The following is a 137332-nucleotide window of genomic DNA, read 5'->3' as shown; positions in this document are numbered from 1 at the left end:
GCGCTCCCCCTGCGCCACCAGCGCTGCCTTCCCATGGTAACTCCACGGCAGGAGCAGGCAGGGTGCCGGTGGGAGCGGCCGCCCCGTCTGGAGGATTGGCGCCCGCCTGGCTCCCCGTGGCAGCACCGGCGTCCCTGACATGCCCCGAGAGCTGCATGTCCACACCCCAGCAAAGCCCCAGGGCGGTCAGAGGACCCGCTGAGGGGCTGGGCTGAGACCCGTCAAACTCGCTTCGTGCCAGGAAGATGGCGCTTGGGTAGCCATGCAGGCAGGGGAGGGAGGCGGTGGTGCCGGGGCTGTGGCCGGTGACCTTCGGTGCACCCGGGCATGCCGTGTGCCCGGGGCTGGGCAGGTCTGTTGGCATGCAGGATGGTGCGGTGGGAGCCACGGTGATTTGTATCCCCAGAGCTTCTGGCATGGTTTGATGGAGCCCTGGGCAGGCAGGGGGACCAGCCCGGGTGAGGGAAAATGAAAGCAGGTGATGCGGAAGGAGAAGTAGGTCAGGCGAGCTCTGGCCTCTCCCGGCAGCCTCGGTTGCACTGCGTGCTCCTCTCTGCCCAGCTGTCTCTGCCATGTCCCCAGGCCCCGTGGGCAGCAGCTGGAGTGGGTAAGGGGGTCCTGCTGCCAGGCTCGGGGTCCCGAGCACGGTGGGTGCCAGGCACTGCCGACACTGAACGCCAGCAGGGTGGAGAATGTGGCTGTGCTAGCTGACATTCATTGGGTACAGAGACACCCCAGCAGTTTTGCTTTGATTCCCCTCCCCTGGGCAACCATCAGGGCTTGGAGCCATAGCAAAGGTAACAGGAGCATTGCCAGCCCCACTGCAGGGCCAAGGAAGTGAAGGGAGGAGACCCTTGTGCCCTGCTGGGGTGGCACAGGGCAGCTGGTGTGGTGTGGACATCACGGCAGGCCCTGGGGCTCCACAGAGGCTGCCCTGTGCAGCCCTGGGGCATTGCCCTCCCTTGCTGCAGGGCTGCGTGGGGTCTCCTCAGTGCCACTCTGTGGGCTGTGGCTGGCACGGCCTGGCTGTCGGTGCTCTGTGGGCTCGGGGGGGCTGGGGGGGATTAGGATCTCCTGCCCCCCTTCCCTCCCCGGGATCAGCCGTGGGCAGCGGGGAGCTGGCAGCAGGCAGCTGCCGTGGGGGCGGAAGCCGGGCTATTTTGGAGGGTGTGGAGGGGGGGCTGTGGGCTGGCACTGTCCTTGCCAGGTGACCCCACCGGGAGCAGCGCCACCCTGGTGCCAGCATGGAGCGCTGGGCGCACAGCCTGTGCCACTGGGGATGCTCAGTCCCCGGGGTGCTGTGAGGACATGAACCCTGCATGTTGAGTAGGAGGTGCCACCAGCTGGGGGGGCCCCTCGGGGCTGTGCAGCACAGTGGGACCCAGGGGGTCTGGCTGCCCTCCAAGGGCTTCCCGTGACTGTGCTGCGGGGCCAGCAGCTCCAGAGCCAGCTCACCCTGGGGCCAGCCAGCAGGCCCACTGGTAGGTGAGCCTGTCCCAGGCTGCTGGTGGCTGGCAGAGCCTTCCTTCCTTCCTTCCTTCCTTCCTTCCTTCCTTCCTTCCTTCCTTCCTTCCTTCCTTCCTTCCTTCCTTCCTTCCTTCCTTCCTTCCTTCCTTCCTTCCTTCCTTCCTTCCTTCCTTCCTTCCTTCCTTCCTTCCTTCCTTCCTTCCTTCCTTCCTTCCTTCCTTCCTTCCTTCCTTCCTTCCTTCCTTCCTTCCTTCCTTCCTTCCTTCCTTCCTTCCTTCCTTCCTTCCTTCCTTCCTTCCTTCCTTCCTTCCTTCCTTCCTTCCTTCCTTCCTTCCTTCCTTCCTTCCTTCCTTCCTTCCTTCCTTCCTTCCTTCCTTCCTTCCTTCCTTCCTTCCTTCCTTCCTTCCTTCCTTCCTTCCTTCCTTCCTTCCTTCCTTCCTTCCTTCCTTCCTTCCTTCCTTCCTTCCACCAGTGCCTCAGACGTGACACCCAGAGGCCACACGCCCTTGGCCACATCTGTCCTGGCAGGTCAGGGTGCTGCTGCTCTGTGTGAGGATGTGATGCAGGAGATGGTGTTGCCCATCCTGCCATTGGAAGAGGAGCTGGGATGAGGCCATGTCCCCTCACTGGTGACACTGGGCAAGGGATGGATGGACGGACTCACAGAGGTTAGCCCATCTTCCCCAAAGGCCAGCACCTCCCCACCTGCCCCCCCAGCCCGATGCCCCCCAGCCAGGGCGAGCAGCAGTTTGTGGCCAGCGCCCGGGTGGTTGCAACACCCCCAGGGTGGGGGGGCCACGGTGACTCACCCCATCCTGGCCACCAGCAGGAACCCTGACTCAGGGCTGCGTGCCCATGCTGTGCCGTGCCCCTCCCTGCCCGCCTCGCCCACCTTATCTCCCGCCCTTAGCACCTGGCACACCTGGGCCAGGGGGGACTGGCGCCATTCCCCTCCTTTATGGGGAACAAAGGGCAGGGGAAGGGTTGGCAGCAGGTGCCACAGCCCTCCTCCTTCCCTCCTGTCCTCCCTCCCTCTCATGAACACTGTGCCCTGTTTTGTGCCCCCCTCTGGAGCAGCCTGGAGTGTTGTGGCAGTGCAGAGGACAGTGCTGCCCACAGCCCTGTGCTGGCTGTGTGCTGCCTGTACTCCACAGCTGGCTCCTGCCCAGCACAAGGATGGCACAGTGGGATACCATGGAGGGCACACTGCTGATGCCCTCTGCCTGTCTCTACTGCCTGCCCAGGAGCTCTTGCACAACCCAGCTCCTTCCGTCAGCACTGCTGGGGCTGAGCCCTTTGCTGTCCCACTGCTTTGCTGTGGGGCTCTTCCCCTTTCTGCCTGGCCTGCTGCACACATCCCCAGCTCTGGGGCCTGCTGGGCCATGCCAGGGTGCCACAGTGCCGGTGCCCCTGACCGGTCTGGCATGGGTTGCCTGGGCGGGTGCTGGTGGTGGGGTGTGGGGCGAGCTCTCCGGGCTGCTAATTGCTGTTTAGCTGGGGACACCGAGGGTGTAATTATGGGGGCATTGCATGAATGTGCAGCCTGGCCTGGGGAGCCCACGAGTGCCCCTGCCCAGGGAGCGCAGGGGGTCAGGCAGCATAGCCCAGCTGGGCCGTCACAGCTCCCCACATTCCCCATGGGGATCTCGGGAACCTGCTCCAAGGGGAGAGCAGGACAGGAATCCATAGGGCCGGGGGGTGGCTCCAGGGCTGGCCGGGCAGGCTGCAGCATGCTGCACCCAGCCCTGCCCTGCTGCCGCCGAGCACAGGCGCCCTGGCAGCCCGGCTGGGCTGGCCATGGCCAGTGGCGAGCACCCAGCGCCCTGCCTTGGGGCACACGAGGAGGTGAGGAGGGCCTGGCTGATGTGCCACGGCACGGGGGGGCAGGGGCAGACGGCTCGGAGACCTTGTTAGAGGTGGGGAAGGCGTGTTTAAGGTATGGGTGCCTGTCCTAGAGGCGCTGGGGATTTTGTCCCGTGGGAGTGGGCCGGGGATGCCCCCTGCCCCGTTCCGGGTTGGCGCCCCACGGCGCAGCAGCGCCGGCCGCAAAGAGTTAATGCCGTGTGTGTTCTGGGAAGCGGGGCTGGGAGGTGCGTGACCCGGGGTGTGGGCGTCGACTCCTTTTGAGGTGGGATCCTGAGCTCAAGTGCAGCGGGGAGCGGGGCCAAGTTCACACAGCACCAGCACCCTGCCTTCCCCTCCCTGCCACTCGCGGGCCGCCAGCGGGGCCGCCACGAGCGCGGAGCCGCGCCGGGACACAGGGCAGGTGAGCCACACACCCACCCTGCCATCACTGCTGCTGGGGTGGATGCCAGGGTGGTGGGGACCCAGTGTGGCACTGGGAGATCTGGGCCAGGTGCCTCATACCAGCAGGCTGTGGGACGTTGGTGTTGCCTGAGCCCTACGCTGCCCTCACTGCTGATGGGATGGGGTGGGATGGGACGAGTGGTGAGATCTGGGTCACTTTGGTTTGGCAGAGCAGGGCCCACACCCTAGAGTGGCAATGCCAGGCAGCTGGATGTGGCAGTGGGGTGATTTTGGAGGCAGGAGGGGGCCAGGATGCCAGCACAGTGCCAGCAGGCTGGGTGGGTGAGATGGAGACTTTGCTCCTCTTTCCCTGCTACAAATGCCAGGAGCGGCTCTGGCAACGCCACCAGTTCTGCTGCACCGTGGCAGGGATGCCCTGTGCCCAGCCTCCGTGGCAGCTGTTGTGCCAGGCTGGCACTGGCCCCAGGTGCAGTGCTGGCTGGGCACTGAGGCAGCCCTGTGCCAGGGTGCTCAGCCCCCTCTCAGTGCTGGTGGCTGTCCCTGGGAGCTCTGGGTGAGCTGGGCAGTGTCAGGGGGCCTCAGCAGTGCCATGGGGCTCACTCTCAGCGCTATGGGGTGGGGGACTGTTTATCCTCTTTCATCTCCAAACCATTTCCTTTTGTCTCTACTTGTTCTTTTCTTCTTTCAAAGAGCACTGCTGCTCTCCCCACTTCCTCCAGCATTGGGACCCTCAGCATGTGCTGCTACAGGGTCACCAGCTGAGCCAGACCCCGGCCACCACCTTCCCTGCTGGGCAGACAGAGGGGCTGCTCAGCCCTACACCACCCTCCATCCACACCGTGGCCATCAGCACCAGGGCCACTGCTGCTCCCAGCTGGCTCCAGGCAGCAGCAGGGTGGGGGGCTTGCACAGCCCAGACCCCTGGGTCCACGTCCTGGATCCCAAAGGGTGAAGGGCCCCACGGGGTGAGGGGCCAGGGCAGCTCCGCGCTGCGCTCCCCTTCCGGGGTGACTCATTCTCCCCATGGGGCTGTGAAGTCCCTCGACAGCATTTGTGACTCTTGGGACCGAAAGCAGGGGCTCCTGGCAGCAGTCCAGGGTGGGGACTGTGCTCACTGGGACCTCTGCTCTCCTTCTCTCCTTCCCCATGTCGGGAGATCCCCCCTGGACACCCCTTTCCACGTCCCACCATCCCCAAGCCGGGCCCAGTGCACTGTGCCCTCACCCAGGTGCCATCCCTGCTTGGTGGCATGGCACACAAGCAGGAGGGGCACTGCAGGGACCCCAGCCCGCTGCCCATGGCCCTGCCTGGGTGCCTGGACCCCTCTCACAGAGGAGCTGGCACATGGGTGGAGCCTGGCCGTGGCTGTCCCAGGCAGTCTGGGCTGGCACAGGGATGTCAGGGTGACCTGGGCAGACATTGTTCCTGCTGCCACCCGCCCTGCATGGCAGCCAGCTCAGCACGGGGAGCAACTCCCCCTTTCCTTTCCTCAGTTCAGCCAAAATGCGCCCAGCCACAGCGCTGAGGTGACCGAGGGAGCTCTGGCATGGCCAGGCCATGGGCATCACCACCTGTGTCCTCCCGGCCATCACCTCCAGCAGCAGCCTGGGAATGCTGGGGGCCCGGGGGCGGCTCCTGTCCCCTCACACCTCATCCTCTGCCATTTCCTTATCACTGCGGTGATCTCCTCGACGGCAGCAGCCGCTCAGCATGTGATTTCTTCGCTCCAGTGAGGAGGATGTGCGGGGGGGGGTGGGGGTGTCAGCAAAGGAGCCGTAAAGGGGCGGTTTGGGGCCATGGAAAATCCCCCTCCTGCCCGCCCGCCGCCGCCTCGCCCCCAGCCTGCCCCACAGCCCTGCAGCTCTGTCTGGTGGCACCGAGTCCCGTGGGGTCCCAGCTGCCTTATCAGAGCTCTGCTGGTGATTTCTGTGACATTGGCAGCGCTGAGGCTGTGTCCATCTGCACCGGGACATGGTGAGGGCAGTGCCCGTCCCTCAGAGCACCGTGCCACCTGCTGGGATGTGATGGGGTCTCAGCTGCTGTCCTGTGCCCAGACACCTCCAGTGGGTGCCATCAGTCTTGTAAATGCCCTGTGCCCAGGTTTCTCGTGGGGACCAAGGCAGAAGGGAGGCTGTCCTGGTGCCATCTCTGGGGGAGGCAGTGTTGGAGGACACACTGCCACCCCATCCTGTGACTATTCCCTGTGACAGCCCTGGGGGTCCGTGGGGCTCTGGCCCACCCACGGCAGGTGCCCCATCCCTGTCATCCCTCTCCAGCTGCCCAAGCTGTGGCATGGGATACTTACCCCCCTGCTTAATCCTGCCCCTGCAGCTAATCCTGCCTAATCCCACCGGGGGCTGTCACTGCCTGTTGGCTCCGGGGGCCCTGATGGTTTAATCACCCCTAATCCGATCACCCCCACCTCGGCAGGCAGAGGGGACCTCAACCAGCGCCGGGATGGGCTCCTGCCAGCCAGGGGGGCTTGGCCGTGGCTGCTGGCGCCAGCATCCCAGGCGGTCGGCACTGCTGGCTCCCGGTTTCAGGGGCGGCTGCCGCCTGCCCTGCCGGTCGGGCCTGCTCGGCAGCGGCTGGGGCGGCTCCGCAGCCGGTTGCTCCGGGGCCGTTCCCAGCTGCCTGCCGAGGCAGCCCCAGCTGGCGGCCGCCCAAGCGCAGGGAGCGGCCGGCTTGGGGATGGGCCCCTGCGCCGGGGGCCGTCGCCCGCGCCGCCCCTCCATGGGCAAGAGGGGGCACGTCCCCCACGCCCGCCTGCCGACGGCACAGTGTGGTTTGGCACGGCCCGGTGGGCCTGGTGTGGCTCGGCGTTGCCTGGCATGGCTGGCGATGGCCGGTGCCACATGCTGCTGTCCACCATGGCACAACTCAAGAGGTGGTACCTGCTTCTGCCAGGCTGCAGTTGCTGGGCTTCCATTCCACTGTCACCCAGCAGTGCCAGCACAGTGTGGTTTGGCACGGCCTGGTGGGTTTGGGGTGGATGGGCCTGACTTGGTTTGGCGTTGCCTGGCATGGCTTGGCCATGCCCAGTGCCACATGCCGCTGTCACTCAGCACTGCCTGGCTGGCTGCAAGGGCCATAGCTGGGCATGGTGTCACAGGGCAGGTTGCAGCCCTGGAGCTGCCGCTGCTGCCTGCAGGTTGTGAGGGTACGGGCTCCCCTTTCCCACCTGTGCTGGCTGCACAGGAGCACGTGTGTCCCTGGTGGTGCACCACGGGCACCACAGTGGGAGTGTGAGCCGTGCTGGGTTTAGCGCTGAGGCCAAGCTCTGCCAGCTGCAGCGTGGGAAAGGCCTGACTGGTGCAGGCTGGGCTTGGCTGGGCGAGGAGTGGCCCCGGGCTGGGGCACAGGGGGGAGGGAGGAAGGGAGGGAGGGGGCCCAGTCCCGACCAGGAGCGGGGGCAGGAACCGGTGGCACAGGTGCTGATCCTAATCTGCCGTGGCAGGAAGTGTGGCCCCTGTTCCCAGCCCAGCTGGGCTCCACGGGGCGGCCCCCTGGCCCTCGGGCTGCTCTTCCCAGCGCTCGCCCGCCCACCATGCCTCTGCCAGCGAGGCCCGTGTTCCCAGGACGGGGCTGCTGGGAGCCAGAGGCTGTGCTGGGCCGTGGCGGTGGGCTGGGGGGGATTGTGGGTGGGCTGGCACAGGAAACGCTGCACCTCGCTGCTGTTCAAAGGCACCACGCTGAGATTTCTCCCTTTGCTGTGGCGGCGCGGGCGGCTGGGTGCTGGTGGTAGTGGAGGAAGCGTGGAGGCCTGTGGTGGGGGGCCTGTGGTAGGGGGCCCACACCCACCAACCTCTGCACAGCATGGAGGGAACTGAGCACAGACCCTGGGCCCCAAACCTGCCCCAGTTCGTGTCCCACTGAAACCCCAGTGCCACCCAGCGTGTACAGACAGCGTTCCTTGTGCCCTGGCTTCATGGCAGCAACGCTCCAGCTGCAGTGTTTCTTCCAAGTGCTCTCTCCTAGCTTGTTCCTCTGTCAGTCAAGCAGCATCCTGTTCTTCCTGCAGGTGAGGACCATGGCCAGCCCAGAGGACGACCTCATCGGCATCCCCTTCCCTGAGCACAGCAGCGAGCTGCTGAGCTGCCTGAACGAGCAGCGGCAGCTGGGGCTGCTCTGCGATGTCACCATCAAGACGCAGGGGCTGGAGTACCGCACCCACCGTGCCGTCCTGGCTGCCTCCAGCCGCTATTTCAAGAAGCTCTTTGCCGGGCCGGGGCCGGGCCAGGAGGTCTGCGAGCTGGACTTTGTGGGGCCGGAGGCACTGGGAGCGCTGCTGGAGTTCGCGTACACGGCCACGCTGACCATCAGCAGCGCCAACATGGGCGAGGTGCTGCGCGCTGCCCGGCTGCTGGAGATCCCCTGTGTCATCGCTGCCTGCGTGGAGATCCTGCAGGGCAGCGGCCTGGAGGCGCCCGGCCCCGATGACGGCGACTGCGAACGCGCCCGCCGCTACCTGGAGGCTTTCTCCAGCCTCCCCGAGGGTGAGGTGCCTGCCCCGCCGCCCCCCCGCCCCACCCCGCGCCGCAGCAAGAAGACCCGCAAGTTCCTGCAAGCCCGCGGTGCCCAGCTCAACAACCACGCCGCCGAGGAGCCGCCGCCCGCAGCTGAGGCCGAAGGCTCCGGCAGCCCCCCGCCGCCCTCCCAGCTGCCCTCACCCCCTCTGCCCGAGGGGCTCTCCCTGCCCTACGACAGCTTTGAGCTGCCCGAGGAAGAGGAGCTGCCCCCACACTCCTTCCCCTTCCCCATCCAGCCCCCCTTGTCCCCTGAGGAGGCACCTTCTGACGACGATGCCATCGACCCCGACCTGATGGCGTACCTGAGCTCGCTGCACCACGAGTCGCTGGCGCCCGGGCTGGACAGCCCCGACAAGCTGGTGAGGAAGAGGCGCTCACAGATGCCCCAGGAGTGCCCCGTGTGCCACAAGGTCATCCACGGTGCTGGCAAGCTGCCCCGCCACATGCGCACGCACACGGGCGAGAAACCCTTCGCCTGCCAGGTCTGCGGGGTCCGGTTCACACGGTGAGTGCCCCTGGATGGGCTCTGCCCACCTGAGGTGTGCCAAAGGGCATCTCCTATGGCACCTCCATCCCGTGCCAGTCCTACCAGGGGTTTTCTACATCTCCTGAGTGCTGCTGGACGGGCTCTCCCCATCTGACATGTGCCAAATGACATTCCCTATGGCACCCCCACCCTGTGCCAGTCCTACCAGGGCCTGGCCACAGGGTTAATGGGGTTTTCTGCATCCCCTGAGTGCTGCTGGATGGGCTTTCCCTGCCTGACCTGTGCCAAATGACATCCCCTATGGCACCACCCCCCTGTGCCAGTCCTACCAGAGATTGGCGACAGGCCTGGCATGGTTCATGGGGTTTTCTGCATCCCCTGAGTGCTGCCAGATCAAACTGATGGCACACTGCACAGCACCCCTCTGCCAGTGCTGCCAGTGGGGTGCACATTCAGAGCGTCTTCTGCATCCCGTGAGTGCTCTGGACACCAACACAGGTACCCAGTGGCATCCTCCATGGCACCCCCTGTCAGTTCTGTTGTGGTGCAGTGGGGTTGTGGGGTCTTCTGCACCTCATGAGTGCTGCTGGGCTGACCTGAGGTACCCAGGAGCATCCCTGGTGGTGTCCCTCTGCTGTAGCTGCTGGTGAAGTCGGGTCAGTGGGGTGTTCTGCACTCTGTGAGTGCTGCCAGATCACCCAAGGCACCCATTGCACCTCATCTGTCAGCCCTGACATGATTGTGGTGCAGGTCCAGGGGAGTCTTCTGCACTACGTAAGCACTGCCAGACCAGCCTGGGGTAGCCAGCAGCATCTCCCTGCCAGCAGCCAGCTGCATCTCCTGAGGTACCCAGGAGCATCCCTGCTGCTGTCCCTCTGCCGTAGCTGCTGGTGAAGTCAGGTCAATGGGGTGTTCTGCACTCTGTGAGTGCTGCCAGATCACACAAGGCCTGATACCTGATGGCACCCATAGCACCTCATCTTTCATGGTTGTGGTGCAGGTCCAGGGGAGTCTTCTGCTCTATGTAAGCACTGCCAGAGCAGCCTGGGACAGCATCCCCCCTGCCAGCAGCCAGGTGCATCTCAGCCATGCAGCTGGGCAATGGTCCTTGTGCCCCACAGAGCATCCAGAGCCCTGTGCCCCACAGAATGCCCAGAGCCCTGTGCCCCACAGAGCACCCAGAGCCCTGTGCCCAACAGAGCCTCCAGAGCCCTGTGCCCCACAGAGCACTCAGAGCCCTGTGCCCAACAGAGCCTCCAGAGCCCTGTGCCCCACAGAGCATCTAGAGCCCTGTGCCCCGCAGAGCACTCAGAGCCCTGTGCCCAACAGAGCCTCCAGAGCCCTGTGCCCCACAGAGCATCTAGAGCCCTGTGCCCCACAGAGCACCCAGAGCCCTTTGCCCCACAGAGCACCCAGAGCTCTGTGCCCCACAGAATGCCCAGAGCCCTGTGCCCCACAGAGCCTCCAGAGCCCTGTGCCCAACAGAGCCTCCAGAGCCCTTTGCCCCACAGAGCATCCAGAGCCCTGTGCCCCACAGAGCCTCCAGAGCCCTGTGCCCCGCAGAGCATCTAGAGCCCTGTGCCCCGCAGAGCACTCAGAGCCCTGTGCCCAACAGAGCCTCCAGAGCCCTGTGCCCCACAGAGCACCCAGAGCCCTTTGCCCCACAGAGCACCCAGAGCCCTGTGCCCCGCAGAGCACCCAGAGCCCTGTGCCCCGCAGAGCACCCAGAGCCCTGTGCCCCACAGAATTCCCAGAGCCCTGTGCCCTTCATAGCATCCAGAGCCCTGTGCCCCACAGAGCACCCAGAGCCCTGTGCCCCGCAGAACACCCAGAGCCCTGTGCCCCGCAGAACACCCAGAGCCCTGTGCCCCGCAGAGCACCCAGAGCCCTGTGCCCCACAGAATTCCCAGAGCCCTGTGCCCCACAGAACACCCAGAGCCCTGTGCCCCACAGAGCACCCAGAGCCCTGTGCCCCACAGAGCACCCAGAGCCCTGTGCCCCACAGAGCACCCAGAGCCCTGTGCCCCACAGAGCACCCCTGCTCTCGGGATTCCAGCACCATTCCCCTCCCCCTGGTGGTTGGATGCCATGTTGGCTCCTCAACGCCAATGTCTCCCTGTCTGTCCCACCTCCAGGAACGACAAACTGAAGATCCACATGCGGAAGCACACGGGTGAGCGGCCCTACTCCTGCCAGCACTGCAGCGCCCGCTTCCTGCACAGCTACGACCTGAAGAACCACATGCACCTGCACACGGGCGCCCGGCCCTACGAGTGCTACCTCTGCCACAAGGCCTTCGCCAAGGACGACCACCTCCAGCGGCACCTCAAGGGCCAGAACTGCCTGGAGGTGCGGACGCGCCGCCGCCGCCGCGACGAGCCGGCCCCGCCGCCCACCGGGCCCGCAGGCCTCGACCTCTCCAACGGGCGCCTGGAGGGGCTGCGCCTCTCCATTGCCCGCTACTGGGCTCCAGGGCAGCCCGAGGAGGAGGAGGAGGAGCAGGAGGGTGAGGAAGGGCCGCAGCCGGACGGCACCGTGCCGGTGGAGACGGCGTAGGGGCGATGCGGCGGCGGCAGGTGTCGTGGCGTTCCATGCCGAGCTGTGCCGTGCCCACTGGGGTTTCTGTTCCTGTTTTTCCCGTCACGGTTCATTCCTAGTTATGCAAAGGGGGAAAATCCCCTCGGCCGATTTGCACAAGGGGGTGGGGGGCCCCTATCACCCCCCCCCCACCACCGTGCCCGGGCCCACCTGGTCATGCCCAGGGCGGGTGATGATGGGGGGATCGGGACTTGGATGTCCCCCCCACCAAACCCCTCGTGGGTGCCAGGACCGGGCAGGGGCACCCATGGACCAAGGCCCCCCCCCAGGTGGGGAGAGCCCCCCCATCCTCCCCAGTGGAGGGGGGCACTGCCCTACGCTGTGCATAGCTTGTCCCCACCTCCCCACTCCGAGCAGCCCCCCCCCCGGCGAGCCCCCCTCGCCCCTGCACTCCCGGCTGCTTTCTCTTGGTTGCACTATTCGGGTGAGCCCACCCGGGTGTGGGGCAGCCCCGGCCCCCCCCGGACCCTTTTCCCCTTCCGAAATCCCCCCGGCCCTGTGGGACCCCCCCCCCTTTCCCTGGGGTGGCCGGGCCCCCACGGTCACCCCTGTGTCCTTTGCACATGCCCCCCGCAGGGCGCAGCCTCCCCGGGGGTGGAGGGGACCGGCACTATTTGTCTACAAATAAGAGTTTTATCTATATTTAAAAAAAGATTATGTAATATATTCCCCCCCACAGCCCCTCCGCTGCCAACCACCAGCGCTGCCCGGCCCCCACGTGTGCCATGGGGTGCCCGCAGGGGTGATGGGGCCGGGGGGGCTCTGCTCCCGTCATGGCTTTAAAGTGCCTTATGGTGAACTTGAACCTTTTTCGGCTACTTGAACCTCTCTGGTGTCAGGAACCAAACAAAAACCATGGGCGGGCGGTCCCCGCCCCGCCGGGCCGCCTCTGCCTGTCTGTATGTCTGTGTTTTGTTTTTGTTTTGTTTTTTTTTTTTTTTTTTTTTTTTTTTAAACGAAGGCTGCTTGGTAATAAACGGAGAAGCAGGGACTTCCCCCGCGTCCAGCTGTCTGTCCATTCTGCATATTCTGCATCTCTGCCCTGGAACAGCTCGGGGCTGGGGGCACTGTGGGGCTGGGGACAGGGAGGGGATTGGGCACCGTGTGTGGGGAGGGGGACACCGAGGGGTGGGGGTCAACATGGGGCTGGGGGCACCACAGGGGTGGGATTGGGGACACCATAAAGGCTGGGGACAGGGATGTGTAGGGGCTGCAGGCACAGTGGGTGTGGAGATGGGGCTGGGGGCATTGAGAGGCTGGGGTGACAGCAGGGATGGAGCCGGGACAGCAAGGAGCGGGGATATCACAAGGTCAGGAACATCATGGAATGGTGGATACCAGCTCAGAGTAGCAGGATTCAGGTGCCTTGAGGACCAGGTGGTTTATTCACCAGCCCTTCCCCACCCAGTGGCTCTCAGCTTCTGCTGCACTGGTGGGGCTGGCTCCAGGCACACCCCAGCACCTGGACCCGAGGTTTTGCTGCCCCATGGCACTGTCCTGCTGTCACTGGGCCCTTGCCCTCTCTTTCACTGTTTTTGGCCTGCTGATGGTAGCTGAAGTCTTCCTGGGAGATTGGAGTGCAGCGTTGGCATCCAGCATTCCCAGTGCTGGGGAGCACTGGGGGCATTGCCACCCCACAGCCAGCCCTCACCCGCAGAGCAATCTGCTCTTGTTGACCCCACTGCTGCCCACATCCCTCTCCTCACTCTTTTCCACCTCCTCCAGCTGGGCTCACAGCTGGGCTCACAGCTGGGCAGCTGTTCTGGAGGGGACCCTCCAGCCCCTGATGATGTCCTTAATGCGCTGCAGCAGCCGCCGCCCTCACACAACCAGCCCCAGCCCTGCTGTCTCCTCCTCACTCGAGTCCCTGTGGGGGCACAGAGGGCAGGGCTGAGCTGCAGCCCCCCCTCCCACACCCCCTGCAGCCCCCCAGGCTCGGGTGGGCTCCCAGCACCCCTCTGCTCACAGCTCCTCATCCCCAGAGTCCGGGTAGCTCAGGGGGGCCATGCAGACGGAGCAGATGTTGTTCAGGGTTCTGTAGCAGTCGCTGCAAAACAGCCCTGGGGAAAATGGGGATGTCAGGGGGGAATTTTCTGGGGAGGGGGTCCCCAGGCTGTGGGGGCTCCTGCCTTTGCAGCTGGGTGTGATGCAGGTGCTGAAACCTGGCTGCTCCACAGGTCAGGCAGCTGGATGCCCAGGAATTGGTGGCGGGCAGGAGACTTGTGGGCACAGGGTGATGCTCTGTGGGTCAATGCCATCCTGGGGGTCCTTGACACAGACCCTCAGAGATACCACTGATCTCTTCCATCCCACCAGGGCTAACTTACCTGTATCCACAAATCTGCTGCCATCCACATACAGTTTTTACCTGGTTCCTGTAAAGGTTCATCCCTTAAATCTTGGCATCTTGACTGCTCCACAGTGTACAGCCAGCCACATTGAAAAGGTTCTTGCTTCTCAGTAGGGAGCAAAATGGCTTCATTTGAGGTTGATATCACACACATGACTACTTCTCTCCCTGGTCCATTAGCTCAGCTTGGTATTTTGCCAGTCAGCTTAGAGAGATCCAGTGATGTCCCTCTGGATTCCGAACAGGCAGCAATGGCACATGGGACCAGCACAGCGAGTGATCATCCCAAAGTGAATTTCTGTGCCTCCTGCATCTTTAGGGTGCTGGCTGCTATGGCCCAGAAGCATGCTGACCATCCAGTTGCTTGGAGAAGGAGGCCACTGGCCTTTGCCAACTTCCAAGGAGCTGTGTCACACCCACAAAAGCTACTTGTTGCCTTTTCTACACACATCATGAAGAGTTTAGTTGTTTCTGGAAGGCCTTAAGCCAGTGCTTCCATGAGCATCCTTTATGGTGTTAAAACTGGTGCAACATTGTCGGGGCCATTCCAGGAATTCTTCAGGACCTTTGATTGAAAAATAAAAAGGATTGGCTATTAGTCCAAAATTTTGAACATGTATGGGGCAAAATCCTGCCACTAACAAAACCCCTGATAGTTTTCTTTTAGTCCTAGGAGCTGTAATTTGGAATATCACTATTTTTTTCCTTCACCCAGAGCTCATTGTCCTTTTGGTACCTTAAAGCTAAGGTATTAATCTTACCTTTTTTTCTGGAAATTTCAGCAAGTCCCAAAAGTTCTGTAGGCTTTCAAGCAGGTCACTCTCAAACAGGTTTGTTCCTTGTCAGCCTCAATTAGGATGTCACCTACACACTGTAAAAGAACACTGTTACCTTTTTTCCATTTCTCTCCTTTTGCCAAAACCACCAAATAAAGTGGGCTTATTTTTTGAATCCTTGAGGGAACACTGCATCCTTTCCCACTGCATCTTTCTTCCAGCCACAGGATTCTCTCATTCATAGGCAAAGATTGTTTGGCTTTGCTCATCTATTGGGATACAAGAGAAAATATCCTTTAAGGCCAAAACAGTAAAATAAGAGTTTGTTTCCAGCACAGAGGTTAACAAGCCATAGGGATTTGGTATGCTTGGGTGTATATCTGTGTATGTTTGATTGCTCTTAAACTTGTACTAATCTGCACTCTTGAGAATGAGGCTTCTTTGAAACCTGGAGGAAGGCATCTAAAACTCAGATTGACATTGTCTGAGTATGCCAAATGGTAAGAATGTGTTTGTCCATGGTTCCAGACCTTTTTGTGCTTCTGTCTTTATAGGATATTTATTTATTCTTAAGGGTTTAACTTTTGGTTCTGAGCTTTTTCTCTTTGCTTTACCTCATTTTCCATGGCCCATGCAGATCACTGTATTTCAAATGGCATCCAGAACATTTTCTCCAATGTCCTTTGATGGTTTACATACTAACAGGCAGATCTGAGCTTTCCAGCCTGTCTCAGGTGGAATGTGAAGCTCCATGGTATTCTCAGAAAAGATTTAAGGTTTTGTGCATTTAAGTTAAAAAATATATCTCATTCCTGCAAGGGAAGGGGTCATTGATGGCATATATAGAAATGGATAGAGAAATGGATTAGTTGGTTTTAGTGTCACCAACTACACATGCCATGGGTGGTAGGAGTGGTCACAAAGCTCATTTTCCTGCTGCCCCAACAATCTGTACTGGAACTTTCCTCAGCAGGCCCTTGCAGCCAGTTACTTCTGAAGATGTGGCTCCATTCCCCAGCTTTACTGGAACCAGAGTTGCAACTGGGCATGCCCTGATATTTTCCCCTGGTCCCCTTCCCTCACTGTCAAAATCCTCCACCATCATAACATTTACCTCTTATAATGACCCCTTTCTGTCAACAGATAGCAATTCAGGCAAAGACCCCTGAATTTCCACCCCATCCCTCTTCTTTCGCCTTCTCTAACACCATTCTTTTTTCTTCCACAGTAAAAAGTTTTGGCCCTTTATTTACACTGCTCCCATCCCACTGATTGATCAAGGCCCACTGCCCAGTGTTTCCTTGTGACTTACATGGAGATTGATCCCACTGATCAGTTACACTGATGAATCTACACCTTTGCAGAAGCAATATGAAAAAGGAACAACAGTGCACTTGCCAGTCCAGTAATTCCTTCTATCCATGCATCCATCCATCCATCCATCCATCCATCCATCATCCATCCATCCATCCATCCATCCATCCATCCATCATCCATCCATCCATCCATCCATCCATCCATCCATCCATCCATCATCCATGCATCCATCCATCCATCATCCATGCATCCATCCATCCATCCATCCATCCATCCATCATCCATCCATCATCCATCCATCCATCATCCATGCATCCATCCATCCATCCATCCATCCATCCATCCATCCATCATCCATGCATCCATCCATGCATCCATCCATGCATCCATCCATCCATCCATCCATCCATCCATCCATCCATCATCCATCCATCCATCCATCCATCCATCCATCCATCCATCCATCCATCATCCATCCATCATTCCATCCATCCATCCATCCATCCATCCATCCATCCATCCATCCATCCATCATCCATCCATCATCCATCCATCCATCCATCCATCCATCCATCCATCCATCCATCTTCAGGTGAATCCTCAGGTGCCAGTCACCTACTTTGATGCACTTCGAAGATCCACATCTCCCATAAACACCACAATCCAAAATTGTGGATAAGGTATGGATTAGCTGTAGCCAGGGGCTGAAACTTCCTTTGTCTCTTCTTAAAGATCCAGAGCACGAATATTTACTGTGTGTGTGCCCTCTTGAAGGGCATCAAAGCCTTCTTGCAAGTCAGTGGGCAGGTGGAGATGGCTGCTAGCTGCTTCTTAGAGCTTTGGACCATGAAGTTACAGCCTTGCAGAGCAATGTGAGAGTTGGAAAAGGAAGTCAGGACTTTACAAGATGCAAAGACAATCACACAAGATCTAATTAAACTCCAGCACAGTGGTGCTATGAGCAGCAGTGCAGCGTAGAACAGCAAAATGTGGTGCCACATATTGCTCACAAGCAAAGGCACAGATATGGGAAAAATAAGATTTCCATTTCCCAATCGTATTCACAGGACCCTGAGGAATGGGATGGAAATATCTTGAGTGAATCCTCAGACTCCAAGGCTGAGCTTCAGCCAGATTTAGCAGGAAGGAAGGTGGTAGAAGCACAACCTCTCATACAAATGGAGGGATCTGCTGGATAGAGGGGTGCACTTACACATGTAATTTTTGGAGATCTATCAGCAGAAGAGAGAAGACAAACTGATAATAGATTTTGTGAGCTTGGAATAGTGGGGCTGTGTCTGTTCACTTATTAATTGGTGCAAAAATCTATTAAGTCCTATAGGCAGTAAGGATCAGCTGTATGGGGGATGTGCTCAGGGACAAAGTGGGGTCAGGGGTCCTGTTTGGCAGGACTTTGCCACTCCCATGCTGTATCAAGGGCTGTGTGCAGCAGTTCTAACAGCATTGATGAATCAGTGCCATCCCTCAGAAGCTGATGTTCCAGGCAGGAGGTTTCAGTTCCCTGCAGCAGATGGGGATGGCTCATGCTCTAATTACAGCATCTAGTCTGGATGGGGCAGCAGTAACTAAAAGTATCAAAATACAGCTTTTGAGAGGGGTGCCTGTTTCATTGAAGACCTTGATTACACCAGGCACCACAGTGCTACCAGTAATAGAGGTGTCCTAGCAAGTACCTTATGGGAAATTTGGGCTCTAATTTTGGAACCAGCTGTGCGGGTGGTGAATGAAATTCATCTGGCAAAACTGAAGACTTACCTGATATGTGACAGGGAAACAAATGTGGAATGATCTTGTGCAAGTTAGCGTCCCATGATCAGAAATAAATAGGAACTTAACAGCAAAAATGTTTAATCATTTACATAAGTCAATGCTTATACACAAAAATTCTTCTCTTTCAACCCCCCTTCACCTCACAGCAAGACACTATGGTAAATGCTGTAACAGCAGAAATGAACCAGGAAGAAAGTTGTTTGGCAATGGACAAAGAAAGAAGAAGAAGCCTCTGATGCCTGCAAAAAAGTTTGGATTGAGCAAGCCAAATTACATACTCTTAGGCAAGGAAACCCTTTTGAATTGAAAGTAACAATTCTAGGTGATAAAATCTTACAGGGGTTGTGGCAGACAACTGGGCTGAAGAGTCAGAAAAAATCTCTAGGATTTTGGTCCAAGATATTACTAAGCTCTGCTATACATTATAACCCAATGGAAAAATGAATTAAAGCTGTAATTTGGGCTTTGCAAGAAACAGAAAGAATTACAGGCTGAAATACTGTGACTGTATCTCCAGTATAAAACATGGTGAGGACTGAAATTCTTTCAGATGGCGTCTTTTCCAAAAAGTTAGAATAAGTGGAATTGCTTACACCAATGGATTCTGTGCTGGGACTGCAACCTATAAATCTAGAAATGACCATTTACATAACAACACCTGACAATGCAGTAGGGTCCTGCACTCTGCATTCTCCCCTTCTACATCCTCTGTTAGTGCCATATTCTCAAGTTCCTGCATTTTAGGTATCTTTGATGATTTCCTGTGCTTCATTTAGGGGGGATAGCACTGGAACCCCGTTATTGGTGTCACAAACCAAATATGAAGCTCAGTCTGTAAAAGCAGAATCACAGCCCTTCAATCATTGTGGGCAATTATCCCACATCCAGTTCCTGAGCCTAGAGCAGTATTAGCTGCAGGAACTGGGGCAAAACTGAATGTCTAACTGGGCAGAGATGACACTCTAGTTTTCCTCCTTTATCACAAGCTGGCTCCTTGTGCTTTGTAGGCCACACAGCAAACACACAACTTGAATATATTTCTGCAAGTACAGTATAAAAACTGTGTGTAGGTTTTTACTGTAACTAACCTATTGGTATTTTTCAGAGTTGTGACTGTGGAGCAGCTAGCATGGAAGCTTTCACTTAGATATCCAGGGCAGCTTGCCTTGAATTTGAGAGTGACTGCTCCACACTGAGTAACTTTCTAACATTGATTACTGATGAACTACCTCCCTCTTTGTCACAGGCAGGATGGGAGCTTCAGACAAAATTTATTAGAGAAGCCCTCAGCTTGTGTCACAAGGTGCAGAAATGATGCCCCAGCTTTCTAAACTCCTCATAGAGGAGCCTGGGTGTGGCTAAATCCAATCCCAGGCCCAGATGTGGTCAAAGGTTTATCTCTAAAGGAACACAGATGTAACCCTACCTTTATACAACTGTGTCTTGTGGGATTAAGGATGGCTAGCCAAATATATTTATATAAATAAAATAATTTCTTTAATTCTATTACAATATTGATGCTGCTTAGACAAAGAGAACTTAGTTAGAATTATCTAGTACACAGGACAGGTAGCTGTAACTTTTAGCATAATGCTCTATTTTTGAAACAATATTGAAGCAATTTCATTAAAGCTAGAGAAACCCCCAGTTTTTAAGCAGAGATTGATGTTCCTCACCTCCATCAGCAAATGTGGGCAAATCTCTTTTACTGAGCCTTGAGGTGTAACCTTGGGGGGCATCCCCAGTCATGGGAAAGATCTACACCCACACCTTAGGGGGGTGTGCTAGAAATCCTCTCTGTGAAAATGTGGGATTGGCCTTTTATAGCATGAGACTGTCAGCCACATTCATTTTTAGTTTATGCATTGCCGGGCTCACTCATCACAATATGCTTTGCTGCTGAAAAAGGTGTGAGCAGCTCTTTGGTTCCTTCTGCTGGACACTTCTGCCCCAGCTTCCAGACCAGGGCTGCACATCCCTGCTGCTCCTGGGCTCAGGCTGGGAGCACCTGTCGTGCTCATCCTCCTGTGCCCTTCCTGGCTGCCCCAACCACCACCTTCCCTGGATCCCAGAGCCTAAAGCCAAATGGAATTGTCTCCACACAGGGCTGAGTTAGGAATATTTATCAGCACAGGCAGCTGTGGTAGACCTTCCCCCTGGCACTGATAACTTGGATGGGGCAGGCAGCTGAGTGGCAGCCATGCACAAGGACACTGCAATGGCCCTTGGCATGGTCCAAGGCACAGCCATGGTGCTCTGCAGGCTCCTTCTTCATTCTGTGTAACATCACACATTTTCATTCTCCCAGAGGGTGAAACATCCATCTACTCACACAGGACAATGAGCCAGCACAGGAGCCATAGAGCACACTGCTTCTGTCAAGACACACCAGTGCCATGCACTTTCCTTCTCACATCTATGTACCATCACATTCTGCCACTCTTGTAGTCTGATTCTGAACTGAAAAATTTTCAGCTGCATCTCACATAGATAAACGTCTGCCAGGAAAAGAGGCTTTCTTGGACCTTGCGCCTTATGTGTGGAAACTTGTATTTGCTCCACAAGAAGCAACAAATTATGGTGTCTTTTAACATCCTGAGGGAAGTCAACATTCTCAAAAAGTGATGTGTCAGACCTGCAAGGGGAGAAGGAGGTAAAAGGGTGGGGAAAATCACCCTCTCCTGTTCTCCCAGTAGGCTGGGTGCAATCATTAATAAACCCCCAGAAGCAGCACCCCAGACCAGGACAGTCAAACAACAGTGAAAACACACCCAAAATGATCTTCCTTGCCACTGATGTTGACTTTCCATAAACTGATATCACAGAGTGTATTCACAAAGCAACCTTGGTTTCTCTCTCTCCCTGATCTGAAAAATGACATCCCCCATGGTGGGCAAATGGCTCTAGAGGTACAAACACATACACAAAGTTAGTCTGGTTATCCATATAACCAGAAGCACAGTGACCAGGGAGTTCTGTACCCAATACACAAATGTTTTGGACAATATTGTTATTTTGTAATTCTCTCTCTGAAGCCCCTTTAGCTGTGCACCAAATTCGTCTTAGTTTAAGACTATTTATGGGGTGGAGCCTGGGAAACAAGCCACCTCTCCTTCAGTTTTAAGCACTCCCCTTTCAACAGAAGGAGAGGCAAATGTGAGAAGATAAAAGTAAAAAAAAAAAAAAAAACAAAACCAGTTTACTAAAAAACAAAGCATCAATTAATAAGGAAACAGCAATAACAAAAAATACAAAGGCTGTAACGCAAGGACTGAAACAGTTCCCCAGAAACAATGAAAACAAAATTGTCAGAGAAGCCCCTCTCCAAGATGGACTGGACTTTGTCCCTTGTCCAAGGACAGTGTGGCAGGGAAGCCTCCTCACCCAGCATGGCAGCCTCTGTAGAAGATCACGTAGCCCAGGGGACAAAGACAGGATGGAGGAGAAGTCCATTTCTTCTGACAATGCGGTGGAGAAGGAGAAGAAATGAAAAACAAACAGCAAAGCACCTTCTGGATTTACAGAACTCCCCCCAGAAAAACAACCAATGTGGAACAGGGAAAGGAGTAAAACCTGCAAGAGCCCTTTTCTTGTCAAGCCTGGGAGAGGGGTGAGCAAGGCAGTACAAGGCAGTGGAGTGGAGGAAGGGCAAGGGAAGAACACAGAGGGGTCCACAAAGAAAGGCAAGGTTGGGGTAGGCATGGGAAGGGAAATCCAAGGAGGGGCAAGCCTTGCAGGAGAAGGCCAGGAATGAAAGCAGTAGACAGGTCAGGACAGAGGGAATGGGTGTGCAAGGTAAGCAAAGCAAGTCAGAGGTTGGGTTCACAAGGCAAAGCAAGCGAGAAGTACACCCAAGGATTGCTCCCAGACAAAAGCTGCCAGGACAGACTGGTCTGCCTGGCAGTAATCTCTTCTGGGCTTCCTCTCATCTGCCCCTGCAACACTGGGGCTGTGTGCTTCACTTCCTGTGGAAAAGAACTGCCATTCTTGTCCAGGAGATCATGGCTGAAATTTTGGTTCCACCTCCAAAATGCAACACATGCAAGAAGTGCTCCCAGGTGAAAGCTGCCAGGACAGATGGGTCTGGCTGGCCTTGGCCTCCCCTGGGCTGCTTCTCATCTACACCTGTGTCTTGGTTTGAACAGACAGGTGTCTCTTGAGGAAGGCAGGAGCCTTCCCTGAACTGGAAACTGTGAATCCCCTCCCTCCGAATTGTTATAAAATTGGAATTAAGGGAGGCTCTCAGGCAAAGATATGGGAGCAGGGAATAACAGTTCTGTTCCAGATTGCAATGCAAGATGTTTTCAATTACCAACTGTATGGCAGATTATCTTTGTCAAGTGGGCAGTTTGCCTTATCTCTGTGTTTGAGTGACCACATTCACACCTCCCTCGGGAGGGGACATTGCTGATAACAGAATACTAAATGTCACTGCATGGCTGATAAGAACTATAACATCCCATTGGGAGATGTGAGCCCAGAGGGAGGAGCCAAGCATTGCTACCCAGATATAATCCAGAGGTTTTGAGACACCAACATGGCTTTCTCCACGGGATTCCCCAGAGGAACAGCAGCTGCCTCTCCTTCCACTGGATCTTCAGAGGAAGAATACATCCTTCTCTACAGGATCCCTGCTCCAACAGAACCACCCCTGACACTGCAGGAGGGCTGCAGCCACATTTCCAATGGGACTGCCACCAACACCCTGACCCACAGGTGTCAGGTTGGGTTCTGACTCTGTCACTGTTGTTCTGGTGTACTGCATTGTTTATTTTATCCTTTATTTTTTTTTCCTTTCCATATTAAAGAACTGTTATTTCCTGCTCCCATATTTTTGCCTGAGAGCCCCTTAATTTAAAATTTATAGCAATTGGAAGAGGTGGGGAGGGTTTACATTCTCCATTTCAGGGGAGGCTCCTGCCTTCCTTAGCAGACTCCCGTCTTTCCAAACCAAGACAAGTTCTTTATTAAGGAAGAAAATAAATAAAAAAAACCAATGCAGTAAACCAAACCAACACTGACAGAGTCAGAAGCCAACCTGACACCCTGTGGGTCAGGGTGTTGGCAGCAGTCTCATTGGAATTGTGGCTGCAGCCCTCCTGCAGTGTCAGGGCTGGCTCTGCTGGAGCAGGGATCCTGTAGAAAGGTGCAGTCTTCCTCTAAAGACCCAGTGGAAAAGGCAGCTCCTCCTCTGGGAATCCAGTGGAAAGGCTGTGCTGGTGACCCAAAATCTCAGGTTATATCCAGTTGGGAATGCTTGGCTCCTCCCTCTGGGCAGAGCATCTCCCCATGGGGTGCTGTAATTCTTATCAGCCATGCAGTGACACTCACTGGCCCTTTAACAGCAGATGTGTCCCTGTAGGGAGGATTGGTTTGTGGAAGAGATAAAGAAACCTGCCCAATGAACAGAAGATAACTGCCCCACCACTAATAGGTGGCAAATAGAATACACATTGCCTTGCAACCTAGGACAACATGAAACTTCAGGCCGACATAATTTCCTTCCATAGCAGGGCATCTGACCCTCCCACAAGGGCTAAAAACCATTTTATTGTTTGTTAACAGTCAGATAACTCAAACAGGACTGTCAAAAGCTGTTTTGTAGGGAGTTATTCTGGTACAATGCTCTGGCATCCCCCAAATGCCAATAAATATCTTACTGTTGAAGTTAGATCTGGCAATGTAAGTCAGATTTTTGACTGAGAGACACCTCACTTTACAAACTCTAAAGGCCATACCAAACTTTCACAAATCTTCTATGCATTTCCATGGAAATGTGTGGAGTTTCTCTTGTGAGTACAGACACCTGCTTCACAGTTACTCCCCAGGGGTTAAGTGAAGGAATCTCTGTGCATTATTGCCATTTTTGTGGTAAGTTACATTTGCCTCCTAATCAATACTATTTCTTCTGCTAGCTTTAATACAGTTACCTTGATATAGTGCACTGTTTTATATTATGCTATAATCTACTAGTAGGTCTTTAGTTTTCTACTGTGTAGTAAGTAATTCTGATTAGGATCTTTCATCTGTTGTCTCTTGTCTGTGTGATAAATAACTAATTTTTATAAATAGATCTGATTTGCCGTTGTTAGAATTTGCAGTCCAGAGTGATCCCTTAAATTTAAACTGTTTAAACCAAAGTCTGAGGCTAAGTCAGGGCTTGTCTGAAACTTCCACTTATCACAGGAAAACTTCCTATGCTGTCATTATCATTCAGGAGCCCATAGCCAAAATTGGGTTCCACCTCCAAAATTCCATACACCCAAGGATCGCTCGCAGACAAAAGCCAGATTCATTCTCTGTGAGGTAACCACCCCTGAAATTTTGATACTGCCTCCAAAATTCATTACATCCAAGAATTACTCCCAGAGAAGAGGAGCAAGGACAGAAAGATCTTCCTGTGGGGCCAGGGGTGCATTTTTCAGTGCCTGGCTTCCCCCACTGGGAATTCCTTCCTGCCCCAAGAGCAGAAGAGCCCAAACCCAGCTGAGTCCAGCCCAGCTGAGGGAGAGCCCAGCTGCTGCAGAAAGGGCAGGAAGAGGCAGGGAAGTGCCAAAACTCTGCTGCTGTCACTGAGAGGGAGCAGGGAAACTGATGCTGCAGCTCTGGAGCTCACCAGGCAATGCCAGCACCTCCCATCCACCATCAGAATTACTCCACAAGCCCCTGACACCACAGTTTTTTAATTTCAGGGAGGAAGAGCCAAGAGAGCCTCACCACCACCCTGTCTCTGTCCTCCTGGGCCACCAGAGCTGCTAAGGAAAGCAGCAGCCATTTTCTCTTTGTTACAAGGGAACTATTAAACACCTTGATTTTTGCCGCTTAAAACATTTTCCTTTATTTCTGTACAAATTTCTTTCCATCGTGTATGTCTCATTCCATTGCTTTATGATTTTATTTTTTAATAAATTGTTATTTTTAAGTAATCATCTCTGATTTACTGTCCCTCCCTTGACAGCGGGAGGGGAAGGACAGTGGCTTGTTTGGAGCTGAGCTCCTCATTTGTTGTTGAAACCACCACAGGCACCTTTTGGGGGTGGACATCCCCTCATCCTCCTCACCCCTGCTCTTTCATTGCCCACCTCCCACTCTGACATTCAGATGTCCCAACAGACATAATCTCACCCCAACCTCCCAAAGAGACACAAAACAAGGGAAACAGCTCTGACCAGCAGATCGTTATTTTTAACAATGCCATTCAAAATTAAGAAACTCCTCCCCTGCAAGAACAAGGGGAGGTATCCCCACCCCCAGCAGCTCCAGTCCTTGCACTGCTGCTGCACACCACTCTTGCTTGGACAGTAAAACTGAAACTGAAGTGTAAAACTTTAAAGAGTAAAATGAGGAACAAATCTCAGTAATTCACTTTATCCTGAGGAGAGAGGTGTGTGTGGTTATACACACCCAGTAAAAATGCTCCTATGACAGAAGTTTTGATTGTCCTTTTGCATTAAATGAACTTGCACAGCTGTAAACTACTACCAATAAATTTTCTCCCCCAAAATACACAGTTTTATCCTGATTAAGGGTTTTTGTGTTACACAGTTAGGAGGGACATCTGCACTTGGCCAAGAGAGATGCTGCTGGGACACACACACTGGATATGAGACCATTAATGCAGAATCAATCCCAGCCACGTTTGGAAGATGGGCTGCACTGGGGTCTCACTGGGGTCTCCCACCAAAGTCAAAACTACACACAGGAGTCTCAGGTTGTGTTGATAATTGCTGCCCTGAGATGTGCAGGATGTCTCTGCTTCAGCCCGTGCAAATGAAGAACGAGTCTGGAATCTTCACTTTTCTGTCTTGAGGTTGTTTATTAATTCTTATCTATAAAATTTTCTTTCTGCCCAGCCAAGATCTGCTCAGGAGGGCAGCCACAGGCACTCTCTGTGTTGTCCTTTTATGCTACAAACTAAGGGTATAACATATTTACACTTAATTCCCAATACCCATCACCTATGTTAGACAGTGAACTTATATTCTAAATATAACAAATTTACATTTAATTCCCAATACCTATCACCTATGTTAGACAGTGCACTTCTACTCTAAACCAATCTCAAAGTGCCAACATCACTGCAGAAAATGGAGAAAAAGAAGAAGAAGAAAGGCTGGACACGCCCAGATTCCTCCATCTTGTCCCCATAACCCCCATACCAAAAATCCTATCTTTCTTTGCTCTCAGACCCAGCCAGCAACCACAGAACCCTCTTGGAACCCCTTCTGTGTGGCTGCCCCCCTCCTTAACCCAAGGCAGAGTCTTCCAGAACACAGTTGTGTGGGTGGCAATGGAGCTGTGGGATCTCTTCTGGCCTGAAAGCCATCACATACTGACCAGCAGCACCGAGACAGGGGCTCACTGGGGGGAATGAAACAGTTCCCAAAAATGCTCTTGCTCCACAGAAAAGGGCCTGAGGTTCTAAGAGGCAGGACAGGTGTGGCATCAGTGCTTCAAGACTGCCAGGAGCTGCCCTGGCTGCAGCAATCCACATAGACAGGTGGGGTGAGAGGGTAGAGAGTGGCCTCAATGGCCAACAGGGATTGGACTTCTGTCCTGCATTTCATTGTCTGCAGCTTGGAGAACTTCTGCCTGAAGCAGCAGGGAAAGAAGAAAGTGGATGTAGGAAGAGGTGCTGGCACAGGCTGGGATCTCCAGTGAAAGGGTTTTCCCAGCACACACAGCAGTGAGAGGGCCCTGCACTGGTGCCCATGGGCCACTCATCTGGGTGTGTGCAAGGGGAAAATGTGAACAGAACAGCCCTTTTCCCACCAGAGGGAGCTGCCTGAGGAACAAGGGCACAGGGAAAGCTTCCTGCAGTGCTGGAAATGCCAGCAGGGTTGTTTTGTTACTGCCTTTGCACCAGGGAGGTCAGGTCATGTCCTGATCCAGTGTCAGCAGAAAGCTGCAGCCTGTCGTGGGGAGGGGGCTGTGGGTGGGTGTAGGTAAGCAGAGCATCCCCAGTGCAGGGAGAGTTTCCCAGCCTGTGCACCTGATTCTTGGGGAATTTATCCCTGATCCTCCTCCCAGCACCCCACCCTCATGGCTTTACAAGCCCACCATGGACCTGGGCAGGCTGGTGGCTCAGAGAACAGCATCGACAGGACAAAGCAGCAGCTGTGACATCCTCTATCAAATCAGGTTTGTGGCGTCACCAGAGCCATCTCTGTCCCACAGGGCAGGCAGCACCTGGAGGGGACACTGAGATATGACCCCCTGCAGAAAACTGCAGCAGGCAAATGGGTGCTGGAGAGAGCACAGGGGACAGAGCCCCACAGACAGGCCCCTCTGGGCACCAACACACTGCACTGCTCGGATTGCTGCAGCTGCACACGAGAGAGGGGCTGGACAAGGCAGTTTGGACTTCTACTTGTTCTTTTTGCTTGTTTCTCCATTAGAACACAGAGGACACCTCACAGCTGCTGCTGCAGCCACCGAATCCTTTGCCCAGAGGGCTGAAGCACCAGGCAGGCAGCACCTGGCAGGGGATGGATCCCGACCCAGCTGCTCTTCTTGGGGGTTTGGGGGTGTCCTTTCCTGAGCTCTGGGCTGCTGCTGCTGCTGCTGGCATTGGGCTCTGCTCAGTTCTTTTTGCTCTTGGGGGTGTCATACTTCCTCTTGCTCGAGTACCAGAGCAGCAGGGGGATCCCGATGGAGGGCAGGGTCATCACGCCAAATGCTGCCCAGTCCAGCTAGAGGGAGAAACTGTTAAGGGAAAAGTCAAAACAATCCAGGCCGGGGAATCTTAGAGCAATGAGGTCAGAGGAGGAGAGGCAGGAGACACCTCACACTGTCTGCAGCTTCCTCACATGGGGAAGCAGAGGGGCAGGCGCTGACCACTGCCCTCAGTGACCATGACAGGACCCAAGGGAGCGCCCACAGCTGTGTCAGGACAGGCAGCATTAAAGGCTGGATATTCAGAAAAGGCTCTTTCTCCCACAGGATGCTCTCCCAGGCACTGCAAGAGGCTCCCCAGGAAAGTGGCCACAGCACCGAGCTTGACACGAGCCCAAGCAGTTTGGATAGGGCTGACAGGCACATGGTTGGCATTCCTGGGGTTGTCTCTGCAGGGCCAAGAGTTGGACTCCACAATCCTTGTGGGTCCCTTCCAGCCTAGAAGATTCTAAGGTTCTGCTCTCAGATTTTCTGCCTCAAATGCCACAGTGCGGCTCCTTCACACAGGGAGCTGGGATGGAAACTAAGCCGCTTCTATGACAGTTCCTGGAGAACTGACAGGAACCAACTCCAGCTCCCTCTGGAGCTCTCCAGGTGACTGCAGGGCAAGCCACACACCCCATGTGCAAGCAGGAACCACCACACTGGGCTGCAGCTGCCTGCTGCACTTTTCCATTGTCCATGGAAGGGTACTCACAAAGTGAGGGGAGAACCTCCTGTCGAAGTCACGCTGAGCCAGGATTCCTCCCTGCCCAGGAGCACTGGTGAAGCCAACCTGGAAAAGGCAGGGGAAAGACTTTGCCACCTTTCCTGCTCACTCCAGAACTGAGTGAGGCTGAGAGCAACACAGACATGCATCACCTCGACCATGCAGCTCTGGGAGCACAGTCAGGTGTGTCTGCAGGTGTCACAAACACGTTTTATGAAAAATCCTTTCCTTAGGATTTTTCCTCCTGAGAAGCTGGGAGACCTCAGGAACAAAATGTAAACAATGATTATCTGCTGCTGTGGAATGCAACAGGTGCATCTGTGATTGGTCTCATGTGGTTGTTTCTAATTAATGCCAATCACAGCCCAGCTGGCTCAGACTCTCTGTCCAAGACACAAGCCTTTGTTATTCATTCCTTCTTTTTCTATTCTTAGCCAGCCTTCTGATGAAATCCTTCCTTCTATTCTTTTAGTATACTTTTAATATAATACATATCATAAAATAATAAATCAAGCCTTCTGAAACATGGAGTCAGATGCTCATCTCTTCCCTCATCCCCAGACCCCTGTGAACACCCCCACATGCAGGGATCCCACAAATCAGGCACTTACCACCACCTGGGCACCCTCCTGTGCCAGGTACGTGATGGTGGCAGAGGTGAAGTTGAAGTACCCAGCCTTGAGAGGCCGCAGAACCACGGTGTGGGACACGTTGCTGGCTCTGGGAGTTGGATGTTAAGGAACACTGCTGCATTTCAGGAAGAAAAGGGAGGAGATGGGAAAGAGCAAGCAGGAGCCAGGTGAAAAAGTCAGTGCTGCTGACAGATCTGAGTGCTCGTGGTCACAGACAGCCAGAGCCAGCCAAGGCTGACCCAGCTGCTCCTCCACAGGCACAGGAACCACCCCAGCCCCTGCTCCTGTCTGCAAGGAACTTTGTTTCTACACTGCACCATCCAGAAGAGCAGGGCTTTGGATCTGGCACCCTGTCCAGGCTCTGGAAGGAATTTCAGGGACAGCAAATGAAGACAGGTTAAAGCTGCAGAAGCAAGAAAGAGAGTTGGGAGAAATTTCAAAACATGAAAAGATATGGAGCAAGCCTGTCCCACTTGACGTTGAGCGTGCCAGAGACAATGCCAAAATCTTCTGGGGGGAAGGAATCATCCGACAGCTCCACGTCCAGAGCAGCACTGAACACAACAAACAGACCCAGCTGCTGCTCCACGTGTGTGTGAGGAGCAAAATCTGTCCAGAGCAGGGTCCTGAGGCCTTTCTCCCACCAGAGGTACTCTGCCTGATAGACACAGGCACAGGGGAGCTCTGGGGGCTTCCTGCAGGGCTGGAAACACCAGAAGGTTTCTTGTGCTGCTGGCTTTGCACCAGGGAGGTCGGGACACCTCTTGTTTGACTCTCTGGGGTGTGAGTCAAGCAGGGAGCCCTGAGTGCAGGAAGGGAGGCCCTGGGGTTCTGTGCACATGATTCTTGGGGAATTTAGCCCTGCTCCTTCTCCTTCTCTCCTTCCCCAGTGCTTTACACATCCCCCGTGCACCTGGGCAGGCTGCTGGCGTGGCCAGAGCTCCTCGTGGTGCCGAGACACACCTGCTGCTCTTCTGCAGAGCCTTCCTACGAGAGCCCGGCCCAGCGCGGCGCCATGAGCTGAGGAATTGGTGAATTACTGCCATCCTCAGAAACTTACGTTCCAGGCAGAAGTGTTATCAGTAAGAAGCTTGACTAGGCCAATGTTCAAGCAGCAATCAATTTATTAATTAATATGGTAAAGTATGAGCAATCCAGTGCTGGGTACAGTGGGGGAAGTTTTCCCTCTGCACACCGATAGTTGAGGATTACAGGTATTTATAGGGGTACTCATGAGCTTCCTCAGCAATTTCTATTCCAATTTTTTTACTCATCAGCAGTTTCTATTCCTGATTTTTACATCGCAATTCTATACACCATTGTGATTTAATTTTTCTCAGGATGTATCCCCTCTGGTGGGGTCCAGCTCCCCAGATGCATGTCCCCCTTTTAATTGCAAGGACTATAAATCTCATAACAGTGATGTCCAGCTTCCCTTGGTCAAAACCATAAACCCTTGAGGTGATGTTCATCTTCCTTTCTCAAGCTGTTTTTCTCTGCTTTATTAAGGTGTGAGATAAGCATATTTCCTTTATCTGTATTCTAAAGCTATAGTTTCAAGGATACAAGCAATATTCTAAAATTGTTCTTCAAAAGGTTATTATTGCAGAACTCTGTAAGGATTAACTACAAGCAAAGAGCAACATCTTTAACACTTTAATTCCAATGCTCCCAAATCAACCAAGGTTAATTGCAAACAAAAGATAGGTTCAGAGGCCTTTTTCCATGCTTTACTTTCCTCAGTTATTATTAGAATTCGCAACTGTCCCATTGTCGGTCTCCACACATATTGCAATCACAAATACACAAGTCGCCTGTTTGTACCTGACACCAAACACAGCTTTGTATTTCACAGAAGGTTTTCGTTTCCTGCAGGAGATGGGGATGGCTCATGCTCTAATTACAGGATCTAGTCTGGATGGGGCAGCAGTAACTAAAAGTCCCAACTACAACTAAAAGTCCCAATTATAACTAAAAGTACCAACTATAACTAAAAGCACCAACTAAAACTAAAAATCCCAACAATAACTAAAAGTCCCAACTATAACTAAAAGCACCAACTACAACTAAAAGTCTCAACAATAACTAAAAGCACCAATTATAATTAAAAGTCCCAACTATAACTAAAAGCACCAACTACAACTAAAAGTCTCAACTATAACTAAAAGCACCAACTATAAGTCCCAACAATAAAAGTCCCAACTATAACTAAAAGCACCAACTATAACTAAAAGCATCGACTATAACTAAAAGTCTCAACGATAACTAAAAGCACCAACTACAAATGAAGTCCCCAGTACAACTAAAAGTCCCATCTATAACTAACAGCAGCGCCCGCCCCTGCTTCCGCCCCCGTGGGCAATGGGCAGCGCAGGAAACGCGCTCTGCGCAGGCGCGGAGCCCCTGGGCGCCCACAGGACTCCATTTCCCAGGGGGCATAGGGTTTTCCTGAGGCGTGGTTCGTGTGCGTCACTTCCGCCTCGGTGGCGCTGACTCGTCTTTGCGGCGTTGGCGGCGGCAGAGACGGTGAGGGGCGGGAAGGACGGTGAGGGACGGGAGGCTCGGGGCCGCTGGAGTGCGCGTCCTCGGCTCTCGGGACGGGTCTGTAGGAGAGGATCGGCTCTGAGGGGCCAGGAAGGACCGGCTGGAGCGTCAGGGCCGGGATTTCCGCGGGCAGCGTGGTTAAAGCGGGCGGTTCCCTGTTGGGAGGTTTCGTGAGGGGGCAGGAGCAGCCTGGGCTGCAGCAGGGCACGGCTGGGGGGAAGGAAGGGGCTTCCAAGCCCGGGAGGTTCAGCGAGGCCAAGGGCAGGTGCTGCACCTCCACTGGGGCACCCCAAAACACAAACACAGGCTGGGGGAGAATGGATGGAGAGCAGCCCTGGGAAGGATGTGGGGGCATGGCACACTGACAAGAAGCTCAGCACGCTGTGGCAACGTGCATTGGGAGCCCAGAATGCCAACGCTGATCTGGGCACATCCCCAACAGCGTGGGCAGCGTGTGAGGGGGGGATTCTGCCCCTCTGCTCTGCTGAGACCCTGCCCTGCAGAGCTGCCTCCAGCTCTGGGCTCCCCAGCACAGGGAGGACAAGGAGCTGCTGCAGTGAGCCCAGGGGAGGCCACAGAGATGATCTGAGGGCTCTGGAGCTCCTCTGCTCTGGGCACAGGCTGGGAGAATGGGGGTGCTCAGCTTAGAGAAGTAAAGGCTCCAGGGAGACCTCAGAGCCCCTTCCAGGGCCTAAAGGGGCTCCAAGAGAGCTGGGGAGGGACTCTGACAAGGGCCTGGAGTGACAAAACAAGGCTTCCCGCTGCCAGAGGGCAGGGTTAGATGGGATATTGGGAAGAAATTGGTGCCTGTGAGGGAGGTGAGGCCCTGGCACGGGTTGTCCAGAGAAGCTGAGGCTGCCCCATCCCTGGAAGGCCAGGTTGGATGGGGCTTGGAGCAGCCTGGGCTAGTGGAAGCTGTCCTTGCCCATGACAGGGGGGTACAATTGCATTTTCTTTACTGCCCTGTCCAACCCCAACCACCTCCCTGTGACTGTGGAGGGCAGAGGCCCTGACATTGAAGCAGGTTTTGCATTTAACACCATCAGGTGTCCTCACTGGTCACATCTGTGGCGTTCCTGTTGTCCCCTGGTCCTCTCAGCGCTGGGTTTGGATCAGTCAGAACACGTGGCCTGAAGCAGGGACTTGTGCAGAGGATCATAAAAGCCACTGGAGGGAGTTGGTGGTTCTCAGTGGCTGGAAATGGGGAATAATAATGTTGGAATTCTTTCTTTTCTTTCTTTTCTTTCTTTTCTTTCTTTTCTTTCTTTTCTTTCTTTTCTTTCTTTTCTTTCTTTTCTTTCTTTTCTTTCTTTCTTTCTTTCTTTCTTTCTTTCTTTCTTTCTTTCTTTCTTTCTTTCTTTCTTTCTTTCTTTCTTTCTTTCTTTCTTTCTTTCTTTCTTTCTTTCTTTCTTTCTTTCTTTCTTTCTTTCTTTCTTTCTTTCTTTCTTTCTTTCTTTCTTTCTTTCTTTCTTTCTTTCTTTCTTTCTTTCTTTCTTTCTTTCTTTCTTTTCTCTCTCCTTCCTTCCTTCCTTCCATCTTAATGTTGTAATAATAATGATACTAATAGTAGTAGTAATGTGCTTTCTAAGGACTAATTCTGTTGTCTAAAACAGCGCTGAAAGTGGCCAGGCTTTGCAAGGGCAATTAACCATCAGTTGCTAAAACTGATGAAGTTGTTAATTACCAAAGCTTTTGCTCTGGAAGTTTCTAGAAGAGGCTTATTGATGTGAAAGCTTTGCCCATTATTGAGGTGTGCAGGGCCAGGGCTTGGACTTGATGATGCTTTTGGGTCCCTTTCAACTCAGGATGTTCCACAATTCTGTAAAAGGGAATTGTACTGGCCAGGGCTTTGAAAGGGGAGAAGATCACGAGCTTTTCTTCCATGGCTGCAGATTTGGGACACTGCTGTGCCAATTCTTACACCCTCACAGGCAAGTTCAGAGATTTCAGATGATCAATTCCATTTCTTTGTGTTTCTAGATGAAGCTCCCTCTCCTTGCCCTGCTTGCTCTGGTGTCTGTGGCTCACTGTGAGGATGGTGCCAGGCTCCTGGCCTCCAAATCCCTGTTAAACAGATATGCAGTGGAGGGCAAGGACTTGACTTTGCAGTACAACATCTACAATGTTGGCTCCAGGTAAGCCCTGTCCTGTGACACTCTGTTCCCCACGCATGCAGCTCCCTTTCTGGCTTTCTGAAAATTCATTCTTGCTGTCAGGATTAACTAAAGATCTGACAAAGGTAAAACAGAACTTCCACCATGCTGGTAAAAAGCTTCATTTGCAGAATGAAAAGCTGATTGAACAAATGCAGGACACTATTAATGGGCTTTAAGATTTTGGTTTTTTTTAGATATTTTATTTTTAAAGGCAGAATAATGCATACTGAGTGCAGTACTGCTAACAGAAGAATATATGGTGGTGTAATGTTGAATTGATACAACATTAAATGAGATCTTGTAATTTTATATGTGGGATTTGGTTGTTATTTAGGCCAGCATGTGTATCCATGGGATGGTATCTAAGTTCAGCAAACTGCCAAATTGTATTGTGGAAAAAATGGTGGTTTTCCTGTCCTTGTGTTTGTTTCTCTCAGCTTTGCCTTCCTCCCTCTGCAGTCTCCCTGTAAGATACCTCAACTCTCCTCCTCACCTTCTACTGGTGACATTTTATCTCTGAAAAACCAATTCTTTGATTTGGTCAAGATGGAAGTGTGAGTGCACTTTGCTGCAGAGCCTGTGGGCAGATGGCAAAGCTTAAGATTCCTGTCTCATCCCTCTCTTTGTTGTGTTCAGTGCTGCCCTAGACGTGGAGCTGTCGGATGATTCCTTCCCCCCAGAAGATTTTGGCATTGTCTCTGGCATGCTCAACGTCAAGTGGGACAGGATTGCTCCGTATCTTTTCATGTTTGGAAATTTCTCCCAACTTTCTTGCCCCTGAGTATCCTGCAGCTTGATCCTGTCTTCATCTGCTGTCCCTGAAATTCCTTCCAGAGCCTGGACAGGGTGCCAGATCCAAAGCCCTGCTCTTCTGGATGGTGCAGTGTAGAAACAAAGTTCCTTGCAGACAGGAGCAGGGGCTGGGGTGGTTCCTGTGCCTGTGGAGGAGCAGCTGGGTCAGCCTTGGCTGGCTCTGGCTGTCTATGACCACGAGCACTCAGATCTGTTAGCAGCACTGACTTTTTCACCTGGCTCCTGCTTGCTCTTTCCCATCTCCTCCCTTTTCTTCCTGAAATGCAGCAGTGTTCCTTAACATCCAACTCCCAGAGCCAGCAACGTGTCCCACACCGTGGTTCTGCGGCCTCTCAAGGCTGGGTACTTCAACTTCACCTCTGCCACCATCACGTACCTGGCACAGGAGGGTGCCCAGGTGGTGGTAAGTGCCTGATTTGTGGGATCCCTGCATGTGAGGGTGTTCACAGGGGTCTGGGGATGAGGGAAGAGATGAGCATCTGACTCCATGTTTCAGAAGGCTTGATTTATTATTTTATGATACATATTATATTATAACTATACTAAAAGAATAGAAGGAAGGATTTCATCAGAAAGCTGGCTAAGAATAGAAAAAGAAGGAATGAATAACAAAGGCTTGTGTCTTGGACAGAGAGTCTGAGCCAGCTGGGCTGTGATTGACCATTAATTAGAAACAACCACATGAGACCAATCACAGATGCACCTGTTGCATTCCACAGCAGCAGATAATCATTGTTTACATTTTGTTCCTGAGGCCTCCCAGCTACTCAGGAGGAAAATCCTAAGGAAAGGATTTTTCATAAAACGTGTCTGTGACACCTGCAGACACACCTGACTGTGCTCCCAGAGCTGCATGGTCGAGGTGATGCATGTCTGTGTTGCTCTCAGCCTCACTCAGTTCTGGAGCAAGCAGGAAAGGTGGCAAAGTCTTTCCCCTGCCTTTTCCAGGTTGGCTTCACCAGTGCTCCTGGGCAGGGAGGAATCCTGGCTCAGCGTGACTTCGACAGGAGGTTCTCCCCTCACTTTGTGAGTACCCTTCCATGGACAATGGAAAAGTGCAGCAGGCAGCTGCAGCCCAGTGTGGTGGCTTCCTGCTTGCACATGGGGTGTGTGGCTTGCCCTGCAGTCACCTGGAGAGCTCCAGAGGGAGCTGGAGTTGGTTCCTGTCAGTTCTCCAGAGAACTGTCACACTCAGCGGCTTAGTTTCCATCCCAGCTCCCTGTGTGAAGGAGCCGCACTGTGGCATTTGAGGCAGAAAATCTGAGAGCAGAATCTTAGAAGCTCCTAGGCTGGAAGGGACCCACAAGGATTGTGGAGTCCAACTCCTGGCCCTGCAGAGACAACCCCAGGAATGTCAACCATGTGCCTGTCAGCCCTATCCAAACTGCTTGGGCTCGTGTCAAGCTCGGTGCTGTGGCCACTTTCCTGGGGAGCCTCTTGCAGTGCCTGGGAGAGCATCCTGTGGGAGAAAGAGCCTTTTCTGAATATCCAGCCTTTAATGCTGCCTGTCCTGACACAGCTGTGGGCGCTCCCTTGGGTCCTGTCATGGTCACTGAGGGCAGTGGTCAGCGCCTGCCCCTCTGCTTCCCCATGTGAGGAAGCTGCAGACAGTGTGAGGTGTCTCCTGCCTCTCCTCCTCTGACCTCATTGCTCTAAGACTCCCCTGGCCTGGCTTGTTTTGACTTTTCTCTTTAATTTCTCCCTCTAGCTGGACTGGGCAGCGTTTGGCGTGATGACCCTGCCCTCCATCGGGATCCCCCTGCTGCTCTGGTACTCGAGCAAGAGGAAGTATGACACCCCCAAGAGCAAAAAGAACTGAGCAGAGCCCAATGCCAGCAGCAGCAGCAGCAGCAGCCCAGAGCTCGGGAAAGGACACCCCAAACCCCCAAGAAGAGCAGCTGGGTCGGGATCCATCCCCTGCCAGGTGCTGCCTGCCTGGTGCTTCAGCCCTCTGGGCAAAGGATTCGGTGGCTGCAGCAGCAGCTGTGAGGTGTCCTCTGTGTTCTAATGGAGAAACAAGCAAACAGAACAAGCAGAAGTCCCAAACTGCCTTGTCCAGCCCCTCTCTCGTGTGCAGCTGCAGCAATCCGAGCAGTGCAGTGTGTTGGTGCCCAGAGGGGCCTGTCTGTGGGGCTCTGTCCCCTGTGCAGCCTCCAGCTCTCCTCTGCCTGCTGCAGCTTTCTGAAACACCTTCCCTGTTCTGTGAAAATTTAAAACTTTTAATAAAGGACAGTAGGAAATAACGACCTTGGAGCAAAGGTTATTATGGCTGGGTGCATCTTGACACTGAGCCAAGAGCACCCTGTCACCTTTGGGGAAACCCCTTAAATGCATTTTCCCTTACATCAGCATATTCATAGACCCTTATGCATCTCCATAAACTAGTTTACATATTCCAGAGACTATTTTACATGTCTCCTCCTTGGGTCTGCCTTTTTAGAGCTTGCCTGTTTCTTGGCTGTAGTTTTGGCTCCTTTATCACTTCCTGTTTTTTTGGGCCTTGGTCCATATTTTCTTCAGACAGTGGGTGCTGATAATTGGCTGATCTGTACAGGTGTCCTCATCCTGTGTTCATTGGATGTTATCCCATCCCAGCAGGCATTTTAACACAAGCATCCTTATATCAGCTATTTCACTATTATGTCTAAGCTTAATAACAGAAATAAAAACTACATCTTTATAACAAAGTTACTTTAACATTACACATATAGAATCCATTAAAATATTTGCAAAAAGCCAATATTATAATATGTATCTATAACAGTATCATATCTCAGGGTCGCCTGCAGGTGCTGCCACCCTGTGGGACCGAGATGGCTCTGGTGACATCACAGACCTGATTTGACAGAGGAGGTCACAGCTGCTGCTTTGCCCAAAAGGAGCACTGAGGGAGGTTGTTGGTGTTCTCTGGGTGCCCATGATGTGTTTTGTTGAGCAGAGGATTGTGTTCTTGCTGTTCTTTTTTGTTCTGCACACAGTTTGGTGTGTGGAGGGTTTGAGGATTTTGTAATAATATAAAAGGAACACCATGACAGTGTGCATTGCACCTGCCCTTGGCCTCACTGAACATCCTGGGCTTGCCCAGCCCGTCCCAAACTTTGTGTCTTGGTTTGGAGAAAATTCTAGAAGAAATATGCTTTAAAATGATTGTTTTTGTCAAAAGAGAGAGGGCTTCAGTAAGTCCTCTTTCTTCTGCCAGTGAGAGAAATGGATACCAGGGGATGAAAGTGAAAAGACCTGTATTTATTAACATTAAAAAACAGAAACTACAACAAAAAAAAATACAAGGAAAAAAAGGGAAAAACACTTTGAAACTTACATCCCACCTTGCTGTGTGACTGGGAGGCAGAGGTCGTGTCTGCCCTTTTTGTCTATGAGGACAGAGCAGAAAAGTGTTCATAGGAGCTGGAACCTGTTGGATTTCTGGCGAGGGTCTTCTTGCAGCGGCTGAAGATTTAATTTTAATTTCCTTTCTTGTGTCGGTTCAGCTCCTTCGAGGCCTCGGGTTCGGGGCGGTCCCGGTCCCGCCGGCTCCCCCGAGTGGCCGAAAAAGAAAAAAGCAAGCGGGAATAGCTCAGAGAAAAATAACAAAGCACCGAGAGGATTCCCGGTACAGCCTCCAGGCAGGGGACGGGAAGGGAAAAAACCCTTTTGCTTCACTTTAGTAGCAGAAAACACCAACCCAATCCAAGAAAAGGAACAATGTCCCGGTCCGCCCCGAGAACCCAGAGAGGAGCTTGAACAGAGCCTGCCCAGGAGCTCAGGGCTGCCCACCTCACCTCTGGCTCCATCTTAAAGCTGCAGCATTGGTTTTCTGGGCATAAAGCTGAGATAAGGGAATAAAGCATAATCATAAAATCACCCTGTGACACGCTGCTTGCACCACTGTGCTCTCAAAGCCAGGTTATCTGCAGAGTGCAGTGAGAGTAAATCTCTTCAGCCAGGCTCACAACGGGGGATTTCCTCTTCCTCTTGTAGAATCAGAGTAAAGTGATAATGGAATAAGAGGATAACAGACTGCTTTTGTTTGGAAGGGACCTTAAAGACTGTCCAGTTCTAACCCCCTCCCACTAGCCCAGGTTGCTCTAAGTCTTCTCCCAAGCAGGCCTTAAAATGGGGCAGCCCCAGCTTCTCTCAGCCTGTGTCAGTGCCTCACCATCTTCACAGGGAGTTCCTCCCCAGTATCTCATTCTCTGGCCCTACCCCGGAGCTGGAGGAAGCTCTAACAAGGCAGTGTCTCCAGAGGGGACAGAGCAGAGGGGCAGAAATCTCCCCCTCACACGCTGCCCATGCTGTTGGAGATGAGCCCAGGACAGTTTTGGCTTTCAGAGCTCTCAGTGCCCGGTGCCACTGCGTGCTGAGCTTCTTGTCAATGTCCCATCCCCCCAATCCTTCCCAGGGCTGCTCTCCATCCATCCTCCCCAGCCTGTATTTTGGGGTGCCCCAATGCAGGTGCAGCACCTGCCCTTGGCCTGGCTGAACCTCCCGGGCTTGGCACAGACCCCCTGCCCAGCCCATCCCAGCACAAGGATTGAAGACAGAAACAGCCTGAAACAACGTATTTATTTTGAGGTGAAGAGAATTCTCAGTCAGTAACCCTCACCCCACAAGCAGTGCAGTGTTGTCACTGCCTTTTCCCCATGCCCAGGGTATTTTCCATCCCTCCTGGACTTGAAATAAACTTTTCCAGGCTCAGCCTTGAGGCCACTGCATTGAGCTCCTCTCCATGCCAAGGTCAAGGCAGTTGGTTCTCCCCTGGGAAGACTCAACCTCTCACTCCTGGGCTGTCTCTGGTGCTGCAGACTGCTTGCTTTGGTTGTCACCCTTTTTTTTGTGCCCCGAAACGATGTCGTCAATACGGAGGAGGAGGACTGCAGTCTGCAGAGAAACCCCAAACCCAGAGCTCATTTAGAGCTCATGACAAAAAACAAAACCCAACCTGCGCAGCTTTCACACCACACAATCATCAGCCTGGGCTGAAATGGCTCTTTCAGCACAGGAAAGGGGAAGGTGTCTCACAGGCTTGTGGGAGCAGCAAGGGGCTGCTCTCCCACCACCATGGAAACAAGGACACCCTTTTTTCTTATTGACTGATACAGAAGGGACACAGTATCCCTAGAGGAACAGCCTTTGATCCAACACCAGCAAGGTAAGGGCAGGATCAAAGTGAGAAGGGCAGCAGAGACATGGCAGCCCCAGCCAGCCAGAGGGACAAAGCTCCAACAACCACTGATGATTCCAGCATGTTGCTGGCACAGGATTGCTCAGGCACAGCTCTGTCTGGCACTGGAAGCAGTGAGAGCACTCTGCACTGTTTACAGGAAAAGGTGGGATGTACTATGATGAAATTCAGCTGCAGGATCAAGAGCCCTGGGAAAGCCTGAGTCTGGGCTCCCACTTCCCTCATTATCCAACCTCCAGCAATGAGTTCAGACACCAGCATGCCCTGCACTGGGTGTGATGCCTACCCAAACACCTCAGCATGCAGGCAAGGATGCCCTCCTGTCCCAGATGATACCCACAGAGACTCAAGTTTCCATCTCTCCTTACCTCCACAGCTGTTTTGTAGGTCTGAAGTTTGACAGCCAAGGGCTCCCAGATCCCCAGCTCCTTCATGTCAACCAGGGCTCCAGTCTCCCCATTCACCCCCCATGTCTGGCTGCCTTCCTGAGTGTGCTTGGCCTGGAAGCAGAAGGACAGGGTGGGTGAGATGGCAATTTCCCCTCTGGAGTCTCAAACTGACTACGTGTCACAGACATGTTTTATGAAAAAGCCTTTCCTTAAGATTTTTTCTCCTGAGAAGCTGAGAGGCCTTAGAAACAAAATGTAAACAATGGTTATCTGCTGCTGTGGAATGCAACAGGTGGATCTGTGATTGGTCTCATGTGGTTGTTTTTAATTAATGGCCAATCACAGTCACAGGATTTTATTATCATTCCATTACTTTTCCTTTCAAGCCTTCTGATGAAATCCTTTCTTCTATTCTTTTAGTATAGTTTTAATATAATACATATCATAAAATAATAAATCAGCCTTCTGAAACAAGATTCTCATCTCTTCCCTGGTCTTGGGACCCCTGTGAACCCCACCACAACTACGGCCTGAGGAAACTGTAACAGGTCACGAGAACATTCTTGCTTTTGGAGTTTATACAACATGTTACTGACAGCACAACAAGGGCACTGTTCTGAACGGTGCCTGATCCCAGGTGGAGCTGGTGAAGCAGAGAAGGGCTGAGTCTCTCCTGGTGGCACATTCCTTACCCTGAGTGAAGTCAGAACACGGATTGTACTGGCGCCACAGTTCTGGATCAGCGTGCGGGGAATGACCTCCAGGGCCTGGGCCACTGCACGGTAGGGCCACTGCTCCACTCCTGTCATGCCCTTGGACTTCTCTGTCAGTGCATGGGCCACAGCCATCTCAGTGGCTCCCCCGCCAGGCACCAGCTGCGGATCCATGAGCACGTTGCGGCACACCTGCATGGCGTCCTGCAGGTTGCGCTCCACCTCCTGCAACAGGGACACAATCACAACATTTTTGAGGCTGGAAAGCTCTCCTAACATAATCAGGTCCAAACATTCCCCCAGCACTGCCAAGGCTGCCACTAACCCAAGTCCCAAGGTGCCACATCCATACATTTGCTAAATCCATCCAGGGATGGTGACTCCACTACTGCCCTGAGTATTCTGTGCCAGGGTCTGACCACACTTTCCATGAGGAAATTTCTCCTAATATCCAATCTAAACCTCTTGCCCTGTTTCTAGGATGAAAAGCCTGACCCCCAGTGGGCTAGACCCTTCTGTGAGGTAGTACTAAACAGGGAGCAGTAAGGTCCTTGCTGAATCCCCCCAGCTCCTCCTTGTGCTCCAGACCCTTCCTCACTCCACTGCCCTTCTCATTATTACCTGCAGCACCACACCAGCTGAAAGCCCAGCCCACAGTCTGCTGGCCACGACTCACCACAAAGGTGGCTGGCACAGGAGGTGAAGCAGCCCATGCACTCACTCACTCACCGCTAGGATTTCCTTGCTGGCTCCCCTCAGGATGATGGTGCAAGCTTTAGGATCTTTGCAATCAGTGATGAAAGCAAAATACTCATCTCCTATTTTTTTCACTTCAAAGAGCCTGGCACCAGTTCCCACATCCTCCTCCCGGAGCTCATCGGTGCGACTGACGATGCGAGCCCCACAGGCCCTGGCACAGCAAAGCACAGCACCAGACACTCAAAATCAGAGCTGAGAGAGCAAGAGCACAACAATTCCGTGTCAGGCACAGTGGGAATGGGCTCCAGACAGGAGCCAACACCCACCTGGCAATCCGGTTGTTGTCAGTCTTCCGCACCCTGCGGATGGCGGTGATGTTGGCTCTCATCAGGTAGTGCTGGGCCAGGTCTGAAACCAGGTTTGTGGAATTTCAGTAATGAACCAGCAATATCATGTCAAATATCATCTCAGTTATCAACTCAGCTATTTTAATTCCAGTCTTTGAAACAAAAAGGGTTATACACGAGAAAAGCACCTAAATGTAGCTTTTTAAACCAGCTGCAAGGCAAAATGGTAGCACAGCTCTCCAGGGGTTAAGACTCAGCTTCACTTGTATTTTGGTATCTTTCCCAAATGCTGGAAAAGCAAAATATTACTGTAGGAGCCTAATTTCAAAAAGCAACATCAAGGATGAACTTCAATGCTCTGTCTGCTGGTGTACACCAGGTTTGGGAGGAGTTGTATTAGTTTGCTGTTGTGTTTTTAGTTTTGGTTGGGTTTTTTCTAAGTTCCTGAGCAGTACATTTAACACAGTGAACCTCACTGAGATGAATTCAACACCAAGGATCACGTGTGCCATTACCAGAAACTCCTTTTTCTGTGATGACCAGATCTGGCTTGACTCTTATCAGATCCTCACACATCTGCTGAATGTACTCTTCCTCCATCTGCAGGATTCGGGCAAAGTCTTCCTCCCGAGTAATTTCAATGTCAGTCTGTATAAAAGAGGTGTAAACAGCTGAGGTGTTCATTCCAACCTTCAGTTTTAGACACACCTTCCCCAGCTTCAAGCAGCTCAACTCCTCCAGTACAACCAGGGAAAGAGTCAGGGATGAAAACCACGGATCAAATAAATTATGACACTGTGCCAGTTGAGCATTAAGCTTATTTCAAGCTCAGAAATATTTCTTTTGCTCTTGACCAGCACTTAGATACATAAATCACTGTAGCTGCTTCAGTGAGTCAAAATGCTGTAGCCTCACTTCTATTTTTCTAGAGCCCACAGCAGAATTAGCCCCCACATTCAACAGACCTCTGAAAGGTAGAACACAGAAAGCCTTTCTCCACCTGCAGTTTTAAAAATCCATCTGCGTTTGTTTGTTTTACTCATCCTACATCAAGACCTGCAGATGTCTCTTACCTGGCTCTCTCCTTTCTTGTACTCCAGTGAGCAATCCAGAAGGACGATGCGCGGATTCTTAATAAGGCGACGCATTCTGGGATGGGTCACGTCTTTATTCACCATAATTCCACGCAAAACACACGAGTCTTCACTAAACCCACCTGGGATCTGACAGACACAAGGCAGAAAATCTGGTGAGTCTGTTTAGTTTACAAAAACATCTCCCAAGTAACCCCAGTGCATCCAGATCACTACACAAGTTTAATTTTAAGCACAAACGGATTTAGATTTTAAGTGGGAAGCCACAAAAGAACTTAAGAATTTTTAAACATTCTGCTGACAACATGTTTCATTTTCCATCTTCCAAATCCAACTGAAATTTTATTTTTGACAGGTACTCTTTTTAAAAGAGTTGAGATAGCAGCCCCTGTTGGCATTGTAAATGAGCATGGCTGACAACACTGACTGAAATGTCTTCAAGGATTATGTCTGCAGACTGCAGAGAAGTAACACAAAATTCTTCCCAACACACCCTACAATAAACTAGTCTAGAACAAGAAAGGAGCACGAGGATAAGAAACAGTTCAGGACAAACTCACCTTTTCTACTTTTGCATATTTTTTAATATCAATTTCTTTTCTGCCATTTTCTTCAAACTCCACAGTCTTAACAGCATCAAGAGCAATGCTGCAGGCCAAGTCAGACCAGCGGTTTATTGCCTTGGTGTTTATTGCACTCTTAATTATTTTAAGCATCATCTCTTTATTGTTCACATCCACTGGAGTGCTGAGATAAAGGAAAAACCAAAGAGCAAACTGAGTGTTAATTCCAAGCAACAATCTAACCCTTCTGACTCCCTCTTCAGTTTTGCTAACTTGTGTTTGACTGGCACAAGTGCCTGAAGGAGCAGCTCAAAGCAGTACAGGAAGTTCACATCCCTCCTCTCTAACTTCCACCAGCCCATACTCACCCAATTTTCTTCAGAATACTGATCATGTCATCCAGAGCCTTACGATAAGCCCAGATTATCACAGTTGGGTGCATCTGCTGCTCAAGAAAGTGTTCAGCAACAGAGAGCATCTCTCCAGCTAAAAAAAATTAAAAATAAATCATTATCTCCCAAGTAAGTTAGTACGACAATCAACAGTCAAGAAAGGAGAGCACATACTAGAAAAAAAATATCTCTTCTATCCACAGAGAGAACTTTAACATCACCTATACCTTTCTTTACAGTTAACTGTGGTTATCATGGGGAAAGAACAACTTTCCAAAGTGTGGAGCTGATCACCTTTGAGTGTCATCAACCTAGCATGCTCTTGCACAGTAAAAACCCCTCTCCATTTCAAGATTAGTAAATAATTAGGATGTGTCTCATCATGGGCTCTGCTTACAAAAATGGGTGAACTTTAGCCTTTATGCAAAGTGTTTGACAGTCTGTCTCCTTACCAAGAATAATGACAGATGTGGTCCCATCTCCAACTTCTTCGTCCTGAGTGCGGCTGATCTCTATCATTGATTTTGCAGCTGGATGCTGGACTTGAATCTAGGTAGGAGCAAGGATGGGCATGGATTTGTCTCAGAATATTAAAGCAGAAATGGCTCATGTCACTCAATGGAACAAATACCACACCTTTAATACAATCAAAGGCATTCTGTCCAACAACAGCAAGGCTTTTTCTTCCTTGTCGAGACCAAAACCAAGCCCTTGTATTTGACAGGATTGTGTCTCTTCGCTGTTTTTCAGGCATTTCAATTTTTAGAATGTTCTTTTAACAGACACACAATAATGATTTCTAGCTCTCATCATGTGGCATTGTGAACACCATCTACTCAAAAAGTCTCAATGCAGTTCATAATAGCTCAAATTACCAAAGAATTTGCATCAGTCTTGTAAACACTCCATAAAAATTTCCCACTCTAGGATCAAACCTACATTTCTGTAGAGCAAGAATACTTGCTGGATATTTCATTTCTCCCCAATGAGAACCTTTCCTGGAGCAGCTGGTTAGCACTTGCTGGCTCTCAGGAGAGGTGGGGAGATCACACAGTTCCATTGTCACCCCAAGATTCAGGCACACACTGACTTAAGGTTAAGCAAGAAAATCCTTTAGGAGAAACTTACTTCTCTAAGAATAGCATTGCCATCATTGGTCATCACAATTCCACCCATGGGGTCCAAAAGCATCTGTAACCACAAGAGAATCAACACTTGACTGCTCTGTCCCATGTGTGTGTCACTTCTAATCAGCTGCAGGACAAGTTCTTACCTTCATCATTGCTCTCGGTCCCAAACATGTTCGGATAATGTCAGCAATAGTCTGGGAGGAATCAAAGAAATGAGGTAAAATACAGGAGGGCAGCAAAAAGTCTAAAAAAACCCCACAGTGAAATCAGCTGCCCCTGCAAAACTGAAGTCATCCAACAACTCTGCTGTGGAGTTGATTGAGTTGTTGAGATGCAGGTTAAGAATTGTATGGAAATGAGAATATGGGGATTATCAAGACACTGGAACCACTCTAAATTATTCTCTCAGTCAGATGTCAAAACTGAGAGACTTTCAGACTTTGCAGAGAAAAGGGGTTTGGTTGGCTAAATCCCTCCATGGTTATTTATAGGGTAACCCATTACATGAACAATGCAGATATTTTGGTTTAGATACAGAATTTTTATGTAATAGTACAGAAATCTTCTGCTAACATAGAAAATTATTTTCTATGTTGCTTCTTCTTCTACTCTACATTCATATCAAATAGAGAAAATATGTTACACATTCAGTTTTCCCTCTGAAGTATATGAATACACACAAAAACAGACTGAGAATTTGGTACCTTTGCAGCAGTGATGTTTCCTGTCTGGACTTTTCTTCCAGACTCACGTTTTGTATTCTGACCTAAAGAATACAGAAAAAAATAATATTAATCAAGTACAAAACATCAAGGATGCAGTCACCTCTCAGTCACACATTTAACAAGTGACCAGATTGAAATTCAGAGTTTACAATACAAATAGTGCAGTCATGATGAGAATCACATTGATAGAAAACTGTCAGTGAAAACCAACATTCCCTATTATAACAGAACTCCCTGTTAGCATCCTGAGACAAAGCTTTGCAACCCCAAAACAGAACCTATTACCCCAGAAAATCAAACTGCAGTGACTCCCTAGGATCTGCCAGCTCTCAAAGCTGAGGAGCTGCTGTTGTACAATAGTGCTCAGTCAAGAAAGGTTCATGTACAGTAAGCAGAACTGAGTGATCTAAAGTTAATCCATCAATGTTACTTTGGCACATGAGGGTGAGCAGCAGCTGGAGTTCACAACCTCAGCTGGAGAGCAGCTATCAACAAACTCAGCCCTGGGGCATATTTGGGCTTTTCTGCTACTGCAAGCCTGGCCCGAGCACACCCAGATTTATTCAGGAGCAGATGCACATGCACAGGGAGGTGTAAGACAGAACAAAAGGAAACAGCAGCAAGAGCAGCACCACATCTCAGGCAAGCAGGCTCAGAAAAGGAGCGGTGGGCTACGACAGTCTGCCTATTGCTGCCTATTGGGTTAACAGAGAACAGTAGATGCAGTAGAGAATGAGATACCCAAACAGAAAAAAAAAACCCAAAACTCTGGGAATACCTTATGTTGGTGGATGGTGAGAGAATCACAGAATGGTCTGAGTGGCTGGAGTGGACCTTAAAGACTATCTCATTCCAAAACCCTTTCATGGGCAGGGACGCCTACTAGAGTAAAGCTCCAAGCTCTGTCCAACCTGGTCTTGGACACTTCCAGGCATGGGGAAGCCACATATTCTCTGACCAATGTGTGCCAAGGCCCTACCACTGTCACAAGGAGGAAGAATTTCTTCCCACTGTCTCACCTTACCCTATCACTACCTGCCCTTGCCTCAAGTACCTTTCCAGCCCCCTCGGAGCCGCTTTACGCCCTGGAAGGGGCTCTGAGGTCTCCCTGGAGCTTTTACTTCTGCAGGCTCAACACTCCCAGCTCTCCCAGCCGGTGTCCAGAGCAGAGGGGCTGCAGCCCCTGGATCATCTCTGTGGCCTCCTCTGGGCTGACTCCCCAAGAACTGGGGTTCACATGGGGCTCAGACGGGGCAGGATAAAGCAACGTGCTGAGAAAGATGTGAGGACAGCGGGAAGCACGGAACGCTGCCAGAAAATGTCTGAGGGCAGCGGGCTCTGGGCTGTGGGCAGGGAGCAGTGAGGGGGAGCTCGGGCCACGCCGGGGACGGCAGCGATTCCCGGAGGGGCTGCAGCCCTTGGAGCATCTCTGTGGCCTCCTCTAGACCCGCTCCAGCAGCTCTCAAGAATTGGGGGTCATATGGGGTTCAGACGGGGCAACACAAAGCAACGCGCTGAGAAAGACGCGAGGACAGCCGAGAGCACGGAACGCTGCCAGAAAATGTCCGAGGGCAGCGGGGCTCCGGGATCCTGCTCCTGCCGGCACAGGATCCCAGCGGCCGTGGGCAGGGAGCTGCCAGGGGGAGCTCGGGCCGCGCCGAGCGGCAGCGATTCCCGGAGGAGCTGCAGCCCTTGGAGCCTCTCCGTGGCCTCCTCTAGACCCGCTCCAGCAGCTCCGGAGACCCAAGAGCTGGATCCCCGGCAGGACAGGCGGGCCCGGCCGGAACGGGCCGTGAAAGGGAGCCCGGCCATGAGGAGCCGCAACATGGCGGCACGGCGGGGCGGGGGTCCGGACCGGCCATCCCCGCGCCCTCCGCCCGGCAGCGCGGGCCGGGCCCGCTCTATTGTTAGAGCGTCTAAACGCGGCATTTACCTTCTATTCTACAAGCACGCCAGCTAACTCCCGTTGCTAATTGCCATCCTCTACCTACACAACCAAATCGGTGCATTACAGTTCCCAATATTTAAACTCTCATATCGCACATTAAACCTTTTGATCGAGCCTAGTGGCAAGCCCAGCCCTACTCCTAGCCTTCATAGTTAAAGCCCCCTATACGATTTACACCTATGACTCCCGAAAGCCCACGGAGAAGCCCCCATTGCCGGCTCCATGCTACTAGCTGCCCCTCTCCTAAAGCTCGGAGGCTACGGCATCATACGAATCACTATCCTAATAAACCCAGCATCAAATAACCTCCACTACCCCTTCACCACCCTAGCTATGAGGTGCACTAATAACCAGCGCTCTCTGCGCACGACAAACCGATCGGAACTTACTGAGAACCAAGACGGGGCGCGGGCCCATCATCGCGGCGGAACCTTCTGGAGCCTCGCGGAGCCGCCACACCGCCCCCCCCCGCCACCGCCGTCAATGGCGCGCTCGGCTGGGAAGTGACGCTGAATGCAGGGGGCGGAGAGCCCGCCGCACCCAATGCCGTGCGGAGGGGAGGAACGGAACCCTGCACAGCCCAGGAGGAGAAGCGGCGGGTCCCGCGGGGCTGGGCGCGGAGTGGACGTTTCGCTGCTGCCTCCCCGTTGCATGCGGAAGGCAGCGGGTGCGAGATGTCACGGGCGAACTCGACTCGTAGAGACAGAGCTGAGTGAGCCCCCCTCGCTCAGCAGGGTGGTCTCGCCCAGCCCGCCCTGCAGGAGCCCAGCGGAAGGACGGAGGGTGAGGCGGCCCCGCCTGTCCGACCGTGTCGGCCGCGCTCGGGACCGCCGGATCCTCTAAGCCCCTCCGGGGCTCTGCCTGCCTTAACCCCCGCCGTGGACCAGCCGGGTGTGCCCCGGCCCCAGTTTTGTCAGGACCAAAGTAATTTTTATTAATATTATTTGGCTGGGTGGGTGCGGTGCCGCTGCGCCCACCCCACCGCCCCAATAAACGGATCCTTTTCTTTCCAGGGTTAGATAGTCATGATTTGGGGCTGGGGGAGGGCAGGGGGCTCCTGATGGGTTACAAGGGGGAGACCCCTGACTGGGGATGCAGAGACCCCACGACCGCGTGGAGGGGCGGGGCCACAACGGGGGGCGTGGTTTGGGCGGAGTCAGGAGGGACTGGGCGGGGCAGTGAGAGGGGCGGGGCTGGGGTGGAGGGGCAGAACTGAGCTGAGGGGCGGGGCTTGAGAGGGCGGGGCAAAGATAAGGGGTGGGGGGCTTATGAGGAGGGGCGGGGCCGTCACTGGTGACGCTCCGACGTCCCCAGGGAGGGGGGGACGGACACAGCTCTGCCAAGCCCCGCCTATTTCAGCGTAAGCCCCGCCCCTCCTGCCTGAGGCACCATCCCCAATTCCCCACCCCTGCCCGTCACGCCCTGCGAGCTGTTGGGGCGTTGCCATGGCAACAGTCCGTCCCGACACATCGCGACAGTGGCTTTGGAGACGCTGTCACCCTCGGTTCAGACACATCCCAGCCGTCGGTTCCACCACATTGTGGCGGTCGGCTCCAGGACAACAGGAAAAATACCACCGACAGCCCCGGCAGTGGCAGCGGGATGGCAGCCGTGACTGCCGCCACAGGATCCCGGTCCCTCCGCGCCCGGGGCTCGTCCCGGAGGTCCCTCCTCGCCCGCCGTCTCCAGCTTTCACCGCCGGGATTTCAGTCCGTCCGTCCCGATGGCTCCCCCAGACCCCCACACCCCGCAGGATGTCCAGCTCCTCCCGCTGACCCCCGGCCCCTCTGTCCCCTCCGGACGTGCCCCCGACACCCCGCGGCCGATCCCGGCAGAGGGCCCAGAGCTCCCGCTGGGATCCCTCGGTGTCCGGGGAGCGCCAGGAGAGGGAAGGGGTTCGGATCCCTCAAACTTTTCTATTCTGCAGGTGACGGGCTCCAGCGACCCTGTGGTGATCTCTAAGGATGTGCCAAAACATCCTCGAGAGCTGCTCTCCTTCAAGCCCAAGCTCAAGACCATCCAAGTGATCACCAAGGACCTGATCCGGGAGCTCATGTAAGGCTGTGCCCCAGCCCTGAGGGGTTTTTGGGGCCCAGCAGGTGTCAGTGCAGCATCTCAAAATCTCTGGGGCGCAGAGACTGGCAGTGTGCTCTGACCACCCCCGGGGATCCTGCCCCCTGCATCCCAGCCTGGTGCCACTTTCACCACACTTTCCCTTCCTGCCTCGCCCCAAAACAAGAGAGCCGGGTCCCCACGGCTTCCCCAGCACTTCCCACATTGATCTGGCCTGGTTTGTTGGCTGAGTGGGCAGCTCAGGGAGCACAGGGACCTGTTGGGGTCTCTGTGCCTCTGAGCTCTCTCTCTGTGCTCCCCAGCATTCCCCAGGAGAAGCCCCAGCCGTGTCTCATCATTGGGGAAAAGGAATATGAGAAACTTAAGGAATCAGCTCGAGCCCTGACTGAGGTGGAGCGTTGGGACAGGCTGAAGACGCTGAGAGCCAGACAGGACGCTGCTTTTGTAGGCATTTCCCTTTCTGCTTCTCCCTTTTCCTGCTCACTGGCAGGCTCTAGGGGTGGTGACTTCAACAAGGGGATCCCTTTTGTCCCTAATGTTTTGGGGCGCAGGGGAGGCTGCAGGGCTCATGGCTCCTCTGAGAGCTGGGCAGCATCCCTGAAATTGTGCCCAGCACTTCCAGCCTTCCAAGGGCACGGGGTGTCTGCCCAGAGGTGTGGGGAGGGGTGCCCATGGATATGCCAGGAGCCTGACATGTTCCCACTCAGTGTTGGGAGTGCAGCACCTGAAGTGTGACCCCTGTGAGCCCTTGGGAAGGTGCCCAGGATTGGGCAGCGCTCTCTGTACCCATAGGAAGCCCTAAAAAACGCCCAGATCGAGGAGCAGAGAAAGGCAGAGCTGGAGGACAAGAGGAACCGCTGGAGAGACATGGAGGAGGAGCTGCAGCAGGAGGAGCAGAAGCTGCTGCAGCGGGTGACGAGGATGAGGCTGGAGCAGGAGGAAGATGTGCGGGAACTGAACGCGGTAGGGCCGGAGCTCCCCTCTATCACCTGGCATTGCTGAGTCTCCCCTGCTCCTTGTGCTCCCAGGCTCTTCCTCTCCTTCCCTGGCCCTCCCTGCTCCCTGTGTCCACAGACACCTCTTGTCCCCACAGCTGCTCCTCAATGCCAAGTGCAACATGATCCGGGACAAGCAAGTCCTGGAGAAGCAGATGATCCTCAAGGAACTGGCAGAGGAAGAGAAGCGCCTGGACAAGATGATGGAAATGGAGCGGGAGAAGGGCATGGAGGTCCAGGAGGAGCTGGAGCGCCAGAGGAAGCAGGAGCTGATGAGGTGAGCAGGAGGCTCCCTCTTCCCCATGGAGGCATCTGGCCCATTCCAACCACACCAGCCCTGTCCATGCCAGCATGCCCATGATGGGGAGCAGGATGAAGCCATAGGAAACCCTTCGGCTCTTGTATTCCCAGAGCCCGGCAGGGCATTGTGAAACAGATGGAGCAGAATGCAGAGGAGCGGGCATTGAGGGCTGAGGAGCTGTACCAGGAGGGCCAGAGGCAGCTGGAGCGACTGGAGCAGATGAAAAGAGAGGATCAGAAGGTGGGAGCAGGGAATAGGGGGTGCAGGGAGGTTTCCACCTGGCTGGAAATGGATTGGCAGAGCTGGATCAGCCACACTCAGGGAGTGGGGACAGCAGCCAGCAGGATCAGAGCTCTGGTCCCTTGGGAATGTTGTGAAATCCCAGGGAGGTGGCCCAAAGCCTCCCTGCCCTGGGTGAGGAGGAGGAGGAAGGAGCACTCAGCTTGGTGGTCTCCAACCCTGCATGGCATTTCCAGGCCTGGGAGCAGAAACAGGAGCGACTAAAGCAAATCCATGCTGATATTAAACGTTTCAACATGGAGAGCCAGAGGCTGAAGGATCAACAGCGGGAGCAGGAGAGGTTGGAGGATGAGCGGGTGCTGGAGCAGCAGCGGCAGAAGGCTGTGAGAGCAGTGGGCTCCTGGTGGGGTGGGCAGGGGCTGCAGGAGCTGTCCTTGGGCTCTGTCCCACCCTGGGGCTCTGTCCCATCCTGGGGCTCTGTCCCATCCTGAGGCTCTGTCTCACCCCAGGGCTCTGTCCCACCCCGGAGCTCTCTCCTACACCCTGGGGCTCTGTCCCACCCTGGGGCTCTGTCCCATCCCACGGCTCTGTCCCATCTTGGAGCTCTGTCCCACCCCAGGACTCTGCCCCACACCATGGAGCTCTGTCCCGCCCTGGGTCTCTGTCCTACACCGTGGGGCTCTGTCCTCCGTAGGAGCGTGAGGCTGCCTTGGAGGCGGAGCAGCAACAACTGCGTCTGGAGAAGGAGAAGGAGCTGGCCCGGCTCAGGGCCACACAGGAGCGGGCCCAGGCCTGGCAGGCAGAGCAGGTGAGTGGCCCAGGAACAGGTGATGTGCTCCCCTGCCACCGCCCCTGTCCCCAGACTGGTGAAGGGGCAGCGCCCCTGGATGTGGGGGGTCTCTAGGACCAGCCCCTGGAACCAGGGTACATCCTGGAGCAGAGCCAAAGCCACGGCCAAGGGCTTCCATAGGTGCCCCTGAGGGAAGCTCAGCACTGTCCCCTATTTGGGCAGGATGCTCTGAGGGCCAAGAGGAGCCAAGAGGTCGCAGACCGGGAATGGCGGCGGCGGGAGCTGGAGAAGGCGCGGAAGAAGGCCGAGCTGGAGCAGCAGCTGAAGCAGGACCAGCTGGAGCAGGTGGCCCAGAAGGAGCAGTACCTGGCCATGCAGGTGCAGCAGGACCACCGGGAATTCCAGAGGGTGCTCAGGTGAGGCACATGGGACTGAGGGATGGCTGAGGTGGTGGCCAGGGGGCTCCCAGTTCCAGCTAGTTGCTCTAGGGGCTCCAGTGCCAGCCCAGGTGCTGTGCCAGGTGTGAGGGGCTGTGGCAGGGTCCCTGAGCCAGCCCGGCTCTCCCACAGGGCCCATCAGGAGCAGCTGGAGCGGGAGAAGCTGGAGCAGGAGCAGAGGGAGCTCCGGCAGCGTGCCCATGCTGAAGATCTCCGGCGGCAGATCCAGGAGCTGCAGCAGCAGCGGCAGAGGGAGCGGGCGGCCGGCATTGAGGAGGGCCGGCGGCTGCAGCAGGAGGTCCGGCAGCGCAGCCAGCGCCTCGCTCATTTCAGACAGCAGAAGCTGCTGGAGTTCAGGTCAGTGCTGCTTTCAGGGCTCCTTCCTGGTGTCCCAGCTGGACCACCCGGCTCCTTCTGCATCCTCAGCAAACGGGACCATCCTGTGGGGCCACGGTCCCAGATCCATCGGGAGCCTTGTTATAAATGATCAAACCGAGAGCTAAATTGAAAAGAAAATTTAGCAATGATTTATTAAATTGTCAGCGAAGCAGAATTTCGATCGGGGAAAAAAACCACCACAGCCAAGGCAGTGTCGAGCCGGGGTTTGGTGCTGGGTGAACACAGATCTGACCTCTGGGTGTCAGACTCTCCCGAAGGTTCACCCGAAGCGCGAAGCGAGCTCTTATACAGTTTATTTCACCTGAGGCAGAGATGACCGAATGTTCCTTTGTGTCCCTTCACATGCAGAATCGGGGCTATACATGTGCAGGGTTAGACAAAAGTCTGGTTCCAGGTGTCTAGATGTTGTCAGAGCACTCCACATTCACAAGTAACAAGGAGGTGCTGGTAGAAGATACTATCTTCAAGGTGCAGATCACTCTTGAGTAGCCCAGACATTCCAGGGAAGTCAGTGATCATGGCCCAGGAAGGTTCCATTTTACGTTTACAAACTCGATATTTTCTTTACCTAGTCCGGGAACTAATTGAATGAAAATAAGACTCTGCTCCCAGCTGGGGTGGTCAAAAGACATAGCTTGGATTTTACAATATTTTATACATTAATAGCATGAATTATCTCTACCATATACTACAGCCTGATGGATTCTTTCCTCTGCAGAGCCACCGGAATTCCTGACAAATATTTTGCCCAGGTGGAGCGCAGGGCGCGGAGCCGAGCCAGCAGAGCCCCCTCCTAGGCCCAGCCCCAGCAGGAACTCATTGGGGGCTTTGCCAGGAAATCGTTCCTTGTGTGACCCTTTGGACTCTGAACCTTGTTGCTGTTGGTTTTGTTCTCTGGTTGCTGTTTCAGGAAATTGTTCTTCTCTCAGCCCTTTGGGATCTTTGTGCCTCCATGGGGAGGGAAAGGGGCAGCAGCCCTTGGTTTTAGTGGCAGCGCAGAACTGGAGAATCCCATTCCTAAAGCCCCACAAAGCTGAACAAACACCATCTCTGCCAGTTTAACCAAAAAGCTGCATTTTGGACCAAATACAAAGGAAATGGGTCCTGTGTCCCCTGGCACTGGGAGGAGCCTGGGGAGCCATGGGTGTACTGGGAGCACTGGGAGGGGGAAAGGGGAGCACTGGGTGCCCTGTGCAGCCCCCCCTGACTCATGGTCATCACCCCAGGCAGGATGGGCCACCACGGGAGCCATGGGACAGGGACTCCCAGTGTCCCCCAGTATCACAGCACGTTCCCATGGATGTCACTGGTGTCCTGCAGTTGCCCATGTGGTCCTGGCAGCTCTGCGTTGGTCACCTGGGGGTCCTTGGCGGGGGACAGTAAGAGACACCTGGCTTGGGATGACATCCATGGGTGACATGTCCATGTCCCCACCCATCCCCCATACTCACCCCCTGCCCCCTCATGTCCAGCCCCTCCCCCACCTCCAGGGGATAAGGGGGTTCTGGGGGGCCCTGTGGGGATAATGGGGGGTCTGAGGGGTGTCTGGGGAGGGGATCAGGCAGAGTCATGGCTGGAACTCCCCACTCACCTGTCCTGGGATTTCCTGAGAGCTGCAAGAAAATGTGGATGGGGTGATCATGGGGTGTCCCCTGGGCCCCAACCCCACCGGGGACCTTTAAATGCCCACTGGAGCCCTGAGCCTCCACCAGACACTGATTTCTACTGGACTGCCAGGTCTTGGCACCCCAAAGAACCCCTGAGGAGCCCCAGGACACCTGAGCCACCGAGGTACTCCAACCCCCTCCCCAGGAACCCTGAACCCCTGAGCACCCCTCAAGCCTCAAGGAACCCCAAGAATGGAATGCAGGGAAGCCTCCAAACTGCTCAAGAATCCCTGAAGAGCTCTCAACATCCCTGCACAACTCTCCAACACCTGCCTAAAAGCCCCCAGGAGATCCTAGTGACACCCCAGTATTCCTCAAGGCCCTTCCTGGCCCAGGACCTTCCAAAAGGCCCCCAAAGCTGTGAGCACCCTAAGCAAAGGTCACTGGGGGCTCAACTTCCTCTAGGTCAGGGGCTTTGGGTGATGCCCCAACAGCCCCCCCAGTGTGTGGGGCTTCCCCCCAGTTCCTGTAGGACCTCATCTTACTCCATTGTCACCCACCCTGGTGGTACCACAAGTGACAGCCCCCGATGACAGCCAGGAGCAGGAGCAGGAACAGGAGGGTCCTCCCAACATTCACAGCCATTGCTGGTGACAGAGGGGACACATTGGGGTCACCCTGAAATACAGGGGCCCAGAACCCCCCCAGCAACCCTGTGTGACCCTACCTGTGACCCAGGGCCAGCTCAGGGCTGAGTGCCCAGAACATGCGGTGCCCGTCCTGTCCCAGCTGGTTGGTGGCCACGCACTGGTAGGTGCCCGAATGTCCCACATCGATGTCCCCGAGCTCCAGGAGGGGACCCCGGGCCACCTCCTGCCCGTGATGCAGCCAGGTGAAGGTGACAGTGGCTGAGCCCACCTGCACTGAGCAGCACAGGGTCACGTTGTCACCTGAACACACTTAGTGTGTCAGGGGACTGGTGGTGATGGTGGCATTGGCCACGGGCACTGTGGGGACACAGACTGGGCGTTGGCACCTGGCGAAGTGGGATGGGGGTGCCGTGAGTAGGGTCACCCCCAGCCCAAGGGTCCCGCTCACCCAGGACAGTGACATTCAGGGGGTCACTCTCGGCCACGCTGTCCCTGTTGCTGACCCGGCACCAGTACTGGCCGCTGTCATTGTCCCCAATATGTCCCAGCTCCAGGTGGGAGCCAGTGCCCAGTAGTGCCCCTGAGCACTCCTGGTGCCAGGAGAAGGACACAGGACCTGTCCTCACGGCCACTGCACAGCTCAGCAGGAGGCTGTCCCCGAGTGCCACCTGTCCCCTGGGGGGCTGCACAGACAGGGACACCCCTGAGAGTGGGACCCGTGTGGATGGACCCGGAAGGGATTGGGGACCCAGGAAGGGTGAGAGACAAAGGAGGGAAAGGAAGGGATTGGAGGGGCACAGACAGGATCCCAGTGAGCAGAAGGGGACCCTGGGAGGCAGGTTGGGACCTTGGGACAATGTTGAGACCCCCTGGAAAGGTGCAGAGACGCAGGCAGGGATGGGAAACCACAAGAGCGACTGAGGAGACTCAGGGAATGATTTGGGGTTTATAGATAGGCTGGAGGACCCAAGGAAGGAAGGCAGAGCAGAGGGTGGAGCAGGGACCTTGGAAAGGGTGGGGAATCCAGGGAGGGATGGGGAGGACAAAGAGAGGGATGAGGGATCAGGAGGGGGAACTGGGCAGTCATGGAGGAAACCAGGAGGGACTTGGGAAATTTTGTATGACCCGGGGAGGAGTAAAGGGAGGGATAAAGGATTATGCAGTGATTGGAAACCCTTGAATGATGCAGGGCTTCCCTGTCCCCATCATTGCACTCACTGTGTACTGTCACTGTAACCCTCTTCGACACCCTGCACTTTAAAACCCCTTTGCTCACCTGGCCCTCACAGTGCTAGTTGCCGCTGTGGTGCTGCTGCAGAGGGGACAGGGACAGCTCGGTGCCATCATGGTGCCCCTGCAGTTTCTTCCCCTCATGGTAAAATGACACCAAGGTGACCGTGTTGTTCCGCCAGCTCCAGCAGCGCAGTGTCACCGTGTCCCCCTCCACCACAGTCCGTGCTGGCATCTGCAGCACCAGCCCCTCTAGGGGACAAAGGGTCCTGTCGTACCTGATGGCACTGGCATCCCCCCATTGGGTGCACCAGGGGTCCTCAATTCCAACAAAAGTTTCCCCCACAGTGGGATGCTCTGGGATGTCCCCAGAGCAGGGGACAGGCTCTGGCCACACAGGAGGTGACCCATGGAGCAGAGCCCACCCAGAGCCCTTGGGGTCCCTGCAGGCGCCAGCCTGGGGACACCTGACGCCCCCATCACCATCTAAGACTCTCACAGCAGGGCTACACCCGGTGCCGGGTCTGTCACAGGTGTAGGTGCCATTCTCGGCGACAGTGAGGCAGTCAGGTCCTTCCTGCCCCCAGCGCCATCCGTCCTTGTACCAGGTGGTGGCACTGGCGGTCCAAAAGCCCTGGCAGGTCAGTGTCACCCGGTCCCACCACACTGCCGGCCTCCAGGGGGGCTCCACCAGGAGCTGGGTGGTCTGGGCACCTGAGGGTGTCAGGGGACACCAGTCTTCCAGGGCTGGTGTGGGGCTGGGGACAGCGGGGTGGGGCAATGGCATCCCCCGAGGACTCACCAGCGAGGCTGAGGGTCTGGGCTGGAAGGGAGAAGGGACAGGGCTCAGTGGGGGTGGCACTGAAGGAAAAACAGCACAGGGGCAAGGGGTGTGGGGGCTGTCCCCAAACTGTCCCTCTGGGGACAGCAGTTCTTGTAGGAAAGTGTGTCAGAGTGGTCCCCAAAAGATTTGGAGAGGCAGGGGGACATGTCTGTGTCACAGCCACCCGTGCACCACTCCCTGTGGCACAGACACCTTGGGACCATGGACACTGAGGACACCCTGGGCTGAGGCAGAACATGGGGACAGTTTGGACACCCTGGGCATGAGGACACCTCAGACACAGCCCATGCTGGCCCAGGTAACCCCCGCCAGCTCATGATCCCATCCCCATGATCCCATCCCCATGGCCACATCCTCACTGTTCTTGTCCCCTTCTTTCCCTGAATCCCAGTTCCCTTGTCCCTATGCCCAGATCTACCTGAGTAGATCTGGCCCAAAAGTGCCAGTCCCCACATTCCTGTCCCCCCATCCCCAAATTCCTTCCTCCCTCTTCCTGTCCCCAAAGCCACCCTACATCCCCAGTCCCACCAAGGTCCACTGTGGGTAACATTTACAGGCAATGCTGGCATTGGGGACCTCAGGGGACCCCGCAGCCCCCCTGTGCCTCCTCCCCTCCCCATCCCAGGGGTGTCAGGCCCGTGCCCGGGGCACTCACCCCACAGGAGCAGCGCCCTGGCTGGCGGCTCTTCGGATGAAGGGGAAGGAAGCGAGATCACGTCCGTCCCCATGCGTTGGTGGCCCTTGGTGGGGGTAGAGTGGCCACAAGCTGGGCACAGGCTGGGGACAAGGCTGCATAATCTGGGGACATGGTGGGGGATGGTGTTGCCAGGAGTGGGGGGCTCAGGGGATGTGGGGAACCAAGGATGGATGTCCAGCAGAATGGGGGTCCAGGGGAATTGTGTTCTCCATGCCTGCAGGGATTCAGGGATGGGCGTGCTGTGGGAACATGGTCCTCAGGGATTTGGGGTCATGGCATGTGGGTGTCAGGGTTGGGGGTGCAGGGGGAAAAAGTGGACCCTTGGGAATAGGGGTTCTGGGGGAAGAAGCAGCCCATGGGATGGGATCAAGGCAATGGTGGTGCTGAGCACTGGCAGTCCTGGGATGGGGGTCCCCAGGGAGGAGAGAAACCAAGGCAATGGGGGTCCCATGGTTGGCTTGGCAGGGGAATGGGGGTTTCAGGGATGGGCAGTAGCTGGATGGGCACAGGGGTCACAGCTCCTGCCCAGGGTGCCTCAGATTTTGGGGTGGCCCACAGCCTAGCAAAGCCAACCTGGGGTGCTTGTTTCCTGTGCAGCCATCGCATGGGGGGTCCTGGATAGCTCTGCCACTGTGCCCTCCCCCGCCCTTGAATTTTTCCTCTCTTTATTTCTCTTATTTCCTTATTTGCCTCACCTTTGTGGCAGGGGCCATCACCCCCAGTTCCTGGCTCAGCAATCCTGGGGAGCACCTGAGCAGGGTGTGGGTTGGGGGGAGACAAGGGAGGGGAAAAATTTGGTTTAGGGCATGCCAGGAAGGATGGGGAGGCTGTGAGTGATGGAGGTGTTGGGCTCTGCCCTCTCAACAGTTTCACTTTCTTTTCCTTGGAAAAGAAGGAAGCGGCCGTTCGTGCTGAGAGTCAGATGGGAAAGGGATGGGGTTCTGTCCTGGGGGGGGCACATCCAGGAGGGTCTTGTCGTAGGAGGATCCTGTCCCAGTGGGTGACACATCCTGGCATGGGGGGGTCCTGTCCCAGGTGGTGGCACTTCCAGAAATGTCCCTGCACATTCCTGGCCGGGTGCCTGTCCCAGGGGTGGCACATCCTGGGGACCCCTGTCAATGCAAGGCTGGGGCCCAGCCATGGCCCAGCCCCACTGCACAGGGATGGCCATTGCCCAGCCCTGCTCTGCCCAGCCCCAGGGTGCAGCCAGCACCTGAGGGTCCCCCCTGCCCCATTGGCTTTGATTCTGGCAGCTTTAGAGCTGCTGCAGAGGTGAGAATTCTGTGGGTGGAAAAAGGCCTGCCTGTGGTTTGCTCAACTCTGTAAGAAGCACAAAACCCAAAGGGAGCCCAAGCAGTGGCTCTGTGAGGGCCTTTGATTGTTTTCAGAGCAGGGCTGGCTGGAAACTCCCCCTGTAGGGACAGCTGTGGGGGAACTAGTCCGGAAATGCAGCAATTGATCATTTTGTCCTTGTGCCCAAGGGACTGAGAGAGCCCCAGAACTACTGCAAATGCCACAACAATCTGTTCCACAACCTGACCTGGACCCTCCTCCTCCTCCCTGCCTTGCCGTGCATGGACAGTGGCCGCATGCCCCGCACCCACCACAGCCGCTCTCTCACTGCCCTCCGCACCTGGGTGGGGAGAGAAAATTGAGCAAAGGGTTCCTGGGTTGAGACAAGGACCAGGAGAGATCACTCATCATATCCTGTCATGGGTAAAACTGCCTCAGAATTAGAGATATGAATTGAATTTATTGCTGACAATATCAGAGCAGGATGAGGATAAGACAAATAAACCCTTCAATACACCTTCCCCCTCTTAAGAATAACTATGTAGTCATTGGCTTTCTCTATTATATTGTTTTTTTTTTCAAAAGGTTTTGGTACAATACAGTTTGTAATCACTTTTTAACTGCTTTTGATACACCACAATTTGTCAGCCCTTTTACCCTAATCCCTGTGTAGAACATATATTTTAGTGTGATAAATAATATAGTTTAGGCTCACACAAAAGATCAAGATAGAGACAATGTGCTGTGTAATATAACATTAACTGTTGCAGAAGTAGCTAATGCCTTTATTTGTGTAACTAAGTGACAATGATAAGAATAACTCAGATAATTTTGTGAAATAGCTAATGTTGATTTAATGTACTGGTGGAGTATCTCATCTTTATGAGAAGAACACATTGAACAGTAGCAAGTGGAAAAACATCAAAATAGAGAGTGCAAAGAGGAATTTACCCCTGACTCTTCCATTATCAAGAACTATCAAACCACAGAACAGGGGGACCTTGTGAGGACATAAAATATGTAAATTTAATCTGCACTATGGCATGTACTTTATGAAAATGAATCAAGGGTCAAACCAAGCAAAAGGATTCCTGGAACATGTGAACTGGAAGGAATGTTTGAATATGTATAACCCTCCTGAGTATGTATTTCACCAATACAATGAAAAGGTATGTAAGGAGAATTGTTGTAGTTAACCGGGTGCCTCTGGCAGTTGCCAAGCACCCAGCAGGCTGTTTACTGTCCATTTTATCCCTTATTAAACATTTAGAAATTTGAAAGAGTGAGCCTTGTTTCTCACACAGTTTGACCAAAAAATTGTATTTGGGTACAATGGGAGGGAAAAACGTTGTGTGCTCCCTCAGCACTGGAAGGGTAAATGAGGAGCCCTGTGGGGTGTTGTGAAGAGGAAGAAGAGACCCCTGAGGGGAATCGATGCCCCCAGTGCCCCCCAGTGCCCCCAGTGTCACAGCACATCATCGTAGTCCCGGGGGTCCCGTTGTCCCTCGTGGGGTCCCGACAACTCCGCGTTGGTCACTTGTGGATCCCGAGGTGGGGCAGGGCTGGGGGACACCCGTGGGGACCCTGAGAGTGACACCGGTGCAGACCTGGGTGGGGGTGACACTCGTAGGTGACATGTCCCTGTCCCCCCCTGTACCCACCCTCTGCCCACTCGGTTCACAGCCCCCTCCCACGGGGGGGGTGGTCTAAGGGGGATGGGGAGGGGGAAAGGGGAGTCCCAGCCCAAGCCCCCCACTCACCTGTCCTGGAGCTTCCTGGCGGCTGCAAGGGAAAGGGCAAGAGGTGACCAGGGGGAGCCCAAGATCCCTGAACCTTCCTGGGACCTCAGCAGCTCCAACCACCCACGGGACCGCCAAATCCCCACTGCAGCCCCAATTCCCAATGGACCCCTGATTCCCCCTGAACACTCTGATCACTTCTGAATCTCCCAGAACTTCTGCATCACTGCAGTTCCCCCAGTCCCCCTGTTGCCCACAACCCTCTGTGTCCTGAGAACCCCAAGCCTGGCAGGGAGGGGGACCCCCAAAACACCACCAGGACCCAAAAAGATCCTGCAACAACCCTGCACAGCCCTCCAGCACCTCCCCAAACACTCCAGGATCTCCCAATGCACCACAATGTTTCTATGTTCCTCAAAGTCCATCTGGGGATGGCCCTGGAGCCCAACAAAGACCCGCCAAGTTCCCCCCAAATCCCCCAGGACCCCCAGCCGAGGTCACGGCAGGCTCAGTGTCCCCCAGCTCAGGGGCCCTGGGTGCTGCTGATCTCTGTCCCCACTCTGGGGGATTCCCCTCAATCCAGGACCCCTGTCCCCCATTGTCACCCACTCCGGCGGTGCCACCAGTGACAGCCCCCGATGACAACCAGGAGCAGGAGCAGGAACAGGAGGACACACTGAAGTGACCCTGAAACATGGGGGTCCAGAACACCCCGGTGACCCTGTGTGACCCCACCTGTGACCCAGGGTGAGCCAGGTGTCACCTCCAGTGCCAGCTCTGGGCTGAGTGCCCAGAACACGCGGTGCCCGTCCTGTCCCAGCTGGTTGGTGGCCACGCACTGGTAGGTGCCCGAATGTCCCACATCGATGTCCCTGAGCTCCAGGAGGGGACCCTGGGCCACCTCCTGCCCGTTGTGCAGCCAGGTGAAGGTGACAGGGGCTGAGCCCACCTGCACTGAGCAGCGCAGGGTCATATTGTCACCCGCACGCACCTGGTGTGACAGGGGATCGGGGGTGATGGTGGCATTGGCCACGGGCACTGCAGGCAAAGAGACGGTGCTGGCACCTGGTGAGGTGGAATGGGGTTGCTGTGGGTGGGGTCACCACCAGCCCGAGGGTCCTGCTCACCCAGGACGGTGACATTCAGGGTGTCACTCTCGGCCACGCTGTTCCCGTCACTGACCCGGCACCTGTACCGGCCGCTGTCATTGTCCCCAACGTGGTGCAGCTCCAGGCGGGGGCCGGTGCCCAGCAGTGCCCCTGAGCCCTCCCAGTACCAGGAGAACGTCAGAGGACCTGTCCCCACGGCCACCGCACAGCTCAGCACTAGGTGGTCCCCAAGTGCAACCTGTCCCCCAGGGGGCTCCACCAACAGGGACACCCCCAAGGGCAGGACCCCTGCATGAGAGTGGGACAGCAGGGGACAGTGAGGGACCCGGGGGGGTGTCAAGGAGGGGCAGGGGAATTCCAGTGAGGGAGAGGGGGTGCCGAGATTGGGGGAGGGGGGCTTAGAAAAGAACCCTAAGAGATGATAGGGGGGTCAGGGAGGGAACACCTGGAGAGGGAGGTGGGCAATACCAGGAAGGGTACGGGGACCATGGGAGGGGATGGTGAGACTTGGGCAATGTGCAGAGACCTCAGAGAGGGGTGGAATGACCCAGGGATGAGGGAGGTGACCCAACGAAGGATGGAGGGAAACACAAGCCAGGAATGGGGGAACCTAAGGAGCAACCCGGGGCAGCGATGGCAGGACACAGAAAATGCACCAGGGAAGGATGAGGGTACCCATGTACAGGCTAGGGTTCCTGGGGAGAGACCCGAGAAAGGAAAGGGGGGGGTAGAGAGGGATCTGGAAAAGGTTGGGTGCCCCAGAGTAGGCATGCGGCATGGCTGGGAGATGCCAGGCAGTGTGGGGGACCCAAGGCATCTGTGGGGTTCTCCGTGCCCATCCCCACACTCACTGCTCACCATGACGAGGAGCCGGTTGCTGCTCTTCTGCACTGACCCCTCCTGGGAGTGCACCTCACAGCCATAATTCCCTGAGTGGGAGACCCCCACGGAGGGCACCAGCAGCTGCAGGGACCCCTGTGGACCCCCACCACCTGCCCATCCTGGTAGAACACGTGCAGGAGGGGGGCTCGGGGCCGCAGGGGACTGGGGGTGCTGAGGCACCTGAGATTCAGGGGGGACCCCACAGTGAGCTCACGGGGACCTCAAGCAACCGAGAAGAGCTCAGGGCAGGAGAGGAGAGGTGAGGACTGTGAGTCTGAGTGCACTGGGAAGTGGCTTTGAGGTTTTCAAGATATTGGGGTTCCAGCCGTGTGGGTGCTCACCATGCACTGTCACTGTCACTGGTGCTGACCGTGACTGCCAGGACCCCACCAAGCCCTCACATCGGTAGTGGCCGCTGTGGTGCAGCTGCAGAGGTGAAAGGGACAGCTTGGTCCTCCTGAGGGACCTCCCGAGATCCTTCTCCTCCCGGTAAAATCGCACCCTGGTGAGATGGTTGTCCTGCCGGCACCGGCAGCGCAGTGTCAAGGTGTCCCCCTCCAGCAGTGCCCGCGCTGGCACCTGTAGCACCAGTGGGTCTGTGGGACAGGAAGGTCACATCTCACTGATGAGACTGTTCTGAGGTGGGTGCCCATAGCACCGGGGATATGTGGGTGCACTGGGGTGCTCTGGGGTGCACTGGGATGTCCCTGTGTGCAGGGCACTGGCTCTTGTCACATGAGGGGTGTGAGGCCATCCACGGAATGGAGCCCACCCTTACCGCTCTGGGGCCCCCATGATCATTCAAGGTCTCCCCTCACCATCTAAGACTGTCAAGGGGGGGCTGCGCCCAGTGCCGGGTCTGTCACACCAGTAGGTGCCACTCTCGGTTACAGTGAGGCAGTCCTGTCCCTCCTGCCACAAGCGCTGCCTGTCCTTGTACCAGGTGGTGGCACCAGCAGTCCCCGAGCCCTGGTAGGTCAGTGTCACCCGGTCCCACCACACCGCTGGCCTCCAGGGGGGCTCCACCACGAGCTGGGTGGTCTGGACACCTACGGGTGACAGGGGACACCAGCCTGCCCGGGCGACGATGGAGCTGGGCACAGCAGGGAGGGGCCATGGCATCCCCCAAGGACTCACCAGTGAGGCCGAGGGTTTGGGCTGGAAGGGAGAAGGGACAGGGCTCAGTGGGGGTGTCACCATGGGGACAGAGGCACATGGGGTACAGGGTGTGGTGGCTGTCCCCAAACTGTCCCCGTGGGGACAGGTGCTCTTGTGGGAAAGTGTGTGGGTGGTCCCCAAAAGTCTGGACAGGCAGGGGGACATGTCTGTGTCACAGCCACCCGTGCACCACATCCATGTGGCACAGACACCTTGGGAACAGGGACATGGAGGCCACCCCGGGCTGAGGCAGAACATGGGGACACTGAGAACACCCCGGGCATGAGGACACCACGGACACAGCCCATGCTGGCCCAGGTCACCCCCACCAGCTCATGATCCCATCCCCATGATCCCATCCCCATGGCCACATCCTCACTGTTCTTGTCCCCTTCTGTCCCTGCATCCCAGTTCCCTTGTCCCTATGTCCAGAGCTACCTGTGCCCAAAGGTGCCAGTCCCCACATTCCTGTCCTCACATCCCCATCCCCAAATTCCTTCTCCCTCTTCCTGTCCCCAAAGCCATCCTACATCCCCAGCCCTACCCAGGTCCACTGTGGGTAACATGGACTGGCTCTGCTGGCATTGGGGACCTCAGGGGACCTCACAGCCCCCCTGTGCCCCCTCCCCTCCCCATCCCTGGGGTGTCAGGCCTGTGCCCGGGGCACTCACCCCACAGGAGCAGCGCCACCTTCCCGGCCATCTCAGTGTCCCCAGCCATGTGCACTGGCTGTCACTCGCTGCTGTGGCCACTGCTCCCCTGGCTGGTGGCTCTTTGGATGAAGGGGAAGGAAGCAAGGTCACGTCTGTCCCCACGTGTAGGTGGCCCTTGGTGGGGGCAGGGTGGCCACAAGCCGGGCACAGGCTGTGGGCAGGATGAGGACAGGATGGGGACAGGGTGGAGGATGGTGCTTCCAGGAGTGGGGGGCTCAGGGGATGTGGGGAACCAAGGATGGGTGTCCAGGAGAATGGGGGTCCAGGGGAATTGGGGTCTCCATGCCTGGGGGGATTCAGGGATGGGGGTGCTGTAAGAACATGGTCCCCAGGGATTTGGGGTAATGGCATGTGCGTTGCAGGGTTGGGGGTGCTGGGGGAAAATGGGGACCCTCAGGAACAGGGGTTCTAGGGGAAGAAGCGGCCCATGGGATGGGATCAAGGCAATGGTGGTGCTGGGCAAGGGCAGTCCTGGGATGGGGGTCCCCAGGGAGGAGAGACCAAGGCCATGGGGGTCCCATGGTTGGGTTCCCAGGTGAATGGGGGTACCAGGGATGGGCAGTGGCGCAATGGACACAGGGATCTCAGCTCCTTCCCTGGGTACTTCAGATTTTGGGTGACCAACAGCCTAGCAAAGCCAACCTGGGGTGCTCATTCCCTGGTCAGAAACACATGGGGGTCCTGGATAGCTCTACCTCTGTGCCCTCTGTGCCCTCTGTGCCCTCCCCCACCCTTGAATTTTTCCTCTCTTTATTTCTCTTTGTTGCTTATTTTCCTCACTTTTGTACCATGTCTCCTCACCCCCATTCCTGACTTAGCAATCTGAGAGAGCACCTGAGCAGTGAAGGGGTTGGAGAGACCAGGGGAGGCGTAAAATGGGGAGTGGGGAATGCAGGGATGGGTGGGGAGGCTGTGGGTGATGGAGGTGTTGGGCAGTGCCTCCGCAACACTTTCACTTTCCTTTTCCTGGCCAAGAAAGAAGAGGCCGTTGGTGCTCAATTTCAGATGTGAAAGTGGGGGGTTCTGTCCTAGGGTAGCTCATCCAGGGGCTCCTTTCCTGGGAGGATCCTGTCCCAGGGGTGACACATCCTGGCATGGGGGGGTCCTGTCCCAGGTGTGGCAGTTCCAGAAATGTCCCTGCACATTCCTGGCCGGGTGCCTGTCCCAGGGGTGGCACATCCTGGGGACCCCTGTCAATGCAAGGGTGGGGCCCAGCCATGGCCCAGCCCCACTGCACAGGGATGGCCATTGCCCAGCCCTGCTCTGGCCAGCCCCAGAGGGCAGCCAGGACCTGAGGGTCCCTCCTGCCCCCTTGGCTTTGATTCTGGCAGCTTTAGAGCTGCTGCAGAGGTGAGAATTCTGTGGGGGAAAAAGGCCTGCCTGTGGTTTGCTCAGCTCTGCAAGAAGCACAAAACCCAAAGGGAGCTCAAGCAGTGGCTCTGTGAGGGCCTTTGATGGTTTTCAGATCAGGGCTGTCTGGAAAGTCCCCCTGCAGGGGCGGCTGAAAGGGAACCAGTCCGGAAATGCAGCAATTGATCATTTTGTGCCTGTGCCCAAGGGACTGAGAGAGCCCCAGAACTACTGCAAATCCCACAAAAATCTGCTCAACAACCTGACCTGGACCCTCCTCCTCCTCCCTGCCTTGCCATGCATGGACAGTGGCCGCATGCCCGCACCCACCACAGCCGCTCTCTCACTGCCCTCCACACCTGGATGGGGAGAGAAAATTGAGCAAAGGGTTCCTGGGTTGAAACAAGGACCAGGAGAGATCGCTCATCAGATCCTGTCACGGTTAAAACTGCTTATGATTTAGAGATATGAATTGAATTTATTGCTGACAGAATCAGAGCAAGATAAGGATAAGTCAAATAAACCCTTCAATACTCCTTCCCCCTATTATGAATAACTTTGTAGTCATTGGCTTTCACTATTATATTGGTTTTTCCAAAATATTTTAATGTAATATAGTTTGTAATCAGTTCTTAACTGCTTTTGATACACTACAGTTTGTTTGCCTTTTTACTGTAATCCCTGTGTAGAACATATTTTTTAGTGTGATAAACATATTATAATTTAGGCTCTCCCAAAAGATCAAGATAGAGACAATGAGCTGTGTATTACAACATTAACTGTTGCAGAAGTAGCTAAAGCCTTTATTTGCGTAACTAAGTGACAATGATGAGAATAAGTAAAATAATTTTGTGAAATAGCTAATGGTGATTTAATGTACTGGTGGAGTATCTCATCTGTATGATAGGAACACGTTGAAAAGTCGCAAATAAATAAACATCAAAAGAGAGAATGTAAAGCGGAATTTACCACTGACCGTTCACTTATCAAGAACTGTCAAACCACATAACAGGGGGGCCTTGTGAGGACATAAAATATGTAAATTTAATCTGCAGGATGACATGTACTTTATGAAAATGAATCAAGGGTCAAACCAAGCAAAAGAATTCACAGAACATTTGAACTGGAAAGAATTTGAATTTGTATAATCCTCCTGAGTATGTATTTCACCAATACATTGCAAAGCTATGTAAAGAGAATTGCTGTAGTTATCCATGGTCCTCTGGCAGTTTCCAAGCACCCAGCAGGCTGTTTACTGTTCCTTTTATCCCTTATTAAACATTTACAAATTTTAAATAGTGAGCCTTGTTTCTCACGCAGTTTGACCAAAAAAATGAATTTTGGGTACAATAAGAGGGAAAAATGTCATGTTCTCCCCCAGCACAGTAGGGGGAATGAGGAGCCCTGTGGGGTGCTGTGAAGCAGAAGAAGAGACCCCTGAGGGGAATCAATGCCCCCGAGTACCCCCATGCACCCCAGAGTGACAGCACATCATCGTAGTCACGGGGGTCCCGCTGTCCCCCGTGGGGTCCCGACAGCTCTGTGTTGGTCACTTGTGGATCTCGAGGTGGGGCAGGGCTGGGGGACACCCATTGGTACCCTGAGAGTGACACCGGTTGTGGGGACCTGGGTGGGGGTAACACATGTTGGTGATGTGTCCCTGTCCCCCCCTGTACTCACCCTCTGCCCACTCAGTGCCCATGATGTGGGTGTTGAGCACAGCCCCCTCCTCTATGGGGGGTTCCTGTGGGGATAAGGGGGGTCTGGGTGGTGTCGGGGGAGGGGGAAAGGCGAGTCCCAGCCTGAGCTCTCCACTCACCTGTCCTGGAGCTTCCTGGCAGCTGGAAGGGAAAGGGGAGGGGGTGACCATGGGGACCCCAGGACCTCTGAACCTTCCTGGGACCTTGGCAGCTCCAACCACCGACTGGACCCCTAAATCCCCACTGCATCCCCGAATCCCAATGGACCCCTGATTCCCCCCAGACACTCTGAGCACCCCTGAACCCCCCCAGAACTTCTGCACCACCACAGTGCCCCCAACTCCCCTGGTGCCCCCAACCCTCTGAGTCCCCAGAACCCCAAGTCTGGCAGGGAGGGGCACCCCCAAACTCCCCCACATCCCCAGAAAGATCCCCCAACACTCCTGCACATCCCTCCAGGACCTCCACAAACCCTCCAGGATCTCCCTGTGCCACACTAATGTTCCTTAAAGCCCACTCAGGGAAGGCTCTGGAGCCCAACCAAGACCCTCCAAATTCCCCCCAAATCCCTCAGGACCTCCAGCTGAGGTCACTGCAGGCTCAGTGTCCCACATCTCAGGGGCCCTGGGTGCTGCTGATCTCTGACCCCACTCTGGGGTCTCCCCCTCACTCCAGGACCCCCATCCCCCCCATTGTCACCCACCTCTGTTGTGCCACCAGTGACAGCCCCCGATGACAGCCATGAGCAGGAGGAGGAACAGGAGGGTCCTGCCGACATTCACAGCCACTGCTGGGGACAGAGGGGACACATCGGAGTCACCTAAACCCTGGGGGTCCTGAACCCCTGGCGACCCTGTGTGACCCCACCTGTAATTCCTGATTCCTCCCAGGACGAGCCAGGTGTCACCTCCAGGGCCAGCTCTGGGCTGAGTGCCCGGAACACGCGGTGCCCGTCCTGTCCCAGCTGGTTGGTGGCCACGCACTGGTAGGTGCCCGAATGTTCCACATTGATGTCCCTGAGCTCCAGGAGGGGACCCCGGGCCACCTCCTGCCCGTTGTGCAGCCAGGTGAAGGTGACAGGGGCTGAGGCCCACCTGCACATAGCAGTGCAGGGTCACGTTGTCACCTGCACGCACCTGGTCTGACAGGGGATGATGGCTGATGGTGGCATTGGCCACGGGCACTGTGGTGACACAGCAGGGCTGGCACCAGGCGAGGTGGGATGGGGGAGCCGTGGGTGGGGTCATCCCCGGCCCGAGGGTCCTGCTCACCCCGGACGGTGACATTCAGGGGGTCACTCTCGGCCACGCCGTTGCCAACACTGACCCGGCACCGGTACTGGCCGCTGTCATTGTCCCCAATGTGGCGCAGCTCCAGGCGGGGGCTGGTGCCCAGCAGTGCCCCCGAGCCCTCCCGGTGCCAGGAGAAGGACACAGGACCTGTCCCTATGGCCACCTCACAGCTCAGCACCAGGCGGTCCCCGAGTGCCACCTGTCCCCCAGGGGGCTGCGCTGACAGGGACACCCCCGAGGGCAGGACCCCTGCAGGAGAGTGGGACACCAGGGGACAGTGAGGGACCTGAGGGGGTGTCAACGAGGGGCAGGGGAATTCCAGTGAGGGAGAGGGGGTGCAGAGATTGGGGGAGGGGGACTTAGGAACCCCGAGAGATGATAAGGGGGTCAGGGAGGGAACACCTGGAGAGGGAGATGGGCAACACCAGGAAGGGTACGGGGACCATGGGAGGGGATGGTGAGACTTGGGCAATGTGCAGAGACCTCAGAGAGGGGTGGAGGGACCCAGGGATGGGGGAGGGGACCAAACGAAGGATGGAGGGAAACACAAGCCAGGAATGGGGGGACCTTAGGAGCAACCCGGGTCAGGGATGGCAGGACACAGAAAATGCACCAGGGAAGGATGAGGGTACCCATGTACGGGCTGGGGGTCCCGGGGAGACACCCGAGAGAGGATGGGGGGAGCCTGGGGGGGATCTGGAAAAGGTTGGGTACCCCAGAGCAGGCGTCAGGAAAGTCTGGGGAGTGCCAGGCAGTGTGGGGGACCCGAGGCATCTGTGGGGGCTCCCCGTGCCCATCCCCACACTCACTGCACACCATGACAAGGAGCCAGTTGCTGCTCTTCTGCATGGAACCCCCCTGGGAGTGCACCTCACAGCCATAATTCCCTGAGTGGGAGACCCCCACAGCGGGCAGCAGCAGCTGCGGGGACCCCTGGGGGCCCCCCACCACCTGCCCATCCCGGTAGAACACGTTCAGGAGGGGGGCTCGGGGCCGCAGGGGCTGGGGGTGCTGAGGCAGCTGAGATTCAGGGGTGACCCCTCAGTGAGCTCGCGGGGACCCTCCAGCACCGGCAGAGAGAAGAGCTTTGGGAAGGAGAGGAGAGTCTGAGTGCACTGGGAAGTGGCTTTGGGAGTGTCAAGATATTGTGTTTCCAGCCGTGTGGGTGCTCACCATGCACTGTCAATGTCACTGCTGCTGACCGTGACTGCCAGGACCCCACCAAGCCCTCACATCGGTAGCGGCCGCTGCAGGTGAGGTGGTGCAGCTGCAGGGGGACAGGAACAGCGCAGTCCTCCTGAGGGACCCCCTGACATCGTTCGCCTCCCGGTAAAATCGCACCCTGGTGAGATGGTTGTCCTGCCGGCACCGGCAGCGCAGTGTCAAGGTGTCCCCCTCCAGCAGTGCCCACGCTGGCACCTGCAGCACCAGTGGGTCTGTGGGACAGGAAGGTCACATCTCACTGATGAGACTGGTCTGAGGTGGGTGCCCATAGCACCGAGGACATGCGGGTGCTCTGGGGTGCTCTGGGGTGCACTGGGATGTCCCCATGTGCAAGGCACAGGCTCTTGTCACATGAGGGGTGTGAGGCCATCCACAGAATGGAGCCCACCCTTACCGCTCTGGGGCCCCCATGATCATTCAAGGTCTCCCCTCACCATCTAAGACTGTCAAGGGGGGGCTGCGCCCAGTGCCGGGTCTGTCACGTGTAGGTGCCACTCTCGGTTACACTGAGGCGGTTGCGTCCCTCCTGCCACCAACGCTGCCTGTCCTTGTACCAGGTGGTGGCACCGGCAGTCCCCGAGCTCTGGCAGGTCAGTGTCACCCGGTCCCACAGCACCGCTGGCCTCCAGGGGGGCTGCACCAGGAGCTGGGTGGTCTGGGCACCTGTGGGTGACAGGGGACACCAGCCTGCCAGGGCCAGTGTGGGTCTGGGGACAGCGGGATGGGGCCATGGCATCCCCTGAGGACCCCCCAGCAAGGCCAAGGGTCTGGGCTGGAAGGGAGGAGGAACAGGGCTTAGTAGGGGTGTCACCATTGGGACAGAGGCACATGGGGTACAGGGTGTGGTGGCTGTCCCCAAACTGTCCTCATGGGGACAGATGCTCTTGTGGGAAAGTGTGTGGGTGGTCCCCAAAAGTCTGGACAGGCAGGGGGACATGTCTGTGTCACAGCCACCCGTGTACCACATCCATGTGGCACAGACACCTTGGGAACAGGGACATGGAGGCCACCCTGGGCTGAGGCAGAACATGGGGACACTGTGGACACCCCGGGCACAAGGACACCAAGGACACAGCCCATGCTGACCCAGGGGACCTCCACCAGCTCATGATCCCCTCCACGTGATCCCATCCCCGTGGCCATATCCTCACAGTTCTTGTCCCTGCATTCCAGTTCCCTTGCCCCTATCCCCAGAGCTCCCTGAGCCCAAAGGTGCCAGTCCCCACATTCCTGTCTCCACATCCCCATCCCCGAATTCCTGCCCCTCTTCCTGTCTCCAAAGCCACCCTACATCCCCAGCCCTACCCAGGTCCACTGTGGGTAACACGGACTGGCTCTGTTGGCATTGAGGACGTCAGGAGACCCCACAGACCCCTGTGCCCCCTCCCCTCCCCATCCCTGGGGTATCATGCCCATGCCTGTGGCACTCACCCCACAGGAGCAGTGCCACCTTCCCGGCCATCCCGGTGTCCCCAGCCATGTGCACTGGCTGTCACTCGCTGCTGTGGCCACCGCTCCCCTGGCTGGCGGCTCTTCGGATGAAGGGGAAGGAAGCGAGGTCAGGTCTCACCCTCATGCGTTGGTGGCCCTTGGTGGGGGCAGGGTGGGGACAGGCTGGGGACACGGGTGGGTGGGACAAAATGGGACGTGGGGTTCCCAGGAGTGGGGAACTTGGTGGTTTTGGGGGAGGCAGGAATGGGGTCACTGGTAAATGGGGTCCTGAGGAGGGGGAATATCTGGCAATGGGGGTGCCATGGGAATGAGCGTCTCCATACCTGGGGGGACTGAGGGATGGGAGTCCCAGGGGAATGTGGGCTCCAAGGATTTGAGTTCATGGGATGGGAGAATGGAGGGTTCTAGGAAGATTTCAGGGGATGGAATGAACGGGAAGGGGTTCCTTGGGAATGGGGTACTGGGCCATGGAGATCCTGGGGAATGTCAGTACCGGGATGGGGGCTGCAGAGAGAGTGGGACATAAGGAATGGAGGTCCGATGTTTCCATTCCCGGGGGAATGGGGGTGCCAGGGATGGGCAGTGGCTGGGTGAGCCCATGGGTTGCAGCTCCTTCCCTGGGTGCTTCAGATTTTGGGGTGACCCAGAGCCAGCACCACCCCCACATGGTGCCGGTGTCCAGGGTGTCACCCCAGACAGATTCTGAGCTGCTCTGGGTCTGTGTCCCCCTGCCTCCAGTGATTTTTCCCTCTCTTTATTCCATTTCCATCATTTTACAGCTCAATTTCACAGCCCCCCAGTTCGTGCCTTGATGGTCCTTGGGGGCACCTGGAGCAGGGAACAGGCTGGGGGAAGGCCAGGGTGGGGGAAGCCCAGGGTGGGGGAAGCAGGGGTGAGGGGTCTGCAGGGAGGGCTGGGGAGGCTGTGGGGGGTGGGGGAGTGCAGCTTTTACCCCCCAACACTTTCACTTTCTGTCTCCCGCAGAAGAAGGAAAAGGCCATTTGACACCTTTCTCACATGGGGGGGGAAGGGTTCTGTCCTTAGGGGGCAGATCCAGGGGGCTCCTGTCCCGGGGGGGATCCTGTCCCCGGGGAGACACACGCTGGGGAAGAGGGTCCTGTCCTGGAGCTAGGCAGCTTCTGAGGGGTCCAGACTTCTCCATTCTTGCTCGTCCCCTGCTGGATCTGAGCCAGCAAGAGCAGCTGGGGAATGGAACCCAGAGCAGGAAGGAGCTCCCAAACTCCTGCTCCTGGAAGCCAGTGGCCATCCAAGGGTGGGGCCTAGCCAAGGCCCAGCCCCACTGCACAGGGATGGCCATTGCCCAGCCCTGCTTTGGCCAGCCCCAGGTGGCAGCCAGCACCTGAGGGTCCCCCCTGCTCCCTTGGCTTTGATTCTGGCAGCTTTAGAGCTGCAGCAGAGCTGAGAATTCTGTGTTGGCAGAAAAGGCCTACCTGTGGTTTGCTCAGCCCTGCAAGAAGCACAAACCACAAAAAGAGCCCAAGCAGTGGCTCTGTGAGGGTTTTTGATGGTTTTCAGAGCAGGGCTGGCTGGAAACCGCCCTCTGCAGGGGCAGCTGTGACTCAACCAGTCTGGAAATGCAGCAATTGATCATTTCATGCCTTTGCCCAAGGGACTGAGAGAGTCCCATAACTACTGCAAAGACAACAACAATTGGGCTCCTTTTGGGTTTTTGTGCTGCTTTAAGGGCAGAGGAAACCACAGGCAGGCCCTTTCCACCCACGCAGAATTCTCACCTCTGCAGCAGCTCTAAAGCTGCCAGAATCAAAGCCAAGGGGGCAGGAGGTACCCTCAGGTCCTGGCTGCCCTCTGGGGCTGGCCAGAGCAGGGCTGGGCAATGGCCATCCCTGTGCAGTGGGGCTGGGCCATGGCTGGGCCCCACCCTTGCATTGACAGGGGTTCCCAGGATGTGCCACCCCTGGGACAGGCACCCAGCCAGGAATGTGCAGGGACATTTCTGGAACTGCCACACCTGGGACAGGACCCCCCCATGCCAGGATGTGTCACCCCCTGGGACAGGATCTCCCCAGGACAGGACCCTCCTGGATGTGCCCCCCAGGACAGAAACTCCCCCTTTTCCCATCTGACTCTTAGCGCATATGGTCTCTTCCTTCTTGTCCAGGAAAAAGAAAGTGTAGATAGGACACAGCCCAACACCTCCATCCCCAAAATCTCCCCCTCCCTCCCTGAAGCCACTGCTCTGCATTTTCCCTCTCCCCTGGGTGCCCCCAACCCCTTCCTTGCTCAGGTGCTCCCCGGGATTGCTGAGCCAGGAACTGGGGGTGAGGGGACATGGCACAAAAGTGAAGAAAAGAAAGGAAAAAAGAGAAATAAAGAGAGGAAAATTCAAAGGCAGGGGAGGGCGCAGAAGCAGAGGTACCCAAGACCCCCATGTGATGCCTGCCCAGGGAATGAGTACCCCAGGACGGCCAGTGCTAGGCCCTCAGTCACCCCAAAATCTGAGGGATTCAGGGAAGGAGCTGAGACCCCTGTGCCCATCCAGAAACTGCTCATCCCTGGCAGCCCCCATTGTCCTGGAAACCAACCATGGGCGCCCCATTCCTTAAGTCCCACCTTGACTGGGACCCCCATCCCAGTACTGATATTCCCCAGGATCTCCATGGCCCAGCACCCCATTTCCAAGGAACCATCTCCACTTCTTTCCATTCCCCGAAATTCTCTTTCCTCCAGGACCTTGATTCTCCCAGGACGCCCATTCCCACGGGACTCCCATTCCCCCAGCGTCCCCGTCCCATGGCCCCAAACCCCTGGAGCTCACGTTCCCCCAGGACTCCCATCCCTGAGTCCCCCCAGCCCTGGGCAACCCATTCCCTTGGCCCCTCCATCCCCAGTGATTCCCCCTCCTCAGGACCTCCCTTCCCCAGGACACCCATCCCCACGTCCTCAAACCCACCAAGCCCCCCCCTCCTGGGAACCCATATCGCACCTTGTCCCACCCAGCCTTGTCCCCAGCCTGTCCCCAGCTTGTGGCCACCCTGCCCCCACCAAGGGCCTTCTACACATGGGGACGGACATGACCTCGCTTCCTTCCCCTTCATCCGAAGAGCCGCCAGCCAGGGGAGCGGTGGCCACAGCAGCGAGTGACAGCCAGTGCACATGGCTGGGGACACTGGGATGGCCGGGAAGGTGGTGCTGCTCCTGTGGGGTGAGTGCCCCAGGCATGGGCCTGACACCCTGGGGATGGGGAGGGGAGGGGGCACAGGGGGCTGTGAGGTCCCCTGACGTCCCCAATGCCAGCAGAGCACAGAGCCCAGTGTGACCAGAGTTGTGGGGTGGCTTTGGGGACAGGAACACAGAACAGGAACAAAGAACTCAGATGTGGGGACAGGGGGATGGAATGTGGGGACAAGGATGTGGCAGAAGGAACCTTGCAGCTTGAGCAGCTGTGGGGACAGGGACACAAAGATGTTGGGACAGGGACAACAGGACCGGTACCATGTGCTTGGGCCATGAGTCCAGGTGACATTGGAATGCGACAATGGGCACAGGGCCATGGGGATGTGGGTATGGGGCTGGCAGGGGTAACCTGTGCCAGAATGGCGCCCCATGCATGAGCATGGCTTGACTGCTGTGTCCCTGTCCTTGAGACATCTGTGCCATGCCAGTGCCCCCACACAGACTGTTTGGCAACAGCCCCTAAACCCCATGCCTCTGTGCCTCTGTCCCTGTAGTGCCACCCCCACCCAGCCCTGTCCCTTCTCCCTTCCAGCCCAGACCCTCGGCCTCGCTGGTGAGTCCTCGGGGGATGCCATGGCCCCACCCCGCTGTCCCCAGCCCCATGGTGGCCCAGGCAGGCTGGTGTCCCCTGTCACCCGCAGGTGCCCAGACCACCCAGCTCCTGGTGGAGCCCCCCTGGAGGCCAGCGGTGCTGTGGGACCGGGTGACACTGACCTGCCAGGGCTCAGGGACTGCTGGTGCCACCATCTGGTACAAGGATGGGCAGCGGTGGGGGCAGGAAAGGCGCGATCATTTCACTGTCACTGAGAGTGGCACCTACACGTGTGAAAGACCCGGCACCGGGCTCAGTTCTCCCGTGAGAGTCTCAGACGGTGAGGGGGATTTGGGTGTCCCAAGCCTGGCACCCACGGGGTGTCTGAGGGCTCTGAGTGGTCTCTGCTCCATGGGTCACCTGCTGTGTGACCAGAGCCCGTCCTCTGCTCTTGGGACATCCCAGAGCATCCCAGTGTAGAGGGACCCCCATGTTAGAACTGGGGACCCCTGATGCTCTGGGTGTGACATAATGGGGGGGTTCTGGTGCCATTTGGCATGACAGGACCCCTCTGTCCCCCAGACTGGCTGGTGCTGCAGGTGCCGGCGTGGGTGCTGCTGGAGGGGGACACACTGACACTGCGCTGCCGGGGCTGGTGGAACAACACGGTCACCTCGGTGTCCTTCTACCGCAAAGGGAAGGAACTGAGGGAACTCCGTGATAGTATAAAGCTGTCCCTGTCCCCCCTGCAGCTGAGCCAAAGCGGCAAGTACAGCTGCAGGGGCTGGGTGGGATTCTGGGGGCTGCAGGAGTCACCGCAGGTGACAGTGACAGTGCAAGGTGAGCATCCCAGAGCATCTCAGTGTGGGGGAACCCGTGTTGGAATTGGGGATCCCTTGTACACTGGGTGTGACCCAATGGGGGGATCCCCATTGAAACGGGACCCTGTTGTGACAGGACCCCCCTGTCCTGCAGCCCGGTTAGAGTTGCGGGTGTCAGCACGGGAGCTGCTGGAGGGGGACACGGTGACACTGCGCTGCCAGCGCTGGCGGGACTATCCTGTCACCAAGGTGCGATTCTTCCATGGAGACAAGGAGGTGGAGGCGTCCCGTAGTGGGATCGAGCTGTTGTTGTCCCCTCTGCAGCTGCACCACAGTGGAAACTACAGCTGCAGGGGCTTGGTGGATTCCAAAATGTCATCGTGGGCACAGTCAGCACCAGTGACAGTGACAGTGCACGGTGAGAACCCCCATGGCTGGAACTCCAATATCCTGACACCCAAAAAGCCACTTCCCAGGACACTCAGAGTCACAGTCCTCACCTTCCCTCTCCTATCCAGAGCTCTTCTCAGTGCCTGTGCTGGAGGGTCCCTTCAAGCCCATCTTGGGGTCCCCCCTTCCTCCCAGCTGCATCAGCACCCCCAGCCCCCTGCGGCCCCGAGCCCCCCTCCTGCACGTGTTCTACCGAGATGGGCAGGTGGTGGGGGGCCCTCAGGGGTCCCCACAGCTGCTGGTGCCCGCCATGGGGGTCTCCCACTCGGGGAATTACAGCTGCCAGGTGCGCTCTGAGGGTGGGGCCGTGCGAAAGAGCAGCGCCTGGATCCATATCACGGTGCGCAGTGAGTGTGGGGATGGGCACGGGGAGCCCCCAGAGACGCCACGAGTGCCTTGGTTGGAGACCTCCAGGTCTTCCGGACACCTTTCTTGGGTCCCCCCACCTCTCTCCTGTGTCCTTCACCCCTCCCTGATGTGACCCCATCCCCAACATCCCCCATCCCCTTGTCCCTATCCCCCCATACCAGGTGCCAGCCCCTCCCTGTGGCCTCAGCCCTGTCTTTGTCCCTGCAGTGCCTGTGGCCAATGCCACCATCATCCCTGGTCACCTGTCACACCAGATATATGCAGGTGACAATGTGACCCTGCACTGCTCAGTGCAGGTGGGCTCAGCCCCTGTCACCTTCACCTGGCTGCACAACGGGCAGCAGGTGGCCCGGGGTCCCCTCCTGGAGCTCAGGGACATCGATGTGGGACATTCAGGCACCTACCAGTGTGTGGCCACCAACCAGTTTGGACAGGATGGGCACCGCGTGTTCCAGGCCTTCAGCCCTGAGCTGGCCCTGGAGGTGACACCTGGCTCACCCTGGGTCACAGGTGGGTTCACACAGGGTCACCAGGGAGTGTAGGACCCCTGGGGTGATGGGTGACACTGATGTGACCCCCTCTGTTTCTTGCAGTGGCTGCAGGGGTCGGTGGGGCCCTTTTGTTCCTGCTCCCGCTCGTGGCTGTCATTGTGACCTGGCACCGGAGGCACCGTGTGGGTGGGTGACAATGTGGGGACAGGGGGTCCCAGGGAGCTGTAGAGGCCCCCAGAGTTGGGGAGCAATAGGGAAGCACGCACAGGCTAAAAATTGTGACCTTGTCTGGGCATCCTGTAGAGTATGGTTCGGTGCTGGAGAGTCCTGCATGGATGTTGGGGTTCCTTCAGGGGCCCTGAGGGTGATGAGTTTTCCTGTCCCTGAACAGCCTTGCGTTCTTGAAGCTGACTTGGTTGGGGGGTTTGGAGAGGTCCATGATTTCTGGGGGTCTTTGGGGATGATTGCGGGTCCCATGGGAGTTCAGGAATCCTGAGAGGGTTCAGGGTCCTGGGACCCCACAGTCACCTGCCCACTCCTTCCTTTGAAGCTGCCAGGAAGAGCCAAGAAAGGTGAGTGGGGAGCTCAAACCACAGTCTTCTATTTTACCCCAATCCCCAAGACTCGCATTCCCTCCCCCACATTCCATTTATTCCTTCAGGGCTCCCCCGGATCCCCTAGCCCCCCCAGAGGAGGGGGAGGTGCTGTACACCCACGTTGTGGTCACCAAGAGGGCAAGGGGTGAATACAGGGGGGACACACACAGAGGGACACGTCACCCACCAGTGTCACCCCACCCAGATCCCACAGCCCGTGGCTCTTGCAGTGTCCCCCCGTGCCACCACCCTCCAGGATCCCCAGGTGACCTATGTGGAGCTGCGGGGACCCCAGGGGCGACTGCAGGAACCCGGTGACATCTACGGGAATGTGCTGTGACACTGGGGGGAACTGGGGGCACTGGGGATCCCCACCCATGGGCACCCACTCGTCTGTGTGCTGTCACCAAAACTGCCCCTCTCCCTCCTTGTGGAAGCACAAGGATCCCAAAGGGCTGAGAGAAGAACAATTTCATGAAACAGAAACAAGAGAGAATAAAACCAACAGCAACAGCAACAAGGTTCAGAGTCCAAATGGTCACACAAGGAACGATTACCAGGGAAAGCCACAACAAGGAACAAACCCCAGATATTTCCCTCAGCATGGCCTGGACCTTCCTTGCTCTGAGGGCCAAAGTGGCCTTCAGGAGGCTCTGGATTCTCTTGTTCCCTGTCCCAAACCCCTTCTCTGCCATGTTCCCCTACACGATGATGCCACAAAAGTCCTGCGGGGGTTGCGGAGCCTTGCCCTTTTCCCAGGGCAGTCAGGATCAGGCCATGGCACAGGGTGGGCTGTCAGAGACAGGAAAAGTTTCATGTCTGAAGACATTTTGGAACAGCTGTGTGTGGCAGGGGTGGGTCAGGCTTTGCTTTGGGTGAGATAGGGCCCCGTCCGTCCATCAGTCTGTCAGCCATGGCACACTGGGGACAGTGTGACGCTCTGCCAAAGCCAGCCCCTGAGTGGCCGTGTGACCAAAAGTGCCACCTGTGGAGAGGGCTCTTGTTGGCCCAACTGGCTTAAAAGGCAGAGTGTGAGGTGACCAAGTCCCTGACCCCGTCTTCTCTTGAGGGGTCAGTCCCATCCACACTGGAACTCAGGTTTTGGCAACTCGTTTAAATGAGAAATATCTACCAAGGAAAGTGGGAACGTTCCTGGAATGGATAGAACACCCATCTCTAAAATTTTTTTTCATTTCAAAAATGATTTGGCTTTCAGACCAAAAGTGTAGGAAAAGGACTACCAGCTCTTCACGGGGAAATTGATAAACCAGAACAGAACAAACAACACAAACCCAGAACTTTCCCTCCCGCTCAGTACTGTTGGTTTTTGTGGCAGTTATAACCGCAGCCAGCAGGGGATGCTGCAGGGAGCACTCCCGGCCAGCAGGGGGCGCCCCTCCAGCTCCATCCCCTCAGGGGCCATGGCGGCCCCGGACGCGAGGCAGGAGGGGAAATCGCTCCTTTGGCAAACTCACGGGCACCAATCGGTCCCGGCACCACCACCGGCAATGGCCAGAAGCCGCCAAGGCAGCAGGTTGGATCCCAGTGCCCACTGGCAGGGTAGCAGTGTCCCGGGGCCTGGAACATGCCCTGCAAAACAGCCCGCAACCACTGTCTATGATCCCGAATGGAAGGAAGGAAACACCTGACCCCAGGCAGGTCTCGGGTCCACAGCAGAACCTCTGGTGGCTTTACACCACTATTCCTGCAGATCCTCAGCCTTTCACCCCCTTTTCCTCTTTCAGCCCTGTCACATCCACTCTGGAAATGTTGAATTGCCCTGGAATATTGAGGAAAGCTGGTGCTCAGTGCTGGCTCTGCCCGGGCTCCTCAGGGGGCTCCAGAGCACATTTGGCGTTCCTGCTCATCCTGGGCCACTGCTGGTCCCAACACAGCATCTGCAGGGGGAGGAAGAGGAGATGGAGAGCAGAGCCGCAGCTCCAAGGGCTCTGCAGCTGCCGCTGGAGTGCAGGGACAGCCTTGGCTGGGAGCTGTGCCTTGGGAGGGAAAAATGGGAAGAAAACTGGAGCTGGTTGCACTAATGCCCCTGTTCTGCTCTGGGACCTGCAGGCCATTAAGGAGGTGCTATAATTGGTGCTGGGGTTCCTCAAGTTCAGCCATGCTTCTAAAACATCCCTGTGCACAAACACAGGGTTCTGCTGCCTCTCCCAGGGATTTTGGGATCCTGCAGCTGAGGCAGCAGCAGCTGGAGCAAGTGGGCCACTGGAACAGCACCTGGCCATGGAGAGGAGCAGGAGTGCCGGGAATTCCACAGGGTGCTCAGAAGAAGGCCAAAGGGCACCGCTTGCCATGCCTGCTTCCCCCAGATTTTGGGACAGAGCAGTGACACCCATCTGGCTCCCAAACCCCTCCGGGCTTGGGCACAGCCTCACAGGAGCTCCCGGCCAGGCCTTGGGGGATGATTTGGGTGCTCCAGGGATTGTTCCCAACAAAGGGCAGCGCTCCAGGAGCAGTGGGCACATCCCGAAGGAGCAGCCCGGGGCTGCTGGAGCCCGAGTGCTGTGGGCAAGGACGGTGTGAGGGAGCCGGGCCCCGCTCAGCCGGCGCTGCCCCAGGAACATCTCATCCTGCAGGGGCTCGGCAGCCTCTGCCGGCGCCGGCCCCGGGGCTGTCGGGGGGCGCGGCCGGAGGGGCCGGGGGGCAGCGGGTGGGAGGGGCCGGGATGGAGGGACCGGGACCCCACTGGGGAGCCCCGAGCATGGAGGGAGCGAAACGGCGGAGGGGAGACCCCGGGACAGGGGGGAGCAGAGACCCTGCGGTGGGGTCTGCGGAAAGGAGGGACCGCAATGGTGGTCCCGGAGCACCGGGAAGGGGCTCAGGTGCCATCGCGCTGTGAGTGCCGGGACGGTCACGGGGTGTCTGAATCGACTGTGACAGCGTGTCCAAAGCCACTGTCGCGATGTGTCGGGACCGAGCGTAGCCAGGGTAAGGCCCTCACAGCTCTGGGAAGTGGAGGGGTACCCTGAAAGGAGTGCAGCCGGGGTGGGGCAGAGCCCTGTCTATTCTCCGTGCCCTGTGCAGGTGAGGAGGGCCGGGATGGAGCAGCTTTGGGAACACCTGGAATCAAGACACAGTCACTCCCCACAGCTCCACAACAGCAGCAGGGCACAACCACTGCTGGATATTTCCACACTTTTCCCTCTTGTCAGGCAGCTGACCCAGAACTCTGTGGCAGCCACTCTCTGGTCACAGAGAGCAGCAAGCACAACTTTCCCAGGCCTTGTCGTGGTGAAGGCCATGAGAAGATCAGTGAAAAGAATGAGAAACAATTCTTATCTTCACTTGCTGCACCTGTTGTTTTGAACATGTGAAATGTGTTACGGAGATTTGTTTACCAGCAAGTGATTTCTTAATTGGCCCCTGGTTATGGTGTTTTAATTACAATGACCAATTAGGTTAAAGCTGTATTGGACTGTCTGCAAGGGCAATGAGTTTCTTAATAAGTATATTACATTAAAGTGATTGATCAGCCTTCTGGAATCATGGAGTCAGTGCTAATTATTAATTGGCAGGGACCCAAGCTACAACAGAGCTGAAACATTCTTTCTGGGATGTTCCAAAAGGCTGCTGGTTTTGTTCAAGAAGGAGGTCCAGGTCAGGTTTTTGAGGAGATTACTGTGGGATTTGCAGTAGTTCTGGATTTCACTCAGCCCCTTGGGAAAAGGGACAAGATAATCAACTGCTGTATTTCTAGACTGGGTCCCCCACAGCTGCCCCTGCAGAGGCAGCTTCCAGCCAGCCCTGCTGTGAAAATCATCAAAGACCCTCACAGAGCCACTGCTTGGGTTCCCTTTGAGCTTTGTGCTTCTTGCAGGGCTGAGCAAACCACAGGGAGGCCTTTTTCCGTCCACAGAATTCTCACCTCTGCAGCAGCTCTAAAGCTGCCAGAATCAAAGCCAATGGGGCAGGGGGGACCCTCAGGTGCTGGCTGCCACCTGAGGCTGGCCAGAGCAGGGCTGTGTAATGGCCATCCCTGTGCGGTGGGGCTGGGCCATGGCTGGGCCCCACCCTTGGATGGCCACTGTTTCAAGGAGCAGGAGTTTGGGACCTCCATTCCAGGGCTCCATTCCCCAGCAGCTCTTTCTGGCTCAGATCCTGCAGGGGATGAGCAGGAATGGAGAAGTCTGGACCTGCCCAGAACTGCCAAGCTCCAGGACAGGACCCTCTTCCCCAGCATGTGTCTGCCCTGGGACAGGATCCCCCCAGGACAGGAGCCCCCTGGATGTGCCCCCCCAGAACAGAGCCCAACACACCCCCCCCCCATCCCCGTGTGACACACAGCACAAACGACCTCTTTCTTCTTCTGCAGGAGAGAGAAAGTGTTGGGGGGGCACAGCCAGACACCCCCATCCCCCACAGCCTCCCCAGCCCTCCCTGCAGACCCCTCACCCTTGCTTGCCCCACCCTGGGCTTCCCCCAGCCCATTCCCTGCTCAGTTGTTTCCCAGAATCAAGGAACAAACTGGGGTGTTTTGAAATTGAGGGATCAAAGGAAGGAAATGGAAATGAAGAGACAAAAAAGCCCCTGGGAGCTGGGGGCACACACCCAGAGCACCTTGGACTCTCCCTGGGGTGATCCCCAGGCCATCGGAACACTTTGGGAGCTGTGCTGGGCTGTGGGTCACCTAAAGATCTGAGGCCCTCAGCGAAAGTGGCTCCAGCCCATGGGCCCACCCAGCCACTGCCCATCCCTGGCACCACATTCCCCTGGGAACCCAACCATGGGAACCCCATTCCTTTGGTCCCCCTGTCCCGGGGACCCCTGTCCCAGTATTCACATTCCCCAGGATCTCCATGGCCCAGGACGTCATTCTCCAGGAACCCTCTCCCATTCATTACATCCCCTTAAATCCTCCTTCCTCCAGAACCTTGATTCTCCCAGGACCCCTCATGCCCACGGGATGCCCCACTCCACTGGTACCCTCATCCCAAGGATAACCATCACCTGACCCCAAATCCATGGAACCCTCATTGTTCTGGGACTACCATCCTTGAGTTCCCCCAGCCCTGGACACCCCACTTCCCATGGCATCTCCATCCCTGGTGACTCCCCCTCTTCAGGACCCCCATTCCCAGGGACCCCATCCCTGGGACCCATCCCTGGCTCCCCAAACACCCTGTGCCACTCAGTCCTGGGAACCCCATGTCCCACTGTGTCCTACCCAGCCTTGTCCCCAGCCTGTCCCCACCCTCCCACAGCCTGTGCCCAGCTTGTGACCACCCTGCCCCCACCAGGTGCCACCTATGCATGAGGATGAGACCTGACCTCTCTTCCTTCCCCTTTGGCCAAAGAGCCACCGCCCAGGGGACAGCCACCCCTCTCAGCGAGTGACAGCGAGTGCACATGGCTGGGGACACCGGGATGGCCGGGAAGATGGCACTGCTCCTGTGGGGTGAGTGCCCCGGGCACGGGCCTGACACCCTGGGGATTGACCCCAGGGAGGCAGAGACCAGTGGGGAGGGGGCATAGGGGGATTGCAGGGTCCCCTGGGTCCCCAGTGTCAGCAGGGCATGGAGCCCAGTATGACCAGACTTGTGGGATGGCTACGGGGCCAGGAACAGGGGAACTGGGATGTGGGGACAGAAAGAGGGGAATAGAGATGTGGGGACAAGGAAGTGGCAAAAGGAACCTTGGGGCTGGGGCAGCTGTGAGGACAGGGACACAGGGATGCAGGGACAGGGACAAGGGCCACATATCATGTAATGGGCCATGGGGACAGGTGCCATTGAGATGGGGTCATGGGCACAGGGCCATGGGGATGTGGCCATGATGACAGGTGTTTTAAGTCTGGTGGAGGTGACCTGTGCAACATGGGGTGTCCACAGTGTCCCTATTTCCTCTGTCAGCCCATGGTGACCAAGATGTCTCTGTGCTCAAGATGTCTGTGCCACTGCAGTGTTCCTGTGGGGACAGTTTGGGGACAAACACCTCACCTTGTCCCCTGGGTGGTGCTGTCCCTGCAGTGCCATCCCCACCCAGCCCTGTCCCTTCTCCCTTCCAGCCCAGACCCTCGGCCTCGCCGGTGAGTCCTCGGGGGATGCCAGGTCCCTACCCCACTGTCCCCAGCCCAGAGCTGGCCCTGGCAGGCTGGTGTTCCCTGTCACCCACAGGTGTCCAGACCAGCCAGCTCCTGGTGGAGCTGGCGGTGCTGTGGGACCGGGTGACACTGACCTGCGAGGTCTCGGTGACCACTGGTGCCACAACCTGGTGCCAGGATGGGCAGCTGTGGTAGCAGGAGGGACCTGCCAACTTCACTGTCACCGAGGGTGGCACCTACATGTGTGACAGACCTGGCACCATGCTCAGCTTCCCCATGAGAGTCTGAAATGGTGAGGGGGGTTTGGGTGTCCCCAGCCTGGCACTGTGGGGACCCTGATGACTCTGGGTGGGCTCCGCTCCATGGGTCACCTCCTGTGTGACCAGAGCCTGTCCCCTGCTCTGGGGATGTCCCAGAGCATCCCAGTGTGGGGGAAACTGTGCTGGAATTGGGGATCCCTGGTGCGCTGGGTGAGACCCAATGGAGGGATCCCCATCAAAAGGGGATATTCCGGTGTGACAGGACCCCTCTCTCCCGAAGCTTGCTTGGTGCTGCATGTGCTGGCAGAGGAGCTGCTGGAGGGGGACACGGTGACACTACGCTGCCAGAGCTGGCAGGACAGGTCGGTCACTGAGGTGCGATTCTACCATGAGGACAAGGAGGTGGAGAGGTCCCTCACTGGGACAGAGCTGTCCCTGTCCCCTCGGCAGCTGAACCACAGTGGCTGCTACAGCTGCGTGGGCTTGGTGAGCTCCAATGTGTCATCGTGAGTGCTCTCCGTGCCAGTGACAGTGACAGTGCACAGTGAGCACCCCCACGGCTGGAACTCCAATCTCCTGACACCCCCAAAGTCACTTCCCAGCACACTCAGAGTCACAGTCCTCACCGCCCCTCCCCTTCCCAGAGCTCTTCTCGGTGCCGGTCCTGGAGGGTCCCCCAGAGCCCACCCAGGGGTCCCCCCTGACTCTCAGCTGCATCAGCACCCCCAGCCCCTGCAGCCCTGAGCTGCCCTCCTGCACGTGTTCCACCAGGACGTGCAGGTGGTGGCGGGCCCACAGGGGTCCCCACAGCTGCTGGTGCCCGCTGTGGGGGTCTCCCACTCAGGAAATTACAGCTGCCAGGTGCAATCCGAGGGTGGAGTTGTGTGGAAGAGCAGTGCTTGGCTCCGCATAACAGCGCGCAGTGAGTGTGTGGATGGGCATGGGGACCCCCTAGAGCCTCCTTGTCCCTGCCTGGGGACATCAATGTCATCCACACACCTTTCTTGTGTACCTCCGTCTCTGCCCTGTGTACCCTCACCCCTCCATGGCGTGAACCCATCCCCGATATCCCCCATCACCCCCATTGCCCCCATCCTTATCCCCCCACACTGGCTGCCAGACCCTCCCTGTGGCCTCAGCCCCGTCTCTGTCCCCAGAGAGCCTGTGGCCAATGCCACCATCATCTCTGGTCCCCTGGCACACCAGGTTCGTGCAGGTGACAATGTGACCCTGCGCTGCTGGGTGCAGGTGGGCTCAGCCCCTGTCATTTTCATCTGGCTGCACAACAGGCAGGATGTGGCCCAGGGTCCCCTCCTGGAGCTCAGGGACATCAATGTTGGACATTCGGGCACCTACCTGTGCGTGGCCACCAACCAGCTGGGACAGGACGGGCACCGCGTGTTCCGGGCACTCAGCCCAGAGCCAGCCCTGGAGGTGACACCTGGCTCACCCTGGGTCACAGGTGGGGTCACACAGGGTCTCCGGGGTGTTCAGGTCCCCCAGAGTTCAGGGTAACCCCAATGTGTCCCCTCTGTCCCCAGCAATGGCTGTAAATGTTGGCAGGACCCTCCTTTCCCTGCTCCTGCTCCTGGCTGTCATCAGGTGCTGTCACTGGTGGCACCACCGGGGTGGTTGACAATGGGGGGGATGGGGGTCCTAGAGTGAGGGGGAGACCCCAGAGTGGAGGCAGAAATAAGGATCTGGTGGGAATTGGGGCTGCAGTGGGGATTTGGGGATCTCGTGATTGGTTGCAGCTGCCGAGGTCCCAGGAAGGTTCAGGGGTCCCAATGTTCCCACGGTCACCCCCTCCCCTTTCCCTTGCAGCCGCCAGGAAGCCCCAGGACAGGTGAGTGGGGGGCTCGGGCTGGGACTCCCCTTTCCCCCTCCCCAAACACCACCCAGACCCCCCCATCCCCACAGGACCCCCGGAGCAGGGGGCTGTGCTCAACACCCACATCATGGGCACTGAGCGGGCAGTGGGAGAATTCCAGGGCGGGACAGGGACACATCACCAACATGTGTCACCCCCCACCCAGGTCCCCACAACCAGTATCTCTCTCAGGGCCCCCACAGGTGTCCCCCAGCCCTGCCCCACCTCGGGATCCACAAGTGACGAAGGTGAAGCTGTTGGGACCCCAGGAGGGACAGTGGGACCCCTGTGACTATGAGAGCGTGCTGTGACATTGGGGGCACTGGGGGCCATTGGGGGCATCGATTCCCCTCAGGGGTCTCTTCTTCCTTTTCACTGCACCCCATGGGGCTCCTCATTCCCCCTACCAGTTTTGGAGGAGCACACAACGTTTTTCCATCTTATTGTACTCAAAATTCAGTTTTTTGGTCAAACTATGTGAGAAACAAGGCTCACTCTGTAAATTTCTTAAATGGTTAATAAGGGAAAAAAGGGTCAGTAAACAGCGTGCTGGGTGCTTGGCAACTGCCAGAGGCACATGGATAACTACAGCAATTCTTCTTACATACCTTTTCATTGTATTGGTGAAATACATACTCAGGAGTGTTATACATATTCAAACATTCTTTCCAGTTCACATGTTCTGGGAATTCTTATGCTTGGTTTGATCCTTGATTCATTTTCAAAAAGTACATGTCATCCTGCAGATTAAATTTATATATTTCATGTCCTCACAAGGCCCCCCTGTTCTGTGGTTTGACAGTTCTTGATAGCCCAAGAGTCAGTGGTAAGTTCCTCTTTGCATTCTCTTTTTTGATGTTTATTTATTTGATACTTTTCAATGTGTTCTTCTCATACAGATGAGATACTCCACCAGTACATTAAATCAACATTAGCTATTTCACAAAATTATTTTACTTATTCTCACCATTGTCACTTAGTTACACAAATAAAGGCATTAGCTACTTATGCAACAGTTAGTGTTTCAATGCACATTGTCTCTATCTTGATATTTTGGGAGAGCCTAAACTATAATGTGTTTATCACACTAAAATATATGTTCTACACAGGGATTAGGGTAAACAGGCTGACAAATTGTCAAATCAAAAGCAGTGAAAAACTGATTACAATCTGTATTATATCAAAATAATTTGGAAAAAACTATAGAAAAGGAAAGCCAATGACTACATTGTTATTCATAAGAGGCAGAAGGTGTATTGAAGGGTTTATCTGACTTCTCCTTATCCTGCTCTGACTTTGTCAGCAATAAATTCAATTCGTATCTCTAATTCTGAGGCAGTTTTGCCCGTGACAGGATTTGATGAGTGATCTCTCCTGGTCCTTGTCTAAACCCAGGAACCCTTTGCTCAATTTTCTCTCCCCATCCAGGTGTGGAGGGCGGTGAGAGAGCGGCTGTGGTGGGTGCAGGGCATGCGGCCACTGTCCATGCACGGCAAGGCAGGGAGGAGGAGGAGGGTCCAGGTCAGGATGTTGAGAAGATTGGTGTGGGATTTGCAGTAGTTTTGTGGTTCTCTTAGTCCTCTACCAAGAGGAGCAAATGATCAATTGCTGTATTTCCAGACTGGTTCCCCACAGCTGCACCTGCAGGGGGTGGTTTCCAGCCAGCCCTGCTTTGAAAACCATCAAAGGCCCTCACAGAGCCACTGCTTGGGCTCCCTTTGGGGTTTCTGCTTCTTGCAGGGCTGAGCAAACCACAGGCAGGCCTTTTTCCCCCACAGAATTCTCACCTCTGCAGCAGCTCCACACACACACAGCCCCTCAGAATATGTCTGGGGTGACCCCCAGGCCACCAGCGCCTGGTGGAGGCTGTGCTCAGCCCTGGGTCACCCCAAAATCTGAGGAACTCAGGGAAGGAGCTGGGACCTATGGGTCCACCCAGCCACTGCTCATCCCCGGCACCACCATCCTCCTTAAAATCAAATCATGAGTACCCCATTTCTTATATCCCTACCCTCTCTGAAACCCATATTCCAGTAGAGATATTCCCCAGGAACTCCATGGCCCAGGAGCCCTAATTCCCATGGAAACCTCACCTACTCATTCCATCCCCTGAAATCCTCCTTTCCCCAGGACCTTGATTCTCTCCGGAACCTCCCATTCCCACGGGAACTCCCATTCCCCCAGCATCGCCATCCCATGACCCAAAATCCCTGGAGCCCACGTCCCCCTGGGACTCCCATCCATGAGTCCCCTCAGCCATGGCAACCCCATCCCCAGTGACTCCTCCTCCTCAGCTCCCCCATTTCCAAGGAACACAATTCCTTAGGGACCCCCCATTCCCCTGGACACCCATTTCTGGGACCCCAAACCCCCTGAGCCCCACACTCCTGGGAACCACATGTCCCACTGTGTCACCTCCAGCATTGTCCCCATCCTCTCCCCTCCCTGCCCACAGCCTGTGCCCAGCTTGTGGCCACTCTGCCCCCACCAGGTGCCACCTACCCATGAGGACAAGACCTGACCTCGCTTCCTTCCCCTTTTGCCAAAGAGTCACCACCCAGGGGACAGCCACCCCTGGCAGTGAGTGACAGCCAGTGCACATGGCTGGGGACATCGGGATGGCCGGGAAGGTGGCGCTGCTCCTGTGGGGTGAGTGCCCTGGGCATGGGCCTGACACCCTGGGGATGGGGAGGGGAGAGGGCACAGGGGGGCTGTGGGGTCCACTGAGGTCCCCAATGCCGACATTCCAGTCCATGTTACCCACAGTGGACCTGAGTGGGAACAGGGATATAGAGTGGCTTTGGAGACAGGAACAGGGAGGCAGGAATTTGGGGATGGGGGGACAGGAATGTGGGCCTGGCAACTTTTGGCTGATGTAGCTCTGTGGATAGTGAGAAGTGAACGGGAATGCAGGGACTGGAGGGGACAAGAACGGTGAGGATGTGGCCATGGGGATGGGATCATGAACTGGTGATGGTGACCTGGGCCAGCGTGGGCTGTGTCTGTGGTGTCCTGAGGCCCAGGGTGTCCACAGTGTCCCCATGTTCAGCCTCAGCCCAGAGCGGCCTCAGTGTCCCTGCTCCCAAGGTGTCTGTGCCTCATGGATGTTGTGCACGGGTGGCAGTGAAGCAGACATGTCCCCGTGCTTCACTAACTCTTTTGGGGAGCACCCCCAGGCACTTTCTCAAAAGAACTGCTGTCCCAATGGGGACTGTCCTCACACCCTGTACCCCTGTGCTGCTGTCTCCCTGGTTCCACCCTCACCCAGCCCTGTCCCTTCTCCCTTCCAGCCCAGAACCTCAGCCTTGCTGGTGAGTCCTTGGGGGATGCCATGGCTCCACCCCTCTGTCCCCAGCCCCACACGGGCCCTGGCAGGCTGGTGTCCCCTGTCACCCACAGGTTCCCAGACCACCCAGCTCCTGGTGGAGCCCCCCTGGAGGCCGGCAGTGCTGTGGGACCAGGCGACACTGACCTGCCAAAGCTCAGGTACTGCCGGTGCCACCACCTGGTACAAGGACAGGCAGCACTGGTGGCAGGGACAGAACACCGTCAGTGTCACCGAGACTAGCCACTACACGTGTGACAGACCTGGCAGTGGGCTCAGCCTCCCTGTGAGAGCCTCAAACGATGAGGGGATGTTTGGGTGTCCCCCGGCTGGCACACGCAAGGATCCCGAGGGCTCTGAGTGGGCTTTGCTCCATGGGTCACCTCCTCTGTAACCAGATCCTGTCCCCTGCTCAGGGGACATCCCAGAGCATCCAAGTGTGGGTGGAAATCGTTTTGGAATTGGGGAGCCCTGTGCACAGGGTGTGACCCAATGGGGGTGTCGTGGTGCTCTCCCCCAGACTGGCTGGTGCTGCAGGTGCTGGCAGAGGCACTACTGGAGGGGGACATGGTGACACTGCGCTGCCAGCGCTGGCGGGACAGCACGTTTACCTCGGTGTCCTTCCACCGAGAGCAGATGGAATTGGGGGGTGCTCTGCGGTGGGACCGAGCTGTCCCTGTCCCCTCTCCAGCTGCACCACAGTGGCCACTAAAGGTGCAGGGGCTGGGTGGGATCCTGGGGGTGGCAGGAGTCAGCGCCAGTGACAGTGACAGTGCAGGGTGAGCACCCTACAGTCACCACCCTGACACCCCCACAGCCCCTCCCCAGACACTCGGGTTCTCAAATTCCCCTCTCCTCCCAGAGCTCTTCTCGGTGCTGGTGCTGGACGGCCTCCTTGACCCCACCGTCGGGTCCCTCCTGACTCTCATCTGCCTCAGCAGCCCCGGCCCCCTTTGGCCCCGAGCCCCCCTCCTGCACGTGTTCTACCGGGACGGGCAGGTGGTGGGGGGCCCGCAGGTGTCCCTGCAGCTGCTGGTGCCCGCTATGGGGGGCTTCTCCTCAAAGAATTACATCTCCGAGGGCGGGGCCATGCCGAACAGCAGCGCTTGGCTCTGAATCACGGGGCCTTTTATTTTATCAGGCTGTGGGAGGACCCTTTTATTTGCTAAGGCTCCTCCCACAGCCTGATTTCCGGGGCATTTTTTCATAGATATTTTTCCTTGGGCATCTGTCCCACCAGCCAGTGGGGGTCACTCACAGCCCGATCACTGACGCTTTCTCACCCCTGATTCTCTGTTGTGTGAAGCCTTGCAAGGGACAGGTTCCCCAGCACATGTACGACAGAGTCATTTTTCACCTCAGGTGTAGCATATGTTGAGACATAAATCAAAATCAGATTTGATCCTCTTAAGCCCAGTGTGCTTAGTGGCTCTGCAATCCCCCTCCCAGTGCTCCCAATGAGATGGCTTACTGGTGCCCATCCCAGTTCCAAGAGGGTACAGGACCTGGTTCCCTGCTCCTGGGACAAAAATGCAGCTCTTTGGTTAAACTGGCAGAAATGGTGTTTCTTTTTTCAGCTCTGACAAGGAAGCTGAACAAGGGGGGAACCTGCCTTGGAATGGAAAATACAATCCCCTTCTCTCTGAACTATTATAATTTTGAAATTACAGGGCTTTTAGGTAAAGATGTGGGAACAGGAATAACAGTTCTTTACTGGTATGTATTGTGAGAAACAAGTTAATGGAAGTTGACTTTTACTGGATATTATATAAATTGATATTACATTATTGATTATACTGTTGAATAAATATTGTGATGTTGTTCAGATAGTGAAAAGTATTGTGGAGTGGCTGATGTTGTTGTGGTGGCCATCCAAGGGTGGGGCCCAGCCATGGCCCAGCCCCACTGCAGAGGGATGGCCATTGCCCAGCCCTGCTCTGGCCAGTCCCAGGTGGCCGCCTGCACCTGAGGGTCCCCCCTGCCCCCTTGGCTTTGATTCCGGCAGCTTCAGAGCTGCTGCAAAGGTGAGAATTCTGTGGGTGGAAAAAGGCCTCCCTGTGGTTTGCCCAGCCCTGCAAGAAGCACAAAACCCAAAGGGAGCCCAAGCAGTGGCTCTGTGAGGGCCTCTGATGGTTTTCAGGGCAGGGCCGGCTGGAAATCTGCTCCTGCAGAGGTAGCTGTGCAAGAAACCAGTCCACAAATGCAGCAATTGATCATTTTGTCCCTTGCAGCAAGGGTCTTACATAGCCCCAAAAGTCTTGCATATCCCGCAACAAACTGCTCAACAACCGGACCGGATCCCTTCTCCTTCCTGTCTCAAACCTGCAGCCCTTTAGAATGGCCTGGGAAGAATGTTTGGATTCTGGGGGTGGCTGCCAGACAAGAGGGAAAAGTGTGGAAATATGGAGCTGTGGCTCTGGCTGCAGCTGTAGTGGGGCTGTGGGGAGTGATCCTGTGTGGATTCCAGGTTTCCCCAAAGCTGCTCCATCCCTGCTCTCCTCACCTGAGCGAGAGGCTGAGCGTTTGCAGGATTTGTGGTATAAAGCCACCTGAGGTGCTGCTGTGGACCTGAGATGAGCCTGAGATCAGGCGCTGCCTTCTTTCCATTCAGGATCATGGAGAGCGCTCGTGGGTGTTGGGTAGGGCATGTTCCAGGCCCCGGGACACTGCTACACTGCCAGTGGGCACTGGGATCCAACCTGCTGCCTTGGCGGCTTCTGCCCGCTGCCGGTGGTGGTGCCGGGACCGATTGGTGCCCGTGAGTTTGCAAAAGGAGCGATTTCCCCTCCTCCCTCCTGTCCGAGGCCGCCATGGCCCCTGAGGGGATGGAGCTGGACCGGGGCGCCCCCTGCTGGCCGGGAGTGCTCCCTGTAGCGCCCCCTGCTGGGCGGGAGTGCTCCCTGCAGGTCTCCCTGCTGGCCGCGGTTATAACTGCCACAAAAACCAACAGCGCTGAGCGGGAGGGAAAGTTCTGGGTTTGTGTTGTTTGTTCTGTTCTGGTTTATCAATTTCCCAGGAAAGAGAAGTTATTAATTTCCCTTCACTTTGGCCTGGAAGCCAGAACATATTTGAAATTAAAAAAAATTTTGGGGATGGGTTTCTTTCCATTCTAGGATTTTTCCCAGTTTCTTTTGCAGATAATTCTCATTTAAATGAGTTGCAAACTTCTGGGTTCCAGCGTGGAGGCGACAGTTACCCCATGAGCAGATAGGGTCAGGGACTTGGCTACCTCATGCTCTGCCATTTAAGCCAGTTGCGTCACCAAGGGCCCTCTCCCAAAGTGGCTCTTCTGGTCACCTGGCTACTCAGGGGCTGGCTTTGTCAAAGTGTCACACTGTCCCCAGTGTGCCATGGCTGACAGATGGTGGACAGACGGGGCCCTGTCTCACCAAAAGCAAAGCCTGACCCACCCCTGCCACACACAGCTGTTCCAAAATGTCTCCAGACTTCAAATTTTTCCTGTCTTTGACACCTCACCCTGTGCCATGGCCTGATGCCAAATGCCCTGGGCAAATGGGAGGCTCAGGAACATCCTCAGGGCCTTTGTGACATCCTGGTGTGGGGAACATGGCAGAGGAGGGGTTTGGGACAGGGGACAAGAGAATCCAGAGCCTCCTGAAGGCCACTTTGGCCATCAGAGCAAGGAAGGTCCAGGGCTCTGCCACATTCCTCTGGTGGAGGAAACGTGATAGGCGGGAAGTGTTCGGGGATTGTTCTTTGTTGGTGGCTTTCCCTGGAAATCATTCCTTGTGTGACAATTTGGGCTCTAGACCTTGTTGCTGCTGCTATTGGTTTTGTTCTTTCATTACTGATGCAGGAACTCTCAGACTTTTGGGATCTTTGTGCCTCCATGGGGAGCAGGAGGGAAAGGGGGAGCAGCCTGTGGTTTTTAGTGGCAACCCAGAACTGGAGAATCCCATTCCTAAAGCCCCACTAAGCTGAACAAACACCATCTCTGCCAGTTTAACCAAAAAACTGCATTTTGGACTAAATAAGAAGGAAATGGGGCCAGTGTCCCCTGGCACTGGGAGGAGCCAGGGAAGCCATGGATGTACTGGGAGCACTGGGAAGGGGAAAGGGGAGCACTGGGTGCCCTGTGCAGCCCCCCCTGACTCATGGTCATCACCCCAGGCAGGATGGGCCAAAACGGGAGCCATGGGACAGGGACTCCCAGTGTCCCCCATATTGTCACAGCACGTTCCCATGGATGTCACTGGTGTCCTGCAGTCACCCATGTGGTCCTGGCAGCTCTGCGTGGGTCACCTGGGGGTCCTTGGGGGGAACACTAAGAGACACCTGGCTTGGGGTGACATCCATGGGTGACATGTCCATGTCCCCACCCATCCCCCATACTCACCCCCTGCCCCCTCATGTCCAGCCCCTCCCCCACCTCCAGGGGATAAGGGGGTTCTGGGGGGCCCTGTGGGGATAAGGGGGGGTCTGAGGGGTGTCTGGGGAGGGGATCAGGGAGAGCCATGGCTGGAACTCCCCACTCACCTGTCCTGGGATTTCCTGAGAGCTGCAAGAAAATGAGGATGGGGTGATAATGGGGTGTCCTGGGCCCCAACCCCACCTGGGACATTTAAATGCCCACTGGAGCCCTGAGCCCCCACCAGACACTGATTTCTACAGAACTCCCATGCCCCTGCACCCCAAAGCATCCCTGAGGAGCCCCAGGACACCTGAGCCACCCAGGTACTCCAACGCCCTCCCCAGGTGCCCTGACCCCCTGAGCACCCCTCAAGCCTGAAGGAACCCCAAGAATGGAATGCAGAGAAGCCTCCAAACTGCTTCAGGATCCCTGAGGAGCTCTCAACATCCCTGCACAACTCTCCAACACTTGCCTAAAAGCCCCCAGGAGATCCCAGTGTCACCCCAATATTCGCAAGGCCCTTCCTGGGACAGCCCAGGACCCTCCAAAAGACCCCCAAGCAAAGGTCACTGGGGGCTCAGCTTCCTCCATATCTGAGGCTTTGGGTGATGCCCCAACTGCCCCTCCAGTGTGTGGGGCTTCCCCCCAGTTCCTGTAGGACCTTGTACCCCCCACATTGTCACCCACCCCGGAGGTGCCACCAGTGACAGCCCCCGATGACAGCCAGGAGCAGGAGCAGGAACAGGAGGGTCCTGCCGACATTCACAGCCACTGCTGGGGACAGAGGGGACACATTGGGGTCATCCTGAACTGCAGGAGTCCTGAACACCCTGGTGACTCCATGTGATCCCACCTGTGACCCAGGGTGAGCCAGGTGTCACCTCCAGGGCCAGCTCAGGGCTGAGTGCCCGGAACACGCGGTGCCCGTCCTGTCCCAGCTGGTTGGGGGCCACACACTGGTAGGTGCCTGAATGTCCCACATTGATGTCCCTGAGCTCCAGGAGGGGACCCCGGGCCACCTCCTGCCCGTTGTGCAGCCAGGTGAAGGTGACAGGGGCTGAGCCCACCTGCACCCAGCAGCGCAGGGTCACGTTGTCACCTGCACGCACCTGGTGTGGCAGCGAGCCGGGGGTGATGGTGGCATTGGCCACGGGCACTGCGGGGACAGAGACAGGGCTGGCACCTGGTGAGGTGGAATGGGGTGTCCGTGGGTGGGGTCATCCCCAGCCCAAGGGTCCCGCTCACCCAGGACGGTGACATTCAGGGGGTCACTCTCGACCACACTGTCCCCGTCACTGACCCGGCACCGGTACTGGCCGCTGTCATTGTCCCCAATGTGGTGCAGCTCCAGGTGGGAGCTGGTGCCCAGCAGTGCCCCCGAGCCCTCCCGGTGCCAGAAGAAGGACAGGGGACCTGTCCCTATGGCCACTACACAGCTCAGCACAGGCTGTCCCCAAGTGCCACCTGTCCCCCGGGTGGCTGCACTGACAGGGACACCCCCGAGGACGGGACCCCTGCAGGAGAGTGGGACACCAGGGGACAGTGAGGGACCCGGGGGGGTGTCAAGGAGGGGCAGGGGAATTCCAGTGAGGGAGAGGGGGTGCCGAGATTGGGGGAGGGGGGCTTAGAAAGGAACCCCAAGAGATGATAAAAGGGTCAGGGAGGAAACACCTGGAGAGGGAGGTGGGCAACACCAGGAAGGGTACGGGGACCCTGGGAGGGGATGGTGAGACTTGGGCAATGTGCAGAGACCTCAGAGAGGGGTGGAGGGACCCAGGGATGAGGGAGGGGACCCAACGAAGGATGGCAGGAAACACAAGCCAGGAATGGGGGGACCTTAGGAGCAACCCGGGGCAGGGATGGCAGGACACAGAAAATGCACCAGGGAAGGATGAAGGTACCCACGTACAGGCTGGGGGTTTCGGGGAGAGACCTGAGAGAGGATGGGGGGAGCCAGGGGAGGATCTGGAAAAGTTTGGGTGCCCCAGAGCAGGCGTCAGGGAGGGCTGGAGGGTGCCAGTCAGTGTGGGGGATCCGAGGCATCTGTGGGGTATGGGGAGGGATGTGAGAATGGGGATGGGGAGAATGGGGTAGTAATGGAGGTACCCAGGCGGGGCACCCGAGGAGGCAGTGAGCGCTCCCCGTGCCCATCCCCACACTCACTGCACACCGTGACGAGGAGCTGGTTGCTGCACTTCCGCACGGACCCTCCCTGGGAGCGCACTTCACAGCCATAATTCCCTGAGTGGGAGACCCTCACAGCGGGCACCAGCAGCTGCGGGGACCCCTGTGGGCCCCCCACCACCTGCCCGTCCTGGTAGAACACGTACAGGAGGGGGGCTCCGGGCCGCAGGGTGTTGGGGGTGCTGAGGCAGCTGAGAGTCGGGGGGACCCCACAGAGAGCTCGCGGGGACCCTCCAGCTCTGGGACCGAGAAGAGCTCTGGGAAGGAGAGGAGAGGTGAGGACTCTGAGTCTGAGTGCACTGGGAATGGGCTTTGGGGGTGTCAAGATATTGGAGTTCCAGCCATGGGGCTGCTCACCATGCACTGTCACTGTCACTGCTGCTGACTGTGACTGCCAGGACGCCACCAAGCCCTCACATCTGTAGTGGCCGCTGTGGTGCAGCTGCAGAGGTGAAAGGGACAGCACAGTCCCCTTGAGAGACCTCCTGAGATCCTTCTTGTCCCGGTAAAATTGCACCCTGGTGAGATGGTTTTCCTGCCGGCACCGGCAGCGCAGTGTCAAGGTGTCCCCCTCCAGTAGTTCCTGTGCTGGCACCTGCAGCACCAGCTGGTCTGTGGGACAGGAAGGTCACATCTCACTAATGAGACTGGTCTGAGGTGGGTGCCCATAGCACGGGGACATGCGGGTGCTCTGGGGTGCTCTGGGGTGCACTGGGATGTCCCTGTGTGCAGGGCACAGGCTCTTGTCACACGAGGGGTGTGAGGCCATCCACGGAATGGAGCCCACCCTGACCGCTCTGGGGCCCCCATGATCATTAAAAGTCTCCCCTCACCATCTAAGACTGTCAAGGTGGACCTGCGCCCAATGCCGGGTCTGTCACACCAGTAGGTGCCACTCTTGGTGACAGTGAGGCGGTCCTGTCCCTCCTGCCTCCAACGCTTCTGGTCCTTGTACCAGGTGGTGGCACCGGCAGTCCCTGAGCCCTGGCAGGTCAGTGTCACCCGGTCCCACACTACTGCTGGCCTCCAGGAGGGTTCCACCAGGAGCTGGGTAATCTGGGCACCTGCGGGTGACAGGGGACACCAGCCTGCCAGGGTCAGTGTGGGTTGGGGACAGCAGGGTGGGGCCATGGCATCTCCTGAGGACTCACCAGCGAGGCTGAGGGTCTGGGCTGGAAGGGAGAAGGGACAGGGCTCAGTGGGGGTGTCACCATGGGGACGGAGGCACACGGGGCACAGAGTGTGGTGGCTGTCCCTAAAGTGTCCCTGTCGGGACAGATGCTCTTGTGGGTAAGTGTGTGGGTGGTCCCCAAAAGTCTGGACAGGCAGGGGGACATGTCTGTGTCACAGCCACCCGTGCACCACATCTATGTGGCACAGACACCTTGGGAACAGGGACGCCAAGGCCACCCCGGGTTGAGGCAGAACATGGGGACATTGAGAACACCTCAGGCATGAGGACACCATGGACACAGCCCATGCTGGCCCACGTCCCCCCCACCAACTCATGATCCCATCTCCATGATCCCATGCCCATGGCCACATCCTACTGGTTCTTGTCCCTGCATCCCAGTTCCCTTGTCCCTATCCCCGGATCTGCCTGAGCCCAAAGGTGCCACTTCCCACATTCCTGTCTCCACATCCCCATCCCCATCACCAAATTCCCGCCCCCTCTTCCTGTCCCCAAAGCCACCCTACATCCCGAGTAACATCCAGTTCCACTGTGGGTAACATGGACTGGCTCTGCTGGCAATGGGGACCTCAGGGGACCCCACAGACCCCTGTGCCCCCTTCCCTACCCATCCTCAGGGTGTCTGGCCTGTGCCCAGGGCACTCACCCCACAGGAGCAGCGCCACCTTCCCGGCCATCCCGGTGTCCCCAGCCATGTGCACTGGCTGTCACTCGCTGCTGTGGCCACCGCTCCCCTGGCTGGCGGCTCTTCGGATGAAGGGGAAGGAAGCGAGGTCAGGTCTCACCCTCATGCGTTGGTGGCCCTTGGTGGGGGCAGGGTTGGGACAGGCTGGGGACACGGGTGGGTGGGACAAAATGGGACGTGGGGTTCCCAGGAGTGGGGAACTTGGTGGTTTTGGGGGAGGCAGGAATGGGGTCACTGGTAAATGGGGTCCTGAGGAGGGGGAATATCCGGCAATGGGGGTGCCATTGGAATGAGCGTCTCCATATCTGGAGGGACTGAGGGATGGGAGTCCCAGGGGAATGTGGGCTCCAAGCATTTGAGTTCATGGGATGGGAGAATGGAGGGTCCTAGGAAGACTGCAGGGGATGGAATGAACGGGAAGGGGTTCCTTGGGAATGGGGTGCTGGGCCATGGAGATCCTGGGGAATGTCAGTACCGGGATGGGGGCTGCAGAGAGAGTGGGACATAAGGAATGGAGGTCTGATGTTTCCATTCCCGGGGGAATGGGGGTGCCAGGGATGGGCAGTGGCTGGGTGAGCCCATGGGTTGCAGCTCCTTCCCTGGGTGCTTCAGATTTTGGGGTGACCCAGAGCCAGCACCACCCCCACATGGTGCCGGTGTCCAGGGTGTCACCCCAGACAGATTCTGAGCTGCTCTGGGTCTGTGTCCCCCAGCCTCCAGTGATTTTTCCCTCTCTTTATTCCATTTCCATCATTTTACCGCTCAATTTCACAACCCCCCAGTTCGTGTGTTGATGGTCCTTGGGGGCACCTGGAGCAGGGAACAGGCTGGGGGAAGCCCAGGCTGGGGGAAGCCCAGGGTGGGGGAAGCAGGGGTGAGGTGTCTGCAGGGAGGGCTGGGGAGGCTGTGGGGAATGGGGGAGTGCAGCTTTCACCCCCCAACACTTTCACTTTCTGTCTCCCGCAGAAGAAGGAAAAGGCCATTTGACACCTTTCTCACATGGGGGGGGAAGGGTTCTGTCCTTAGGGGGCAGATCCAGGGGGCTCCTGTCCCGGGGGGATCCTGTCCCAGGGCAGACACATGCTGGGGAAGAGGGTCCTGTCCTGGAGCTAGGCAGCTTTGGAGGGGTCCAGACTTCTCCATTCTTGCTCGTCCCCTGCTGGATCTGAGCCAGCAAGAGCAGCTGGGGAATGGAACCCTGAGTGGGAAGGAGGCCCAAAACTCCTGCTCCTTGAAGCCAGTGGCCATCCAAGGGTGGGGCCCAGCCATGGCCCAGCCCCACTGCACAGGGATGGCCACTGCCCAGCCCTGCTCTGCCCAGCCCCAGGTGGCAGCCAGCACCTGATGGTCCCCCCTGCCCCCTTGGCTTTGATTCTGGCAGCTTTAGAGCTGCTGCAGAGGTGAGAATTCTGTGTGGGTGGAAAAAGGCCTGCCTGTGGTTTGCTCAGCCCTGCAAGAAGCACAAAACCCAAAGGGAGCTCAAGCAGTGGCTCTGCGAGGGCCTTTGATGGTTTTCAGAGCAGGGCTGGCTGGAAACCCCCCCGGCAGGGGCAGCTGTGGGGGAACTAGCCTGGAAATTCAGCAATTGATCCTTTGTTCCTCTTTGTAAGGGACTGAGAGAACGTCAAAACTACTGCAAATCGCACAACAATATGCCAACAACCTGCCTGGGAACCTCCTTCTTGAACAAAATCTGCAGCCTTGAGGAACCTCATGGAAAGAATGCTTGGATTCCAACTTTGCCCACAAAAATAGAGAGAAAAGTGTGGATGTATTGGTCAGTGGCTCTACCCGTGGCCATGGTGGGGCTGTGGGGAGTGACCCTGTGTGGATTCCAGGTGTCCCCAAAGCTGCTCCATCCTTGCTCTCCTCACCTGAGTGAAAGGCTGGGGATTTGCAGGAATTGTGGTGTAAAGCCACCAGAGGTGCTGCTGTGGACCTGAGACCTGCCTGGGGTCAGGTGCTGCCTTCCTTCCATTCAGGATCACGGAGAGCAGTCACGGGTGTTGTGAAGGGCATGAGCTTGGCCCCGGGACTCTGCCAGCGGGCACTGGGATCCAACCTGCTGCCTTGGCGGCTTCTGCCCGCTGCTGCTGGTGGTGCCGGGACCGATTGGTGCCCGTGAGTTTGCAAAAGGAGCGATTTCCCCTCCTCCCCCCTGCCCGAGGCCGCCATGGCCCCTGAGGGGATGGAGCTGGACCGGGGCGCCCCCTGCTGGCCGGGAGTGCTCCCTGCACCGCCCCCTGCTGGGCGGGAGTGCTCCCTGCAGGTCTCCCTGCTGGCCGCGGTTATAACTGCCACAAAAACCAACAGCGCTAAGTGGGAGGGAAAGTTCTGAGTTTGTGTTGTTCATTCTATTCTGCTTTATAAATTTCAGAGTAAGGAGCTGTTATTCCTTTCCTTGCACTATTGCCTTGAAGCCCCATGATTTTTGAAATTTAAAAAATTTTAGAGATAGGTTTTCTTTCTATTCCAGGAATGCTTCCAATTTCCTTTGCAGCTATTTTTCATTTAAATTAGTTGTCAAATCCTTACTTCTAGACTGGATGGGACAGACACCTTTAGAGAAGGCATGGTCAGGGACTTGGCCACCTTGTAAGCCAGCTGGGCCACCAAGGGGCCTTTAACCAAATGGCACTTCTGGTCATGTGATTGCTCAGGTGATGGCTTTGTCAGAGGGCATACTGTCCCCAGTGTGCCATGGCTGACAGACTGGTGGACAGACAGGGCCCTCTCTCACCAAAAGCAGGGCCTGACGCACCCCTGCCACACACAGGTGTTGCAAAATGTCTCCAGACATTAAACTTTTCCTGTCTCTGACAACCCAACCTGTGCCATGGCCTGATCCCAACTGCCCTGTGAAAGGCAGAGGCTCAGCAACACCAACAGTGCCTTTGTGCCATCATCTTGTGGGAAACAGGGCAGAGGAGGTATTTGGGACAGGGGACAAGAGAATCCAGAGCCTCCTGAAGGCCACTTCGGCCATCAGAGCACGGAAGGTCCTGGGCCTTGCCAGGCTCCTCTTGTGGAGGAAACATGCTGGGGACAGTGTCTGGGATTTGTTCCTTTTTAGTGGCTTTCCCTGAAAATCGTTCCTTGTGCGACAATTTATACTCTCAACAATGTAGCTGTTGCTGTTGGTTTTATTCTCTCTCATTGCTGTTGGGATCTTTGTGCCTCCACGGGGAGTGGGAGGGGCAGTTTTTTCTGACAGCACACACATGAGTGTGTGCCCATGGGTGGGGACCCCCAGTGCCCCCCAGATTCCCCCAGTGTCACAGCACATTCCCATAGACGTCACCAGGTTCCTGCAGTCGCCCCTGGGGTCCCCGCAGCTCCGCGTAGGGATCCTGGAGGATCCTGGAGGGTGGTGGCGTGGGGGGACGCTGCGAGAGACACGGGCTGTGGGATCTGGGTGGGGTGACACTCGTGGGTGACGTGTCCCTCTGCTTGTGTCCCCCCCGTACTCAACCCCTGCCCTCTTGGTGACTACGACGTGTGTGTACAGCACCTCCCCCTCCTCTGGGGGGTCAGGGGATCTGGGGGAGCCCTGGGGGAACACAGGGGATGTGGGGAAGGGAATGGGAGGGTTTGGGAGATTGGGATAAAAAAAAGAGAGTGTGGTTTGATCCCCCCACTCACCTTTCCTGCTGCTTCCTGGCAGCTGCAGAGGAAAGAGGGGAGGGGTGACTGTGGGGTCCCCAGGGCTCTAAATCCTCTCAGGATTCCCAAACTCCCATGGGACCCTCAATTTCTCACAGGACCCCCAAGCTTCTCTGAAGCCCTCAAGAATTCATGAACCTCTCCAGTGCCCCCGACAAACTCAGCCTTGAGAACCCAAAGCCCAGATGGGACAGAGACCCCCAGACACCCCCAGGGCCCCTGAAAGAACCCCCAACATCCCTGCAGGACCCTCCAGTGTCCCCCCAAACCTTCCAGGACCCCCAGGCAAGGTCACATCTCTGGGGCTGTGGGTGCTGCCCTATCGTTCCCCAACTCTGGGGGCCTCTACAGCTCCCTAGGACCCCCTGTCCCCCCATTGTCACCCACCCACACGGTGCCACTGGTACCAGGCCACAATGAAACCCACAAGCAGGAGCAGGAAGAAGAGGGCCCCACCGACCCCTGCGGCCACTGCAAGTAACAGACTCTGATGTGTCCCCCATTCCCCCATGGCTCCTGCATCTCTGGTGACCTTGTGTGATCCCACCTGTGTCCCTGTAACCCTGTGTTTTCACCGTCAATTCCAGCTCAGGGCTGAAGGCCTGGAACACGTGGTGCCCGTCCTGTCCCAGCTGGTTGGTGGCCACGCACTGGTAGGTTCCCGAATGTCCCACATCGATGTCCCTGAGCTCCAGGAGGGGACCCTGGGCCACCTCCTGCCCGTTGTGCAGCCAGGTGAAGGTGACAGGGGCTGAGCCCACCTGCACTGAGCAGCGCAGGGTCACGTTGTCACCTGTGTGCACCTGGTGTGACAGGGGACTGGGGGTGATGGTGGCATTGGCCACGGGCACTGTGGGGACACAGACAGGATTGAGGCCATAGGGAGAGATTGGCAGCCAGTGAGGGGGGATAGGGACAATGGGGATGGGGGTGATGGGGAATGTTGGGGATGGGGTCACATCAGGGATGGGTGAGGGGACTGAGGCAAAGGTGGGGGCACACAAGAAAGGGGGACATGAATGTCCCCAGCCATGGAACCCGAGGCATCTGTGGGGGCTCCCCATGCCCATCCCCACACTCACTGTGCGCAGTGACGTGGAGCCGGGTGCAGCTCTTGCGCATGGCCCCACCCTTGGAGTGCACTTGGCAGCTGTAATTCCCATAGTGGGAGACCCCCACGGTGGGCACCAGCAGCTGCAGGGATTCCTGTGGGCCCCCCACCACCTTCCCATCCCGATAGAATACGTGCAGGAGGGGGGCTCTGGGCCGCAGGGGGCTGGGAGTACTGAGGCAGCTGAGAGTCAGGGGGGACCCCTCAGTGGGCTGGGAGGCCCCCCCCAGCACTGGGACCATGAAGAGCTCAGGGAAGGAGAGGGGAGGTGAGGACTGTGACTCTGAGTCCATTGGGAAGTGGCTTTGGGGGTGTCAGAAAATTGAAGTTGCAGCCGTGGGGGTGCTCACCATGCACTGTCACTGTCACTGGTGCCGACTGTGCCCACGGTGACACTTTGGAGTCCACCCAGCCCTTGCAACTGTGGGGGCCACTGTGGTGCAGCTGCAGGGGGGACAGTGACAGCTCGGTCCCATTGAGGGACCTCCCCACCTCCTTGTCCCAATTGTAGAATTGCACTCCAGTGACTGGCATGTCCCGCCAGTGCTGGCAGCGCAGTGTCACTGTACACCCCTTCAGCAGCTCTCACGATGACACCTGCAGAACCAATCGGGCTGCCAGACACGGGGGTTCTGTCACACCGGGGATCCCATTTTCATGGGGATCCCCCCATGGGATCACACTTAGAGCACCAGGGATCTCCAATTCCAACATGGGTTCCCCCACACTGGAATGCTCTGGGATGCTCACCATGCACTGTCCCTGTCACCGGTGCGGACTCCTCCCACTCCAAATATCCCACCTGGCCCTTGCAGTTTTATCGGCCACTGTGGTTCAGCTGCAGAGGGGAGAGGGACAGCTCAGTCCCATTGTAGAGCCCTTCCAGTTCCTTCCCCTCACGGTAGAAGGACACCGAGGTGACCAGGTTGTTCCATCGACCCCGGCAGCACAGTGTCACCGTATCCCCCTCCAGTAGTGCCCGTGCTGGCACCTGTAGCACCAGCCAGTCTGGGGGACAGAGAGGGCCTCTCAGACCTGATGGCACCGGGATCTCCCTATTGTGTCACAACCAGTGCATCAGGGGTTCCCAATTACCACATATTTTACCCAACTCTGGGACGGTCTGGGATGTCCCCAGAGCAGGGGACAGGCTCTGGTCACACAGGAGGTGACCCATGGAACAGAGCACACCCAGAGCCCTTGAGGTCTCTGTGGGTGCCAGGCTGGGGACACCCAAACCCCACTCACTGTCTAAGAAGTTCACAGGTGGGCTGAGCCCAGTGCCGGGACTGTCACACCTGTAGGTGCCACTCTGGCTGACAGTGATGTGGTCCTGTCCCTGCTGCCCCCAGCGCCGCCCATCCTTGTACCAGGTGATGACTTTGGCAGTCCCCAAGCCCTGGCAGGTCAGTGTCACCGGTCCCACAGCACCGCCAGCCTCCAGAGGGGCTCCACCAGGAGCTGGGTGATCTGGGCACCTGTGGGTGACGGGACACCAGCCTGCCAAACCCAATGTGGGGCTGGGGACAGCAGGGTAGGGCCATGGCATCCCTTGAGGACTCACCAGCGAGGCGGAGGGTCTGGGCTGGAAGGGAGAAGGGACAAGGCTCAGTGGGGATGGCACCATGGGGACAGCATTTCTTGCAGGAAAGTGTGTGTGGGTGGTTCCCAAACAATTTTGAGTGGAGGGGGACATGCATGTGTCACAACAACCCGTGCCCCACATCCCTGTGGCACAGACATCTTGGGAACAGGGACAGTGAGGCCACCCTGGGCTGAGGCAGAACATGGGGACACCGTGGACACCCTGGGCACGAGGACTCCACAGACACAGCCCATGCTGGCCCCGGTCACCCCCACCAGCTCATGATCCCATCCCCATGATCCCATCCCCATGGCCACATCCTCACTGTTCTTGTCCCCTTCTGTCCCTGCATCCCAGTTCCATGTCTCTATCCCCAGAGCTCCCTGAGCCCAAAGGTGCCAGTCCCCACATTCCTGTCCCCACATCCCCATCCCTGAATTCCTTCCTCCCTGTTCCTGTCCCCAAAGCCACCCTATATCCCTAGTTCCACCCAGGTCTGTGTGTAACATGGACTGGCTCTGCTGGCTTTGGGGACTTTAAGGGACCCCATAGGCCCCCTGTTCCCCTCCCCTCCCTATACCTGGGGTGTCAGGCCCGTGCCTGGGGCACTCACCCCACAGGAGCAGCACCACCTTCCCGGCCATCCTGGTGTCCCCAGCCATGTGCACTGGCTGTCACTCGCTGCTGTGGTCACCGCTCCCCTGGCTGGCGGCTCTTTGGATGAAGGGGAAGGAAGCGAGGTCACATCTCAACCTTATGCATAGGTGGCCCTTGGTGGGGGCACAGTGGGGACAGGCTGGGGACATGGCGGGGACAAGGCTGCGTAGTCTGAGGACATTATGGGGGATGGTGTTGCCAGGAGTGGGGGGCTCAGGGGATGTGGGGAACCAAGGATAGGTGTCCAGGAGAATAGGGCGCCAGGGGAATTGGGTCTCCATGCCTGGGGGGTTCCAGGGCTGGGGGTGCTGTGGAAACATGTTTCCCAGGGATTTGGGGTCATGGCATGTGGGTACCAGGGTTTGGGGTTCAGAGGGAAAAGGAGATCCACAGGAACAGGGGTTCTGGGGGAAGAAGTAGCCCATGGGATGGCATGAAGGCAATGGGGGTGCTGGGCAAATGCACTCCTGGGATGGGGGTCTTCAGGGACAAGAGACCAAGGCACTGGGGGTCCCATGGTTGGGTTCCCAGGAGAATGGGGGTGCCAGGGATGGGCAATGTCTGGGTGGGCACAGGGGTCAAAGCTGCTTCCGGGATTGCCTCAGATTTTGGGGTGACTTGGAACCCAGCACATTCCCCACAGTGCTCATGGCCAGGGGGGCAACCAAAGGTTGTCCTGGGAGATTCTCGATCTCTGCCCCACACACTCCTGGGCTTTTTCCTGTCACTCCCATTTCCTGGCTCAGCGACCTCAGCAAACATGTGATGACCATTTGGCTGAGACAAAATTACACATCCATAGAATAAAGGCAAGAATCTTTTCCCATACCATTATTTTCCCAATACAAAATAAATCAAACTCCCAAGCTATAAAATTAGCCGGTTTATAGAATACTTTGAATCATTGCTTTCCCAACAAGTCACTCACAATGAAAACACAAACAAATCACAAAGAAATGAGATTTTTTTTTTTCTCCCTGTAGGAGCCCCTTGCTGCATCCAACAGCAGCATTTGCTTGTGGATACCACAGAGTGCGTGGAATCTCCCTGAGTATCCAACAGCACCATGGGATTGTTCCCTGCCTGCTGGGCAGTAACCCAGCCCCTAAGGAAGCCTTTTGTTGAGCCATATTTAGGAATTATCCCAATTTATCTCATTCCCACCCTGAAACTTGAATGACTTCCCATGGATTCAGCTGAAAAAAGGGGAGAAGCTCTGTCCATCCTTGGACAGTGCACAGGAATCTGTGGAAATGCCCCTGTGTGTCTCAGGGTCTGATTCCCTGGTAAATCCACTCCAGCCTGCCCTGAATTCCCCTGCCTGGACACTCCCTGCTCCTGCTGTGACACGACTGTTCCCCAGCTCCTCGTGTGCAGCCCCTGCTCAATATTTCCACACTTTCTCCTCTCTTCTGCTGTGCACATCCAGAATGCAAACATTCTTTCTTGAAGGTCCCAAAGGGCTGCAGGTTTTCTTCAAGAAGGAGGGTCCAGGTCAGGTTGTTGAGCAGATTATTGTTGTCTTTGCAGTAGCTCTGGGGCTCTCTCAGTCCCTTGCTGAGAGGGAAAAAATGATCAATTGCCACATTTCTGGACTGGTTCCCACGCAGCTGCCCTTGCATGAGTGTTTCCAGCCAGTCCCGCTCTGACAACCATCAAAGGCCATCACAGAGCCGCTGCTTGATCTCTATTTGGGTTTTGCGCTTCTTGCAGGGCTGAGCAAACCACAGGCAGGCCTTTTCCCCCACAGAATTCTCACCTCTGCAGCAGCTCTAAAGATGCCAGAATCAAAGCCAAGGGGGCAGGGGGGACCCTCAGGTGCTGGCTGCCCCCTGGGGCTGGCCAGAGCAGGGCTGGGCAATGGCCATCCCTGTGCAGTGGGGCTGGGCCATGGCTGGGCCCCATCTTTGCATTGACAAGGGTCCTCAGGATGTGCCACCCCTGGGACAGGCACCCGGCCAGGAATGTGCAGGGACATTTCTGGAACTGCCACACCCAGAACAGGACACCCCATGCCAGGTTGTGTCACTCCCTGGACTGGTTTCCCCCAGGTCATCCCTACAACAGGGACCTCACAGAGCAGGACCCTCCCGGATGTGCCCTCCCAGGACAGACACTGTCTCCCTTTCCCATCTGACTCTCAGCACAAACGGCCTCTTCCTTTTTGTTCAGGAAAAAGAAAGTGAAAGTGTTGAGGGGGCGCAGCCCAACACCTCCATCCCCCACAGCCTCCCCATCCTTCCCTGCAATCCTTGCTCCCAATTATCCCCCTCCCCTGGCTGCCTCCAATGCGTTCCCCGCTCAGGTGCTTCCTGGGATTGCTGAGCCAGGAACTGAGCTTGAGGGGACATGGCATAAAAGTGAGGAAAATAAGGAAGAAAACAGAAATAAAGAAAGAAAAATTCAAGGGCAGGGGAGGGCACAGAAGCAGAGCTACCCAGGACCCCCATGTGATACCTGCACAAGGAATGAGCATCCCAAGGGGGCAGCACTTGGCCACGGGTCACCCCAAAATCTGAGGCATCCAGGGAAGGAGCTGTGACCCCCATGCCCCCCCAGCCACTGCCCATCCCTGGCACCCCTATTCAGTTGGGACCCCAATCATGGGAATCTGATTTCCTTTTGTCCCTCCTTCCCTAAGACCCCTTCCCTGGACTGCAATTCCTCACAATCTCCGACCCCAAAGAACCCCATCCTGGTAATTCCAGTCCCTGGGAGCCTCATTCCCTTGGGGACATTGATTACACCAGGGCCCCCATTCTCACAGGGTTCCCCTTTCCCCTGGCACCTCCATCCCTTGGCCCCCATCCCATGATCACAAATCCCTGGAGGGCACATTGTTCTGGCATCCTCATCCCCAAGTTTGAGTCCATTCCCATGGGACACCCATACCTGGGCACGCCATTCCTCTGGACACGCATCCCTGGCTTCCTACATCACCTCAGACTCCAAATTCTGTCCCTGCCATGTCCCACCATCACACCCATGTCCCACAAGGTCCCCACCCTGCCCCCATCCTGTCCCCAGCCTGCCCCCCCCCAAGGGCCACCTACATGTGGGTACGGACGTGACCTCGCTTCCTTCCCCTTCATCCGAAGTGCCACCAGCCAGGGGAGCGGTGGCCACAGCAGCGAGTGACAGCCAGTGCACATGGCTGGGGACACCGGGATGGCCGGGAAGGTGGCACTGCTCCTGTGGGGTGAGTGCCCCAGGCATGGGCCTGACACCCTGGGGATGGGCCCTGGTGAGGCAGAGACTGGTGGGAAGGGGGCATAAGGGGGCTGCAGGGTCCCCTGAGGTCCCAAAAGGCCGCAGAGGCAAAGCATGAGGTGACCAGGGCTGTGGAGACAGGAGAGGGGGGACAATAACAGGGGGACAGGGATTTGGGGAACTATCATGGGGCTGGTGGGGGTGACCACTGCAACCACTGCTGAGTCTCCATTTCTGGGTGTCCAATGTGTCCCCATATCCTAACTGAGCAAGGGCTAGCCGGTATGTCTCTGTCCCCAAGGGGTACTTGCCACACTATGACAATTTAGGGACAGCCCCCACACCCAGTCCCTCACTTCCAATGTCCCTGTGATGCCACCGTCACCCAGCCCTGTCCCTTCTCCCTTCCAGCCCAGATCCTCGGCCTCGCTGGTGAGTCCTCAGGGGAAGCCATGGCCCCACCCTGCTGTCCCCAGCCCCATGGTGGCCCTGGCAGGCTGGTGTCCCCTTGTCACCCACAGGTGCCCAGACCACCCAGCTCCTGGTGGAGCCCCCCTGGAGGCCAGCGGTGCTGTGGGACCGGGTGACACTGACCTGCAAGGGCTTGGGGACTGCCAAAGTCATCACCTGGTACAAGGATGGGCGGCGCTGGGGGCAGCAGGGACAGGACTACATCACTGTCAGCCAGAGTGGCACCTACACATGTGACAGACCCGGCACCGGGCTCAGCCCCCCCATGACAGTCTCAAATGGTGAGAGGGGTTTGGGTGTCTCCAGCCTCGCACCTGTGGGGACCTCAAGGTCTCTGGGTGTGCTCTGCTCCATGAGTCACCTCCTGGTGTGACCAGAGCCCATCTCCTTCACACGGGGAGATTCCAGAGCATCTCAGAGTGGAGGGACCCCAGTTCTGGATTCAGGGAACCCTGCTGCACTGGATGTGTTCCAGTTCGAGGGTCCTTGAGAAAACTGAATGCCACAGGTGTCCTAAGACTCCCATGTTCCACAGCCCGACTGGTGCTGCAGGTGCCGGCGCAGGAGCTGCTGGAGGGGGACACGGTGACACTGCGCTGCCGCCGCTGGGAGAATATGTCGGTCACTGGGGTGCGATTCTACCATGGGGACAAGGAGGTGGAGAGGTCCCTCAGTGGGACCGAGCTGTCCCTGTCCCCTCTGCAGCTGAACCACAGTGGCCGCTACAGCTGCGGGGGCCAGGTGGACTCCAAGGTGGCACCGTGGGCGCACTCGGCTTCAGTGACAGTGACAGTGCACAGTGAGCACCCCACAGCCGCCACCCTGACACCCTCACAGCTCCTCCCCAGGGACTCGGGTTCACAAATCTCCCTCCCCTCTCCTTCCCAGAGCTCTTCTCGGTGCCGGTGCTGGAGGGTCCCCCTTATCTTACTGTGGGATCCCCCCTGACTCTCAGCTGCCTCAGCACCCCCAGCCCCCTGCGGCCCAGAGCCCCCCTCCTGCACGTGTTCTACCAGGACGGGCAGGTGGTGGGGGGCCCGCAGGGGTCCCCGCAGCTGCTGGTGCCCGCTGTGGATGTGTCGCACTCGGGGAATTACAGCTGCCAGGTGCAATCCGAGGGGGGGGCCGTGCAGAAGAGCAGCGCCCGGCTCCGCATCACGGTGTTCAGTGAGTGCGGGGATGGGCATGGGGAGCCCCCACAGCCTGCTCAGTCACCCCTGCCCCGTCTGGGGATCCCCACAACTACCCAGGTCCCCTATCCTTTTCTGGGTACCTCACCAGATCCTCTAGCCCTATGTGGGTACCCCCATCTTTCTGCTAATCTTTTTCCACATCCCCTCATTCCTGCTTGCGTCACCCTCTGTGTCCCCCCATTCCTCACTGGGATCCCTTCATCTGTCCCTGATTCAACCTCAGCCCTCTCTGATCTCCCTCCATGGTCCTCAACTCTCACCATTCCCTCCCTGGTTTTACATACTCTTCCTGGTGTCTCCCCATCTTCCTCTCCAGGTTACTCATCCTTGAGCCCTCCATCATTCCTTGGGGTCCCATTCCAAGCCCCCCTCCTATCTCTGTGCCTCCTTTTCCTCACTGGGGTCCCACTTCCCCTCTCCCATCCCTCCCCCCCATGGGTCTCTCACTGTTCCCTGGTGTGCCCCCATCCAAGGGGTCCCACCCTTGGGGGTGTCCCTGTCAGTGCAGCCGCCGGGGGACAGGTGGCATGCAGGGACTGACTGGTGCTGAGCTATGCGGTGGCTGCGGGTCCCCTGTCCTTCTCCTGGCACCGGGAGGGCTCGGGGGCGCTGCTGGGAACCGGCCTGGAGCTGTGCCATGCTGGGGACAATGCCAGCGGCCAGTACCGGTGCTGGGTCAGCGACAGGGACAGCGTGGCTGAGAGTGACCCCCTGAATGTCACCGGCCTGGGCAAGCAGGACCCTCGGACTGGGGGTGACCCCTCCCATGGCACCTCCATCCCACCTGCCCAGTGCCAGCCCTGTCTCTGTCCCCACAGTGCCCGTGGCCAATGCCACCATCACCCCTGGTCCCCTGTCACACCAGGTACATGCCGGTGACCCTGTGACCCTGTGCTGCTCAGTGCAGGTGGGCTCAGCCCCTGTCAGCTTCACCTGGCTGCACAATGGGCAGGAGGTGGCCCGGGGTCCCCTTCTGGAGCTTGGAGCTGTTGATGTGGGACATTCGGGCACCTACCAGTGCATGGCCACCAACCAGCTGGGACAGGACGGGCACCGCGTGTTCCGGGCACTCAGCCCAGAGCTGGTCCTGGAGGTGACAGCGCGGAGACACAGGGACACAGGTGGGGTCACACTGGGTCACACGGGGGGTGCAGGACCCCTGGGCTTCTGGGTGACACCAATATGTCCCTCTGTGTCCCCAGCAGTGGCTCTAGGGCTCAGTGGGTCCCTGCTGTTCCTGCTCCTGCTCCTGGCTGTCATCGGGGGCTGTTACCAGTGGCACTGCTGTGGTGGGTGACAATACGGGGCGATGGGGTTCCCAGGGATTGGGGGGAAGCCCCCCAGGGTATGGGGGCCATAGGGTGTCACCAACAGCTCCTGACTTGTGAGAAACTGAGCCTGTAGAGACCTCAGCTTGGGGTCCTGGGGGATTTGGGGAGGTTGTGCGGGGTTGTGCAGGGAAGTTGGGGGTTCTGTCAGGGGTTTTGGGGGAGTTCTTGGGACTCTGGGGTCTCAGTGGTTTGAAAGGTTGGTTTAAGGTATTTTGGGACTTTCAAAGATGCTTGAGGGTCCCAGGGACAGTCAGGGGTCCCGATGGTGTTCAGAAGCCCTGAGAACCCCAGAGTCATCCCTCATGCTTTTCTTTTGCAGCCCTCAGGAAACAGCAAGAAATGTGAGTGAAGGACTCCAGGTTTGAACCTCCATTTTACCCCCACAACAAAACCCTCCCATGCCCACAGACACCCCCTTATCCCTGCAGGCCCCCCCCAGAGCCTGCGGCCCCCCCAGAGGCAGGGGAGGTGCTGTACAGTGATGTCGTGATCACCAAGAAGGCAGGTGGTGAGTACAGATGGACACGGGGGACATCACCCATGGGTGTCACCCTCAATCCAGGTCCCACAACCGGCGTCTCTCACAGGGGCCCCCCGCGCCACATCCCCCCAGGTGACCTACGCAGAGCTGCCAGGACCCCACAGGAGGCAGCAGGACACCAGTGACATCTGCGAGAACGTGCTGTGACACTGAGGGCACAGGGGGCACTGGGTCCCTGTCCAAGGGCATCCCCAGCTCCCATGGGTGCCCATCGTGTCCAGGGAGTGGCCACGAGTGGGGGCTCCCATGTGGGGCTGCCAGGCTCCCTGTTCAAGTGCTCCCAGTGCTCCCAGTACCCCCAGGGGCTCCCCATTTCCTCCTCTACTACCAGGAGGCACAGGACCCTTGTCCCTTTTACTGGACCCAAATATCAGCTTTTTGATTAAACCAGAAGAAACAGTTTTTGTTTGTTTAGCTCTGCCCTGTTTGGCTCAGGAAGGAGGAGGGTCCCGCCTGGTTTTTGAACCAATACTTCTCAGTTCTCAAGATTCAGAATTCAAAGGGTCACAAAAGGAACAATTTCCAGGGAAAGCACCCAACAAGGAACAAACCCCAGAGGTTGCCTCTGGCACGATTCCTCCACCAGGAGGAACCTGGCAGGTTCCAGAACTTCACTGCTCTGATGGCCAAAGTGGCCTTCAGGAGGCTCTGGATTCTCTTGTCCCCTGTCTCAAACCCCTCCTCTGCTGTGTTTTCCCAACAATGATGTCAGAAAGGCCCTGTGGGGGTTCCAGAGCCTCCCCCTTTGCCAGGGCAGTCAGGATCAGGCCATGGCACAGGGTGGGGTGTCAGAGACAGGAAAAGTTTGATGTCTGGAGACATTTTGGAACACCTATGTCTGGCAGGGGTGGGCCAGACCTTGCTTTTGCTGAGACAGGGCCCCGTCTGTCCATCAGTCTGTCAGCCATGGCACACTGGGGACATTGTGACACTCTGCCAAAGCAAGCTTCTGAGTGGCCAGGAGACCACTGTGTCACCAAGTGCCAGCTGGGGAGAGGGCACTTGGTGGCCCAACTAGCTTAAAGGGCAGAGCATGAGGTTGCCTAGTTCCTGACCCTGTCTTCAGTTGAGGTCTCTGTCCCATCCACACTGGAACCCAGGATTTGACCACTTGTTTAAATGAGAAATATTTGCCAAGGAACGTGGGAATCTTCCTGGAATGGAAAGAAGACCCATGCCTAAAACTTATATTAATTTCAAAAATGATGGGTCTTCCAGGCCAAAGTACTGGAGAATGAATAACAGCTCTTTACTGGGAAATTTATAGACCAGAACAGAACAAACAACACAAACCCAGAACTTTCCTTCCTGCTCAGCACTGTTGGTTTTTGTGGCAGTTATAACCGCAGCCAGCAGGGGGCGCTGCAGGGAGCACTCACGGCCAGCAGGGGGCGCCCCGGTCCAGCTCCATCCCCTCAGGAGCCATGGCGGCTTCAGACAGGAGGGAGGAGGGGAAATCGCTCCTGTTGCAAACTCACCGGCACCAATCAGTCCCGGCACCACCACCGGCAGCAGGCAGAAGCCGCCAAGGCAGCAGGTTGGATCCCAGTGCCACTGGCAGTGTAGCAGTGTCCCGGGGCCAGGCACGTGCCCTGCACAAAAACCGCAACCACTGTCTATGATCCCGGAGGGAAGGAAGGCAGCGCCTGACATGTCTCAGGTCCACAACATCACTTCTGATCGCATTACAGCCTTTCATTCCCTTTTCCTCCTTCAGCCTGGGCACAGCAGCTCTGGGAATGTTGAATTTCCCTGGGATGCTGAGGAAAGCTCGTGCTCGGTGCTGACTCTGCCAGGGCTCCTCAGGTGGCTGCAGAGTGCATTTGGATTTCCTGCTCCTCCTGGGCCACTGCTGGTTCTGACACAGCCACTGCAGGGGAGGAAGAGGAGAGCAGGGGCACAGCCCTGTGGGCTCTGCAGCTGCAGCTGGAGCACAGAGATAGCCAGGGCTGGGAGCTGTGCCTTGGGAGGGCAAAATGGGGCTAAATTGGAGCTGTTTGGGCCAATGCCCCTCTTCTGCTCCAGACGCTGCAGACCCTTCAGGAGCTGTTGTAATTATTGTTGGGATTCCTGAAGGTCCGCTGTGTTCCTAAAGCATCCCTGTGCACAAACGGTGGGCTCCGCTGCATCTCCCAGGGATTTTGGAATTCTGTGACTGAGGCGGGAGCGGCTGGAGCAGGTGGCCCACAGGAGCAGCACCTGGCCATGCAGGTGGAGCAGGAGTTCCAGGAATTCCGCAGGGTGCTCAGGTGAGGCCCACGGGGGCCGGGCCATGGTGGGACACAACTTGCCCTTCCTGCTCCCCCCAGATTTTGAGACAGAGCAGTGACACCCGTAAGGTTCCCAAACCCCTCAGGGTCTAGGCGCAGCCTCAAAGGACGTCCCAGCCCAGGCTTGGGGATGATTCAGATACTCCCGGGCTCGTTCCTGACAAACAGCAGTGCTCCAGGAGCAATCGGCACATCCCGAAGGAGCAGCCCGGGGCTGCTGGAGCCCGAGTGCTGTGGTCAAGGATGGCGTGAAAGGGCCGGGCCCGGCTCAGCCGGTGCTGCCCCAGGAACGTCTCATCCTGCAGGAGCCCGGCAGCCTCTGCCGGTGCCGGCCCCGGGGCCTGTCGGGGAGCGCGGCCGGAGGGGCCGGGGGGCAGTGGGTGGGAGGGGCCGGGATGGAGGGACTGGGACCCCACTGGGGAGCCCCGAGCATGGAGGGAGGGAAACGGCGGAGGGGAGACCCCGGGACAGGGGGGAGCAGAGACCCTGCGGTGGGGTCTGCGGAAAGGAGGGACCGCAATGGTGGTCCTGGAGCACCAGGAAGGGGCCCAGCTGCCATTGCGCTGCAAGTGCCGGGACGGTCACGGGGTGTCTGAATCGACTGTGGCAGCGTGTGTGAAGCCACTGTCGCGATGTGTCGGGACCGAGCGTTGCCGGGTAAGGCCCCCACAGATCCGGGAAGTGGAGGGGTACCCTCGAAGGAGTGCAGCAGGTGTGGGGCAGAGCCCTGTCTATTCTCTGTGCCCTGTGCGGGTGAGGAGGGCAGGGATGGAGCAGCTTTGGGGACACTTGGAATCGAGACAGGGTCCCTGCCCACAGCCCCACCATGGCCGCGGGCTAAACCCCCTTCTCGACATTTCCATCCTTTTCTCTCTTGTCTCGCAACTGAGCCAGAACCCAAAAATACTTTCCAGGATGTTCTAAAGGGCTGCAGGTTTGAGACAGGAAGGAGGAGGAGGGTCCTGGTCAGATTGTTGAGCAGGTGGTTGTTGTCTTTGCAGGATTTTTGGGTCTCTCCCAGTCCCTTGCCTAGAAGGATAAAGTGATCAATTGCTGCATTTCTGGACTGGTTCCCCCACAGCTGCCTTTGTAGGGGAGTTTCCAGTCAGTCCTGCTCTGGAAACCATCAAAGGCCCTCTCAGTGACACTGCTTGGGCTCCTTTTGGGTTATGTGCTTCCTGCAGGGCTGAGCAAACCACAGGCAGGCCTTTTTTCCCCACTGAATTCTCCTCTTTGCAGCATGTGAGAACCACGTTCTCTCTTCTGTGAAAATATTAGAAGTTTAATAAAGGACAATAGGAAACAAGGACCATAGAGCAAAGGTTGTTATGGGTGGGTGCATCTTGGCACTCAGCCAAGAGCACACTGTTCTCTTTGGGGATACCTATTCCCTTACATCAGCCTGTTGCATATTCATAGACACTTATGCATAGAAAACTTTTTCCCCAAGCTAATTTACATTCCAAGAATTGTTTGGCATGGTTCCTCCTTGGATCTGCCTTTTTAGAGCATTATTCCTTGGTTGTGCTTTTAGCTGTTTCTTATAATCATCTTCATTTCTGGGCCTTGGTCCACACTGTCTTCAGGCGGTGAATGCTGATAATTGGCATGTCTGTGCAGGCGTCCTCATCCTGTCTTCATCAGATGTTATCCCATCCAAGCAGGCATTTTAACACAAGCATCCTTATATCAGCTATTTCACAAAGCTTAATTAACAACAGACATAAAAACTATATCTGTGTAACAAAGTTACTTTAACATTACATATAAAAATTCCATTTTATTTTTTGTAAAATTCCAGTAATATAATATGTATTTACAATACTTGGTGAGAGGGACAAAGTGATTAATTGCTGCATTTCTGGACTGGCTCCCCCTCAATGTCTCTGCAGTGGGGTTTCCAGCCAGCCCTGCTCTGAAAACCATCAGAGGCCCTCACAGAGCCACTGCTTGGTCTCTCTTTGGGGTTTGTGCTTCTTGCAGAGCTGAGCAAACCACAGGCAGGCCTTTTTCCCCCACACAATTCTCACCTCTGCAGCAGCTCTCAGGTTGTCAGAATCAAAGCCAAGGGGGCAGGGGGGACCCTCAGGTGCTGGCTTCCACCTGGGTCTGGCCAGAGCAGGGCAGGGCAATGGCCATCCCTGTGCAGTGGGGCTGGGCCATGGCTGGGTGCCACCCTTGGATGGCCACTGGCTTCAAGGAGCAGGAGTTTGGGAGCTCCTTCCTGCCTGGGGCTCCATTCCCCAGATGCTCTTGCTGGCTCAGATCCAGCAGGGGACGAGCAAGAATGGAGAAGTCTGGGAACAGCTGCCATCCCCCAGGACAGGACCCCCTTGTCCAGCATGTGTCCCCCCTGGGACAGGATCCCCCCAGGACAGGAGCCCCCTGTATTTGCCCCCCCCCCCCAGGGCAGAACCCTCCTCCCATGTGACACTCAGCACAAACGGTCTCTTCCATCTGCTACAGGAGAGAGAAGGTGAAAGTGTAGGCAGAGGGAAAGCTGCACTCCTCCATCCCCCACAGCCTCCCCAGCCCTCCCTGCAGACGCCTCACCCCTGCTTCCCCCACCCTGGGCTTCCCCCAACACGTTCCCTGCTCAGGAGCTCCCCAGGATCATCAAGGCATGAACTGGGAGGTTGTGAAATTGAGGGATAAAAGGAAGGAAATGGAAATGAAGAATGGGAAATGCCTCTGGAGGTTGTGGTGGCACAGACCCAGAGCACCTCTGAATCCCCTCTTGTTGCCCCCCCAAATAACGGGCAACCCAGCAGGCAGCTCTAGCCCCTGAGTCTTCCGAATATCTGAGGCACCCAGGGAAGGAGCTGTGACCCACATGCACATCCCGTCACTGTCCATCCCTGGAAAACTCATTCCCCTGGGAAGCTGACCATGGGACCCCCATTCCTTCTCTCTCCCCTTCCCTGAGACCCCCATCCCAGGGCTGCCATTGCCAAGGAACTCCATGGCCCAGGACCCCATTCCCAAGGAACCCTCTCCCATTTATTCCTTCCCCGAAATTCCCCTTTCTACTGGGACATTAATTCTCCCAGGTGCCCCCATTCCCCCTGCACCCCATCCCTGGCTCAAAAATCCCTGGATGAAGGATTTATTACTAATAAATTTATTACAATTAAATTTTTTTCTATATACCCTTTTAAACTTTTTAATCTACTTTACCTTTCTCCTAGTCTAATCTCAAAACAAAAAAGAAATACTTTCTGATAAATGCACTAATAATTAACCAACACTAAACCCACCACATTAATTATTACATTAACTGAAATACCTCAAATTAGCAAACGAAAACCATGACACCAAATCCCTGAAGCCCACCTTCCCCTGGGACTCCCATCCCTGAGTCCCCCCAGCCCTGGGGACCCCCATTCCCATGGCACCCCAACCCCCGTGACTCCCCCTCCTCATGACCCCAATTCCCCATGGACCCATTCCCTGGACCCCCATTCCCAGGACTCCCCATTCCCCTGGACACCCATCCCTGGCTCCCCAAACCCCCTGAGCCCCCCTGCTCCTGGGAAGCCCATGTCCCACCGACCCAGAGACAGCCTTGCCCCCAGCATGTCCCCACCCTGCCCACAGCCTGTCCCCAGCTTGTGGCCACCCTGCCCCCCCTAGGTGCCACCTACACATGGGGACGAGATGTGACCTCGCTTCCTTCCCCTTCATCCAAAGAGCCGCCAGCCAGGGGAGCGGTGGCCACAGCAGCGAGTGACAGCCAGTGCACATGGCTGGGGACACTGGGATGGCCGGGAAGGTGGCACTGCTCCTGTGGGGTGAGTGCCCTGGGCACAGGCCGCACTGGTAGTACCCCGGGGATGGGCGCTGGTGAGGCAGAGAGTGGTGGGGAAGGGGCACAGGGGAGCTGCGGGGTTCCCTGAGGTTCCCAATGCCAGAAGAGCCAGAGCATGAAGTGACCGGGGTCATGGGGTCGCCGTGGGGATAGGAGAGGGTGAACAGGGCTGGAGGGATAGGAATGTGGGCAGAGGCATCCTGGGGCTAGGGCAGCTGTGGGGACAGGGACACAGGGATGCAGGGATGCAGGGACAGGGAGAAGAAGACAAGCACAATGTGGATGGGCCATGGAGACAGAGGCCATGGGGCTGGCGGGGGAGACCTGTGCTAGCACAGTGTCTCCATCGAGACATCTGTGCCACACCAATTCCCTCAGAGGGACAGTTCAGGGGCAGCCCCTACGCCCATTCCACAGTGAGTGTGGCACAACTGTCCCCATGGTGCCACACTGACTGAGCCCTGTCCCTTCTCCCTTCCAGCCCAGACCCTTGGCCTCGCTGGTGAGTCCTCGGGGGATGCCATGGCCCAACCCCGCTGTCCCCAGCCCCACACTGGCCCTGGCAGGCTGGTGACCCCTGTCACCTGCAGGTGCCCAGACCGCCCAGCTCCTGGTGGAGCCCCCCTGGAGGCCGGCGGTGCTGTGGGACCGGGTGACACTGACCTGCCAGGGCTCGGGGAACACTGGTGTCACCACCTGGTACATGGACGGGCAGCGCTGGAGACAGGAGAGACACAACCGCCTCACTGTCACTGAGAAAGGCAACTACACGTGTGAGAGACCCGACACTGGGCTCAGCCCTCCTGTGACAGTCTCAGATGGTGAGGGAAGTTTGGGTGTCCCTATCCTGGCACCAACATTGACCCCGGGGCTCTGGGTGGGCTCTGCTCCATGGGTCACCTCCTGTGTGACCAGAGCCTGTCCCCTACTCTGGGGGCATCCCAGAGCATCCCAGTGCTGGCAGACCCTGTTTGTGGATTTGGGGATCCCTGGTGTGCTGTGTGTGAGCCAATATGGGGGTTGCGATGGCATTGGAACCTGCCAGGTCCCTGCAGTGTAACAGGACCCCTGTGTCCCACAGCCCCATTGGTGCTGCAGGTGCCGACACAGGCACTGCTGGAGGGGGACACGGTGACACTGCGCTGCCGGCGCTGGCGGGACAACCCGGTCAGCTCAGTATCCTTCTACCACGAGGAGAAGAAACTTCAGGAGCTCCGCGATGGGACTGAGCTGTTCCTGTCCCCTCTGCAGCTGCAACACAGCGGCCGCTACAGCTGCAGGGGCTGGGTGAAATCCACGGTATCACGAGGATGGGAGAAGTCGGAATCAGTGACAGTGACAGTGCATGGTGAGCATTCCACAACTGTCACTCTAACCCCCCCACAGCCCGTCCCTAGTGACTCGGGCTCACAAATCTCCCTCCCCTCTCCTTTCCAGAGCTTTTTACGGCGCCGGTGCTGGAAGTTCACTCTGAGCCCACCAATGGTTCCCCCCTGACTCTCAGCTGCCTCAGCACCCCCAGCCCCCTGCGGCCCCGAGCCCCCCTCCTGCACATGTTCTACCGGGACGGGCAGGTGCTGGGGGGCCCACAGGGTTCCCCGCAGCTGCAAGTGCCCGCTGTGGGGGTCTCCCACTCAGGGAATTACAGCTGCGAGGTGCGCTCAGAGGGGGGGACCGTGCGGAAGAGCAGCGCCCGGCTCCGTGTCACGGTGCGCAGTGAGTGCGGGGATGGGCACGGGGAGCCCTCACTGCCTCCTCGGGTGCCCCGCCTGGGTACCTCCATTACTACCCCATTCCCCCCATCCCTCACTGCGTCCATTCACCCATCTCTGAGTCAACCCCACCCCTCTCTGCTGTTTCCCCGCAGTCCCCGAGTCCCACCATACCCTCTCTGTGTCTCCATACCCGCACTGGGGTCCTCCCATCTCCCGCTCCATGTGTTCCCTCATTAAACCCCCCATCCTTCCTTGGGGTACCTATCCAAGCCCCTCCCCCCCTCCCCCCGCAGCTCTGAACCTCCTCTTGTCTCCCTCACCGGGATCTCCCTGCCCTTCCCTGACCTTCCCCCAAGTCCTTCAATGTCCCTGGTGTCACCCCCTCCCGCAGGGGTTCTGCCCTCGGGGGTGTCTCTGTCAGCACAGCCTTGTGCTGAGCTGCACGGTGGCCACAGGGACAGGTCACCTGTCCATTTCCTGGTACCCGGGAGGGCTCAGGGGCACCACTTGGCACGGGCTCCACCTGGAGCTGCACCACACTGGGGACAATGGCAGCGGCCACTGCCAGTGCGGGGACAGCATGGCTGAGAGTGTCCCCCTGAATGTCAGTGTCCTTTGTGAGCGGGACCCTCCGACTTGGGGTGACCCCACCCATGGCACCCCCACCCACCTCACCAGGTGCCAGCCCTGTCTGTGTCCCCACAGTGCCCGTGGCCAATTCCACCATCACCCTCAGTCCCCTGTCACACCTGCTGCGCTCAGGAGACAACGTGATGCTGCGCTGCTCGGTGCAGGAGGGCTCAGCCCCTGTCACCTTCACCTGGCTGCACAATGGGCAGGAGGTGGCCCAGGGTCCCCTCCTGGAGCTCAGGGCAGTCAATGTGGGACATTCGGGCACCTATCAGTGCATGGCCACCAACCAGCTGGTGGGACATGATGGGCTCCGTGTATTCCGGGCACTCAGCCCAGAGCTGGCCCTGGAGGTGACAACTGGCTCACCCTGGATCACAGGTGAGGTCAGAGGTGGGGTTACCAGGGAGTGCAGGACCCCTGGGGTGATGGGCGATCCTGATATGTCCCCCTCTGTTTCTTGCAGTGGCCGCAGGGGTCGGTTGGGCCCTTTTGTTCCTGCTCCTGCTCGTGGGTGTCATTGTGGCCTGGCACCAGTGGCACTGTGTGGGTGGGTGACAATGGGGGAATGAAGGTTGTGGAGAGAGGTGGGAACGCGCCCGAGAAGGGGGGCCATAGGGCAGCACACAGAGCCTGTAAACTGGGAGAGGCTGAGCCCATCATGACCATTGCTCAGAGCCCTGGGAGCTGTTGGAGGGTCCTGCAGGGATGTTGGTGATTCTGTCAAGGGTCTCCCTCTCTGCCAGGCTCATGGTTCTCGGGGCTCAGGGTGTTGGTGCATGTGGGGTGGTTCAGGGATATTAGTGGGGGCATCAGGGATACTGGGGTGCCTGGGGAGAATTGTGTGTCTGGTGGTGGTTCGGCATTTCCAAGGGTGGATGGGGGCCCCTGGATGTCCAAAGTCACCCCTCCAGTTTTCCTTTGCAGATGCCAGGAAGCACCAGGAAAGGTGAGTGCAGCCTCCAGCCATGACACACCTTTTACCCAAACTCCCAGCACCTCCCATCCCCTTCCACACTATTCCCTTATTCCTACAGGGCACCCCCAGACCCCCTGGCACTCCCAGTGGAGGATCCTCAGGCGACGTACATGGAGCTGCAAAGGCAACCGTGGGAATGCAGCGACATCTATGACAATCTACACCAAAAGTTGTGATGCTCTGGGAAGTGGGAGGCACTCGGTGACACTGGGAGTGCTCCCTCCATGGCTCCTGTGGTTGCCCATCCTTCCAAGGGAGGTGGTCATGGCCCAGGGGGAGGCTACACACAGGGCACCCTCTACTCCCCATTTCCTCTCCCTGTAACCCCAAGGGCTCCCCCATCCCTTTGCTCGTGCCTGCAGGGGCTCCCCAGACCCATCCAAGTGCCCAACTACCCTCAGAGACTGCCCCATTCTCTCCTCACAGTGCTTGCAGTTCACCCAGGGCTTCCCCATTCTGCCTCCCTCTACCCCTGTCCCATCCTGCTGTAAATGGGGGAGTCGGGGAGGATTCTTGCTAAAAGGTTTCTAAGGTGAAAATGAAGCACAAAAGTGGCAATATTATATCTGAGAACAGTTTATTGATAAAGGAGGATAAGCATTCGTACCAAAGGGGGATAGGAGGGAGCAGAAAGGGACAAGGATAGAGAGAGAAACAGAAGACAGGACAGTGTTACCTCAAGAAGCCCAGGCGCTCTGTGGGCATGAGCTCAGCAGAAGAAGTGTGTGTGCTGCAAGCCAGGGTGAGCCCACATGGCTTTTGTGAGTGGCTGGGCGTGATTTCCAAGCGCAGGCACCTGCGTGTCTCTGGCATGGGCGAGCGATGGCTGCAGGCTGGCTGCTGCAGGCTGGCTGCGGGCTGGTGCTGCGGCACTGGTGGCTCAGGGCTGGCTGCCGCGGGCTGGGGCTGTGGTGGGCAGGTGCAGCAGGCTCGGTTCTGTGGGCAGCATGGGAAACACGGCAGAGGTGGCGGGTGGGTACAGGCAGTATCCGCTCCATTGGGGAAGCAATGAAGGAACGTCCAGGAAGAGCAGGAATGAGCTGCCTCATGGAAGCAGCACAGCAGGAAAGAATGGATAGAGGCAGGGGAGAAGGACCACTGAGAGAAAAGGCAAGGGAGGGGATTGTCAATGATATTTTTACCAGATGTCCAGGAGGAATGATGCATCTGACCCCAACTTATCAGAAGGGTTATTAAGTGCTTTATTATACTATATAATTGTATATTATATTACATTACACCTAAACTGAATCTGCCAAGCACTCAACTTCATCCACTGCACATAATCTCATGACTGTCAGCCAACAGTCCCCTCACACACACACCTGGATTCAACTGGTCAGTGAATCAAAACTCTCACACCAGAATCCAATTAGCAATTCCCTTCAGGTAAACAATCTTCCACAATGCATACCACCTGTGAACAACACAGGAGCAGAAAATGAGATGATAATTGTTTGGATCATTCTTTGCTTCTCTCACTGCTTCTCTCAGGTTCAGAGAATGTGAATCCCACAGGGGAGGAGGGCCAAACTGACCCTCCAAGCGAGCCCCTGATCCCTCCTAGAAACCCCAAGCAAAACACTCCTGTTTTGTCATAGTTACCTGCTTTTATTTGCAAAGTCACCTCCCACAGCCTGATTTCCTGGGTGTTTTTTCATAGATATTTTTCCTCGGGCATCTGTCCCACCAGCCAGTGGGGGTCACTCATTGCCCGATCACTGAAGCTTTCTCTCCGCTGATCGTCTGTTGTGTGAAGCCTTGCAACGGACAGGGTTCCCAGCACATGTACAACCACAGAGTCATTATTCACCTCATGTGTAGCATATGTTGAGACATAAATCAAAATCATATTTGATCCTCTTAACCCCAGTGTGCTTAGTGGCTCTTCAGTCCCCATCCCACTGCTCCCAATGAGGTGGCTTACTGGTGCCCATCCCAGTTGCAAGGGGGCACAGGACTGGTTCCCAGCTCCTGGGACAAAAATGCAGCTCTTTGGTTAAACTGGCAGAAATGGTGTTTCTTTGTTCAGCTCTGACAAGGAAGCTGAACAAGTGGGGAACCTCCCTTGGAATGGAAAATACAACCCCCTTCTCTCTGAACTATTATAATTCTGAAATTACAGGGCTTTTAGGTAAAGATGTGGGAACAGGAAAAACAGTTCTTTACTGGTATGTATTGTGAGAAACAAGTTAATGGAAGTTGACTTTTACTGGATATTATATGAATTGATATTACATTATTGATTATACTGTTGAATAAATATTGTGATGTTGTTCAGATAGTGAAAAGTATTGTGGAGTGGCTGATGTTGTTGTGGTGGCCATCCAAGGGTGGGGCCCAGCCATGGCCCAGCCCCACTGCACAGGGATGGCCATTGCCCAGCCCTGCTCTGCCCAGCCCCAGGTGGAAGCCAGCACCTGAGGGTCCCCCCTGCCCCCTTGGCTTTGATTCTGGCAGCTTTAGAGCTGCTGCAGAGGTGAGAATTCTGTGGGGGAAAAAGGCCTGGCTGTAGTTTGCTCAGCTCTGCAAGAAGCACAAAACCCAAAGGGAGCCCAAGCAGTGGCTCTGAGAGGGGCCTCTGATGGTTTTCAGAGCAGGGCTGGCTGGAAATCGCCCCCGTGCAGGGGCATCTGTGAGGAACCAGTCCAGAAATGCAGCAATTGATCATTTTGTGCCTTTGCAGCAAGGGTCTGAGATCGCCCCAAGGACCCTGCATATCCCGCAACACTCTGCTCAACAACCTGACTGGTTCCCTCCTCCTTCCTGCTTCAAACCTGCAGCCCTTTAGAATGGCCTGGGACGAGTGTTTGGCTTTTGGCTGTGGCTGCCAGACAGGAGGGAAAAGTGTGGAAATATGCAGCTGTGGCTCTGCCCCAGAGCTGTGGTACGGCTGTGGGGAGTGATCCTGTGTGGATTCCAGGTTTCCCCAAAGCTGCTCCATCCCTGCCCTCCTCACCTGAGTGAAAGGCTGTGGGTGTAAGGTTTTCTGTGCTGTTTAGGCTTGTAAGGTTTTCTGTGAGCTGTTTAGGTGTTCTGGAAAGGCCCAGGGATGGCCTTGAAGAGCTGATGCTTCAAAGGATGAGGAGAGACTTCTGATCTTGTCTCGGTCTTGGTGTTTATTTATTGTTTATCTAAAAGATTTTCTTTCAGCCCGACAGAGGTCTGCACAGCAAGTCAGCCATGGGCACACTCCTGAAGCCCCCGGGTGGTCACTTATCTTTATACCCAAAGTTACGTGTACAATATTTATCATTTTTCTCCAATACCTTCTACCCTTATTAACCGGTGCACTTTTAGTAATAACCAATCCCAAAGTGCCACCACCACCACAGAAGATGGAGGCCAAGAAGAAGAAGAAGAAGAACAGGACACGCCCCAATTCCTCCATCTTACTTCTTTAGACCCCCCTGTACCAAAATCCTAAACCCTGTGTTTTACACTTTAACTAACTTATCCCTTCACCATTCACCCAGTGAAACCTTCCCAGTCCTCATACAGGCGTCGTCTCCTGTGTCGGATCAAAGTCCAGCCACCAGACACTTCTGGCAACATTCCAGGACTCCCGAGCCCCCCAAGGGTGGTCTCGGCCTCTCTGCACCTCCATCCTGAGGTGCTGAGATCCCACATGTGGGTTGGCAGGAATTGTGGTGTCAAGACACCCCAGGGGCTGCTGTGGACCCGAGATGAGCCTGAGACCAGGCGCTGCCTTCCTTGTATTTGGGATCATGAAGAGCTGCCATGCATGTTGCGCAGGGCACGTGCCTGGCCCTGGGACACTGCTACGCTGCCAGTGGGCACTGGGATCCAAGCTGCTGCCTTGGCGGCTTCTGCCTGCTGCCGGTGGTGGTGCTGGGAGCGATTGGTGCCCGTGAGTTTGCAAAAGGAGTGATTTCCCCTCCTCCCTCCTATCCGAGGCCGCCATGTCCCTTGAGGGGATGGAGCTGGACCGGGGCGCCCCCTGCTGGGTGGGAGTTCTCCCTGCAGCGCCCCCTGCTGGCTGCGGTTATAACTGCCACAAAACCCAACAGCGCTGAGCGGGGGCAAAGTTCTGGGTTGTGTTGTTTGTTCTGTTCTGGTTTATAAATTTCCCACTACAGAGCTGCTATTCCTTTTCCTACACTTTGGCCTGGAAGCCAGATCATCTTTGAAATTAAAAAAAGTTTCTGAGATGGGTTTCTTTCCATTCCAGGAACTTTTCCCAGTTTCCTTGGCAGATATTTCTCATTTAAATGAGTCGCCAACTTCTGGGTTCCAGTGTGGATGCGACAGACACCTCATGAGCAGATAGGGTCAAGGACTTGGCCACCTCATGCTCTGCCTTTTAAGCCAGTTGTGTCACCAAGGGCCCTCTCCCAAAGTGGCTCTTCTGGTCACCTGGCTACTCAGGAGCTGGCTTTGTCTAAGTGTCATGCTGTCCCCAGTATGCCATGGCTGACAGATGATTACAGCACGTTCCCATGGATGTCACTGGTGTCCTGCAGTCGCCCATGGGGCCCTGGCAGCTCTGCGTGGATCACCTGGGGGTGCTTGGGGGGAACAGTAAGAGACACCTGGCTTGGGGTGACATCCATGGGTGACATGTCCATGTCCCCACCCATCCCCCATACTCACCCCCTGCCCCCTCATGTCCAGCTCCTCCCCCACCTCCAGGGGATAAGGGGGTTCTGGGGGGCCCTGTGGGGATAAGGGGGGGTCTGAGGGGTGTCTGGGGAAGGGGTCAGGGAGAGTCATGGCTGGAACTCCCCACTCACCTGTCCTGGGATTTCCTGAGAGCTGTAAGAAAAAGAAGATGAGGTGATCATGGGGTCCCCTAGGTCCCAACCCCACCTGGGACATTTAAATGCCCACTGGAGCCCTGAACCTCCACCAGACACTGATTTCTACTGGACTGCCAGGCCCCTGCACCCAAACCACTCCTGAGGAGCCCCAGAATGCTTGAGGCACCCAGGTACTCGAACTCCCTCCCCAAGGACCCTGAACCCCTGAGCACCCCTCAAGCCTCAAGGAACCCCAAGAATGGAATGCGGGGAAGACCCCAAACTGCTCCAGAATCCCTGAAGAGCTCTCAACATCCCTGCACAACTCTCCAACACTTCCCTAAAAACCCCCAGGAGATCCTAGTGACATCCCAATATTGCTCAAGGCCCTTCCTGGCACAGCCCAGGACCCTCCAAAATGCCCCCAAACCTGTGAGCACCCCAAGCAAAGGTCACTGGGGGCTTAGCTTCCTCCAGCTCAGGGGCTTTGGGTGATGCCCCAACTGCATCCCCAGTGTGTGGGGCTTCCCCCCAGGTCCTGTAAGACCTCATCCACCTCCTATGTCACCCACCCCGGTGGTGCCACCAGTGACAGCCCCCGATGACAGCCAGGAGCAGGAACAGGCGGGTCCCGCCAACTTTCACAGCCACTGCTGGGGACAGAGGGGACGCATTGGGGTCATCCTGAACTGCAGGAGTCCTGAACACCCTGTGTGACCTCACCTGTGACCCAGGGTGAGCCAGGTGTCAGCTCCAGGACCAGCTCTGGGCTGAGTGCCTGGAACACGTGGTGCCCGTCCTGTCCCAGCTGGTTGGTGGCCACGCACTGGTAGGTGCCCCACATCGATGTCCCTGAGCTCCAGGAGGGGACCCCGGGCCACATCCTGCCCGTTGTGCAGCCAGGTGAAGGTGACAGGGGCTGAGCCCACCTGCACTGAGCAGTGCAGGGTCATGTTGTCACCTGCACACATCTGGTGTGCCAGGGGACTGGGGGTGATGGTGGCATTGGCCACGGGCACTGTGGGGACAGAGACAGGGCTGGTACATGGCGAGCTGTGAACGGGGTGCCGTGGGTCCCGCTCACCCAGGACGGTGACATTCATGGAGTCACTCTCGGCCACGCTGTTCCTGTCACTGACCGGTTTTGTCCCCAATGTGGCACAGCTTCGGGAAAGGGCCAGTACCCAGCAGTGCCCCTGAGCCCTCTCGGTGCCAGGAGAAGGACAGGGGACCTGTCCCCACAGCCACCGCACAGCTCAGCACCAGACTGTCCCTGAGTGCCACCTGTCCCCCAGGGCCCTGCGCTGACAGGGACACCCCCGAGGCGGGACCCCTGCAGGAGCAGGGGGGACAGCAGAGGACAATGAGGGACCTGGGTGGTCGGGGAGGGGCAGGAGGATCCCAGTGAGGGAGAGGGGGTGCAGAGATGGGGGGGAATTGGAAACAGGGGGATGGGGGTTTCAGGGAAGGGATACCTGGAGAGGGAGGGGGGCGACACCAGGGAGGGTTTGGGGACACAGGAAGAGCATGGTGGGACCTGGGGAATGTGTGGGGACTTTAGAGAGGGGTGGAGGGATGCAAGGAGAGGTCAGGGGACCCAGTGAGGGATGAGTGGACACAAGCCAAGAATGGAGGGACCTGAGGAGGGACCCGGGTCAGCAATGGCAGGACATGGAAAAGGTGCCAGGGAAGGATGGGGGTATCCATGTGGGATCCAGGGAGGGACCAGAGAAAGGAGCAGGGGAGCCAGGGAGGGACCCGGGAAACTTAGGTGCCACAGGTCAGGTGTCAGGAAGGACTGGGAGTCCCCAGGCAGGGCTGGGGGAGCCGTGGAGGCTGTGGGGGCTCCCTGTGCCCATCCCCACACTCACTGTGCACCGTGATGCGGAGCAAGTTGCTGCTCTTCCACACGGCCCCACCCTCGGATTGCACCTGGCAGCTGTAATTCCTTGAGTGGGAGACCCCCACGGTGGGCACCAGCAGCTGCGGAGACCCCTGTGGGCCCCCACCACCGGCTCATCCTGGTAGAACACGTGCAGGAGGGGGGCTCGAGGACGCAGGGGGCTGGGGGTGCTGAGGCAGCTGAGAGTCGGGGGGACCCCACGGTGAGCTTGGGGGTCCCTCCAGCACTGGCACCGAGAAGAGCTCTGGGAAGGAGAGGGGATGGGGATTTGTGAGCCTGAATCCCTGGGGAGCGTCTGTTGGGGTGTCGGGGTGGGGGCTGTGGAGTGCTCACCATGGACTGTCACTGTCACCAGCACTGACCGCCACAACTTCTCTGATGTCCAGAATTTCACCCGGCCCTCGCAGCTGTAGCTGCCACTGTGGTGCAGCTGCAGAGGGGGCAGGGACATCTCGGTGCCATCAAGGAGCCTCCCCAGTTCCTTTCCCTCTCGGTAGAAGGACACTGAGGTGACCGTTCAGTTCCACAAGCCCTGGCAGCGCGGTGTCACCGTGTCCCCCTCCAGCAGCACCCGCACTGGCATCTGCAGCACCAGCCAGTCTGGGGGACAGAGGGGACCTGTCACACCCGATGGAACCAGGACCCCCGCATTGTGTCACACCCAGCATACCAGGGGTCCTCAGTTACCACACGCTTTCCCCCACTCTGGGATGCTCTGGGATGTTCCCAGATCAGGGGACAGGCTCTGGTCACACAGGAGGTGCCCCATGGAGCGGAGCCCACCCAGAGCCATCTCAGGGTCCCCGTGGGTGCCAGGCTGGGGACACCCAAACCCCCCTTACGTTGTAAGACTACGACGAGGGGGCTGCGTGCGGTGCCAGGTCTGTCACACCAGTAGGTGCCACTCTCAGTGACAGTGAAGCGCTCCTGTCTCTCCTGCCACAAGCGCTGCCCGTCCTTGTACCAGGCTGTGGCACTGGGGGTCCAGGAGCCCTGGCAGGTCAGAGTCACCTGGTCCCACAGCACCGGTGGTGTCCAGGGCGGCCCCACCAGGAACTGGGTGGTCTGGGCACCTGTGGGTGACAGGGGACACCAGCCTGGTAGGGCCAGCGTGGGGCTGGGGACAGCGGGGTGGGGCCATGGCATCCCCCGAGGACTCACCAGCGAGGCCGAGGGTCTGGGCTGGAAGGGAGAAGGGACAGGGCTGGGTGAGTGTAACACAGCAGAGACAGCAGCACGGGGGCATGGAGTGTGGGGCTGTTCCCAAAATGTCTCAGTGGGGGCCATGGTGTGGCACAGATGTCTTGAGGACAGGGACACAGCAGCCCACCCTTCCTCAGGCATAGAGATGCTGTGCTGGCACAGGTCATCCCTGCCAGCCCCACAGCCACATCCCCATGGCCCTGTGCCCATGGTCCATTTCCGATGGCACCTGTCCCCATGGTCCATCCACATGATGTTTGTCCCCTTGTCCCTGTCCCTGCATTCCTGTGTTCCTGTCCTGGTCCCTACAGCTGCCCCAGCCCCAAGGTTCCTTCTGCCACATCCTTGTCCCCACATCTTCATCTCCCTGTCCTCACAATCCTGTCTCCTGTTTCTGTCCCCAAAGCTACCCCAAAAGTCTGGTCACACTGGGCTCCATGCCCTGCTGGTTTTGGGGACCTCAGGGGACCCCGCAGCCCCCCTGTGCCGCCTCCCATCCCCATCTCTGGGGTGTCAGGCCCATGCCCAGGGCACTCACCCCACAGGAGCAGTGCCACCTTTCTGGCCATCCCGGTGTCCCCAGCCATGTGCACTCGCTGTCACTCACTGCAGTGGGTGGCTGTCCTCTGGGTGGTGGCTCTTTGGCCAAAGGGGAAGGAAGCGAGGTCAGGTCTCATCCTCATGCGTAGGTGGCCCTTGGTGGGGGCAGGGTGGCCACAGGATGGGGACAGGCTGTGGGCAGGGTGGGGACAGGATGGGGACAAGCTTGGGTGGACACAGTGGGACATGGGGTTCCCAGGAGTGAGGGGGGCTCAGGGGGTTTGGGGATGTGGGGATGGTTGGCCAGGAGAGTGGGGGTCCCAGGTATGGGTTCCCTGGGAATAGAGAGCTGAGGATGGGGAGACACTGGGAATGGGGGTCCCCACAGCTGAAGGGTCTCAAGGATGGGAGTGCCAGAGGAACATGAGTTCCAGGGATTTGGGGTCATCGGATGGGGATGCTGGGGGAATGGGGTATCCTGTGGGAATGGGAGTCCTGTGAAAATCAAGGTCCTGTGGGAAGGGAATTTTAGGGATGGAATGAACAGCAGAGGGTTCCTTGGGAATGAGGGGTCCTGGGCCATGGAGATCCTGGGGACTGTGAGTACTGGGATATGGGTTCCAGAGAGGGGGAGACATAAGAAATGGGGTACCCGTGATTTGATTTCCAGGGGAATGGAGGTGCCAGGGTTGGGCAGTGGCTGGGTGGGCGCATGGGTCTCAGCTCTTTCCCTGGGAGCCTCAGATTTTGAGTGATCCAGAGCCCAGCACAGCCCCCACAAGGCGCCGACAGCCTGCGGGTCACCCAAAACAGATTCTGAGGGGCTCTGGGTCTGTGAAGCTCCTGCAGAGGTGAGAATTCTGTGGGGGAAAAAGGCCTGCCTGTGGTTTGCTCAGCCCTGCAAGAAGCACAAACTGCAAAGGGAGCCCAAGCAGTGGCTCTGGGAGGGCCTTTGATGGTTTTCAGAGCAGGGCTGGCTGAAAAACTCCCCCTGGGAGGGGCAGCTGTGAGGGAACCAGCCCGGAAATGTGGCAATTGATCATTTGTTCCTCTTTGTAAGGGACAGAGAGAACCACAAAACTACTGCACAATCCACAACATTCTGCTCAACAGCCCGACCTGGACCGTCCTTCTTGAAGAAAACCTGCAGCCTTCTGGAGTCTCATGGAAAGAATATTTGGGTTTGGGATGTGCCCGCCCGATAAAAGGGAAAAGTGTGGAAATACTGGGCAGGGGCTCTGCCCCATGGCCGTGGTGGGGCTGTGGGGAGGGATCCTGTGTGGATTCCAGGTGGCCCCAAAGCTGCTCAATCCCTGCCCTCCTCACCTGACTGAAAGGCTGAGGATTTGCAGGTATTGTGGTGTAAAGCCACCACAGGTGCTGCTGTGGACCTGAGACCTGCCTGGGGTCAGATGCTGCCTTCCTTCCATTCAGGATCATGGAGAGCGGTCGCAGGTGTTGCGCAGGGCGTGTGTCTGGCCTCAGGACACTGCTACACTACCAGTGGGCACTGGGATTCAACCTGCTGCCTTGGCGGCTTCTGGCCATTGCCGGTGGTGGTGCCGGGACCGATTGGTGGCGGAGAGTTTTCAAAAGGAGCGATTTCCCCTCCTCCCTCCTGTCCGAGGCCACCATGGTCTCTGAGGGGATGGAGCTGGACCGGGGCGCCCCCTGCTGGCCGTGAGTGTTCCCTGCAGCGCCCCCTGCTGGCCGGGAGTGCTCCCTGCAGCGCCCTCTGCTGGACGCGGTTATAACTGCCACAAAACCCAACAGCGCTGAGCAGGAGGGACAGTTCTGGGTTTGTGTTGTTTGGTCTGTTCTGGTTTATAAATTTCCCACTACAGAGCTGGTATTCCTTTTCCTGTACTTTTGCCTGGGAACAACATCATCTTTGAAATTAAGAAAAGTTTTAGGCGTGGGCCCCCTTTCCATTCCAGGCACGTTCCCGCTTTCCTTGGCAGATAATTCTCATTGAAACCAGATACCAAGTCCTGGGTTCCAATGTGGATGGGACAGACACCCTAAGAGAAGAGAGGTTCAGAGACTTAGCCACCTCATGCTCTGCCTTTTAAGCCAGTTGGGCCACCCAGGGCCCTCTCCCCAGGTGGCACTTCTGGTCACCTGGTTTCTCAGGACCTGACTTTGGCAGAGCGTCACACTGTCCCCAGTGTGCCATGGCTGACAGACTGGTGGACATTTGGGGCCCTGTCTCAGCAAAAGCAAGGCCTCACCCACCCTTGCAACACAGCTGTTCCTAAATGTTTCCAGACATAAAACTTTTCCTTTCTCTGACACCTGGTCCTGTGCCATGGCCTGATCGTGACTGCCCTGGGAAAGGAAGAGGCTCTGGAACCCCCACAGGTCCTTTGTGAGATCCTTGTGTGGGGAACAGGGCCGAGGAGAGGTTTGGGACAGGGGACAAGAGAATCCAGAGCCTCCTAAAGGCCACTTTGGCCATCAGAGCAAGGAAGTTCCAGGGCCCTGCCAGGTTCTCCTGGTGGAGGAAACGTGCTCAGGGGAAATATCTGGGGTTTGTTCCTTATTGTTGGCTTTCCCTGGAAATTGTTCCTTGTGTGACAATTTCGACTCTGAACCTTGTTGTCGCTGTTGGTTTTATTCTCTCTAGCTGCTGTTTCAGGAAATTGTTCTTCTCTCAGCCCTTTTGGATTTTTGTGTCTCCATGGGGAGGGAGGCACATTTTTTAGTGGCAGCACGCACATGAGTGGGTGCCCATGGGTGGGGACCCCCAGTGCCCCACAGTGTCACAGCACATTCCTGTAGAGGTCACCGGGTTCCTGTGATCACCCCTGGAGTCCCCGCAGCTCCGCATAGGTCACCTGGGTATCCTGGAGGGTGGTGGCACGGGGGGACACTGCGAGAGACACGGGCTGTGGGATCTGGGCGGGGTGACACTTGTCAGTGACATGTCCTTCTGTGTGTGTCCCCCCCATACTCACCCCCTGCCCTCTTGGTGACCACGACGTGGGTGTACAGCACTTCCCTCTCCTCTGGGGAGCTGGGGGATCCGAGGGGGCCCTGAGGGAATAAAGGGGATGTGTGGGAGAGAATGGGAGGTCTTGGGGGTTGAGGTAAAAGAGGAGAGTGTGGTTTGAGCCCCACACTCACCTTTTCTGCTGCTTCCTGGCAGCTGCAGAGGAAAGAGGGAAGGGGTGACTGTGGGGTCCCCAGGGCCCTGACCCCTCCCAGGATTCCTGAAGCCCCACTGGACCCTCAATTCCCCTCAGGGCCTCCAAGCATCTCTGAAGCCCTCCAGAATTAATGAACATCCCCAGTGCCCTCGACCAACTCAGCCTCAAGAACCCAAAGCGCAGCAAGGACAAAGACTCCCAGATACCCCCAGGACTCCTGAAAGGACCCTCAACATTCCTGCAGGACCCTCCAGTGTCTCCCCAAACCCTTCCGGACCCCCAGACATGGTCACAGTTCTGGGGCTGTGGGTGCTGCCCTATTGCTCCCCAGCTCTGGGGGCCTTTACAGCTCCCTGGGAGCCCTGTCCCCCGTTTGTCACCCACCCACATGGTGCCACCGGTGCCAGGTCACAATGACACCCACAAGGAGGAGCAGGAACAAAAGGACCCCACCGACCCCTGAGGCCACTGCAAGAAACAGTGGGGGACACATCAGGATCACCCATTAGCCCAGGAGAACAGCACTCCCTGGTGACCCCATGTGACCTCACCTGTGACCCAGGGGGAGCCAGGTGTCACCTCCAGGGCCAGCTCTGGGCTCAGTGCCCAGAACACACAGTGCCCGTCCTGGCCCAGGTGGTTGGGAGCCACACACTGGTAGGTGCCTGAATGTCCCACATCGATGTCCCTGAGCTCCAGGAGGGGACCCCGTGCCGCCTCGTGCCCATTGTACAGCCAGGTGAAGGTGACAGGGGCTGAGCCCACCTGCACTGAGCAGCGCAGGGTCACGTTGTCACCTGCATGCACCTGGTGTGAGAGGGGACCAGGGTTGATGGTGGCATTGGCCACGGGCACTGTGGGGACAGAGACAGGGCTGGCACTGGGCGAGGTGGGATGGGGGTGCTGTGCGTGGGGTCACCCCCAGCCCGAGTGTCCTGCTCACCCAGGACGGTGACATTCAGGGGGTCACTCTCGGCCATGCTGTCCCTGTCACTGACCCGGCACCGGTACTGGCCGCTGTCATTGTCCCCAATATGTCCCAGCTCCAGGTGGGAGCCAGTGCCCAGTAGTGCCCCTGAGCACTCCTGGTGCCAGGAGAAGGGCAGGAGGCCTGTCCTCACAGCCACCTCACAGCTCAGCACTAGGCTGTCCCACAGTGTCACCTGTCCCCTGGGGGGCTGCACTGACAGGGACACCCCCGAGAGCGTGACCCCTGTGGATGGACCCAGAAGGGATTGGGGACCCAGGAAGGATGGGGGACACGGGAGGGAAAGGAAGGGATTGGAGGGAAGCAGAGAGGATCCCAGTGAGCAGAAGGGGACCCTGGGAGGCAGGTTGGGACCCAGGGACAATGGTGAGACCCCATGGAAAGGTGCAGAGAAGCAGGCAGGGATGGGAAACCACAAGAGAGACTGAGGAGACTCAGGGAATGATTTGGGGTTTATAGATAGGCCGGAGGACCCATGGAAGGAAGGCAGAGCAGAGGGTGGAGCAGGGATCTTGGAAAGGGTGGGGAATCCAGGGAGGGATGGGAAGGACAAAGAGAGGGATGAGGGATCAGGAGGGGGAACTGGGCAGTCATGGGGGAAACCAGGAGGGACTTGGGAAATTTTGTATGACCCAGGGTGGAGTAAAGAGAGGCATGAAGGATTCAGGCAGTGATAGGAAATCCTTGGAGGATGTCGGGCTTCCCTGTCCCCATCATTGCACTCACTGTGTACTGTCACTGTAACCTTCTTTGACACCCTCCACTTTGACACCACTTTGCTCACCTGGCCCTCACAGTGGTAGTTGCTGCTGTGGTGCTGCTGCAGAGGGGACAGGGACAGCTCGGTGCCACCACGGAGCCCCTCCAGTTTCTTCCCCTTATGGTAAAATGACACCGAGGTGACCGTGTTGTTCCGCCAGCTCCGGCAGCGCAGTGTCACTGTGTCCCCCTCCAGCAGCATCTGTGCTGGCACCTGCAGCACCAGCCCCTCTAGGGGACAGAGGGGTCCTGTCGTACCTGATGGCACTGAGACCCCCCAATTGGGTGCACCAGGGGTCCCCAATTCCATCAGGATTCCCCCACAGTGGGATGTTCTGGGATGTCCCCAGAGCAGGGGACAGCCTCTGGCCACACAGGAGGTGACCCATGGAGCAGAGCCCACCCAGAGCCCTCGGGGTCCCTGCAGGTGCCAGCCTGGGGACACCTGAAGCCCCCTCACCATCTAAGACTCTCACAGCAGGGCTACGCCCAGTGTCAGGTCTGTCACAGGTGTAGGTGGCACTCTTGGTGACAGTGAGGCGGTCCTGTCCCTGCTGCCCCCTGTGCTGGCCGTCCTTGTACCAGGTGGTGGCACTGGCAGTCCTTGAGCCCTGGCAGATAAGTGTCACCCGGTCCCACAGCACTGCCGGCCTCCAGGGGGGCTCCACCAGGAGCTGGGTGGTCTGGGCACCTGTGGGTGGCAAGGGACATCAGCCTGCCAGGGCCAGTGTGGGGCTGGGGACAGCAGGGTGGGGACATGGCACCCCCCGAGGACTCACCAGTGAGGCTGAGGGTCTGGGCTGGAAGGGAGAAGGGACAGGGCTCAGTGGGGGTGGCACTGCAGAGAAAACAGCACAGGGGCAAGGGGTGTGGGGGCTGTCCCCAAACTGTCCCTTTGGGGAAAGCAGTTCTTGTTGGAAAGTGTGTCTGGGTGGTCCACAAAATATTCAGAGTGGCAGGGGGACATGCATGTGTCACAGCCACCAGTGTACCACATCCCTGTGGCACAGACACCTTGGGACCATGGACACTGAGGTCACCCCAGGCTGAGGCAGAACATGGGGACAATGTGGACACCCTGGGCATGAGGACATCATAGACACAGCCCATGCTGGCCCAGGTCACCCCCACCAGCTCATGATCCCATCCCCATGGCCACATCCTCACTGTTCTTGTCCCCTTCTGTCCCTGCATCCCAGTTCCCTTGTCCCTACCCCCAGAGCTCCCTGAGCCCAAAGGTGCCAGTCCCCACACTCCTGTCCCCACATTCCTGTCCCCACATCCCCAAATTCCTGCCTCCCTCTTCCTGTCCCCAAAGCCACCCTACATCCCCAGTCACACCCAGGTCCACTGTGGGTTACATGGACTGGCTCTGCTGGCATTGGGGACCTCAGGGGACCCTGCAGTCCCCCTGTGCCTCCTCCCCTCCCCATCCCCAGGGTGTCAGGCCCGTGTCCGGGGCACTCACCCCACAGGAGCAGCGCCACCTTCCCGGCCATCCCTGTGTCCCCAGCCATGTGCACTGGCTGTCACTCGCTGCTGTGGCCACTGCTCCCCTGGCTGGCGGCTCTTCGAATGAAGGTGAAGGAAGCAAGGTCACGTCCAAGTGCAGGTGGCCCTTGGTAGGGGCAGGGTGCCAACGAGCTGGGCACAGGCTGGGGACAAGGCTGCTAAATCTGGGGACATGATGGGGGACGGTGTTGCCAGGAGTAGGGGGCTCAGGGGATGTGGGGAGCCAAGGATGGGTGTCCAGGAGAATGGGGGTCCAGGGGAATTGGGGTCTCCATGCCTGGGGGCATTCAGGGATGGGGGTGCTGTGGGAACATGGTCCTCAGGGATTTGGGGTCACGGCATGTGGGTTGGGGGTGCAGGGGGAAAATGGGGACCCTCAGGAATAAGGGTTCTGGGGGAAGAAGCAGCCCTTGGGATGGGATGAAGGCAATGGTGGTGCTGGGCAATGGCAGTCCTGGGATGGGGGTCCCCAGGGAGGAGAGAAACCAAGGCAATGGGGGTCCCATGGTTGGGTTGCCAGGGGAATGGGAGTTTCAGGGATGGGCAGTGGCTGGGTGGGCACAGGGGTCACAGCTCCTTCCCTGGATGACTCAGATTTTAGGGTGACCCACAGACTAGCAAAGCCAACCTGGGGTGCTTGTTTCCTGTGCAGCCATCACATGGGGGGTCCTGGATAGCTCTGCCTCTGTGCCCTCCCCCACCCTTGAATTTTTCCTCTCTTTATTTCTCTTATTTCTTTATTTTCCTCACTTTTGTGGCAGGGGCCCTTACCCCCAGTTCTTGGCTCAGCAATCCCAGGGAGCACCTGAGCAGGGAGTTGGTTGGGGGGAGATGGGGGAGGGGAAAAATTTGGGTTAGGGCATGCCAGGGAGGGTGGGGAGGCTGTGAGTGATGGAGGTGTTGGGCTGTGCCCTCTCAACAGTTTCACTTTCTTTTCCTTGGAAAAGAAGGAAGCGGCCGTTCGTGCTGAGAGTCAGATGGGAAAGGGAGGGGGTTCTGTCCTGGGGAGGCACATCCAGGAGGGTCTTGTCCTAGGAGCATCCTGTCCCAGGGGTGGCACATCCTGGGGACCCCTGTCAATGCAAGGCTGGGGCCCAGCCATGGCCCAGCCCCACTGCACAGGGATGGCCATTGCCCAGCCCTGCTCTGGCCAGCCCCAGGTGGCAGCCAGCACCTGAGGGTCCCCCCTGCCCCCTTGGCTTTGATTCTGGCAGCTTTAGAGCTGCTGCAGAGGTGAGAATTCTGTGGGTGGAAAAAGGCCTGCCTGTGGTTTGCTCAGCCCTGCAAGAAGCACAAAACCCCAAAGGGAGCCCAAGCAGTGGCTCTGTGAGGGCCTTTGATGGTTTTCAGATCCGGGCTGGCTGGAAACCCCCCCTGCAGGGGCAGCTGCGAGGGAACGAGTCTGGAAATGCAGCAATTGATCATTTTGTCCCTGTGCCCAAGGGACTGAGGGTGCCCCAGCAC

The 137332-nt window shown here is 56.7% G+C and overlaps 9 protein-coding genes and 2 pseudogenes across 9 annotated transcripts; 5 read left to right on the top strand and 6 right to left on the bottom strand.

The window, feature by feature from the left end:
- Positions 1 to 7750: 7750 nt before the first annotated feature.
- ZBTB7B (zinc finger and BTB domain containing 7B) lies at positions 7751 to 12159 on the top strand. The gene is made up of 2 exons (XM_058821935.1): positions 7751 to 8769; positions 10887 to 12159. Exons 1-2 carry the CDS (start codon positions 7766 to 7768, stop codon positions 11305 to 11307), a joined length of 1425 nt encoding a protein of 474 aa, XP_058677918.1. The 5' UTR covers positions 7751 to 7765; the 3' UTR covers positions 11308 to 12159.
- A 14988-nt stretch (positions 12160 to 27147) lies between these two features.
- On the bottom strand, positions 27148 to 32186 carry LOC131569340 (translocon-associated protein subunit beta-like). Its single transcript, XM_058821533.1, has 6 exons — positions 32158 to 32186; positions 31073 to 31298; positions 29043 to 29257; positions 28579 to 28687; positions 27956 to 28033; positions 27148 to 27275 (listed from the first exon to the last, which is right to left on the bottom strand). The coding sequence occupies exons 1-6, from the start codon at positions 32184 to 32186 to the stop codon at positions 27165 to 27167; spliced, it is 768 nt and encodes a 255-aa protein (XP_058677516.1). The 3' UTR covers positions 27148 to 27164.
- LOC131569681 (translocon-associated protein subunit beta) lies at positions 31054 to 36780 on the top strand. Its single transcript, XM_058821937.1, has 6 exons — positions 31054 to 31125; positions 33124 to 33278; positions 33936 to 34034; positions 34407 to 34515; positions 35061 to 35138; positions 35821 to 36780. The coding sequence occupies exons 2-6, from the start codon at positions 33124 to 33126 to the stop codon at positions 35929 to 35931; spliced, it is 552 nt and encodes a 183-aa protein (XP_058677920.1). The 5' UTR covers positions 31054 to 31125; the 3' UTR covers positions 35932 to 36780.
- Positions 36781 to 37334: 554 nt separating this feature from the next.
- Positions 37335 to 47800, bottom strand: CCT3 (chaperonin containing TCP1 subunit 3). The gene is made up of 14 exons (XM_058821934.1): positions 47684 to 47800; positions 45326 to 45387; positions 44765 to 44815; positions 44620 to 44682; positions 43944 to 44040; positions 43468 to 43585; positions 43097 to 43283; positions 42516 to 42665; positions 41958 to 42090; positions 41422 to 41503; positions 41126 to 41306; positions 40376 to 40621; positions 39663 to 39794; positions 37335 to 38990 (listed from the first exon to the last, which is right to left on the bottom strand). Exons 1-14 carry the CDS (start codon positions 47712 to 47714, stop codon positions 38886 to 38888), a joined length of 1638 nt encoding a protein of 545 aa, XP_058677917.1. The 5' UTR covers positions 47715 to 47800; the 3' UTR covers positions 37335 to 38885.
- A 1026-nt stretch (positions 47801 to 48826) lies between these two features.
- On the top strand, positions 48827 to 53440 carry LOC131569619 (cilia- and flagella-associated protein 45-like). Its single transcript, XM_058821858.1, has 11 exons — positions 48827 to 49007; positions 49222 to 49349; positions 49670 to 49811; positions 50160 to 50330; positions 50461 to 50639; positions 50774 to 50903; positions 51140 to 51286; positions 51598 to 51711; positions 51916 to 52109; positions 52263 to 52487; positions 53248 to 53440. Exons 1-11 carry the CDS (start codon positions 48897 to 48899, stop codon positions 53324 to 53326), a joined length of 1620 nt encoding a protein of 539 aa, XP_058677841.1. The 5' UTR covers positions 48827 to 48896; the 3' UTR covers positions 53327 to 53440.
- Positions 53441 to 53810: 370 nt separating this feature from the next.
- Positions 53811 to 57588, bottom strand: LOC131569339 (Fc receptor-like protein 4; annotated as a pseudogene).
- Positions 57589 to 60315: 2727 nt separating this feature from the next.
- On the bottom strand, positions 60316 to 64440 carry LOC131569338 (Fc receptor-like protein 4). Its single transcript, XM_058821532.1, has 8 exons — positions 64410 to 64440; positions 63718 to 63738; positions 63399 to 63629; positions 62922 to 63176; positions 61717 to 61986; positions 61325 to 61627; positions 60611 to 60632; positions 60316 to 60412 (listed from the first exon to the last, which is right to left on the bottom strand). Exons 1-8 carry the CDS (start codon positions 64438 to 64440, stop codon positions 60316 to 60318), a joined length of 1230 nt encoding a protein of 409 aa, XP_058677515.1.
- Positions 64441 to 65877: 1437 nt separating this feature from the next.
- Positions 65878 to 71479, bottom strand: LOC131569337 (Fc receptor-like protein 4; annotated as a pseudogene).
- A 550-nt stretch (positions 71480 to 72029) lies between these two features.
- LOC131569336 (Fc receptor-like protein 3) lies at positions 72030 to 78284 on the top strand. Its single transcript, XM_058821530.1, has 12 exons — positions 72030 to 72059; positions 74553 to 74634; positions 75218 to 75238; positions 75327 to 75557; positions 75800 to 76038; positions 76429 to 76456; positions 76557 to 76835; positions 77068 to 77367; positions 77451 to 77534; positions 77899 to 77920; positions 78010 to 78089; positions 78175 to 78284. The coding sequence occupies exons 1-12, from the start codon at positions 72030 to 72032 to the stop codon at positions 78282 to 78284; spliced, it is 1506 nt and encodes a 501-aa protein (XP_058677513.1).
- Positions 78285 to 92126: 13842 nt separating this feature from the next.
- Positions 92127 to 97882, bottom strand: LOC131569335 (Fc receptor-like protein 2). Its single transcript, XM_058821529.1, is given in 10 exon segments — positions 92127 to 92388; positions 93955 to 93976; positions 94517 to 94603; positions 94683 to 94985; positions 95075 to 95275; positions 95278 to 95343; positions 96371 to 96625; positions 96847 to 97077; positions 97165 to 97185; positions 97852 to 97882. Coding segments are annotated over 10 exon segments (1479 nt in total).
- A 16559-nt stretch (positions 97883 to 114441) lies between these two features.
- LOC131569333 (Fc receptor-like protein 2) lies at positions 114442 to 121230 on the top strand. The gene is given in 12 exon segments (XM_058821528.1): positions 114442 to 114675; positions 117613 to 117694; positions 118212 to 118232; positions 118321 to 118551; positions 118812 to 119078; positions 119168 to 119446; positions 119837 to 119873; positions 119875 to 120062; positions 120151 to 120468; positions 120542 to 120625; positions 121003 to 121024; positions 121113 to 121230. Coding segments are annotated over 12 exon segments (1881 nt in total).
- The last annotated feature ends 16102 nt before the right edge of the window (positions 121231 to 137332 follow it).

Source organism: Ammospiza caudacuta, chromosome 30, assembly GCF_027887145.1.
Source record: "Ammospiza caudacuta isolate bAmmCau1 chromosome 30, bAmmCau1.pri, whole genome shotgun sequence".
NCBI classification, from domain to species: domain Eukaryota; kingdom Metazoa; phylum Chordata; class Aves; order Passeriformes; family Passerellidae; genus Ammospiza; species Ammospiza caudacuta.
Note: the sequence above shows the minus strand (reverse complement) of the source record. Positions and strands in the feature narration are given on the sequence as shown.

Bases quoted from the DNA above. Each gene is read 5' to 3' on its own strand.
- ZBTB7B (XM_058821935.1), top strand. From the start codon at position 7,766: ATGGCCAGCCCAGAGGACGACCTCATCGGCATCCCCTTCCCTGAGCAC. The intron at 8,770-10,886 runs GTGAGTGCCCCT...TCCCACCTCCAG, and splicing joins TGCGGGGTCCGGTTCACACG to GAACGACAAACTGAAGATCC.
- LOC131569340 (XM_058821533.1), bottom strand. From the start codon at position 32,186: ATGGTGTTAAATGCAAAACCTGCTTCAAT. The intron at 28,034-28,578 runs GTAAGTGCCTGA...TGCCTTTTCCAG, and splicing joins AGGAGGGTGCCCAGGTGGTG to GTTGGCTTCACCAGTGCTCC. The intron at 27,276-27,955 runs GTGAGTACCCTT...TTCTCCCTCTAG, and splicing joins GGAGGTTCTCCCCTCACTTT to CTGGACTGGGCAGCATTTGG.
- LOC131569681 (XM_058821937.1), top strand. From the start codon at position 33,124: ATGAAGCTCCCTCTCCTTGCCCTGCTTGCTCTGGTGTCTGTGGCTCAC. The intron at 33,279-33,935 runs GTAAGCCCTGTC...TGTTGTGTTCAG, and splicing joins ATCTACAATGTTGGCTCCAG to TGCTGCCCTAGACGTGGAGC. The intron at 35,139-35,820 runs GTGAGTACCCTT...TTCTCCCTCTAG, and splicing joins GGAGGTTCTCCCCTCACTTT to CTGGACTGGGCAGCGTTTGG.
- CCT3 (XM_058821934.1), bottom strand. From the start codon at position 47,714: ATGATGGGCCCGCGCCCCGTCTTGGTTCTCA. The intron at 42,666-43,096 runs GTGAGTTTGTCC...TGTGTCTGTCAG, and splicing joins AATATGCAAAAGTAGAAAAG to ATCCCAGGTGGGTTTAGTGA. The intron at 42,091-42,515 runs GTAAGAGACATC...TCTTTTATACAG, and splicing joins ACAAGAAAGGAGAGAGCCAG to ACTGACATTGAAATTACTCG.
- LOC131569619 (XM_058821858.1), top strand. From the start codon at position 48,897: ATGGCAGCCGTGACTGCCGCCACAGGATCCCGGTCCCTCCGCGCCCGG. The intron at 50,640-50,773 runs GTGAGCAGGAGG...TTGTATTCCCAG, and splicing joins AGGAAGCAGGAGCTGATGAG to AGCCCGGCAGGGCATTGTGA. The intron at 51,287-51,597 runs GTGAGAGCAGTG...TGTCCTCCGTAG, and splicing joins AGCAGCAGCGGCAGAAGGCT to GAGCGTGAGGCTGCCTTGGA.
- LOC131569338 (XM_058821532.1), bottom strand. From the start codon at position 64,440: ATGGCCGGGAAGGTGGCGCTGCTCCTGTGGG. The intron at 63,739-64,409 runs GTGAGTGCCCCG...TCTCCCTTCCAG, and splicing joins GGTGGCGCTGCTCCTGTGGG to CCCAAACCCTCGGCCTCACT. The intron at 61,987-62,921 runs GTGAGCACCCAC...ACTCTCATGCAG, and splicing joins AGTGACAGTGACAGTGCATG to GGGTCCTGCCCTTGGGGGTG.
- LOC131569336 (XM_058821530.1), top strand. From the start codon at position 72,030: ATGGGGGTGCCAGGGATGGGCAGTGGCTGG. The intron at 75,239-75,326 runs GTGAGTCCTCGG...TGTCACCCGCAG, and splicing joins CCAGACCCTCGGCCTCGCTG to GTGCCCAGACCACCCAGCTC. The intron at 76,457-76,556 runs GTGAGAACCCCC...TCTCCTATCCAG, and splicing joins AGTGACAGTGACAGTGCACG to AGCTCTTCTCAGTGCCTGTG.